General features: G+C 35.4%; 2 protein-coding genes across 3 annotated transcripts; one reads left to right on the plus strand and one right to left on the minus strand.

The window, feature by feature from the left end:
• Positions 1–2,971: 2,971 nt before the first annotated feature.
• Positions 2,972–5,103, minus strand: LOC131149667 (protein NUCLEAR FUSION DEFECTIVE 4). The gene has a single exon (XM_058100310.1). The coding sequence runs from the start codon at positions 4,880–4,882 to the stop codon at positions 3,137–3,139; it is 1,746 nt and encodes a 581-aa protein (XP_057956293.1). The 5' UTR covers positions 4,883–5,103; the 3' UTR covers positions 2,972–3,136.
• A 33,938-nt stretch (positions 5,104–39,041) lies between these two features.
• LOC131148654 (uncharacterized) lies at positions 39,042–99,339 on the plus strand. Of its 2 annotated transcripts, none has more exons than XM_058098515.1 (13): positions 39,042–39,248; positions 39,836–40,010; positions 40,098–40,160; positions 40,298–40,403; positions 40,534–40,638; positions 40,724–40,800; positions 40,918–41,035; positions 74,146–74,215; positions 90,238–90,429; positions 97,080–97,200; positions 97,358–97,582; positions 97,666–97,722; positions 98,941–99,339. In XM_058098515.1, exons 1-12 carry the CDS (start codon positions 39,175–39,177, stop codon positions 97,711–97,713), a joined length of 1,374 nt encoding a protein of 457 aa, XP_057954498.1. In that variant the 5' UTR covers positions 39,042–39,174; the 3' UTR covers positions 97,714–97,722; positions 98,941–99,339. The 2 variants fall into 2 exon arrangements, with proteins under 2 accessions (XP_057954498.1, XP_057954499.1); XM_058098516.1 differs by having other exon boundaries at positions 39,048–39,248; positions 97,089–97,200.
• The last annotated feature ends 41,675 nt before the right edge of the window (positions 99,340–141,014 follow it).

Raw genomic sequence — 141,014 nt, forward strand, 5'->3', positions numbered from 1 at the left:
TCAGGGGGAGCCTATCTTGGTTGTACCCATTTTTACATGGTGTATTTTTTATCATCAAAAAGGGGGAGAATGTTTACCTTTTAGGTCATACCCGGTTTTGATAATGACAAATACTTTTGGTATTTGATGACTTTCAAGTTTGTGTGCAGGGTCATACTAAGTTAGATCACAGTGATAACATGTAGCAATTTGAAGAAATATGAAGACCCCGACACATTTATTATTTGTTGCAATATTATTGGGTTTGTAATAATTTCATTTCAAGTGGGTCTATAATAATCTGCATATCATGCATGTAGGAACTACAAGCTCAAGACCTTAGAAAGACCTTAGGGATCACCCTTCAGTCGACCAACGCCGAGTTTTTGGGTTTAAGTCAAAAGACCTTAGAAATACCTTAGGTTCTTGCACTAACACGTAAGATAGTCCTCAATATCACATATATCATTAGGGGAACCAATTGAAGTAAAACAGGACTTAAAAGGCAAAATTAGTAAGGCTTTGGGCAACTGAACCCCTGGTGTTCAAAACACCTCGGGCAACCAAACCTTTGACCAGTTAGAAAGTTGACTTGGTTTTGGGCGACCGAACCAAAATAACCGTAGCATCCTCGGGTGACGAAACGTCCATTCTAACTTTTCTCAACAACTCGGTAGACCGAACTCTCACGTTCAAATATGCCTTGGGCGACCGAAAGTTCAAATTTGGCATACCGAACTTTAGACCAGGTGACCGAACCGCGGTATTTTGAAAATCGCCTTTGGTTCAGCAAACCAAACCCATATTCGGGCACCCAAACTTCAAAAATAACTTTTCTGATTGTATCTGTTCGGGTGACCAAATCGTGGATCAGGCACCCGAAACTCTTGGGTTGTTTTTATTTTTACCTCGGTAATTTGGGGTTAAATAGGGTTAAAATCTTTAAACTTATTCAAAACAATTTTAATAATTCCCTATGAGTTCCCAACAGTCATAAAATTGGCCAAGTCTATATATAGGGCTTCATTTGCAAAGATTAAGGTGAATTAGCAAATAGGATTAACCAAAAATTCTCTCAAATTTTTTATACTCTCATTTCCCATATTACACATTTTGAAGCCAAATTCTTATACTCTCTCATACAAATCATTCCTTTGATAAACCAATCTTTGTGAGAGTTATTTGAGTGGTTATTTATTGTTCTATATTGCTAGGATACTCTCATTATATTCATTGTATTTGTTTTTTAGATTGAGAGTTGAGCATAAGATTTATCCCTTTATTTTATTTGATAAATCAGTGTATGGGAAAATTTAGTGGCTAGTGAGTCTTTGCATTATCATTGCAAGATTAATTGAACTTGTGATTTTTCAGTGTGCAAAATCTTTTTCACAAACTCATTTTTTAAATATTTCTTGTGCTTGAATATTGAGAAAATATTTTTAGAGATATTTTGATTAACTTGGTGAAAATCTTTGAAACCCTAAATCGTTATTGAGATTTACATCTATTTATCGGTTCAAAGATTATATTGTTTATACACTCTTTGTGTTTGATTGAATATAGACATTACTTTGAGTGTTAGCACACAAATTGCACTAAGCTTATAGTTCCTATCTATTTGACGTGCATTGATTATATTGTACTATATTGTAGTACATATCTACTTGTGTAAGAAACATTTGTTTGTACGTAAATTGTTATATCTTTTGTATTCCAGGCGTGGGCCTGAAGAGGGAGACTAGCCCTGTTGAATAGTCTCATATTGGCTTAGACCCGGTTAGAAAAGTTAGGTGCATCATCTTGGTAAAGTGCGGTTGTAGGTTGAGGCCAGCCCCGTGAATTGACATGATTGTAACCGGTGTCGCTCCACTCATTACGTGAACATTAGTAAAATCCTTGTGCTGGTGAGTCAAGGCGGGGACGTAAGCAGTATTACTCGAACCCCGATAACATACCGTGTGTGTATTTTATTTTTCCGTAATTTATTTACCGCACGTGTATGTTATATTGTGAGTGTTACGCATGATTTAATTTCTGTATGTTTTATTTATCTGCGCATTTAAAACTGTATAGACAGACCCTAGGTTATGGATATACTGCTGCTATTTAGTTTAACATAGGAAGAAAGTTTTAAATTTCAATTCCCTCCCAGTCTTTGGAATACACCAAAGTCAATAGGGGATAAGTACACGATCTACTTTTTCTTTATTTTAAAAAATAAAATAAAACGGTGACTCTATTTAAATAAAATAAAATAAAAAATAGAATAAATTAATTAATGATTTGGATAGTTTAAACTTTAAACTTATTCATTTTTAAAACACCCATGAAATGTTAGCAAGCCAAAAGATTCTCAAAATCCAATGTCAACAAATAAAATATACCAAATCAACTATACAAATTTAATGCTTAGAAGGGCTTAACAAATAAGACAGATTCACTAAATTTTACACCATTAACATTAAGAACAGAGCAAAATAAAAGAAACTCGATGAGACAACTTTCCTTCCCTTTTCTTTCATTTTTCCCTTCTTTTCTTTTCTTTTCTTTTCTTCCAAATTCTCATCCAGATGGACCAGATCCATGCAGCATTCCCAAGCTTGGACTAGTCTTGAACATGGATGGATATAAAATTTGCTGATCAATCAACCACTGCATTTCTACTAAAGTTCTAAAACCATGGACATCCTAAAACCACTTAAACCCTAAGCAAGCAAAAGTAATATATTACCCCCAGGGTTTAGCTCAGTTGGCAAGGCGGGTTTGGGATTTCCTTTCACGAGGTGAGCCAAATCCTGGCATCCCAAGTTCGATTCCTGCGGCGGGCTCCTGATTTACCTCCTCGTGGTGGTATGGGGTAGCCATCACGGGACGTGAGACTAGTCACGACCGGTGCGTGCAGACCGTAAAACGGACGTGCGTTGACGGTTGTGGACACCCGGCGATATTCAAAAAAAAAAAAAAAAGCAAAAGTAATATACTTGCTGGGTTTTCTGTCAACATATTCACTTTCAGAGTGTGAATGTAGTTCCTTTCTTTAATTATTATTAATTATTATGACAGAATAGAAAAAATCAGTACAGAAATTTGAATCAAATGGCACCTATAACTGTAACCCACTCCCCATTTTTTCCCAAATTTGTCCTTCTCTGTATCACTCTGGCGGCTCCGCCCTGCTCGACGACAGAGCCACCTCTGTCTCCGCCGCCTTCTCCTCCTCTCTGAACTTCTTATAGATATCTCCTCGGTAAAATTCCAGCGTTCTCATCACCAGAACCATCGAAACAATGGCTCCGAAGAAAGTAACCGCAGCCAAAATTATAAAGGGCAGCTTGTAACACTGGCTCCCGATGCAAGTCAGCTCCTTCACCGACGACCTATCCATCCCCTTCGCCGCTAGCTCCTTCAATGCCTCACTGTCGTACAGCATTCCGGTGACCTTAACGTTCAGGATGAATGACCCAACGGGACTTGCCACTTGCCCACAATTGAACAATGTGGAGTAGTACTTCAGGCCGAACAGCTCGGAGATGATTGCGAAGAGGAGTGGCAGTTGAGCGCCGAAGGAGAATCCGATGATCACCGACGCGACGTACACGGAGCCTGGCACCGGAAATGCAATGAGGAGGTGGCCGATGCAGGAGAGAAGGAGCACTAGTGTCATCATAAGGGGTCGGGGGAATTTGTAATGCACCAGAAGGCTCTCGGAGACGAATCCGGCGAAGACCCTGCCGAAGTAGTTCCAGATGCTCACGAGCGATACGAAGGAGCTCACGGTTCGAGCCGGGTAGCCCAGCGATTCGCCGATTTGACCCAGGTTGTCGACGGCGGTCAAGCTCGATCCTAATCCGCAGAAAGTAGCGATGAACAGGATTAACATGTCAATGCTCAGAAGTGCTTGCAAGATTGTGTAATCGTCTCCCCTGTCGGGCTTCTTGCATATGTTGGCGCAACAGGATGAAATTGGGTCTGATTCCGACTCTTTTGGCGGTGGATTTGATCCCGACGCTGCCACTTTCTCAATCTGTATTCCGTTGGGAGGATCACGGGGCTGTTTCATGATATTCCAGAGGGCTACATCTTCTCTAATGCAGATAATCAGAGGGAGAAAGAGCAGGGCGCAAACCGCGGTGACACTTCCGGCATAAGCGGCTCGCGAGAACACGACCAGTTTCTGGGCTATGTTCATAGCCATTAGAAACAAGGCTAAAGCGATCGATACATAGAGGAATTGGTAAAACACCTTGAGCTCGTTGCCTCGCCGGACGGGCTTAATCGTCCGAATCGTGTACACAAACAGAACAGAGATGGCGGCGGGGAGCCACGCAATTAGGAGTATAAGAGATTTGGAATTGTTCCCGTAAATGGCCAAGTAAATTTGGGTCATGATGGCGCCGCTGAGGCCGACGAAGCCCTTCAGGAGACCCAACATCACGCCACGACTCTCCGGGAAGTTCTTGACGCAGGTGACCAGAGCCCCCGTGTTCGCGAAATTCTGAGAGTTGGCTCCCACGCAGATGTAAACGCACATTTGCCACACCTTTGGCTTGGCGATCTTGCCGGTGACGGCGAGCCAAATCATGAAGTAGCCGACGAAGTTCAGGGCGGAACCGACCAAGAGCACAAACCAAGTTGGGGTTACCTCGGCGAGGAGGCCGGACAGGACACCGACGTTGGCGCCGAAGTCTTTGAAGAAGCCTAAAAGGTTGAGGGTGGTTTGATCGTAGCCGAGAGAAGATTTTATCTGTTTGGAGTAGATTCCGAAGAGATAGGTTGCTCCGGCTCCGTACATGATCAGGAAGGACGCGAACACGGAGAACCACCGGCCTCGAACGACATATGCGATGAACCGGAGGGCCTCGCCGCCGCTTCCGCCGCCGATCGTTGGTATCTCGTTCATTACTACTGGCTGCTAATGGGAGACAGTCGCACTAGAGTTAGAGTATATCGAGTAAGACTGTTACAGTATGGTATTGAAAGTGGGGAGGCCAAAACACACACACACACACACACACACACACACACAGATATATATATATATATATATATATATATATATAAAATAAAGTAGGCTTAAAAACATAAATAAAATAAATTATTGAAATAGCGATCCGTGAAGCATAGAAAAAAAATTTCCTATTAAAAAGACAAAAAGTATGGATATTTTTTTTTGGAGGTGTCAGCAAAGCCATTTGACATTTTGAAGCTATCACGGACCAACATGTCGACTCGCAAATTTTAATCTTTATTTCAGGAGTGTGCATTTTTAAGATTTAAATAGAATATAGTATAAACTTGTATTAGATTTCTTTAAATCCAAATCTATTAAAATTTATGCTTCTAAATATTGTCTTATTATTTTTTTTTTCTCCTTCATGACGTGGCAGCTGTGATGCTTATCAATTTTTGGGTATTAAAGATATTATTTTTAATCATAATTAGAAGTGATAAAATTGTACTTTAGAAAGAGAAGCGTCAATTTTTTTAAAATAAAATTCTATTTGTTTCATTTTTATTTTTAATGCGTTAGATGGTATTACTTTTTGAAAGAAAAAAAAAATGACAAATTTCTCATCTTAGCAAGTGCGAAAAAAATGATAAAGTGTCAATTACTTTTTAAAAATGTAAGTAGTGTTGCAAATGAATCAAACTGTTCATGAGTGGCTCGAAGTTTGGTAGCGAGAGTTCGTTTAGGCTCGTTCATCATATAAATGAAAGATTCTCAAACCCAATTTTCTGATCATTTAATAACAAATCGAACTTGAACATTTATATACTCAACTTGTTTCGACTCGTGAACAATTCGATTATGGACTCAGTTTGGACTCGCTTAATAAGCTCAAATTAGAATCATTATGGTTTAGTATATTAAGGTCGAATTAGGCTTGATAGACTATAATTGGTTTAAAAGTAAGGACTTTTTGTGCATAATTTGTTAAAACGGGATCTCTGACTGAGTTTGGAAGGATTGGGTTTGGGTTGACCCATTTATTAATGGGTAAATAACCTATAAATCTAAACATGTTCGTTATTAAACATATCGTAAATAATTACCTATTAAACACCTATTTAAAAATATAATTTTTTATTTTAATTTTTTTCTATAACATTTCACCAAATTTTTCTTAATTTTTTTCTAAAAAATAACACGCATTTAGTCATTTATTTTATTTATTATTATCTCAATAAAAAACTCAAAATTTAGAAAATAGTATATCTCTTTAATTTGTTTGAAAAAATATGATTTAAAATTTACAAAATAACATCAATACAAATATAATTTATCACTTGTGTTGTATATCATTTTTTCCTCTTCAAATTTTCAACAAATCTAGTTGTATAACTTGTAACTATAAAATATTATTTATCTAAAATACCCAAAAGCAAAAAATATGAATTATAAAATGCTAATTTTTTGAATGTAAACGGATGGCCCAATGGGTACTTGACCTAAACTCGTCTAACCCATTTATTAAATTGGTTGGGTTCAGGTTGACCCCTTTATAAACGAGTCGTCTCCTCTCAAACCCAAATTCGTTCTACATGGATAGGTAACAAGTCACTGATTGAGCCTTGACCCGTTTTGTCACTCCTATGCATAAGATTATTTAGTTCAAACTGCATAATGAGAATTTAGTGATAAGGCTAATGCTCAAGCAGGACCGACTCTTCACAATATGGGGCTCTAGGCGAATGATTTAATCAATGACCTTTAATATTTTGTTTAATTTTATTTTTATTCAAAATTAATTTTTCTAACTTTTTGATATGCAAAATCACTAATTAAAGTTTTATATTCAAGATTTTCACGTATTTCTTTTTCTATTGATAACATAGTCAATCCATTTAATCCATTTTCCCAATGTTTTGGATCATAAATATTATCATCATTATTTATTTATTTTTCTTCTATATTGTTAAAATGTCTTTCAAAAGAAATATCATTAGTGAACATTTCCTGTATATCAATGTTATCTTTATCAGTATTATTATTATTATTATTATTATTATTATTATTATTATTATTAGATTATAATTCCATCTCTGGAATTGATTGCTCGTTTCTGGGAGGATTTTCATCTTGCTCATTTATATTTTGCTTAGAATTAAAAATAAATTTATTAAGGGCTCCCTTTTGAGATGACACTAATTCTTCTATTTTTTTTTCTTCATTTGTTTTTCATATCCGGATTCATATTTTCTCGTTGACATAATTAAATTTCAAAATTAATACTATAAATTGACAAATTAGGTAAACAAATAAAAATAAATTTAATAAATCTATAAAAATAGTAGATTGAAACAATATAACCTGATTATTATTATTATTGCAAATCTATCGGCGAACGAGACTTTAGAGATATCGGATTCTTGCCGAATACAACACTCTAACCTCAAAGCTTCCAAAATCTAAAAAAAAAATAGAAAAAAAAAATTTCATAGTGAAAATAATAGAAAAATAATATACAAACATTGAAATCAAAATTAGAGTTGATAAAAATTACAGAGAATCAGAGGCACGAAGATGATGAACACAATAATTGGAGCAAAAATCATAGAAAGACCAAGAGATGAGAGAGAGTGTGTGAGAGATGAAAAAAAAAATTTAGAGAGACTAAGAGGGAGAGATGGGAGTAATAGATAATTTGAAATACAATAAAGATGTTAGTTGGAAAGTATAAGACTTGAAAAAAAAGAATATAATTGTATTTATTTTATATTTTAAAATATAATTTAATTTATTTGTTAGTTGGGAAGTCAATTATGGGAATAGAGCATAATAAATAATATTAATATTATTTAATTAAAAAAAATTTGGGGCCCAAAAACTATATTATTATATTAAGAAAAAATTGATGGGCCCTAAAAATTTGGGGGCCCTAGGCGGCTGCCTCAATTGCCTAAAGGCAGAGCCGCCCCTGTGCTAAAGGTCAATAGGCTAATTTGGTAGGGTAAAAAACCTCTAAGGCAATATTAGTGAGAGTCCTTTCACCTTTTTGCCAAACAAAATCTCTTGTCTCTCAAAATGAGACGTTGCAAAAGAACCAAACCATTAGTGAACATTTTAATGGCTCGGTTCGGTAAGGACTCATGAATTTGTTCATTTATATAATAAACAAGCTTAAGCAAAATATATTAGAGCTCGATCTGAGCTCGACTCAAGCTCAAACTCGCCTAAAAATTTAAAGAACGGGTTTAAGCATGACAAAGTTTGGTTCAGCTCGACTTGACTCATTTGCAACGTTAGATGTAAGCATCTCCTTTTAAAATTTTATAATCTACTAAAATAAATGTATTAAATTATTTAAAGTATCTACATTAGTATTAAAAATAATTTTTCTAGGACATGCAGGTTCTAATAAAATGACTTAACAAAATTTCATTTTAATCAAAAAGGATTAAAATGTGTGTCGTACATTTGTTGTTCCATTACTCAATAATTAATTAATATAGAAGTAGGAATGGAAAGAAATTAGATTAGGCAAGTGAAAATTATTAGGAGTATTGGAGGAGAAATTATTCGATAGACTACCTTTTTATTTATAGACTAACCAATAAAGCGATAACAATTTACAGCCTAGACCATATAAGTAAATCATAATTAATTTTCTTTCCAAAACGAATAAAAAAAATAAAGCCCGTGGTTTATCCATGGTTAAAATTTTTTAGTAAATTTTCTTTGTAACTAGTAGAGATTTGTGCAATGGATAGGACTCAATTAATTCATTGCATATCCTTTTCCACTTATTTTAAAATTCAAAATTAACTACTCCGAAATGTAATTCTCAAAGTTTAACCAGTGAAATGTCCCTTAAAAAACTTAAAATTAGTTTTTTAAGTACTTTAGATGCATTACCATTAAGAAATTTCTTAATACTACCAAGAAAAAAAAATAAAAATTATCGAAGGAATTTGTTCAATTAATAGATGTAGGCATGCATATCATAACCTTTTTCGGGCAATACAAAAGAGGAAAGAAAGTAAAACCTTTTGAAACTAATGATGTTACCACCAAAAGTTGATGAAGACTCAAATTAAGGAGGATAACTCTTGATAGTCAAAAAAAGCTTTTTGATTTCCCTCAAACTTGTCTAAAGTTAACTCGAAGCTGACTATGTTAATCTAATGTAAGCCTAATAGCTCTTTCCCACAAAGTTTGGCTTTGGAACAATCTTTAATAGCATGGCGTTGAAGTTTACATTGTAATATATGGAAGAGTGAAATTTGAATTTGATGGAAAATTAAGTGGAATTAAATAAGGAAATGTAACATATGAATAATGATGTTTATGCATTTATGAGACCTTACCTTTTTTTTTTTCCTATGCCAATTTTGTAAATTTATTTTCAAAACACCTTCCAACACTAACACATGGCAAGTGTTTTTTATGGTCAAATAATAATAGACACGAATATCATTAATTGGGAGATAAATGATGTTTGACTCCGACTTCATTAGTAAGGATGCGTTTTTGACACGTTAGGACTGACTAGATGATTATGTGAAAATTTATATTTCTCTTGCGTAAGAATTTACAAGCACCCGATTGACTGGTCAAGACCCTTACCATATCTATAAATAGGAGTAACATGAATTTTATTTTTTTTTTCAAAATATCCCCTGCTACAAGGATTTGATGAAAAAAAATATTTTTAAAAAATTGATACGAAAAATATATTTAAAGAATAATAAGAATTAAAAAGAAGAGTAAATGCTTCACTTTCCAATTATTTGACTTGAAAATCTCTCGTCTTCCATTAAATAAGGATAATAAAATGTAGAGAAAAAATAACATTAAAAGAAAATTTTAAAAATCAGCAATGGATAAAACATGGAATGTGACAATGGCATAGCAGCATTTATGATACCTCCACTCAATAATAATAAGTAATATATATACTTTTTACCTTATTGTGAAAAGCTATGGAAAGAAAAACACATTAATTTAAAAAAAAAAATTGATTCTTAATTTAATACATTAATATTTTGTAAGTAAAAAATTACGAAAGTTTATATATTTGAACACATGGTATTGTGATTTGTCATACTATGTTGGGAAACCTAAAAACAATTTTTTACATTAATTTTATTTACAAAAAAAAATAAAAGAGAGAAATTATTTGTCATGTGTTAAATGAGAATGCTAAACTCACTTTTAATATAGTTATAGATAATGATGATAATGACAATAGTATAATCATAAACACTATCTATATATTTTTTTAAAAAATAATAATAATATTGACTCTCCATTTATTTTTTGAATATATTAAACTGTTAATTTATGTCCAATTTCTTTTTGTTTTTTCAGTTAATAATGAAACCCAAGTGGTAAAAGTAGAAAAGAAAATTTAAGAACAAAATTATTGTTTAATATATTCAAAAAATAAATGGAGAGTCAATATTATTATTATTATTTTAAAAAAAAATATATAGATAGTGTTTATATATATATATATATATATATATATAAACTAATTTATGTCCAATTTCTTTTTGTTTTTTCAGTTAATAAATGGAGTGACAATAATATTTTTCTAGAGGGTCAATAACATGCTTTATAATAATAACAATGTAAATATATGAGTATTAAAAATTGACCAACTACTCTGAAAAAACCTAACGTAATATTTCCAATCATAGGTATTTTAGAGGGAATTTGTTTTGATATATTTGTCTCCCATAAAAACTTAGTTATTAGAAAAAAAGAAAAAAGACAAAAGAAAAAAGAGAGAGGTCGGGTTTGAGTGTTTGGTAAAAATGTTGTAAGGTGTCTAAAGGTATTTAAAATGACTAAAATAGATATATATTTTTTAGAATTATAATTAATGCATTCATAATTTTATAATATTTTTTAAAAAATAAGGACAATAATGAAATTGACTAGTTTGTTCGTTTGCTTCTTATTTTTAAAAGTTCCTACTTTATACCATATAAAAGCTCACCAAAAAAAAAAAAAAAAAAAATTTGACTTTTAAAAGTTAGAAAAACTATTTACTAAACTTGTTGGGACCAACTTTACTTTTATAAATGAAAAGTTGAAGCAAAAAGGGGGACCAAACTCATCATAAAAGCTCTTTTGAAAAAAACTAAAAATTGACTTTTAAAAGTTAGAAATATATTTACCAAAAATGTTGCACACAACTTTTACTTTTTAAAAGAAAAAATTGTGCCCCCACGACATGGTACTGTGGAAAGATATCAACAAGTAAAAAGGAGCATCAGGGGTTCAATTCTAGGTAAATACACTTATGGAACTAGCGGTACCTGTGGATAGTGAGAGTTTACTCTGTGAGCCAGTGGGGACCGTGGATGGTGAGAGTTCTCCGTGAGCCAATGGAGACCGTGGATGGTAATAAAGATCTGTCCCGGAAGTCGAGTTAGCCAAACGCCCAACTGATGCACAGAAGTTGTGTCCGCATCCGAACTTTACCCTAATTAGCGAGACCTAAGGACGGAGGATGCTGATCCATAGGTTTGGTTTTGCACCAACAGGTCCGAAGGGCGCAGGCGACTGGAGTTCCTATGTAAATAAAAAAAAAAAAAATTGTGACTAAAAGGAGGCTAAACTCACCCTAAATGCAATTAGTTTAGCCTAAGAGCTCTAACCTAACCTAACCAAACCAACTCACTACACTCTTGAATAAATATTTAAATCTCATTAAGAATTAAATCTAAAATGTTTGAATTAACAACTCATATAGAGTTCTACAAATTCTTATAATTCCGCTTTAATTGGTATGTGATCCTATTCTCTTGTGGATAGTCCTATTCACATCCATATTGCACCAAATATGGATTAAATGTACTCACTTAATTAAGTTACCAAAACAAAAACACCCATATATGAATGTTTAGTTTCACCAAGTATCAAATCTAAAATGCTCCAATAAAAAATTAACATGTGTCAGAAATTGATTGGATGAAGTAAACAGATCCTACATCACTTCATCTCACCATCTCCTATCACTTCATCCAATCATCTCCTATCACGTGGAATGTAATTTGTTTTATAATGTCAATGTTGGTTAACATCTCAGCTCATAGTATCCTTATAATTGGACTACTTGTAAAAAGCTGTTGCTGTCCAAAGTGATAATTTATTATCATGCAAATGTAAAGTATGCGTTACAACTCTGAATAAAACTGGCAAAAGAAAAAGTATCAATAAATTAATGACAGCAATAAAAGTATTTCCGTGAATGGAAGAATTAATGCATGTGAAGATACTGCACTTGTTTATCAGTCAAACGTGTACGTTAGGATAGGAAATAAACGTATTGCTGTGAATCTGTGAAGTTGGTGATTAGGTGATTCCATTTTGAAAAAATGGATCAATATGAGAAAGAGAAAATAATTATTTGACTTTCTTTTTTTTTTTTTAATCTTTTTGACCTTCATCAACTTGACATTCCACTCTCACCTGAGCAGAGGTAACATGGACTCCATGAATTAAGATTGAGTTGAGAATTCCACTTGAATTCGAGACATGTAAGACGTAGCGATAAGATCAACTTGAGCATACTATTGAAGAATTAGCCCCATGAAAGAGAATATGACTTCCATTCAAGGGGTGTTGTAGCTGGAGTCAGGAGACGCTGAGCTGGAGACGCGTGAGGAGCTAGAGACGCGTTGCAAGCTGGAGCTGTTTTCCATCATTTAATTTAAATGGATGTAACCTCTCAATTTCTAATTTATTGTATTAAATCGTAATTAATTATCAGCACTATAAATAAAGAGTTGTGGAGAATTGTAATATGCACAGAGAGCAAAGAGAAGAAAGAGAGGAGGAAGAGAGTTGTATTTTTCGGCGGTTTTAGTGAATTTGTGGTGTGCTCCATGGACGTAGGTCGATCTTGATCCCACGTTAATTTCTGGTATTCATAATTTTCTATTTGCTCACAGGATTCTAACAAGTGGTATTAGAACCCGGTTTGAGCAGAAAGGCCAGATCGAAGTGTTCACCGAAATCAGAGCTCTGTCTAGTGGCTCGAAATTATTTTTTGAGGCCACCATCACCTTCACCTCGCCGAGACGAAGCCAATCGTGTAAGTTGAAGCTTGAAAAGAGCTCAAACGAAGCTACATGCGCCTCGCCGGAGCACGACGCCTTGTCACGCACCCCACGCATCTTCCTCACTTGGACCGCCTCAGCCCAACCCGGCAACTCGACTCCGACCTGGCGATCCGACCCGGTGACTCACTTAGACCGAATCAACTCGAGACCCTCTCCGTACCCAACCTAAGATCTGTATCCGAGACGGCCCGCTCCAAACCCAGCCACGTCAGCAAGTGGTCCCAGGGCCACGTCAACAGGTGGGTCCCAGTGACACGTCAGCAGGTGGGCCCCAGTGCCATGTAAGAAGGCAAGCTCTAGTGCCACGTCAGTGTTGACCAGTTTGACCAGGCTTGACTTGATCTTTGACCGAGCTTTTCGGAGTTGTTTTGGGTCCGTTTTTCGAACGACTTGAACCATTTCTAAGGTTTTCGATCGTTCCAAATCTAATTGTGCTATCCATTTAAGCTAAATCCATATCTAGATTAGTGAATCGAGATATCGAATGAAAAGTGCTTAAAAATCGAAATGTTCAACGGCAACAATTTTGGTTTCTGGAAGATGCAAATAGAAGATTATTTGTTTGGGAAGGAGTTGCATTACCATTGAAGGGTAAGCCAGCATCTATGAACGAGGACGAGTGGGAGTTGCTCGATTGAAAAGCTCTCGGAGCCATCAGAATGACATTGTCAAAGTCTGTGACATTCAATATCAAGCATATATCATCCACCAAGTCTCTAATGGATGCACTTTCGAATATGTACGAGCAGTCGTCAGCCGCTAACAAGATACATCTCATGAAAATATTATTTACTATGAGTGTGTCTGCAGGTGAAAGTTTTAGCAGACATTTGAATAATTTCAACGAGTTGTCGGATGACCTCGCCTTAGTCAGGATAACATTTGACAATGAGATTCGTGCCCTACTGATTCTCAGTCAGTTGCCCAAAAGTTGGAATGGTGTTGTTACTGCAATTAGTAACTCTGCAAGAAAATCAAAGCTTGTATACGATGAGGTCATTAGCATGATTTTGACGGAGGAATTCAGAATGCAGTCACACCATGGCTCTACTTTGAGTACAGCCTTAAGCACGGAAAGTCGAGGTAGAAGAAACAAGCATGGACGATCAAACAACCGCGGCAAATCTAGGCCCAGGCGATCTAAATCCAGAAATCTTTGTGGTTCTCAGGACACAGGTTCCCAAAGTACAAAAATTATTGAGTGCTGCAATTGTGGAAAAACTAGTCATTACAAGAACTAGCACAGAAGTCAGAAGAAAGAATACGAGATGAAGGCAAAGACAAAAACAAATATTGCTTCAGAAAATGATGATTTGTTGATCTGTTCTTTGGAGAGCAAAAAGGAGTTTTGGCTATTAGACTCTGGACCTTCATTCCATGCCATTTGCAGCAGAGATTACCTAGAGGAGTATACATCATGTAATTTTGGTAAAGTATATCTGGGCAATGATCAACCTTACGACATTGTCGGTAAGGGGACAGTGAAGATCAAAATGAATAGGTCAGTATGGAAACTGAGAGATGTTAGGTATATTCCAGACCTGAGGAAGAATTTAATCTCAATCGGTCAACTGGAAGATGAAGGATATAACATATCTTTCATTGGTGATGAATGGAAGATTTTGAAGAGTGCATTAACAATTGATCGAGGTAAGAAAAGCGTACTTTTTATGTAACTCCTGATACATGCATGTATATTACAGTTGTTATAGGAAATGATGATAACAACTTATGGCATCAACGACTCAGACATCTGAGTGAGAAGGGACTTAGGGTGATGCACTTAAAGGGTAAGTTGAGTGATTTACAGTCGGTGAAGATTGACACATGTGAGGATTACATATTTGGGAAACAGAAGAGAGTTAGTTTCCAAAAAAACATCAGTATCCCAAAGAAGGAGAGACTTGAGCTAGTCTATTCAGATGTATGGGGACCAACAACCATTTCATCCATAGGTGGAAAGCATTACTTCGTCATGTTTATCGATGATCATTCACGGAAGGTATGAGTTTACTTCCTGAAATATAAATCTGATGTTTTTTATGCTTTTAAAATTTGGAAAGCAATGGTAGAAAACGAAACTGGTTTGAAAATCAAGAAGCTGAGAACAGATAACGGTGGTGAGTATGTTGACACCGAGTTCAAGATATTCTGTTATGAGCATGGTATCAAAATGGAAAGAACTGTGCCAGGTACGCCTGAACACAATGGCATAGCCGAGCAGATGAACATAGCGTTGACAGAAAAAGCCAGAAGCATGCGTATGCAGTTAGGTTTGCCAAAGATGTTTTGGGCAGAAGCAGTCAACACAGCAGCTTATTTGATTAACAAGAGTCCATCAGTACCATTAGACTATAGTCTACCAAAAGAAGTTTGGTGTTATAAAGAGGTAAGACTTTCACATTTGAAAGTTTTTAGTTGTGTTGTATATGTACATATCAATGATCTTGTTAGGAATAAGATGGATCTGAAATCCCAAAAATCATCGGTTATGGTGGAGATGAATATGAATATCGCATTTGGGATGATGAAAACAAAAAAGTGATCAGAAGCAGAGATGTGATTTTTGATGAAAAGGTGATGTACAAAGATAGACACACAACAGAATCTACAGAGTCTGAAATAACTTTTGTAGATGTGGATGATGTTTTAGAAGGTGTTCGGACATGTCAGCAGAACACTGAGAATCCTCAGTAGAATACCGAGATTCCTTAGGCAGAGGAACATGTGGAGCATATTGTTGCACCACCACCTCTTACTGCAGCACCAAAGCTTAGGAGATTTTCTTGGCAACATGTACTAAACAGGAAGTATGTGAACAATTTACTTCTTACAAATGGAGGAGAACCTGAATGCTATGTTAAAGCATGTCAGGCAGGAGATTCAAGCAAGTGGGAGCTTGCAATGAAAGAAGAAATGAAGTCTCTTAACTCCAACAAAACATGGGAACTAGCTAAGTTACCTAATAGTAAGAAGGCTCTTCACGAAAAATGAGTTTACAGGATCAAAGAAGAGCATGATGGATCCAAGAGGTATAAAACTCGATTAGTAGTCAAAGGTTTCGAATAGAAGGAAGGAATTGACTACACTGATATTTTTGCACCAATTGTCAAGCTAACAACCATCAGATCTGTTTTAAGTATTGTTGCCTCAAAGGGTTTACATCTTGAGCAGTTAGACGTGAAAATGGCATTTCTTCACGGTGATCTTGATGAGAAATTTATATGCAACAGTTAGAAGGTTTCTCTGTAAAAGGTAAATAGAATCTTGTATGCAAATTGAAAAAGAGTTTGTATGGTCTCAAACAAGCTCTTAGACAATGGTACAAGAAATTTGACAGCTGTATGCAGAGGAACAATTTTCAGAAGTGCAATGCTGACCACTGTTGTTACTTCAAAAGATATCGTGCTAGCTATATTATTCTACTATTATATGTTAATGATATGCTAGTCACAGGATCAGATATAGAAGAGATCATAAAATTGAAGCAGCAATTGTCAAAGGAATTTGATATGAAAGACTTCGGTCTTGCAAAGCAGATTCTTGGGATGCGGATCTCTAGAGATAAGCAACAAGGAACGTTGCAGTTATCTCAGTCAGAGTACATCAACCGTGTTTTACAGAGATTCAACATGAGCAGCGCCAAGGTTGTAAATACACCATTGGCAGGTCATTTCCGTCTCTCTAAGGATTAGTCTCCCCAGACAGATGAAGATAAAGACTCTATGGCTAAGGTACCATACTCCTCGGATGTTGGAAGTCTAATGTATGCTATGGTTGGTACTAGACCGGATATTAGCCAAACAGTGGGAGCTGTCAGCAGGTATATGTCAAATCCAGGGAAGACACGCTGGGAAGCAATGAAGTGGATTTTGAGATATCTACGTGGCACTATTGATAAGTGCCTATGTTTCGGTAAAAGCGATTTGAAAATCCAAGGATTTGTAGATGCTGATTTTGCAAGTGAAATTGATCATCGCAGAAGCACCACCGGGTATATATTCACTATTGACACAATAACTATTAGTTGGATGTCACAGATATAGAAGATTGTTGTTTTATCCACTATAGAAGCTGAGTATGCAGCAATGAAAGAAGCCAGTAAAGAGATGATTTGACTTTAGGATTTGTTAACGGAGCTTGGATTAAAGCAGGAAAGGAATATTTTGTACAGTGATAGTCAGAGTGCAATACATCTGGCAAAGAACTCCGTATTTCATTCTAGAACTAAGCATATTGGATTGCATTATCACTTCGTTAGATCTCTTATAGAAGACGGCGTGTTGACACTTTAAAAAATCCAAAGTAGCAAAAATCTGGCAGATATGTTAACTAAGGTGGTGACTACAGAGAAGTTGAAGTTGTGTTCAATTTCAGTTGGTCTTCATGCCTGAAGACATATTTTGAGCACGTCATTTATTCATGATACTGGTTGAGGAGGCGTTTCCATCTCCAAGTGGGAGATTATTGTAGTTGGAGCCAGAAGACGCTAAGCTGGAGACGCGTGAGGAGCTGGAGACGCGCTGCAAGTTGGAGCTGTTATCCATCATTTAATTTAAATGGATGTAACCTCTCAATTTATGATTTATTGTATTAAATTGTAATTAATTATCAACTCTATAAATAGAGAGTTGTGGAGAGTTGTGATATGCACAGAGAGCAAAGAGAAGAAAGAGAGGAAGAAGAGAGTTGTATTTTTCAGTAGTTTTAGTGAATTTGTGGTGTACTCCATGGACGTTGATCGATCTTGACCGAACCACGTAAATTTATAGTGTTCATAATTTTCTGATTGCTCATAGGATCCTAACAAGGGGGAGCAGTTAAAACTCGTAACTTGTGAGTTTTCGTTAAATGGGGAGCAGTTATAACTCACAAGTGAGAGAGAGATTGTTGAGAATTTTACTTGTGAGTTTGTCTCGCATTTGAAAAAATGAGTAGATGATGGGTGCTTATATATATGGTTAGACCCAAAATCCAATAGACTTAAACTTTTGGGTCAAGTTGGTGCTCACCCATGTGTATCAAACACACCTATGTACTCCTCCGATGCTAACATATTGATTATCAGAATTTTTTTTAACCTGAATTATTGATCACACTGTGATGTTTAACAATTTTTGTATACTAAAGTTATTATTTTTAATCATAATTTGAAGTGATACATTGTACTTTAGAGAAAGATGGACTATTATCATTTTTTTCTTTAAAAAAAAAAAGTTGTAGGTACTTTGTTTTATTTTTAATGTATTAGATGGTAATTTGGTCCCCATTGATAGTTCAGGTGATAAATTCAATGTTCTCTTGATTAAAATGTTAAGGTTTCAATTTTGGAGGCTGCAACTTTCCATTTGAAATAATACATTAATATTTAAGTGGAAAAGAATAAAGGGATGGGTATATTATCTTGGTGGATTAGTTGAGTGTCAAAGGGTCTCAAGCACCATTATTTTAAAAAGAAAACTATTAGCTGATAATTTTGTTCTTATGATGATTAGGAACAAAAGAAGAAGTATAAATAAAAAATGAAAAATTTCTCATTTTAACAAGCCCAAAAAAATGACGTAGTGTCGATACCTTTATTTTAAGATGTAATTTAATAATATTTTCATTAAATAAAAGAACTTTTCTGATACACAACTAATGAATCTTCTAAAATCACTAATTAAATTAACACTTCAAACTCATAATTTAAAAAAAAAAAAAAAAAAACCTATACTTATTTTGGTTTTTTTTTTTTGTAATTTTTAAGGGAATAAAAAAAAATCATGAATTTTTTTTTTCTTAGAAAGAGAGTTAAGCATAGTTTACTTATATTGTCCAATGTTTGAGTTGTCACATGATTTATTGGGTCAATGCATAAACAAAACAATGTGGTAGACTCAATTTACCTAATAATTTCTCATACCAGAGGCCATGCTAGCTTGGTGTAGTAGTCTTGTGTCCAACTCCGGTGAGATATTGTCTATTTTGGCCAACTAGCTTCACAGGTTTGTCTTATAAAAAAACGTCTCACATAATTGAAGTCCAAACCATCATTATCTCTGAAATTCTTGTCAAAATGCTAGGTCCCAAATGATAGTACCCCCAACGTGACTCTAATACCAAATGTAATCGTTTTGGATCCAACTTAAGTGAGGTATTATTTACTTTAACCCATTAATCTCACGAGTTTTTCCTATAAGAGACATCTCACAAAGTTGAAACCTAAACCATTTTTATAGGTCCAAGATTTTCATAGTACACATCCGAAGTGGGATTGTGACACTTGAATTGTACAACGGAAAGTAACTTACCTTTTAGCTCATATCTCTTCTCAATTCTCTTGAAATACAAACTTAATTTCTCTGAAACACAACTCCCAAAGTTTAACTGATGAGATTCCAAATTTAAAATTAATTTTTAAAAATACATTATACATGTTAGCATTTAGAGATTTTTTAATAATACCAAAAAACAAACAAGTTAAAAATTATCAAAGTTTGTTTAGTTAATAGATGTAGGCATGCATATAATACCCCCCCCCCCCCACCTCTTTTTCAAGGGATATGAAAGAGGAAAGAAAGTAGAACCCTTTGAAAGTAATGATGCAATCAACCACTAAAAGATGATGAATGTAAAGACCCGGAAATTTAAAAGGATTAAAAAAATTTATAAAAAAAAAATACTAAATAAAATAACAAATAAATAAATAAAAGGAATGACGTGGGAAAAAAATTTTAAAAAAATTAAATTAAGATAAATTAAATAATTAAATAATTAGTTGTTAAATTAAATATTATTGCATTGGATTTAAAAATAATAATTAAAATAAGATATATATATATATATATATATATATATGTATGTATATATATATGTATGTATGTATAAAGTTACTGAAATGAAAAGAAGATAAGAAGAAGAAAGAAGAAGCAGAGAAGTACAAATACGCCCCCCCCTAAATGTTTTTTTTCCCTCTCCAGCCACTCCATCTCCGTCTGTCTCCTTCTCTTAATTTCTCGGTGAATTTGTAGCGGATCGGGAAACGGAAGGTGCTGTTGGATTTCTGATTCCGCTGCCGACATTTCTACTGGAGCAGATTGGTCGTGGAAACGACTTAAGCACTACTCCTGGGGAAAGGTAATTTTTTTCCATTTTCTCAATTTTGCTTTAAATCTACTATTAAATCGGCGAACGGGTACCACTACGTGGTCCTAGTCGTTGTTGTCATCATTTTGACGTAGGTAATTTTTCAATTGAGATTTTCAAAGCCATACTCAAAAGCAAGAGTGAGATTTAGAAAATTTGGCAAATTAGTTAAATTTGAGAGTATAACTGTAAATTGAAAATTATGACCCTATAAAATATTTAAATAGTATTTTATTTAGGAATAATTTAATTGGAATTAGAATTTTTGAATCAAGGCTCGGGTAAGCGCCGCGGGTGTAATTTTGGGCTCTACAGGCATAATTTAGAAAATTAAGTAGGAGTGTTAAATATTAGTTTAAATGTTAATTTGAGGTGTGTGGAGCCTAGGGAAGGCTAGATGGGTAGTATTTTGGGGAAATAAATTAATTAATTTAGAAAATTTGGTAATTTAGCTATATTTAAGGGTATATTTATTTATTTAGAATTTATGGGCCTAGAAAATATTAAAATAATATTTTATTCGGGATTAATTACATGGAACTAGAATTTTTTATTCAGGATCCGGGTGAGCACCGTAGGTATTTTTCCAGAGTCCTTGTCGGTGTAGTTCAAGAAACAAGGTAAGGGAGAAATTTATATATTAAATCATGTTTTTCATGAATTAAAAATGAATATGTGTTATTTATGTATTTATGTTTGTTATGTGGGCTTAAAATGTCAGCCATGAAAGTTATGTTTTCTGGGTCTGGGATTGTCGATATAGTTATGTATATGTGAAAGTGAACGAATGAAAGTGAAATGAATTTTCTGATGAATTAAATAAGAAATGAAATGTATTTTGAGCATATAAATGTTAAATATGGGTTGACTTATTTTATGAGAAATATGTATGAATTTTATTATTAAATTGTGTGGCATGAGAATCTGTACAAATTATATGTTAAATGTATGAGATGCAGATTAAGTAAAACAATGAGAATAAAATATGATATGGACAATGTTGTCTGTATATGTAAATGCAACCATGTAAAGGTACGACAGTTGAAAGCTGGGTTAGCAAATCTAACTCATTTCTATGTGGACTAACTGATAACAGCTAAAAGGAGCTGTGTTAGATTTTAACACATTTCTATGTAGACAAACAAATGACGGCTAAAAAGCGACTGTTGTACAAAGGAATGAAATGAAAATGTTATGAAATGAAATGACAATGCAATGAAATGAAATGTGAAGTGTGAATGATACAAATGGGAAAGAGTCACTTAACACAAGGAAATGTTAAGTTATGAACATGAAAGAATGAGAATGATTGAATAATAATGGAAAGAATGATGTATTATGATATTAGAAGTATTTATGTATGTAGAACATGTTACGTTTGGGCGAGGTGCACTCTTCGCCTGAGGGCTTACTGAGTAAGGCGAGTGCACTAGTAGCTTCAGATGTGTTAGTAGCTACATAACGCATTAGGGCAGAGGGAAACTACTTGTATGGGCGAGTAGGATTCCCTATCCTTAGGGTTTTTACCGGTAAACTATTGTTGAACTGTGTGAGTATGAGATTAATCTACGACTTGAAGGCTTACTGAGTAAGGTGAGTACTCTGATATGTTTTAATTGCGACCTTAGGGTTACCTAAGTATCAGAACAGAGGGGTGCTACTTGTATGGGCGGGTAATCACCCCTATCTTTGGGTAATCTCGTGGGTTAAATATTTGCATGTGATTGTTTAGGTTCAAAAAACGATTTCAATGTTATATGATGATTTGCAAATGAAATAAAAATGATATCTATTTATCTCATGTTGGTCACACGCTGTTTTAATATGTATGTTTCTTCCTTTACTGAGATGTGTCTCACCCGAATATGATTATTTCTTTTTCAAGACATCCTCGAGGTCGAGCTTAGGGAGCTCAAGGGTATTTAGCATTTTTAGGGACTTAAAGAGAAAGGGTATATTTTCATAATACTTTGGGAGAATGTAAATATTTATGTTTTAAGTTTTTATGTTTTAAGCTTGTTGAGAACAGAATGGTTGTGAAAATACTAAAATGCTTTTGGAGATGTATGTATATACGGGAATGCAGGTGTTGGATGGATACTTTGGATTATAGATAGAAATTAGTAAACTCTGGTATTGTGTTATATGAAGATTTTGTTTATGTTTTCCGCTGTGTATGTTATGTTAATTATGGATTATTAAGGATTTTAACAGGTATAACGCGCCGGACCCGGGTTTAAGGGTTTGGGGCGTTACAATGAAGAACCAAATTAAGGAGGATAACTCTAGATAGTCAAAAAGGCTTCTTGATTTTCCCTCCAGCTTGGCTAACTAATTTGCACATCTATTTTACCTTTTGGAAAAGTATATTTGATACAACAGTTCTAATCCATGTGTTGTAGATTATTAATGTCAACTTGTAGAACAGCATAAAGATGACAAATGATGTGAACTTTCATACTAGGAATTTTATTTTAAAATATTTTTAAGATAATCCAAATTCCACACTAGTTTTAATAAGTGTACATATCTTAGAGTTCAACACACATTTGTGGTGTGGCTGAAGTGGATTAAAAAAATTAGGTTAGTAGTCTAGGATCTTTTAGCAAGCCTCTGGCTTTTGTCATCCCAAATTTGGCCAAGGAATTGCAGTCTATGTTTGTATACCTTCATACTCCCAATACCTAGATGAATAAATGAGATTAATTGAGGGCATGTTATCTCACTTATGATGCTTGAAGTCCAAACTGACTCGATGAATTACCTAGATATATATATATATATATATATATATATATATAAAAGGTAGTGAATTTGTTGATATCATTTTCTTTAAATATTTTCCTATTTCTAAAGTTCAAATGGTTGTGGTTCTGCCAATAAGCACAAATTTCCTCTCCCATCTAACTTTTGCGGTTTGTGCGTAAAGTTAACTCGAAACTAGTTACGTAAATTCAATGTAAAAGTTAGGAAAATGAGAAAAATTAATAGCGCTTTCTCATAAAGTTTAACTTTGGAACAATCTCTATTAGCATGGTGTTGAAGTTTACATTGTAATATAAACATATAGGGAGAGGACTTCAAAGACCTTTTGTCATACCGATATATATACTTATAAAGTATTTTCATTTCATTAGTTAAAATTGAATTTGGAGGAAAATTAAGAGTGAGTTTAGCTTCCTTTTTTGTCTCAATTTCTCTTTTTCTGAAAGTAAAAGTCAGGTCGCACATGTTCAACAAACAACTTTTTTCAAGTTCTAAATGTCAACTTTTAGCTTTTATGGTGAACTTTTAAAAGTTATAGATTTGAAACTTTTAAAACCTGAAAGTTAGCTTCTTTTTTTTCAACAAATTATTCAATTTCACTATTGTCCTAATTTTTTTTTAAATATTATAAAACTATCAATGCATAAATTTCCTAAAAATACATATCTATTCATGTTATTTTAAATACTCTTAGGTACCTCACAACTTTTTTACCAAATAGTCAAAGTCAACTTTTTTTTTACCTAACAATTCATTTTTCATCAACTCCTTTTCAAAAGGTACTTAAAAGAAGTCACAAGAAGGCCAAACTAAACTTAAGTAAAATTAAATAATTAAATGTAAACATATGAACAATGATTTTTATATATTTAATCATCTGACACCTAGGCACATGCCCTTACACAATTAAGACATCTTATTTGAAAATATTTTTTTTCGAATTTAATCATTAATTTTAGATGACATGATTGTTAAGAAATAACTATCATAATTAATTGTTAATTCAAATTTTGAATGACATTGTCATTATTATTTGAAGATGTATAATTAATAGCTTTTTATAGTGTATATTTTAAAAGGATATTATTAGTAACTTTTTATGTCTATAAATAAGAGGTCTTAAGGGAAAAATAATCAAGTCAAAATTTGTCTTTTACCTACATCTTTTTTTTTTTCATAGTTGTAAACACCTCATTTTGTCCAGACATTATATAGTGTTGACTTTGGTGTGATTTCAAAAGGGGGGTGAATTAGGTTTTAAAACATTTCGGTTAATTTAAACATTTACACCGATTCACCACAGTTCATATCTCATTCATAATGTAAGCGTGTATGTAAAATAATTAAACTATCAGCGCAGACATACATATGTGCAATGTATCTCATTTAAATTGAATGTGTGCATGCAAATAATTATAACAGTGAACAAGCAAGCATACATATATAGAAATTAAAGTGCAGTAATTAAATGAGATAGAGAGAGAGAGAGAGAGAGAGAGAGAGAGAGAGAGAGAGAGAAAGAGCGACACATGATATTTGTTATCGAGGTTCGGTCAACCAGCCTACGTTCCTGCATTAGGCATATTCCCAAGGATTACACTAATCCTGCTCACTTAAACGGGCGAAACAAAAGTCGTTTACATCCTCTCCTTACGGGGTGAGGAAAGCCCTAATTCAATTTCCAAACTGAACTGAACTAGTCTCATTTATGGGGTAGAGACTCCCTAGTTCAATTAATGGGATGAACCCAACCGGTATAACAATTTTTTTTTTGTACATAATATAATGCTTCTAAATACAAGCATAAATGTATATATTAAAGCTCAAAACATGCACTTTCTAATGACATGAAATATGCTCAATAGAGAAATGGTGTAAAATAAATATGATAAAATGCATCAAAGATTTGAACCCTAATTAAATACTTTTCCTAAAAAAAAATATTTTTCAGTACTAAGTAGGAGAACCTAGGGTTTGATTTTCAAATAGTTTTTGCACAAATAAAATATATATGAAAAATGAATATTATGTTTTCTGACAAAGATTTTTGCAAACGAAAAATATTTGGAGAATATAGAAGTTAAGCTTAAAGATATTTGTGCAATGAATACAAAAACAAATGCCCAAACAAAATACTCTCTTTAAAAAATATTTCAAAGAATGTAACAAAAAGAGTTGGAGAGTATGAAAAATTTAACCCCAAAATGATTTTTGAAATAAAAGAGTATGTGGGGGAACTTTGATTAAGTAAAAAATTTGAGAGAAAACTTTTGCTAATCAAAGTTGCTAATTTGGAGTAATGAAGGGGTATTTATAGATTTTCTAAATATTATAACCGTTAGAGACATGCTCGGTATTTTGGAAAAGTTTAATTAAAAACTAATGACGTTTTAGCCCTTAAAAAAATTTCCAACCCGAGAGGTTTCGGTCAACCATATAGAGGGTTTGATCGACCATATTGACAAGTTCGGTCGACCAAGGAACTTTTGAACTATTGGTTCGGTCGACCGTCTTAGGGCGATTTTGAACCCTTCGAAGTTCGGTCGACCAAGGCAAAGTCAGTTGACCATTCCTCTAGGTTCGGTTGACTGTGGCAAGGTTCGATTGACCAATCCTCTATATTTGGTTGACCGTGGCCAAAATGAACTACAAGGTTCGATCGACCAAGTAGTTGGGTGTCAGACATGTGTGGATTTGGTCAACCGTGGAAAATATGTTCAAAAAGGTTCGGTCGACCGAGTGAAGTCAACAGTTTACTTCAACTCGGTTTGGTCGACCAAGGCATTTACATTGCCAAGGTTCGGTCGACCGAATTTGTTTGAAGTATCATTTTTGGCCCAAATAAAGACCCAAGTTAAATCCCTATTAATGTGAGTTATTACCCTTATTGCTTAGGGGATTCCTAAAGTCATTCTATGGTCTTTTTCTAACCCGAACAATCAAGTGTCGGTCGACTGAAGTCTTTCCTGAGGTCTATCTATGGCCTTTGGTTCCCTACTGTTAGTCTAAGGTCCATCTGACCATTCAAGTCATATCATGCATATGCATGCATTATTACAGACCAAATAGTAAAAAAAAAATGCATATACAAATAAATATGTCTTCTTTTCCTCTTTACTCTTTTGTCTTTATGGAATGCACCAGTAGTATGTGTTCTTTAAGTACTTCTAGCTTTCATTTCCCTTTGTCTTATTTGCATGCCAACATAAAAACCTATACAAGCACTAAATGCACGGATAAGACACTAGTACTTTGTTAACATCAAAATAGGGATCAGACTCAAAAAGTCAAAATATGGTAAAACTTTGGGGTTTTCAATTATTTTTAGTTCATTTTTTAGTTATTAGTCATAGGTACCTTCTAAAGGTCTTCACCTAATCAAGATCTCTCATTTTTTACTCTTTAAGTCTCTCCACCTTGAAATACAAGGTCCATTCACTAGGATTTTGTACAAATCAGTGTTTACATTCACTCATATTGCATCACAAGTATAATATCAAAAAGAAAAGGGAAAAAGCAATACAAAAAATAGGAAAATTTTTATCTTCATCCTTGGGCTACCTGTATTGGGCCTCCTTCACCTGCATTTACTTGCATACAAAGCACATTTCAGAGTTAGTTCCACAAGTTAAAGCATTTTAAGCTCAATTTGGCTATGTTATGATTTGGCCTTATTGGCATTATAAGGTTTAAAATCTTGTTTTGATGATAACAAATCAGAGGAACTTAATATATTTGGTTAACTGATAATATTTCAGGACTCAAGTATGTGAATACAAGGTCAAGTGCACACAAGGATTATTGAAAGCTTGTACTCCAAAGAAAGAAGATCTCATAAAGCTTATACTATTAAAGCATGGATTCAAAGATGATTTGATGAAACTTAAAGTGAGTTAAAGTTGGAAGTCAAGATAGACTCAAAAGATGGAAAAACATGAAAACTTAAATGCTTAGAATGTCAAAGTCTTAAAAAGTTTTTATGTAAGTTCTTTAAGTGATTTTAATATGGATGCATGAAACTCTTAGGTGAAATACTTGAACCTAGATACCTTTTAAAATACTTGAAAAATATTTTTTTAAGGTCAAAAGTTATTTCAAAAATGTTAAAATCATTTTTGGAATGAAAAGCACCAAAACAGGATTTTCCAAATTTTGTTATTTTTTCTATATCCGTATTGATGTGCATTTTTCTCTATTAAAAAAGTCCTTATCTTAAACAGTGTTCAACATGAAAGTTGTGGGATTTTCTCCTAACTTTCTATTGATACCAAGAATGTCTAATTTGAATTTGTATAAAAAAAGTTATGACCAAAATACTGAAAATTGGTCGAAGCTGTCAGGCGGCTGACCCTTGTTTGTTTAGGCGATTGGCAAGCAAATAGAACATGGTTAGGCGACTAACCTCTCAGAGTCAGGCGACTGACCCTATACTGTGTTGCAAAAATATGTTGAATTAAAGGCTTAGGTGACTGACTTTCGATTTTTCAAATTTAAAACAGCGAGGGAATGTTTCCAAAATAGATTTATTGAGCTCCAAACTCCTTCAATACTTGGGAAACACTCCAAGCAACTTAAGCAACACGAAAATATACTTTTTAACTCTATAAATACATGCTAATTCAAGAATTAAAATCACCCAACAAGAAAATCAATCTCAATTCTCATATTTTCAAAGCTCTCTTATTGAATACTCTTGCTCATACTCTTGCTGAGATTTTGCTGATTTAAAGGCCATGGTTCTTGTGTTCTTAACTGAGTTTTACAATTTAAGAAAGAACTCCGGTGATATCTTCTTGAACTTCATATTTCTATATTATGATTTTGATTGAAGTATATAGATTTCAATTGTACTAATCTACTCTTTTGAGAGTGTCATTGTACACCAAATTGTTTCTTGTTTCTCTTGTAATTTTTGACGATTCAAGGTTGGTTGAATCATTGTACCAAGCATGGTATATCGCTTGGAGAGGAGGCTCCAACCTAATTGAAGGAGGGATTGTAACGTTTTGCTTCACCTGTAAAGAGCCTTATAGGGGAATCCTTAGGTGGTCTTGCCTAAAGCGAGGACGTAGACGGGTATAGCAGAACCTCATAAAAACTCAGTCTCACTCTTAACCCTTGCTCTTTAATTTTTCAATATATATAAATTGTGTGGTTGTGCATCAGACTGCAGGAAGCTAAAACAATTGAGATTGAGAAAAACTTTTAATTTAAGGAAGTACGTTGATTGATCTTTTGCGGAAACCTTAAAGGGAGTACTTTGATTAATTGTTTGCGGAAACCTTGGTTAAAAGGAAGCGCATAATATTTATAAATACAGGGCTTTTATCAAACTCGACTTTGAATTCTTCAATCGCTGAATCTTGGAGGTGCTGCAGCTCATATACTGGTTAAGTATTGTTGGAATTGGTGTATTCCCAAAAGGGGGGGTGAATTAGGTATTTAAAACTTCATAGGTTAATTTCAATTCCACAAACAGTATTACACAAACCTAGGGTCTTTCTATATAATCATAAACTCAATCATACACAATAGTAAAACATAAACATTCAAGTGCTGGAAATTAAAATATGGAAATTAAAAGCTGACACAAGAAATGTTATCGAGGTTCGGCCAATACTGCCTACGTCCCCACCTCAAGCTCATAAGAAAGAGTATTCCACTAAGGCTCGCTTAACGGGTAGAGCGGAACTGAATACAACCAGGTCAAATTACCAAGGTTAATCTCAACCTTTACACATTCTCTTTATGAGGCAGAGAAGATGTAACGACCTAGAAAATATTGATATTCAAATATTAAAGAGAGAGAAAAATAGATACAGAAACAGAAGGAAGCCGTCGATTCCATCGACGAACGCTCCGCATTCGTTGACAACATTACATTTTGGAGAATAAAATAAATTCAAGAAATTACAAGGACTCGTCGACGAATATAGGGATTCTTCGACGAGTGGTTAAGAAATTTCATTGACGAAAAAATACCGGGAGGGGTTTTGAGGCAGCATGAATTTTGTCGATGAATACAGGGCCTCGTCGATGAAATTTGTGAAGGACTCGTCAACGAAATCCCCTATTTTATAAATAGTAGAAATCCAGGATTTTATCTCATTTTTCACCGAGCTCTCTCTCTCCTACGACTCTCTTTTTTTCTCTCTTTGTTTCCGGCCCCACCAGTCACTGGATCAATGATCCGAAACTATCACGATGCTCCTGGTGGAGTTCTCTACAAGTCTGCTGGAGCGGATCATCGAGATAACGAAGTTGGATTTCATCCCAAATTCTAGGTAAGGCCTTTTATTGGGTTTTTGACTTTCTGACAGTTATAGGAAATGATGTAGGGTAGGAAATACTGATGTTTTGTTCTGGGACATTGTGTTTTCAGGATATGGGTTAGGAATCCTATGGGTATACATCCAGATTTTTATAGGGGCTTTTCAAAGTTGAGGTAAGGGAAATATGCTATGCTAGGAGTTTTAATAGAGTTAATAGAGATTTTTTATAGGCATATTTTTATGTTAGTCTATTATACAGTTTTTATAGAAAATGAGCATAAATATTTGCGTGGCCTAAGTATACTTTCATGTGAAGAATGAATTTATACATTTGTTATGAAACATCATACTATACTAAATACAAAGATATAGATAGTATATATATACATTTGATATGGTTTTCCAACATATGAGATTATACAGATATCGATTTATATTCGCAGAGAAATGTACATGCATATACAGTTTTTATATGAATAGTTCATGAAACAGATATATATATATATATATATATATATATATATATATATATATATATATATATATATATAAAAATACATGTATATAGTATTATTCAGACCAGTATTTATACCACAGCTTTATACAGAATTTGTTATGCCAGGTTTTCCTATTATCGTAACATACAGAACATACAAACAAAGTTTATATATATATAGAGTACACAAATAGATATACAGAAGTAGCATCAAGATGCTACAGATACAGTACACAGAGATATAGTATTTACAATACAAAAAGATAAAGTTATGGTAATTGTGGAAACATGATGAAAATAGTAAAAGAATATATATGTATATATGTATATAGTATCAGATTCCTGAGGAAAGATACACATACAGATACAGATTATAGAGCACGGTACCATTGTTAGATACAGATAGAGTGCAACCACATAGCTCAGATAGTATGTGGGCACCGTTAGTCGTGCTCGAAGAGTATACAGCTCCCCAGTACACTGGGTTGAGGGGGGGCGGCTTGACGAGGTAGTAGCCAGTCCCGAGCTTAGGAGAGGATGCAGTTTGGCCGGGCTGAGGTAGTGTAGAGTATGATGACTTATCTGGAGGGCCGACCAGATAGAGTCCTGCCTACGGGCCGCACAACCCTGTCATGAGGGGTCAAATCATGACGTACAGAGTACCAGGGATAAAAACACAGTTATATATGTATGTTTACAGTTTTACAATATGATATATTATCAGTATGAAAAGTAGAAAAATACAGATGATACAGTGTACTTTAAATTAAAAAAGAAAGATATGTTTGAAAGATATGATTTACAGATTGTTTATTGCATTACAGATCAGTTATTATTTTTAAAAGTATCCTTAACTTAGTTGCCACACACTAGTATTAGCATATTTCCACTTACTGAGCATCGACTCATCCATTACATTACCGTTTGTCAGGTGAGACAGCTGGGCGAGTAGATTAGGCTCACGGATAGAGGGTATTTAGATCACCCTGGGTTTTGGGTGAGTTTTTGACGAGTTTGTATTTTTTGGGAAAGATGAGGATAGAGGGTTTATTTTGTATGGATATGATATGTACATACTGGATTCTGGTATTGCACAGTTATGTTGTAATAGTGATATGCTTTATGTTTCCGCTACGTAGGAATGCTTATCGTATGACTTTAGATACATGGTTACAAATATATATATATATATATATATAATAAGAATTTTGAGGTCGTTACAGAAGACCCTACCGATCCTTACAGGTTAGATCAATGCCCCCTCAGGCCACGCCTGGAATTACAATCAAATAAGCTTTTTGTACAATTAAATGTGCTTCTAACACAAGCAGATTTGTACCACAATATGCACAATATAATTGATGCATTCACATATGATAAGTATTTATGCTCAAAGTGATATTGGTGAAGTTATGTATCAACTCTCAACGATGTGTATATGAATATGTATATATATGTGAGAGTGGTACCTTTGATCCAAGATATTATAATCAACAAATAATCAAAGGACCTTCTAACATCCTAATCAAATATCTCAACAAAGATATTTTCAATATTAAGCACAATAGGGATTAGGATCTATGGACTTAATCTCTCAAAAGAATATATCAATCAAGTAATACGAGAGATACATTAAAGATATATCTTTGAATTAAATAAATGGAAGTTGATAAAACATATTTCAAAGATTTATACTTTAACTATCTTGAAAACTAAGGTGCAGTCCCAAGATGGGGGTGAATTGAGTTATTAAAATTTTCTTTTAAACCTTTTATGAATTCTTAACCTTTTTTAATTCTTTTAATGAATTTTTGACTTCTTGTTGATTTATCCAATACACAACAAATACTTAAGTCTTTATTCAATTCCCAAAAACAATATTCAATCCACAATCATTCACCAACAAAGTAACCAATTGATCAACCAAACTTTAAACTATTCAATCAATCAAATATTCAATCAAGACAGCTTTATAGCAATTCTCAGCTTTTGTTAACAACCCTATGAATATAAATTTGATTTAAGCCCTATAGAAATGAAATTTGTTTCTTCAATGCAAACCATAACTCAAATTCCCAACAACTCATAATTTAAATAAACTCTTAGTTAATTTGTCTTTGGGTGTTAATCAATCAACGTAGTCCCTTTGAGATTTCAGTAAAGTATTAATCAACCAATGTATTCCCTTTTGGTTTCTGCAATTCCAAAAACAAATTAAACTTTAGCTTATTTAAAATCCAAATTATGTAGTATATATGATTAAGAAATCAAATCATCCACACAGTTTATATGTTTGCTATAATTTAAAGAGAGTAAGGGAAAGAGAGTGACACTGGGTTTTTTACGAGGTTCGGCTTATCACAAGCCTACGTCCTCACCTTAGGCAAACTACCTAAGGATTTTACTATACCAGTTCCTTTTCGGGAGGAACAAAATCGTTACACACTCCTTCAGTAGGTTAGAGTAATCACCTCTCCCAGTGATACTCCATGCTTGGGCACTCATTCAATAAGCTAGAGTAATCACCTCTCCAAGCGATACCCCACGCTTGGTCAATGATCCAAACACCTTGAATCGTCCAAGAACTACAAGAAATACGAAATAAACACTGTGTACAAGAACACTCTCAAATAGAGCAAATTAGTACAAATTCAGCACTATGTACTTCAAAATTTAAATATCAAGATGAAATAGAATTAAAGCTCAATTATAGAATTCACAAATTCCTTCTCTAGACGAGGATCAGCAGTAAAGACCATAGTAGGATGGATTCAACACTTCAGATTATCTCAACAAATCAGTTTTGCAATGAGTGAGCAAGAGAACATTGAAATTAGAGAGCTTGTGTAATGACCTGATTTTACATGCCATTTTTTTTCCTTTACAAAAATATATTGTGTAGTTACTCTACTTTGATACCTTATGATAAAACCAAACCATCATCACAGTCCAGATGGGACCCATGGAATCTGAAACACAGTAAACTACCTAAACATTGAGAAGCAAAATACATGCAACCATAACCATATATATACTATACCAGAGTGTCAAAATTCTTCCTAAAATATACATACATAACCATTTTCAAATTACCCTCATCTGAACCTAGGGACTACCCAAAAATGACTACCCAAAATACTCATCCTATAGTCAAGGCAGTACTTTAGTCCCCTCTACCTGCGAGCCTAATCTGGTCACCTAACTGGGTCACCTGAAAAATATTAAATCACTATGATGAGACAACGCTTGGTAAAACGAAATATGCTATTGCTAGTGTGTGGTAAGTGAGTTTACATATTTGTAAAATCTGATTTAGAAATATTGTCATGCCCCAAACCCGCAGATGGGTCTCAGGTGTGAATTTAGTAACCTAACCTGTCTCTATATCAATTAAAATATACATGATATAACACAAAAGAGGGTCCGACCCCGTGGGGTGAACGGATTCTCTATATACATACACATAAACATTCATACTCATCAAAATACGCAGCGGAATACGGTCTCTTTATACATATATATATATATACAGTATCATACCAGAGTCTATACAAGCTAGGATATACATTCCCATAATACAAAACATTCCCAGGTGTCTACAAAACCACCCCGACAACCCGGATACCAAAACTCGTACCTAACAGGTACTAGCAGTAGTTATCGACACCCCCGCTTCCAGACGCTAGGATGCTCATTACGGCTATCTGAAGGACTTGAAAAAAAATATTGTACATACATTCAGGGTGAGACACCTCTCAGTAAGGAAGAAAGCAGGTTATATCAGTGTGTGGCATACCAGTGTTATTTTATATACTTCATAACACTATAAATACGATACAGTTCGAAAAATTTCCATATAGTTTCATACAGTTACATACAATTCCAGTATTTTCACAAAACCATTCTAGTACATACGATACCCAAAACATATGGTCAGTCACTAGTGTGCAACTACACAAGGTCACCTAAGTCTCACAGCGATTACATTGCTACATACGCAACTACGCTGCGACGACCGAGGCTCACAGTGATTACATTGCTCCATACGCAACTACACAAGGTCACCTGAGTCTCACAACGATTACATTGCTACATACCCAACTACGCTGCGACGATTGAGGCCCACAGTGATTACATTGCTCCATACGGTGTAGAACACACCCATCGGTGATCAGCTGGAACATACTGGTGATATTTCACACCCCGAATATAGAGCCGGCCACTCTCGCCCACGTTAGTTAACCGATACATGGCGCAGCGTACGGTAATTAGCCGCTATATAGCTGTTTTGGGGTACAGTAACTAGCCGCCCCTAGCCGATTTCATAAAACCTGGAATCATTTTGGAACTCACGTTCCTATACATTTCAGCATATGGTAATTAGTCACCACATAACTGTTTTATAAATAACTAGAACAAATACATACAACCATACATACCGCACTTATTTGGTTTCCGGTAAATCATATCATTTTTCATTTCAAGTATACAGTTTATGCAAATATGGATAACAATCATCTCAATAATACAGTTTAATTAAAACGAATGGTTTTCTAAACAAAGTAGAGATTATACCCGAAATCGCCAAATTTACACGAAAACTGTAACCCAAAAATCCTGTATTTTACCCGATAAATTTTCCAAAATAAATTACCAAAACATACATACGATCGTAGCCTACAAGCTTACTGATCCTGATTTCGAAAATAAACTAATATAAACTAAATCCCCTTACCTTAACCCGAATTCCAATTACGAGCTCTACGGTCCCCAAAACTACGAACCAAGACTCCAAAACCTACAAACCATAGTACAATACATACTTACAATTCGTACTGCTACACGTATACTGAATCAGAAACGAAAACCGAGTCTTACCTCGATTTTAGCCCGAAACCCGAAATCGATCGAAACGAGATTTCGATCCACTAGAAACGTAGAGAATCCTTCTCTGATCCTCGCAGTAACATTGGATTTATGAATCAGGCGACAAATGACAAAGAAATCGAGGAGAGAGAGAGAGAGAGAGAATATTTGAGATTACTTAGATTAGAAGTAATGGAACTTATATTTATAGCCCTTGACTTGGGTGGATTCATTGACAAATTGGCGTCCTCGTCAACAAGTCCGCCATTAGCTTCGTCGACGAGCCAGATATTTCCAATTCCTCCGAGCCTCTTGGCATTCCCTCGTTGATGAGTCTCTGAATTTTGTCGACGAGAAGCCTTCAACCTTCGTCGACGAATGATGGCCTTGTCGATGAAGTCTGCCCAAATACCTTTTTACCCTTCTTTTAATATTAATCCACATACTGCGGTTTGGGTTCTTACAAATACCATAAAAACTGAATTTGAGAAAACATGTATAAATAATGTATAGTAGCTCATAACTATGTTACTGAACATAAACTGTTTTTTATGAATTTTTCTAATCATAATATTTTTAATATTTATAGGTATATTTACACTTTGTATAAATCTGGATATATATATATATATATATATATATATATATATATAATAACTAAGAAAACTTCCTTGGATGGATAACTGAAAGTCATGATTTAACCCCTCATGATAGGGTTGTGCGGCTTGAAGGCGGGACCTATCCTAGCTAGCCGAATAGGATAAGTCAACTAAATTTCGAAAGTCAGATCGACCTCTTCAACCCAAACTGACGGGGAGCCTGTCCACAACATAGGCATAATCGACTGCTGATATCCACATACTATTTGAGTTATGTGGTTGCACTCTGAACTGATTATAGCTACGGTACCGTACTCTGCTGTCTGAATCTGGTCCATCAGGGTCTGATACTATATATGTAACTGATATTTTAAATTACTGTTTTACCATGATTTTGAAATAACCATAACATTACAAAACTGATATGAAAATCTGAGTATCTGACGGAATATTTAATATCTATTTATCTGTGTATCTGTTAATCTGAGTTTTATGGTTCTGAAATCATGGTGTTTTGAAATTTCTGAAGATATATATATATATATATATATATATATATATATATATTCTGTACATATACTGTAAATCATGTTTCTAAATATACTGTAAAACATGGTATTTTGTAGCTGCATAAATACTATGCTAATTTGATATAAGCTCATGCCACACGATTTAAATAAATAAATCCACGTGCTCTAAAATCTGTATTTTCTACTAAATAAATATTTTATAATCGAAATGATAATAATCCGGTAAAAATATAATTTCTGCTGATAATCATACTAAAATTTTCTAACATAACATATTTCCCTTACTTGATTATCTGATCACTAGTTGCTATTTACAATCTCACACGTGCGACATTTATAATTTCAACATCCTGAGATATATACATATAATTTCCCAATCAAACAACTGAATTCACCTAAAAATTATCACATACATTTTTCCCCAAATCCACATATGCACTATTTCTAAACTATAATCCATATATCATTTTACCTGGGTTCCTGTAATACCACCCACTGGGGTCCTCAACCCTTGCCTATAGGGTCCCAAAATACCTATTCCTGAAAATATAATACCCTAATTTTACTTCACAAAACTCCTGTATATTCGCTTATAATACATATCTAACCTCAAATGAACTGGGTAATACTAAAAATCCTCAAGTAATCCACTCACGTTGGTTTTGGAATGGTTCTCAAACTTCTCAAATCAACATTTTGCTCCGGCTATGTTGTAAAGAATCTTCCCAAAATCATCGTGGTAACTTCTAATCATCGAACCGGGGAGAGACGAAGTCGGATTTCTAGAGAGAAGTAAGAGGAATCGTGCAGAGAGAGAGAGAGAGAAATTGTAAAAATGATTTTCTTTAGTTAAAAATTTGTTTTATGGCTATATATATATATATATATATATATATATAATTATGTCCACGTGGCCTCGTCGAAGAGCCACGCCACCTTGTCGACGAGTTTAGTCTAAGTAGTAATCTCATCGATGACCGCCTACTCCTCGTCGACAAGATTCATGCCCTGAAAACGGCCCTCTCGTGTATTTCTGTGGAGACTTTAGAACTCTGGTATTGTACATAAGGATTAGAAGTATTATGTTTTTCCACTGCATTGACTTTATTGATGATATTATGGTATTAGAGATGTATGATTATATATATATATATATATATATATATATATATATAGTTGAAAAATCAAGGCGTCACAGTTCACTAAGAAGTTTATTATGTCTTTATTTGCAACCGAATCTCTCCAACCATCAGACATAATTGAGTATCCATATTTTGCCCTTTCCTCCTTATGGACACTCATCAACTCTTTTATTCAACTAACTTCATGCTTTAGGAAATGAACTTTCACTTCATAATAGCTAAGCAACTTTATTCCAGGACCATATTGCCCAATTGATTTAAGTGCCACTGCAAAGTTGTCTAAACCAACAACATTAAATGGTATTCTAGCATCATACATCTACCTAGCAAAATCTGCCATTGCCTTTTGTTTTAATTCTTTCTTGCACGCCTCATTTTTTATGTTTGCTTCATCTTCGCCTCTTTCTTAGCTTGGACCGATTTCTTTGGACCAGGAGTGAAAAACAAGTCCATAGGTCCCTTCTATTTTGGCTTCTTCAAGGTAGAATTGTATGAACTTTGACTTCGACTTTGACTTCCATTACTAAGCACTCTCTTGCCACGAGTGTCGATTTCTTGAACTTCATCCTCTTCATCTTCACTATAACAATCTATGTCTTCAAAGTTAGACAATAATTCATTTTTCTCTTTTTCTATATCTTTCTTCAATATATAATCTCTAATCTCCTCACGCACATGAGCAGGGCACTTAGAGTATTCTTTTACATTTCAAAATCCTCCGACAATATGTTGTTTTGCCTGAAATATTCCTTCCCTTGTGACTTTGCCACAAAAATTGCAAGTCAAATTATTTTTATTTTTTTATCATCCAAATGTGCATGCTTCCATTTTGCAGAGGCAGAGTTCCCACTTCCAGAATCCATTTAATTAAGATTTAAGACCTGGTATCCTAAATGCAAAAGCAATGTATAATATATTTAATAAAAATGTATAGTTGTATATTGCATTTTCAAACAAAATTCAAAATAGTAGCTAAATTTAGTAAAAAATGTTATACATTAGTTATAAACTTGCATTAAACTACATAATTAATTACATTTAATATTATAAGAAAAAGTAGTAGGCAATGGGAAGTAGAAGAATTGATGAAGAATTGAAAAAGAAGAAGAACTAAAGAAGAAGAAGAAAAATTGAAGAAGAAGAAGAAGAAAAAGAGGAAGAACTGAAGAAGAAAATGATGATGAAGAAGAAGAAGAAGACTTACTAGTTTGAACTATGAAGCAGATGAATTGATGACTCACGAAGGCTCGAAGGCAAACTGACGAAGCTTCTGTTGGTTCGAAGGCTCGAAGACGAGCTCACAAAGGGCTCCTGCTGGTTTGAAGGCTCGAAGATGAGCTCGCGAAGGGTTCCTGCTGATTCAGCCGGAAGACGAGCTCGCAAAGGGCTTCTGCTAGTTCGAAGGCTTGAAGATGAACTCATAAAGCTCTTGCTGGTTCGAATGCTCAAAGACGAACTCGCAAAGGGCTCTTGTTGGTGTCACGCTACTTCAAAGGGTCGAAGAAGAAGGGTTCTGACTAGTTTTGTGCTGGCTCGAAGAGTTGCAAAAGAAGGAGTTGGTTCGAGTCGAATAGTGGCTAGGGCTTTGGCTATTTCTTTTATTAATATGCTAATAGATTCAAAACTTCCAAGTTGTGACTCATGGTTCCTGGCGCATCAATGCGCCTTAGTGTGTCCCCTTGTGCTTCTTAAAGGTTGCCTCGCCTCACTAGTGATGAGACACTGGCCTTGTTGCCCCGCTGCGCCTCGCACTGAGGCGCGCCTCAAGCGCATTTTTGACTAGTATGATAGTGCGTGTCTAGGACTAGCCTCTAATATCTAATGTGTAATCTCTAATAATATAGAGGAGATTCTTCCTTTAAAGTATCTTTAAAAAATATAGAATATTCAATGATTATTTTAAAATACTCGTTTAATTATTTACAACTATTCTAAAATACTTTTATAATAATGCTAAATTTATCCTATAGCTATTTAATTTTTTATTATTTTTTAAAATATATTTTTTAAAATTTTAAAAATAGAGAGGCTGAGCATGCACACGTGTCCACGGACGTTGGAACACGAGCACTGGTCCTCTGTAAGATCCCCGGTGGACCGGCTCCACAGAGTTGGTCCGGTCTTCCAAACACGGGTCCGTACATAAAATGGGACCGGCCCATATTTTCCAAAATACCTGCGGACTTCTCATTTTGAAAGCGCTTTTGCCTTTGGCGGTTCTTCAAACTTGGCGCTGCCGCTGTTGTTCCTTCGCAACTCAGCCTTCGCCGGCACCTCACCACTGAGAGACACAGAGGGATAGAGAGAGGAAGAGAGATGATGGATATGGACGCTCCTCTTGATTTTGAGTCAGAAGACCGTCTTCTCAATTCTGTTTCTACGAAGAAAAGGTTTTTTCTCGGACATGTCAACCATATATCTTACTCGTAGCATGAAAAAGAGGATTGCCCTTGCTCTCCTTTCTTTTGTGATTTCGCAGTTTAATTCGAAATGCTTATCTGGGTACTTAGGGTTTCTCTTGTTTTTTGTCACTTCAAACATTATCGCTATATTGGGGTGTCTAATATTAGGGTTCTTAATTCCAAATTTAATTTTATGTGTAGCTATTGCATGTTTCTGAGTGAAGCAGGGAAACAATATCCGATTTTGGTTAAAATTGGAAGATATCGCAGTTAAGTTTTAGAGCATTTCTACCACCTCTCTTCGTTGTTTTAATGCATAGTTCGATAGGCTTTTAAATAGTTTTCTTGCTTTTAAGAGCTCAATTTAGAGAAAAAAAAAAAGATTTTGCTTTGTAAAGCAAGGATAGTTCTGTCTAAACACGCATGAAATTATGCGTAAGTTTTTAACTTTGCTGGAGAATCCATTACAAGAGAAAGCTCCTTAGAACGGGCTTGCATGCTAATCGAGTGCGTCATGGTGTTTGCTGCTGAAACTAATTTAATTTGATTTATTTTAATCTTTTTAAAAAAACTAGAAAAAAGGTCATAGGTTTGGATGATCTTCTGACTGATTACTACAAGGAGAAAGGCAAGCTTGTTGAACGTGAGTCTAAACAGGCAAAGGCCCGAAAAAGCTACAATTCTGATGAAGACGATGATACAACCAATGAAGCTAAGTTTTCTCAATGTGTTGATGAATGCCAACAAATGGTAAACATTCCGCTCTAGTCTATCTGGATATATATATATATATTGTGTTTGTCTGTCCATAACCTTGAATTTGAATGTACTGCATAGATGGGACAAATAAGTGATGAGATTGAGATCTCTGCATGGGGTATACAGATGTTTGGGCTTCAGGTCTTAATTTTGATCCTTTACAAGCTTAATTGGACTGAACTGATTGACCATATTGATTAGGAAACTTTTGGCAGGATATTTGATGACTTCATTTTCATTTTATTTTTTTGGAAATTTTTTTGGTTTATGAATTGCAGAAACCTCTTCCACTTTTAATTTTTCCTGAGCTCGGAGGTTGCAGGATTTTGCAGTCTTTTATGAATAATGAGTTCAATTCACTGGTGGAACTTAGTACTGAGAATGGTATTAATTGTACCTTTGAACTTGCTGTCCTTTTTGGATAGCTGCTTCTAATGTCAAATAAATTGATTTAAAATTTATTTTAAGTTAAAAGCAATGCACATTGAGGTCATGTTTTGCTGTATTCTTGCAGGAGAAAGTTTCATTAAGGGATTACTGGTTAATGGCTGGCTTTCGAAATTGGTTTTTACTTGTGGGCATGTAGAAAAATCTGTAGCAATATGGACATTAAATTTGAGTAAGCATTAGAATTTCTCTTAAGTCATCAATTTATTTGACATTTACATGAATTTTTAGTATATTCATTTCTTGAGGTTTATCAGTGTTGTACTCCCCGCAAGAGGATCTAAGGACATCTGCATGGGACTTCTGGCATGCTATTCTTTCATCAATAAATGAGGTAGCCTACAAAGTGTAACTTAAAGAAGAATCTATTTACAGTTTGTAACAGAAATATTGAGTGAATTATCGTAGTATGTTTTCTGTTGAATTGCCTAGACTATTTTGTGTCTGTCAGGTCGATATAAGAGGGGTTAAAATTGACTGGCTTCCTGAGTATTCTGACTTAAAAAGAGCCCTTGACATCTATGGATTTCTTTTCAATTTTTCATCAAACAGTGAATCAGTTCATGATGGTAATCTCTTTTACTTCTTAGATTCACTCATTTTTTGTGCATTTTTACTTGGTAGATAAGTTGCATTTGCTGGACTTTTAAAGTATCCATTTCATTCTTTCATTCTTTCTTCTATAGTATGTGCGTGTGCACGCATGCACATGCACAAATTTTTTTTTCATAATTTATTTATGAAATTGTGTAGGAATCATATGCAAGTGTGTAGCATGAAGGATACTATTAAGAGAAGTGTTATCCTTTGACCTGAGAAAAAAATTCTGAGAAGCATTGAATTTAGCAGATGATTATGATCCACATTCTGCAAATTTTGTGATTTTGTCCTGAAAATCCCGTGTCATCGATACTTTTCATCATACCTTGTTCCATACTGCAACATAGTGAAAGCATTGACGCACAGGCACATGAATTTTGGTGTTTGACATAGTGACATGGCATGTTCTCCTGCCCATAATGGTATTTAACATGCAAACACTTCGGTTAGTTGGCATAATTAAAAAAATGCTAAAAACGTCCCCTTCTCTTTCTCTCTGCCGGGTCATTCTGTTTATTGCATGTAGTAGCTAACATATTATTAGCTGTTAGTTTGATTATTGCCTTAGACATACAGTTTTTTTGTGGCACTGAATTTGTCAAAGATTGCTGTGAATGTTTAGTAAATTGAAAAACCTGATCACAACAATAGGTTTCCCTCTCTATCTATAATTTGTGTCATGTATATTACAATGACCATCACACCCCATTATTAACTCTTGTTTACTAACACCACGATAATACTAAGGTATTGAGACTAAATAACTTGCAACTAGTAACAAGGATAATAAGCCAAAATTAAATTTTGAACTACATGATACCCATACTCCCCCTTAGTATAGATTTCATATGCTCATATCATGTTACAAATGGATTTAACATAAGCATCCCTAGAGCTACAGTGAGTTAATCAGCAAGTTGCAATTTAGGCTTCACATGACTGGTTGGAATGAGCTTCTGCACAAGTTTCTCTTGAACAAAATAACAATCAACTTAGTGTATGTTGTTCGCTAATGGAAGGATGGATTGGAGGCAATATGAATAGTAGCTCGATTATCACGCATCAGCTCCTTAAATTGAGAATGTGGAAAAATGAGTTCTTCCAGCATGTTCTTTAGCTAAATCGGCCCATATATAGTGTGTTCCATGGCCTTGTATTCAAACTCTGTCCTTAATCGGGCCACAAAAGTGTGTTTCTTACTCTTCTAGGATACTAGGTTACCACCAACAAACATAAAGTACTTGATAATGAATTTTCTATCAAAGGGTGATTCAACCTAATTTGCATATGTATAACTCTGAATACGAGTGTGACCCTATTCTTGATACAAGAAGCTTCTTCGAGGTGCACTTTTGACGTATCACAAGATTGAATGACAACACTTGTTGAAAAGGATATGTCTGGTCATGTGATCGTGATAGAATTTAACTTCCTAATAAGTCTCTGATATCATCGAGGTTTAGCCAATAATCACCTAAATTTGGTAGTAGTCTGTTGTTGCTTGTTAGGATTTATAGGTGTGTACTTGTTTCCCAATAGCTCAGTCTCATTTAAAAGATCTAGAACACACTTATTTTGTGACACGATGTCCACTTAAGAGATTTGGATACTTCTTTGCCCGATAAGCATTTTAATGGACCCAAATCTTTAGTATGAAATTTTATTGGGCGAAACAACCTTAGATTTAGATACCCTAGTCATTATTATGAGTAATCGCAATGTCATCTACGTACATAATTAGCAAAATCCTACCATGGTAGTATGGTGACAAAATACATGGTGATGTACTGCACATTGCTACTGGTGGCAATATGGCAATAGAACACAAAGTGATCTACCACAAATTGTTGAATGGCAAACTCAAGCACAATTGTGGTGAACCTAGCAAACCATGCTTTGGGAGATTGCTTTAGGCCAAATACAGAATTGTTTTAAACATTACGCCAATTTTGACTCCCCCTAAGCAACATACTTGAGTGGTTGGTCCATATAGACATCCAGAAGATCACCATGAATGCCTTCTTCACATCTGCAAAAGCCAATGAAAGGTGGCGGTTAATGAGATGACAAATGAACCAAGGCAAGTTTGGCGATCGGGTGGATTGTGTGAGAACAATCAAGCCGTATACTTTGACTTTATCTTTTGGCAACAAGGTTGGTGATGTAGGGGCAGCATCAAGGATCTGCAGCCATGGGGAGAAATTAGAAGAAATTGAAAAGAGGAAGGAAGGGGAAGAGAGGAGAGAGGGTATAGATACAAGGGGGAAATCTCACATTCACTTCAAATTCAAAATTCAACAACCACCTTCTATATGGCTTTCACACACTATTTATAAGAAAATCTAAAACATGAAATTACACTTATACCTCTAAAACTAGATTCAATTATGAATACACCCTTAAAATACACAAATATTACAAACAAGGCCCCAAATACACATAATCCTAAACTAATTAAACTCAACACACAATTAACTACTAACTACACCCAACAATCCCTTGCTCAATTCTTCTTAATTATTCTCCAACAAGGATCTTCCCAAGGTCTCGCTTCTTATCCTATATGAAATGCCCGCCTGTTAGGAAAAAATCGACCTTAAATTTTGAAATGTTGGAGGATCGGAAGTAAGAAGAAAACTTAGACTCTTTGAAGGCTAGTGCTTGAGTGATGCAAGAAACCATGTTTCGTTGGCAGCACTATAGACTTGAATTAAGAATTGCCATTAATGAACATATTGGGAATGCCACTCTGGGTCTTCAAACAGATGCATTTCCTTATTTGTAGTGTCTTCAAGTTGAGTAGCTATGACAGATTCTTTGTCTTGGTTAATGGGCGGAGCGGTCTTCAAAATTATCTTCTTATCTTTGTGGGAAAGACATGTTTTCTCATAAAGTTTATCCATTAAGACCCCTTGAGTTTTTCGAATATGATACTACACCCCCCAAGTTTCCAAAAACTACTAAAAAACCCCTTGAGATTTAATTTAATTGACCAACTGAACTTTTTGATAATTGACCATTAGTTAACTATTATGTATATATGAAAAAAATTAATTTTACCCTTAATAAAACGATATTTCAAAATGAAATTAATTTAATAACTTAAATTGAGAAAATTGGTCAATATAATGTCTTAAAAACTAAATAAGCAAATCAGAGACCTAATCAATTCTCGAATTGATTGGTCTAGCTAGTCGAATCGCTTTGGGTCAACCAATTGATATTAGCATGCGGGTCAATCAATTGATATCAACACCATAAAATAATTCTATTATTATTTCAAAATTTTAAAAAATATATATATATGAAAAATAAAAATTACTAATAAATCATAAACAATATCTAGTAATTATAATAATACAAAATATTTGTTATATGTAATTTTCATAAAAATTTAATGGCTAATCACATCATAAAACAAATAAAACATAATTCAATTTTAATCAAACATAGTGTATAAAAAAAATGTATACTAAAATTTCAAAATTTGCACTTCATAAATTCAAAATTATAAAGTTAAATTGTTGGTCATTTCGTGTGTAAAATATGAATGCTAAATGGATAAAGAAAATTCAAATTTATATTAATCAGTTGATTTTTGTTTGAGGCTTCGAGTTAATTTACTATTTCTTTTTCACTTTAATCCAAGTTGCTACAACGACAACAACAAAACCAAGCCTTAAGTCCCATTAGGTGGGGTCGGCAACATGAATCCTTTTTTGCCAATTTATGCGATCATGGACAAATTCTTTCGACAAATTCATGGCTATTAAATTTAAATCTTTACTCATTATCTCATTCCAAGTTATTTTAGGTCTACCCTTATCCCTACCTCTTCGGTTACCCCTCACAGTAACTAACTCACTCGTCCTCGCTGGAGCGCTATGTGACCTACATTGCAAGTGCCCAAACCATCTGAGTTGTCCCTCCCTTATCTTATATTCGACAGGAGTTACACCTAACTTACCGTAAATATGTTCATTTTTTAATTTATCTTTCAATGTTATACCACTCGTTCATCTAGGCATTTTCATCTCGACAACTTTTACTTTTTGGATATGTTGCCTCTTAGTTGCCCAACATTCTTATCCATATAGCATAGCTGGTTTTATAGTCGTCTTATAAAGCCTCCCTTTTAGTTTTAAGGGTATTCTACGACCACAGTTACAGAGCACGCTTGAAACACTTCTCCATTTTGCCTAACCCACTTTAACTCTATGCATTACATCCTCTTCAATTTCTCCTTCAGCTTGCATAATAGATTCATGGTATCGAAATCTACTTGTGCTATTTATTTCTTCATTATCAAGTGTTGGAAAGTTTCAAATCTGTTTAGTCAACTTTCCTATTTTTTCTAAGAGAATCTCGGCTGTAAATGTGTGAATATCCTAGAATATTTAGTTTCCTTAGAAGTTAGCATCTTTGGTTCTTTCCTTCTTGGTTTTTTCCTTCTATTCTTTTGTTGTACATCTATTTATACAAACCTGTACCTATGTTATGAATTATGAGAATTATTTCCACAAGAAGCTATCTCATTCTAGATGGTATCAAAGCTAGGTTCGGCTCTTGGCCTTGTGTAAACCCTAGTTTCCCTTGGCGACTCCAATCTAACCCTAATCTCTATAGGGTTTTCTTCCTTGTTCAACTCTACCCTAATCTCTTCTGTTGCTGTAGCCATGGCTGAAACTTCAAACAAAACTAAACTCGAAACCAAACTTGAAACCAGACCTACCCATTCTGAACCTTACTCTGTACTTGCTGCCAATAATCCTGCCCCTCATGCTGCTGGTAAAACAGATTTGGCTACTGCCAATATTTCTGCACAGCGGTCTTACTCTAATCAAAGGAGGTTGGAAGATAAGCCTCGAATATGGTGTGACTATTGCAATAAGCCACGCCACACTCGAGAAAATTGCTGGAAGCTCCATGGAAAGCCAGCAAACTGGAAGAGCAACAAATCTGGACCCTCTGACAGCAATCATGCAGTCCCTAAAGCCAATGAAGCTAATTTCCTAAGTGCTGAGCAAGTGGATCATCTTCTTCAACTGCTGAAATCTACTTTTGCCTCTGGTCTTCCTACTAGTTCATTGGCCCAAACAGGTGATAACTCTAGTGCCTACCCTTGTTGCTTAAATCTTGCACCATGGATTATTGATTCTGGTGCATCTGATCACATAACTAGTACCTCACAATTGCTTCAATCTTATTTTCCTTATTCTGGTAATAAAAAGATTAGAATTGCAGATGGAAGTTTTTCATCCATTGCTGGAACAGGTTCTGTCCAAATTTATGAAAAAATAGAACTCAAATCTATCCTCCACATCCCTAAACTTGCTTGTAACCCGTTGTCTGTTAGTAAACTCTCACTGGATTTTAATTGTTGTGTCATTTTCTTTGATTCCCATTGTGAATTTCAGGACCAACTCTCGGGGAGAATGATTGGCAGTGCTAGGAGGATTGATGGGCTCTACTACTTCGATGAGACTTTATTCAACAATAAACAAGCTCAGGGTTTGAGTAGTAGTACTAGTTCTGTTTTTGTACATGAACAAATAATGCTTTGGCATCTTAGACTAGGACATCCTTGTTTTCTCTATTTAAGACATTTGTTTCCTTGCTTATTTAAAAAACTGGATTGCAATTCTCTTCATTGTGATGTTTGCCACATATCCAAAAGTCACCGAAGCACCTATCAATCAAAAGCTTATCATTCTTCCAAACCTTTTTATTTAATTCATAGTGATGTTTGAGGTCCCTTAAAAATCACTACTACTTTTGGTAAGAAATGGTTTGTTACGTTTATTGATGATCATACATGTTTGCATTGGGTGTACTGATTGAGTGACAAATCCGAGGTTAAAATTTTTTTTCAGGATTTTTATAACATGGTTGAAACTTGGTTCCAAACAAAAATCAGTATCCTTAGAACTAATAATGATACTGAATATTTTAACAAATGTTTAGGAACGTTTCTTTCAACAAAGGGTATTCAACATCAATCTACTTGTTGTGACACCCCATAACAAAATGGCATTGCTGAGAGAAAAAATCGCCATTTGTTAAAGGTTGCAGAGGCCCTAATGTTTTCAATGGAAGTTCCTAAATATCTACGGGGTGATGCTATTTTAGCTGCATGTTATCTCATTAATAGGATGCCTACTCGAGTGCTAAAATACATCACTCCCTTAGATTGCCTAAAAAAACTGTTTCCTACATGTCGAATAACATCATACCTGCTACTAAAAGTGTTTGGATGCATTGTTTTTGTTCATATACCTACCAATCTTCGATCCAAGCTTGATCCTAGGGCAGAAAAATGTGTTTTCCTTGGATATGCTCTTAATAAAAAAGGGTACAAATGTTTTAACCCTTTGACCAGAAAAATTCATATCAGAATGGATGTTGTTTTTATTGAAAACCAGCCCTTTTTTGGCTATAACTATCTTCAGGGGGCGAAAAAGGAAACTGAAGATGAGTTCTGGAAAACCTCTAAGTCTCTCTTCCAAATGTTTTCCTTGACATTAACATCCACTCTTTAAAGGGTCAGGAAACTGATACTTTAACTGGCGAAAATAATGGAAATCCTAGTCTACCTATACAAGGCATACCTGATTCACAAACAGGGGGAGAAGTACAATCAAATATTCCCTCATCTAAGCTTCGTGTTTATACCAGAAGAAGAAATCATTAGAATAATAGAGCTCTTTCTTCAAATCTAGAGCAAGGCCAATCATCATCACCTACACAAGTTCGTCCTCCTTCACATACTCTAGGTACTTTTTCTTCTCCAGATCCTTGTTTTGATAACTGATCTTGACCTGCTCATTGCCCTTAGGAAAGGAGTTAGAACCTGTACCACACATCCTATTTCCAACCATCTATCCTATCATAGACTCTTCGATTCTCATAAGGCCTTTCAAATTTTTCTCATCTGTTTATTCCAAGAACCATTCAGGTAGCACTAGATCACCCAGAGTGGAGATTGGCTGTTCAAGAAGAGATGGATGCACTAATTGCTAACTTCACTTGGGAAATTGGTGACCTATCAGAGGGGAAGAAGACTGTTGGCTGTAAATGGGTATTTACAATAAAATTCAAGGTTGATGGGAGTATAGAAAGGTACAAAGCAAGACTTGTGGCGAAGGGGTTCACTCAAACATATGGAATTGACTACCAAGAAACATTTGCTCCTGTAGTCAAGGTGAACTCAATCCGTGTATTGCTCTCTCTAGCAGCTCACTCTAACTGGCCCTTATATCAACTAGATGTGAAGAATGCCTTCTTAAATGGGGACTTAGAGGAGGAAGTCTTTTGTTTCCCAAAGCAAGTATGTGCTTGATTTACTTGGAGAAATAAGTCTGCTAGGGTACAAAGCAGCAGAAACACCTATAGAGCCAAACATAAAACTCCAACCAGCTAAGGCTAAAGAAGTGATCAACAGAGAGCTATACAAAAGATTGGTAGGGAAACTCCTTTATCTCTCTCATGCATGTCCTGACATAGCCTTTGCAACAAGCGTGGTAAGTCAATTTATGCACTCACCAGGGCCTGAGCATTTTGATGCTGTGTACAGGATTCTAAGGTATCTAAAAGGGACTCTAGGTAAAGGTTTATTATTTGGAGGACATGGGAATTTACAGGTTGAAGTAATACACTGATGGAGATTGGGCTGGAAGTATCACTGATAGAAGATCAACTTCTAGCTATTGCACCTTTGTTGGAGGAAACCTAGTAACATGGCGCAACAAGAAACAAAATGTGGCGGCAAGGAGTAGTGCAGAGGTAGAATTTAGGGCAGTTGCTCGTGGAATTTGTGAAGCACTATGGATCAAAAGGTTGCTGGAAGAATTAAAGGTTACTAATTCATTACTAATGAAATTGTATTGTGACAATAAAGCTGCAATAGCTATCGCTCACAATCCAGTTCTTTATGATAGAACTGAACATGTGGAGGTAGACAAGCATTTTATCAAGGAGAAAATAGATGAGGAAGTAATCTGTCTTCCATATATCTCGACAACTGTGCAAGTAGCAGACATACTGACAAAGGGACTCCCGAAGAAACAGTTTGAAAACTTCATTAGCAAGTTGGCCGTGGAAGATATCTTTAAGCCAACTTGAGGGGGAGTGTTGGAAAGTTTCAAATCTGTTTAGTCAACTTTCCTATTTTTCCTAAGAGAATCTCGACTGTAACTGTGTGAATATCCAAGAATATTTAGTTTCCTTAGAAGTTAGCATCTTTGGTTCTTTCCTTCTATTGTTCTGCTATACATCTATTTATACAGACCTGTACCTATGTTACGAATTAATGAGAATTATTTCCACAAGAAGCTATCTCATTCTAGATCAAGTTTAACTTTGTCTCCAATATTCCTCCTACTATTACTGAAATTACATTTCATATATTCTGTCTTATTTTTACTTATCCCAAGGCCTTTGGATTCTAAAGCTTCTCTCTATAAATCTAACTTAGATTCTTTATAAATCTAACTTAGACTCTACTTTACCCCTAGTTTCATCAATTAGTACAATATCATCTGCAAATAACATACACCATGGAACCTCATTTTGGATACTCGTAATTAGTTGAACCATCACTAAAGCAAAAAGATAAGGGCTTAAAGCAGATCCTTGATGTAAACCTATTGTGATTGAAAATTCTCTAGTCTCTCCACCTATAGTCCTTATTCTAGTCATTACTCTATCGTATATATCCTTAATGACATCAATATATCTGCTACATACACCTTTTTTTTTTCTAAAACCCACCATAGAGCTTTCTTAGGTACCCTATCATATGCTTTCTCTAAGTCAATAAATAATAATATGCAAGTCCCTTTTCTTTTCCCTAAATTTTTCCATTAATCTTCTTAAAAAATATATAGCTTCTATAGTAGATCTCCTAGGCATAAAATCAAATTAACTTTCTGAGACCTTTGTTTCTAGCCTTTAGCTTTGTTCAATTACCCTTTCCTACAATTTCATTGTATGACTCATAACTTTAATTCCACGATAGGCATTACAATTTTGAATTTCTTTTTTATTTTTCTATATAGGTATTAAAGTACTTTTCCTCCATTCATCTGACAATTTCTTAGTTTTTATAATTGTGTTAAATAAATTAGTTAACCATATAACTCCGTTATCACCTAAGCATTTCCAAACTTCAATTGGGATGTTATCCGGTCCTGCATAATTTTCATTTTTCATCTTTTTTAGTGCAAACTTAACTTCATTAATTCTAATCTTGCGAATAGATTTCATATTTTTAGTCTTTTCCTCATTTTTCAATTCTGAGTTTAAGCTATCTATTTGGTTTTCATTAAATAGCTTACTAAAGTAACTTCGCCATCTTTCTTTTATGTCTTCTTCCTTAACCAAGACAATATCATCCTCACTTTGTATACATTTTACATTACTTAAGTCCTTACTCTTTCTTTCTTCAGCTCTAGCAAGTTTAAATATATCCCTTTTCCATTTTTTTGTATCTAGTCTATCATTCATAAAAATTATTAAATGATCTATGTTTAGCTTCACTAACGGCATTTTTTTTTTTGCATCTTTTCTCGCCTCTTTATACTTTTCCAAGTTATCCATATTTTTACATTTTTGCCATGTTTTATACCAAATTCTTTGTCTTTACGGCTTTTTGAACATCTTGATCCCACCACCAACAACTTTCTTTTCTATTCGAGAATCTTCCTCTTGATTCACCTAAAATCTATTTTGCTATCTTTTAATATAGCTAGCTATCCTACTCCAAAGAGTATTTGTGTCTATACCATCCTCTACAGTCCAATCACCATCTTTGATCATTTTTTCTTTAAATTTTATTATATTTTCTCCATTTAAGTTCCACCGCCTAGTTCTCTTACATTGGTTTATTTTATCCTTTCTCTTCCATTTTTTAGTACATAACCTAGGATGACTTTATAATCCTTACATGATAAACGATCTACCCTCCTAGTTAAGAAAAAGATTTATTTGGATTTTATTTTGTCCACTTTTGAAGTTTATTAAGTGCTCTTCTCTCTTCTTAAAGCAAGTCTAGTGAAGTCTAAGATCGTCTCTCCAAGCTTACTTTTGTCTCTATATCCATATCCTCCATGTATCCTATCATAACCTTTATTATCTCTTCCAACGTGTCCATTTAGGTCATTCCTATGAATATTTTCTCAGTCTCTAATATGCTTTGTATGATACTATCCATATCTTCCCAAAATTGTCTCTTAAGGTTTTATGCTAAACCTACTTGAGGAGCATAAACACTAATAATATTTATTATCTCTTGGCCTAAGACCATCTTGATTTTTATAAAGCTATTCGCTACTCTATTTACATCTACAATGCTATTTTTTAAGTTTTTGTCTATAATAATTCCTATCCTATTCTTGTGTTTCTCTTTTCTAGTGTACCAAAGTTTTAATCCTGATTTATCAATTTCTCTAGCTTTCTTCACAACCACTTAGTTTTCTTGAAGGCAGATTATGTTAAGAGGCCGTTTGGTATCATTGTCAAAAATTAGAGAAACGAGAACCCGAAATGAAAACCAAAAACCCGTACCAAAAACTAAAAACTAGAAACTAGCAACTTGTTTGGTTAACATTTATAAAACTAATACCAATTAAAAACTTAATTAAAAAATGCTTAAATAAAATAATATTATAATAATATGATTAAAATCATAAAATTACAAATAATACACAATAAAAAATTTCTATAATAAAAATAAAATTTATTATAATTATTTTGCTTAATTGTTCTACTTTTAAAATTTACTTTACAATAAAAATTTTATTACACATGACAATTGAAAAATAGTAAAAGTATTTTGTAATTGGCTTTATTATAAATTTTTTAAATTTATGTATATTTTTCTTTTAATTATATTTAAATTCATATGATCATTTAATTTTGATTTTAATATAAAAGTATATGAAATGTATAATTTAATAAAAAAAAAACCTATTTTTTGGATATTAAAATTTTTGGCAATAGATTAGCAAAATAATTGAAAATCATAAAATTTGGTTTTCAGTTTTTTGGCAAACAACTAAAAACTGACAACAAAAAATTGACAATATGAGCAAACACGTTTTTATAATCTGTTTCTTCACTATTGAGAAACAGAAAACAGAAATAGCAATGATACCAAACAGGCCCTTAATTTTTCTTCTACTTATTGTGTTCACAATTTCCATGTTTTTAGTTTTAAGTGTCCCTATATTCCAAGTTGCTAATCTAATCCTAGTATCTCGAACTAACTTCTTTACCCACCTATGTCTAGAATGATGTGGGAACCCTTGCATATTTGATACCGTACCCGGGTGTCACGGGCCGAATATTTCACACTATAGAAAACGAGAATGAATCAATTGTATATTCAATTGTGTATTCTTTATATACTTGGGTCCCTATTTAACATGTACACAGAAAATAAAATATGGAAAAACAGAAGAGGACACAACTTGCAGTTGAGATGTGTAGTTTAGCTTCGGTAGGGGGGGGGGGTCTCAATTTATAGCCTTTGGCTTGTGGCAAGATCTCATGGCAGGTGGTGGTGGCTCACCCACCATGGCAGGTGGCGGTGGCTCACCTACCATGGTAGGTGGCCATCATTCACCAATCGTGGCCGTCGTTCACACTGCTGGTTGTCATTCACCAATCGTGGCCGTCGTTCATACTGTAGTGATTTCTACACTCCCCCTCAAGTTGGATCATAGATGTTGATCATATCCAACTTGCCAATGAAATCCTCAAAGAGTTGCCGAGGTAGTCCCTTGGTGAATGTGTCTGCAATTTGCTCCTTAGTAGGGACATATGTCATGCAAATAGTTCCTTCTTCCACCTTTTCTTTAATGAAGTGTCTGTCAACTTCCACATGTTTGGTTCTGTCATGTTGGACAGGGTTGAGAGAGATACTGATAGTTGCCTTATTATCATAGTACAACTTGATAAGTAACTCTAACTCAGCATGTAGTTCTTCCAATAGCCTCCGCAACCATAATCCTTCACATATTCCCTGAGCAACAGGTGTGAATTCTGCCTCTACACTGCTCCTTGCTACAATATTTTGTTTCTTGCTTCTCCAAGTGATTAGATTTCCCCATACAAAGGTGCAGTATCCAGTCGTGGATCTTCTATCCTCTGTAGAGCCAACCCAATCAGCATCAGTGAATATTGCCACTTCCTTTTGTTCACTTCGCTTGAACAATAAGCCTTTACCTGGAGATCCCTTTAGATATCTTAGGATCCTAAAGGCTGCTTCCTGGTGTGCTTCTTTTAGAGATTGCATATGCTGACTTGCTACACTTACTGCAAAAGCTATGTTTGGTCTGGTATGTGACAGGTAGATTAGTTTGCCGACTAATCTTTGATATTTCTCCCTATCTACTGTCTTCCCAACATCTTCTGTTCTTTTTCTAGCTTCAATAGGTGTGTCGCTTGGTTTGCAACCTAGCATGCTTGTTTCGGTTAGGAGATCAAGGGTGTATTTTTATTGTGAAACACTAATTCCCTTCTTTGATCTAGCTACCTCCATCCCTAGAAAGTATTGCATTTGCCCCAAATCCTTCACTTCGAATTCTATGGCTAGAACTTTATTTAATCTTCCCATTTCCTCAATGTCATCTTCGGTGAGGATAATGTCGTCTACATACACAATCAGAATAGTCTTCTTCCCATTTTTTTGTTTGAAAAGCGTAGTATGGTCAGACTATCCTTGGCAGTATTACTCTCCTTTTATCACCTTTGTAAATCTATCAAACCAGCCCTGGGAGATTGTTTGAGTCCATATAAGGATTTTCTCAGTTTACAGACTTTGTTTTCCTCGCCCTTTTTTACTAAATCCAGGGGGTAATGTCATGTACATTTCTTCTTCCAGCTCAGCATTTTGGAATGCATTTTTGATGTCAAGTTGTTGAAGTGGCCAGTCTAGATTGGCTGCCAAGGATAGGAGCACTCGGATAGTGTTCAACTTTGCCTTAGGTGCAAAGGTTTCTAGGTAATCGATGTCATAGGTCTGAATAAATCCTTTTGCAACCAACCGGGCTTTGTATCTTTCAACTCTCCCATCTGTTCGGTATTTTATAGTGAATACCCATTTGCAGCCTACTGGTCTCTTTACTCATAGCAAATTCATAACCTCCCATGTTCCATTTTTTTCCAATGCCCTTATCTCCTCCATTACAGCTTCTCTCCATTCCGGAATTTCAAGTGCCTGCTCAATGTTCTTTGGAATTTTGACCCCGTCAAGGTTAGAAGTAAAGGCACGGTATAACGTGGACGAGGTATTATAGGACACAAAATTTTCAATTGGATGAAGGGTACATGAGTGAGGATGTTTTCTAAGAGCAATGGGCAGATCAATATCATCATATTTATTAGGAGTAGGTTCTATTACCTGTTCTGAGTTTTTGGAGGTTCTTGGTTGCTCAGAGCTGCCACTAGTTCTGGCTCTCTTGGTGCTTCGGGTATGAGTTTTTCATTACCACTTGGCTTCGGCCTTTGTGAGTAGACTAGTATCTCGTTATTTTGTTGTTCTATCTCTTCCCCTGAGTTTAAGTTTCCTTTTGTGACTGGTCAAGGAAGTGGAGGAGGATGGTAGATTGGTGAGAGGAAAGTCTAGGAAAAACATGTCACCATTGGAATTATTTAGAGTCTGAGATTCGCTCACATTCTCCCCTTGAATAGAAGACTTGGGATAGAATGGAGTGGTCTTGAAAAAGGTGACATCAAAGCTGGTAAAGAGATGACGAGAAATAGGGTCATAGCACTTGTAACCTTTTTGGGATGGAGAATATCCAAGGAAGACACACTTGGTGGCCCGAGGATCCAGCTTGGTGCTGGTGAGGATGGACATGCACAAAGGCAGTGCAGCCAAATAAACGAAGAGGGAGATTGGAGTCTAGTTGAGAGGTAGGGAAAAATTCGAGAAGAGTGTCAAAGGGTGTAGCATAGGACAGAACACAACTGGGCATTCTATTGATAAGGTAAGTGGCTGTTAGAATAGCATCACCCCAAAACATTATAGGCATGTGGGTAGTGAGCATTAAGGCTCATTCTACCTCAAGAATGTGTCTATTTTTGCATTTGACAACCCCATCTTGTTGAGGGGTGTCAACGCATGAGCTTGGATAAATTATCCCTTTTTCTTGAAGGAAGAGACCTAAGGTGTGGTTGAAATATTCCGTGCCATTGTCAGTATGCAAGATTTGAATCTTGGTGTGAAATTGTGTTTGGACCATGGCATAAAAGTTAATAAACACCGAACGTACTTTAGACTTATCTTTTAACAAGTAGACCCAACAAGTACGAGTGTGATCATCAATGAATGTCACAAACCATTTTGTGTGAGTGCAATTAGAAATCCGGGAAGGTCCCCATACATCACTATAAATGATTGTGAAAGGTTTTGTGGGTTTGTATTTGGATTTTGGGAATGAAGTTCTTCGGTGTTTTGCGAGTTCACACACTTCACATTGAACATCAAGAGACATTTTATTCGAACATAGCGAAGGAAATAAATGACACATGTATTGAAAATTGGGGTGACCCAATCGAGAATGCCATAACATTAGGTCACTATTCTTAGGGATAAAGACATAATTACTTTGACCCTGATCACTCATTTTGGCTTCCTCGAAGTAGTAATACTCCTTAGCACTGCCAATCGTCGTCCTCGATGACTGGTTTTGAAAAACACAATGGGATGAAATAAATTTAGCAGAGCAATTGGAGTGTTTAGTGAGTTGACTGACAGACAAAAGATTACAAGATAATTTTGGAGCATGAAGAACAAACTCTAAAGTAATTGAGTCAGAAATTTGAATACTCCCTTTGTCGGCAATTGGAGCAAGAGATCCGTCAGCAATTTTGACTCTTAGGTTACCAGCACATGGGGTATATGATAAGAAAAGGTGATAAGAGTCTGTCATATGGTCAAAGGCTCCACAATCTATAATCCAGGGTGTATGGTTACAAAAGGTGTATAGGGCTTGTGAGAAATTACCTCTGTGTGCCAAATTAATAGATGGAGTATTTTTTGGTGACTGACTTGAGGCTTGGAGAGCAGATAGCATCTCCATGATTTTCTGTAGTTGGTCATGGCTGGAGGTGCTGTTGTTGCCACTGTTAGAATGGTTGCTTGCCACTTGTTGCCTCTCGGGTTGAGTCTTAGAACAAGCATGATAGCCTTTGGTTTTGGTGCTTTGCCGTGGTTTCCAATTAGTTGACTTGCCATGAATCTCCCAACAATTATCCTTAGTATGGCTAGACTTTCGGCAATGTTCACACCAGAGGCGGCCCTTTGGTTGCTTGGTATTTGGCCCATTGTAGGTCCCACAAGATACAAATGCTGAGCCCTCTGCTACCATGGCTGTAGCTTCCTTCAACATGACTTTGTGCGTTGCCCCTTCAAGCCTCACTTCAGCAAACACTTCTCGAGTGGATGGTAGAGGTCTGCGGCTGAGAATCCTTCCTCGTAGATCATCTAAATCTCGATTAAGGCTTGCAAGGGAACTCAAAAACTCTCTCCTTTTCCAATCTCTTCTTGAACAACGCACTATCCTCAGCACAACGCCATTCTTCTTCGCTGCTTAAATCCAATTCTTGCCATAGTGCCAACATCTCCATGTAATAGTTTGTCACCTCCCTCTCGCCTTGTTTCATCTGCCATAGGCGTGTCTTAAGTTCAAAGACTTGGGAAGCATTCTCCTCGTTAGAGTAGGTTTCTTGGATTGCATCCCACACCTCTTTAGCTATGGGCAAGAACATATATGTTTTCCCAATAGTTGGCTTCATGGAGTTGATAAGCCATGAGGTAATCAAGGAATTCTCCGATCTCCATTGCTAGAGCGCCACAATATTCGTTGAATCAGGTTTCTTTGAGTCGCTGGTAAGATACTCGAGCTTTCCTCTGCCGTCGACTACGAGTTTCATGGACTGGGCCCATTCCTTGGAAATTTTTCCCGTTGAGTTTTTTTGCCGATAGTTGGACAGAAGAGCCATCTAGTCCATTCGTACTGATGATGGCATTGGTTTGGCTCGTTTAAGTCTTTGAGGTTGTCAACTCTCGACTGTTGATGGAGTTGCCCCCTTTAGTTAGCTTGGTTTAGGAAAAAACCAGCTCTGATACCATGTAGAGAATGAGAATGAATCAATTGTATATTCAATTGTGTATTCTTTACATACTTGGGTTCCTATTAAAATGTACACAGAGAATAAAATATGGAAAAATAGAAAAGGACACAACTTGCAGTTGAGATGTGCAGTTTAGCTTCGGTGGGGGGTCTCAATTTATAGCCTTTGGCTTGTGGCAAGATCTCATGGTAGGTGGTGGTGGTGGCTCACCCACCATGGTAGGTGGCGGTGGCTCACCTACCATGGCAGGTGGTCATCATTCACCAACTGTGGCTGTCATTCACATTGCTGGCCGTCATTCACCAACTATGGCCTTTGTTCACACTGTAGGGATTTCTACACACACCTTTGTGAATGGATTGTGTGGCGCTAGCTAAAGCCCATTTGTTTAAGTAGGCAGCCAAATGTTTACCACAATTCACCTACAAAACACTTTTTTTGTTATTCAAGCAGATATAAATGGAAGCAATAAGCAACTTATGAAAGTAATGACACTTAAGCAGTAAACATTGAAGCAACATAATTCATTATTAACACCTCCATTAACAATGTGTGTCTAGCGAGGGAGGCAAGTAGGCTAAACATGTTGACAATAGCTAGTGAGCTTTACAAGTTAATGAACACTCATCCTCCTCTAAAGAGCTTTCTATGTTATTCTCACTCTAGCACTAGGAAACATCAATATGATCGAAGAGTCATACTTCCCTTTTTAGCCTAGGGAAAAACTATATATGAAAAATAACTCTACACTAGTATTTACATGATGGAAACCCATCCCAAACGCACAAGACAAACGATCACAGGCAAGCATAATGTCCTGAACAAGCTTGGCTTGTGACGTTCCCCTGCGTATGCGGTCGATGTCCTCATAGACTTTAACGCTAGGTACACTTCAACTTTTTCCACGAACGGTTTCATATCTTCTGTAGAAATCCAGCTGATTTCTTCATCGCCAAGGCCTTTCCACTTGACTAAGAACTCTTGTTGCTTCTTCCTTGAGGATGTGAACTCTCTATCTGCAAGGATGTCTTCAATTTCTCGTCTATCAGGTTGCATAATCTTCAAATCTGCTCTGGTTGATTTACTTCTGCTTGGATGTTTGGTATCAACATTAAACGACTTGAGGCAGCTGACGTGAAACATAGGATGCACTTTCATCCAAGCTGGAGGGTCAATTTTGTAAGAGGCCTTTCCAACTTTGGCCAAGGTGGGGATTGGTCCTTCATATTTACAAAGTAGTTTCTGATCTCGTCCTTGTAGTGACTTGATTTGTTCAGGATTGAGCTTAACAAGCACCAAGTCACCTACGTTGAAGTGTTGCGGTCTTCTCCCTTGATCTGCCCACTTCTTCATCCGCTTAGAAGCTTTATCCAGGTAAGCTCAGGCAATCTCTGCATTTTGTCTCCATTCTTTGGTGAAGATGTACGTTATGGGACTCTTTCCTTTGTACGACTCATCCACTGTGTGAGGTAATAGTGGCTGCTAGCCTGTAACAAGCTCAAAAGGGTTCTTGTTAGTCGTTGAGCTCTTTTGGGCGTTGAAACAAAACTGAGCCAAATCAAGCAGTTGCACCCAATTCTTCTGGTTGGCATTGACGAAATGGCGCAAGTACTCGTCTAGTAGCATGTTGAAACTCTTCGTCTATCCATCCGTTTGTGGATGGTAGCTCGAAGAGATGTCAAGTTGTGAACAGAGGATTTGGAAAAGTTCTATCCAGAAGTTGGCGGTGAATCTTGAGTCTCGATCACTAACCTTATCTTGGGGAACACCTCAATACTTCACTATATTCTTGAAGAATAGTTGTGTAGTCTCCTCTGCTGAACAATACTTTGGTGTGGGTATAAACGTATGGTACTTCAAAAACCTATCTATAACCACAAATATAGACCTTGCATCTCTCACTTTGGGTAGGTTGGTGATGAAGTTCAGTAAGAAACTTTACCACGGTCTGGATGGTATTGGTAGGGGCTCTAGCAGCCCTGCAATCTTCTTCTGCTCCACCTTTTCTTGTTGGAGGGTGAGACAAGTCTGAGTATAATCAACCTCATCATCACACATGTGCAGCCAATAATACCTATGCTTCAGTTTGCCAAAGTGTGTTGCCATCCTGGATTTTTCGGCCCACATGGTATCATGACACTCCCTCAACAGTGTCTTCCTCAGATCTTTAGCTCGTGGCACAAAGAGCCAGCTACCATGGGTCATTAGCAATCCATCTTCCATCCAAAACTGACGCGCTTTCCCCTCTTCTGTCAACTTCATGAGGTTCTGCGCAACTAGATCTTTGGCTAAATTCTTTTTGATGAACTCCTACATCGTCGTGGTAATGGTACTCACAATCAAGTGTGTTACCATCTGCAAGGCTGCTAGCTCGGCCTTCCTACTCAGTGCTTCAACAACTTGGTTCAGGCACCCCGCCTTGTGCTCAAATGAGAAATCAAATTCTGTCAAGAATTCTTGCCATCGGCTTTGCTTGGGTGTCAACTTCGGCTGTGTGAAGAAGTGGCTAACACCCGAGTTACTGTTTTTACCACAAACACACGTGGAGATAATGTATCACTGCCAACATCTCCTTCTCCTAAGCTGTGTACTTCCGTTCCGCTTCACTAAGCTTATGACTTTCGTACGCAATAGGATGTCCCTCTTGTAGCAAGACTCCTCCAAGGGCGTAGTCCGATGCATTTGTTTGTCCTTGAAGGGTTTCATGATATCTGGATGAGCAAGTATTGGATATCTCATCATGGCAACCTTCAATTCATCAAAGGCTCCCTGACACTTCTCTGTCCAGTTCCACCCTTGACTCTTCTGAAGTAGTTCTATCAAAGGAGCAGTTCTCCTTCTGTAGCCCTTTACGAATTTCCTGTAATAGTTGGCAAGACCAAGAAAGGAACGCAACTCCTTCGCTGTTGTTGGGACCTTCTATTCTTGAATTGCTCTCGCCTTCTCCATATCCATCTTGATATGACCTTGCTCAATCACATGACCAAGGAATTGGATGCTCCACTGAGCGAAAGAGCACTTCTCTTTCTTCACATACAGACTGTTCTCCTTCAGCTTATTGAACACCTTTCGTAGATGCTCTTTATGTTCCTCCAGAGTGGAACTGTAGACAACAATATCATTTAGGTACACCACAACAAACTTGTCAAGGTACTCATGAAATACTTGGATCATCAAGGTACATAATGTCGCAGGTGCATTCGTCTACCCAAATGGCATCACAAAAAATTCATATGCCCCGTACCGCATCACATGGGTTGTCTTCGGCTCATCCCCATAAGAAAGTCTCACCTGATAGAAGTCTTACCTCAAGTCGAGTTTAGTGAAGTACTTGACATGACTCAGCTGATCAAACAAATTGGCAATCAATGGAATAATATACTTGTTGTGCATTGTCACCTTGTTGAGCGCGTGGTAGTCTACACACATTTGCATGCTCCCATTATGTTTCCTCCGAAAAAACATGCTTTGGAAGGGCGAATATATTCCACTTCCAACAAATCATCAAGTTGTTTTCTCAACTGTGCTAGCTCTGGAGGCGTCATTCGATATGACCCCTTAGCAGGTGGTTTCACTCCCGGCAACAACTCGATCTCATGCTCCACACCCCGTCGTGGAGGCAAGTTGTGAGGTAGCTTGTTCGGCATCACCTCCTTGCACTCATCCAACACAGCTTGGATGGTCGTAGGCACCAACGCTTGGCCTACTTCTTCCTCTACCACCACCGTGGTGAGATACGTGTGTTCACCCTTTCTCAATCCCTTTTTGAGTTGCATGGCTGAAAGGAACTTCTGATCAGTTCCTTTCTTTGCAACGACTTGTACCATGCAAGGGTGATCTCCCATTAGACACAGGGAACCAACAAAAGGCATTGGCACTACCTTAGTCTTACTCAAGAATTCCATTCCCAAAATGACTTGGAAGACTTGCCCACTGCCCAAGCTTCATAGTCACTTGCTTGGCTACTCCTAGAGTAGGCTGGGCTACAAAAATTACCACTTTCATACGTCTTGAATTCTTCTCCAAGGATAAGTTGAGCTTCCCTGTTTCTATCTATGAAGCAAAATTATGGGTAGCCTTGGTATCCATCATAGCATGGGTACTCTTCCCATTGATCTTCCAGTCCACAAACATCAATCCTTTCGCTTGTGTAACTTTCGGTGCTTTTGCTTGCTTTTCCAATGCATTCACCAGCCACATTGCACCCATCTTCGGGGTATCCTCCTCTTCCTTATCACTTTCCAATGCCTGCTTCGCGGTGGAAGCTTGTAAGGCATTAAGTGATGCCTTGTGAGGGCACTTAACAACTCTATGAGGGCCTCGACACAAGTAGCATGAAATTCTACCCTTTCCAGTGGGTGTGTTAAACCCTCGAGACGATGAAGCTTCTTTTGAAGTTGATGCCTTTTAGTCGGCTCCCTTACTTTTGGGCTTGCCCTTCTTGAAAGACTTTTCACTGTTTCCACCTATGCCACTCTCTTTGGACGAAGTGGTATTATCATCGGTGTAGTCAGTCAAGCGTTTCGCAGCAGCATGTGCAGTAGACAAGTCTTGAACTCTTTGCTAATGAAGTTCTATCCTTGCCCACGATTTCAACCCCTAAAAAAAATAGAATAGCTTGTCCTTTTCTGACATGTCCACAATATCCAACATGAAAGGAGAAAATTGTTTCACGTATTCCCTGATTGACCCAGTATGCTTGAGGTCTCTCTTGTTTTTCCTAGCATTGTGCTCAACATTCTCAGGAAAGAATTGGGCTTTGAGCTCTCCCTTCAAGTCTACCCAACAATCCACTATACAACGTCCATTTTTAATTTCATTGTACTTAGTACGCCACCACAGTTTGGCGTCACCAACTAAGTATATAGTCATAGTATCCACTTTCATCTATTCTTAGTCCATCCTCAAAGCGCGACAGTATTGCTCCATATTAAATAAGAAGTTCTCCAACTCCTTGGCATCATGGGCACCTCTATACGTTCTGGGTTTTGGTACCTTGGTCTTGCTTAACCCCGGAGTGTTAGAGTTTTCCATAGCAAGAACCATCACAGTCATCTTTGTATGTCAAATCAACTATCTGAACTTGCAAGGTCTCCACGGTGTAGTGAAAGTCCTTTGGCATTTCCTCCATCGAACTTTGCTGATGCTTTTGTGATCCCTTAAATTCATCAACACGTTCCATCAGTCGGGCCATCTCTACGACCACATTGTTGGCTGCCGTCTCAGCTTGTGCTTCTAGTGCCTCAATTCTCTGGACATTAGTTAGCATGGTCATTTACCAAAGCTGTACCAATCCCACAATGAAGGCAATTTAATTCACGTAACAACTAACCAAGCTCTGATATCAGGTGTCTTGGGTCGAATATTTCACGCCTTTATTAATGGACCGTGCGGCGCTAGCTAAAGCCCTTTGTTTAACATGCGTTTACCACAATTCACCAACAAAACACTTCCATTGTCATTCAAGCAGATATAATCAAAAGCAATAAGCAACTTATGAAAGCAATGGTACTTGAGCAGTAAACATTGAAGCAATGTAATTCATTATCAACACGTCCGTTAACAATGTGTGTCTAGCGAAGGAGGCAAGTAGGCTAAACACGTTGACAATAGCTAGTGAGCTTTACAAGTTAATGAACACTCACCCTCCCCTAAAGAGCTTTCTATGCTATTCTCACTTTAGTACTAGAAAACATCAATATGACCAAGGAGTCATACTCCCCTTTTTAGCCGAGGGAAAAACTATCTTTGAAAAATAACTCTACACTAGTATTTACATGATGGAAACCCATCCCAAACGCATGAGACAAGCGGTCATAGGCAAGCATAATGCCCTGAACAAGCTTAGCTCCTGACGGAAAAGATTATTATGTCCATAATCGATCTCAATTGATCCATCCTTATTGCTCCGCTCAGAAGAGAAGTGTTGACATGGCGCGTTGCTTCGAGGCAACAACTAACGACTTAGCCCACCCTCGCCCACTTTTTGTTGCACCCAGGTGGTATAAGTGCAATGTGTCACGGGCCGACTATTTTCACACCTTTGTGAAAGGACTGTGTGATGCTAGATAAAACACTCTTGCTTAACTAGCTAGCCTATCATTTACCAACATTCGTCCACGAAACACTTTCATAGCATTTAATCAAATAACAGTGGAAGCAGTAAACAATTATGAAAGCAGTGGCAAGCAAGCAGTAAATATTGAAGCAACGCAATTCATTAACAACACCTTCGTTGACATTGTGTGTTTAGCGAGGGAGGCAAGTAGGCTAAACACATTGACAATAGCTAGTGAGTTTTACAGGAATGATGAACACTCACCCTCCCTTATAGAGCTTTACATGCAAAATCCATCCTGGTACTAGGAAACATCAAAGTGATCGAGGAGTCATACTGCCTTATTTGACATACAATGAAACAAATACTAGAAAATAACCCTACACTAGCATTTACATGATGGAAATCCATCCCAAACGCATGAGACAAGCAGTCACAGGCAAGCATAATGCATATTGCCCTGAACAAGCTTTGCTCGTGACGCTCCCCCACTTATGCAGTCGACGTCCTTGTAGACTTTGGCGCTAGGTACACTTCAACTTTGCCCACGAACAGTTGCATATCTTCCGCAAAAATCTAGCTGATTTCTTTATCACCAAGGTCTTTCCACTTCACTAAGAACTCCTGTTGCTTCTTCCTTGAGGATATGAACTTTATGTCTGCAAGGATACCTTCAATTTCACGTTTTTTTAGGTTGCACCGTCTTCAACTTTGCTATGTTTGACTGACTTCTGCTTGGATCGTCGGTGTCAAGGGCTTGAGGCAACTGACGTGAAACACATGATGCACTTTCATACAGTTAAAGTGCTACGGTCTTCTCCCTTGATCTACCCACTTCTTCATATGCTTAGAAGCTTTCTCTAGATAGGCTCGGGCAATCTTTGCATTTTTGTCTCCATTCTTTAGTGAAGATGTACGCCCTAGGACTCTTTCCTCTGTACGACTCGCCCACTGTGTGAGGTAACAGCGGTTGCTGGCCTGTAACAAGCTCAAAAGGGCTCTTGTTGGATGTTGAGCTCCTTTGGGCATTGAAACAAAACTGAGCCACATCAAGTAGTTGCACCCAATTCTTCTGGTTGTCGTTGTTGAAATGGCGCAAGTACTCTTCCAGTAGCTCTCTGAATCTCTTCGTTTGGCCTTCTGTCTGTCGATGAGAACTCGAAGAGATGTCAAGATGTGAACCGAGGAACTTGAAAAATTTTGCCAAGAAGTTGTTTCCCCTCAGCCTGAGTGAAAGAGCACTTCTCTTTCTTCACATACAAACTGTTTCCCCTCAGCCCGTCGAACACTTTCTGTATATGCTCTTCATGTTTCTTTTGAAACAACCCCGATGCTCCCAATGGTGCTTTGGAAGGGCAAACACATCCCGCTTCCAACTCATTAAGCTGTTTCCTTTGCTCTGCTAACTCTAGAGGCACCATCTAATACGACCCTATAGAAGGTGGCTTCACTTCTAGCAATAACTCGATCCCATGCTCCACAGTCCATTGTGGAGGCAAATTATGAGGTAGCTTATTTGGCATTACCTCCTTGTACTCATCCAACATTGCTTGGATGGTTGTAGGCACCCGCTCTTGGCCTACTTTTTCATTTACCACCACCGTGGCTAGATGTGTCTGCTCACCCTTTCTCAATCCCCTCTTGAGATGCATGGCTGAAAGGGACTTCCCATTGTCTACTTTCGTTGCAACAACTTGCACCATGCATAGGTGATCTCCCATCTGACATAGGGAACTAATAGAAGGCATCAGCACTGCCTTCGTCCTCTCCAGAACTCCATTCCCAAAATGACATGAAAGTCATCCAATGGTACTGCTGTGAAATTCGCATGACCTTCCCATTGTCCAAGCTTCATAGTCACTTGCTTGGCTACTCCCATAGTAGGCTAGGCTACGGAATTTACGGTTTTCATGCGTCCTGTATCCTTCTTAAAGGATAAGTCATGCTTCCAACTGCGAAACAAAATTATGAGTAGCCTCGGTATCCACCATAGCACGGGTACTCTTCCCATTGATCCTCAAGTCTACAAATATCAGTCCTTTGGCTTGTGTAACTTTCGATGCTTTCGCCTGCTTTTTCAATGCGCTCACTTGACGTATTGCATCCACCCTCGGGGTATCCTCTTCCCCATCGCTTTCCAGGACTTGTCCCGAAGTGGAAGCTTGTAAGACATTGAGTAACCCCTTGTGTGGGCACTCACTAACTCTGTGAGGGCCTCCACACATGTAGCATGAAATTTTACCCTTTCCATTGAATGTGTTGAACCCTCGAGACGATGAAGCTTCCTTCGAAGTTGAGGCCTTATAGTCGGCTTCCCCACTCTTGGGTTTGCCTTTCTTGAAAGACTTTCCACGATTTCCCTCTCCGCCAAACTCTTTGGACGAAGCGGTATTATCACCAACGTAGTTAGTCAAGCGTTCTGTGGCAGCTTGCACAGTTCTTGCCCATGGTTTCAATCCCTCAAGAAAATAGAAAGCTTATCCTTTTCTGACATGTCCCAGATATCCAACATTAAGGTAGAAAATTATTTCACGTATTCCCTGATTGACCCACTATGCTTGAGGTCTCTTAGCTTTTTTTTTTAGCATTATACTCAACGTTCTCAGGAAAGAATTGGGCCTTGAGCTCTCTCTTCAAGTCTGCCCAACTATCCACTACACAGCGTCCATTTTCAATCTCATTGTACTCGGTACACCACCACAGTTTGGCGTCACCAACCAAGTACATGGTCGCAACATCCACTTTCACCTGTTCTGAGGCCGTCCTCACAACGCGAAAGTACTACTCCACATCAAACAAGAAGTTCTCCAATTCCTTGGCATCACAGGCACCCCCATACGTCTTGGGTTTTGGTACCTTGGTCTTGCTAAACCCTAGAGTGTTAAAGTTTCCCATAGCAAGAACTATTAGATTAATCTTTGCTTCCAGATCACCTATCTGAGATTGCAAAGTTTCCACAGTTTGGTGAACGTGCTTTGACATCTCACTTATCAAACTTGCTTGATGCTTTTGTGATCCCATCACGTCATCAACAAGTTCCCTCAGTTGGGCCACCGCTGCGGCCATATTTTTGGCTGTTGTCTCAGCCTGTGCTTCTAGCACGCTGATTCTCTCAATATTGGTTGGTGCCATGGTCACTTACCAAAGCTATCCCAATCGCACAACGAAGGTAACTAAATTCATGTAGCAAATAACCTTTGCTCTGATACTAGGTGTCATGGGCCAACTATTTTCACACCTTTGTGAAAGGACCGTGCGGCGCTAGATAAAACACTCGTGCTTGTGTGTTTAGCGAGGGAGGTAAGTAGGCTAAACACATTGACAATAGCTAGTGAGTTCTACAAGACCGATGAACACTCACCCTCCCCTAAAGAGCTTTACATGCAAAATTCATCCTGGCACTAGGAAACATCAAAGTGATCGAGGAGTCATATTGCCTTACTTGGCATACAATGAAACAAATTCTAGAAAATAACCCTACACTAGCATTTACATGATGGAAACCCATCCCAAACACATGAGACAAGCGGTCACAGGCAAGCATAATGCCCTGAACAAGCTTAGCTCGTGACGCGCATTGCTCATAGGGGATGACCCAGTGAATATTCGGTATGGATTTAAAAGTAAGCCGCAATTCGACCAACCGGTCGATCCAAACTGATTTTTAAACTATATTTTACTTTTTAATGACATATTGAGTCATTTAATTTGTGTGAAAATTGTATATAACAAGTATTTAGGAACAATACGATTATCTTAAGTATTTTGTCTTTTGAATTATTAATATTATTTATTATTTATTTTTTCATATACTTTCAAATTTTTAACATAATAATTTGATTATGTTGTCATGTTTATGTCATTTGGTTGGGTCAACTAGCTAGACTGGCCGACTAAGAACTAGGTGCCCGATTCACTAATAAGTTCAATTTTCAAAAACATATTGTACTTAATTGACCAATTTTACCAACTTAATTTATTAAATTAATGCCATTTTTGAAAAAAAAAAAATCTAATCACAATTGAACCAAAAAGGTAGAAATGTCACTCTATTCAGGGTAAAAGTTAATTTTTTTTGCATCTACTTCACGATTGACTAACAGTCAACTAATGGTAGGTTCATTTTGTCAATAAAATTAAACTTCTACGGGGTTTTTTGGTAGTTTTAAAAAACACAGGGGGTAAAGTGTCATATTTGGAAAACTCAAGGGGTGGTGTTGGATTTTACTCGTTCTCATATCCTTGAGTCATACCCAAATCATCCAACCAAGGAGAACTACGGAGTACATGGCCAATGTTCATGGGTATGATTTTGCACTAAACGTTAGCAAGATATTCCACCCATTTGGATAGGAACCAAATATCTTTTGCGAACATGTAAAATGGTGTCTGTTGAATTATTGAGTAAAATGGAAGACCTAATCACAATAATAGGTCTCTCCCTCAATTTATAATATGTGTCAAGTACATTCGAGTGACCAAAATACCCTTACTAACTCACACTTTCTAATAAGCACTAACACATACTAATATTGCTAAAATTATTGAGTAAAATGGAAGACCTAATCACAATAATACGTCTCTCCCTCAATTTATAATATGTGTCAAGTACATTCTAGTGACCAAAATACCCTTACTAACTCACACTTTCTAATGAACACTAACACATACTAATATTGCTAAAATGAGCAAAATGACCATTAACACTCCCTCTCAAGGTGGAGCATAGATATCATATGTCACTAGCTTGTTACAAATGAATTTAACATGAGCACCCCCTAAGGCTTTAATGAAAAATTAGCAAGTTGCCAATCAAACTTCACATGAGTGGTTGTAATGAGCTTCTACACAAGTTTCTTTTGAACAAAGTGGTAATCAACTTCAATGTATTTTGTTTGCTCATGGAGACTAGGTTGGAGGCAACATGAATAGAAGTTTGGTTGTTACACATCAACTCCATAGGTCGAGAATGTGGAAAGCGATTCTTCCAACATGTTCTTCAACCAAACAAGTTCATATTTAGTGTGAGCAATGACCCTATACTCTAATTTAGAACTTGACCTAGCCACCACAATTTTTTTCTTACTCTTCCAAGAACCCAAATTACCCCCAACAAAGATGCAATGTCTGATTAGAGATCTTCTATCAGAAGGTGACCTGGCCCAATCTGCATCCGTATATCCTTCAATATAAGTGTGATCTTGATACTAATATAAGAAACCTTTTCCAGTTGCACATATGAGATATTTCAAGATGCAAATTACTGTATCCTAGCGACTTGTTCTTGGGTAATCAATAAATTGACTCACAACACTTGTTGTGAAAGATACATCAGATCGAGTGACTGTGAGATAATTCAACTTTCCAACAAGTCTTCGGTATTGTCCTAGGTCAGGCAATAAATCTCCCATATCTAGTACTAACATACTATTGGAATCCATGGTTGTATCATCAAGCTTGGATCCTAATAGTCCAATCTCATCTAGAAGATTAGGAACATAGTTCCTTTATGACAAGATGGTTCCTATATGGGATCTCGATACTATTATACCCAAGAAGTACTTCAATGTTCCCAAATCTTTGGTTTGAATCTTAGTTTGTAGGAAATGCTTTAGGCCCTAGATACGTTGATCATCATTGCCAGTAATAACAATGTCATCCACATAATAAGGAGAATCCTGCTAGATGGAGTATGATGATAAAATACAAAGTGATCTACTGTATATTGTTGGAGTCCAAACTCAAGTACTGTAGCATTGAAACAACCAAACTATGGCTTTGGGAGACTATTTTAAATCATGTAATAATTTCTCGAGCCGACACTCTAAGCCTAACCCACCTTGAGAAACAAACTCAGACGGTTGCTCCATATAAACCTCCTTCTGAAGATCACCATTTAGGAAAGCATACTTCACATCTACTGATGTAGAGGTTAGTAACAAGTGGTGGCTAAGGAGATGAACAAACATACTTAGGCAAGTTTCTCAACTGGAGAGAATGTGTCTGAATAATCTAAATCATACATTTGAGTATATCCCTTAGAAAAAAGGCGAGCCTTCAAATGAGCCACAAAACCTTTTGGGTTGACTTTAACATTGTACACCCAACGACAACCAACCGCAGATTTATTAGGAGGAAGAGGTATCAAATCCCAAGCGCACGCATCTCTTCAACCATTGCAGTCTTGCAACCAGAATGGGATAAGGCTTCAGAAATAAATTTTGGAAGAGCAATAGAAGACAGAGTACTAAGAAAACAACAATATAAGGGTGGCAAGAAATCATAAAAACCGAAATTGGAGATTGGATGTTGGATACAAGTGCATTTAACTTTTCGAACAACTATAGGAGGATCAAAATTTTTGGCAATAGGATCATCTGACAAGGGAACTTGAGCCACAAAAGCAGAAGCTAGAGGAGGCTCTCCTTTGTGTTGCCATGTGTATACTTGCAAATTGGGATGATCCAAGTGATGAGGACTGAAACTGGATGAAGATGTAGAAGGACTAGGCATGGTTAACGTTGGGTCGCTATGTGTATTGCTGCTCAAGGCCAACTGGACTTAAGGACTCGGAACAATAAGATATTTACTCAAAAAAGGTGACATAAGTAGAAACAAAGAATCAATGTAAGGTAGGGCTTTACACTTTTAAAATACACAAATATTATAAACAAGCCCCCAAATACACATAATCCTATAATAATTAAACTAAATGAACAATTAACTACTAACTAAACCCAACGATGACCCAATTCTTCTTAATTGTTCTTTAAGATGGATCTTCCCAAGGACTTCTTATCCTATATCAATGGGCCTTTAGATGAGCCGAACCATCAGGAATGGTCTTCACAATGTACATTAGAGATAAATAACCACAAACTTATTAGCACGGAGAGGTATCGGATTTTGAGTCATTATCTTGTATGCGCATCTCTTCCACCATTCTGTACTCCACCTTGAATGGGATAAGGCTTTAGAGATGGATTTGGGAAGAGCTACATTTGATAGTGTACTAACAAAAAAGTAATATGAGGCGGATAGGAAATCATAGCAAATGAAATTTGATTTTGGATGTTGAGTATATCAATTATGTGCATTACCTTTTTGGATGGTAATAGGATGATTGACAACTTGAATCCTTTTCGGATAGTAGTAGGGTGATCAACAACTTGAGTCATTGACTAGAGGTGTAGCAGTAGAAGCTGGAGGAGGCTCTCCTCCCTTGAGTTGTTGTTGTGTGTAAACTTGCAAATTTGGATGGTCAGGCAACTAGAAGGACTCAAAATTAGCTGAATATGTTAGAGGATGACTGGCAGAGATAATAGGCTAGAATTTGGAAAGCTAGGTTGAGCCAACTTATTAAGGTTACTCGAGCTCAAGGAATAAGAATAGGATGGTGTAGACTTAAAGAAGGCAACATCAACAAAAGCAAAAAGATGATGTAAATCATGCAAGGTATGACTATAACAACGATATCTCTTTTGAGTTCATGAGTTGCCAAGAAAAATGCATTTGATAGCACAAGGATTCAACTTATCCACTCCTCGACTGATAAACAATGGTCACACACTCGACTATATGAGGAGCTAGTGGGGATAAAGGAGTGGTGGAGAATAGAGTAGGGTATTTTACCACGGAGAATAGAGGATAGCATTTTGTTAATAAGAGAGGAAGCTATTAGCACGCCCACCATGACTTTGGAATTCTTTAAGGACATCCATCTCATCTAGTGGGGCTTGAGTGATTTAAAAGATGTCTATTTTTCCTTTTTGCTACCCCATTTTGTTGTAAAGTATGGGCCAAGATGACTGATAGTCATCTAAGTAGTGAATTAGGTACTTAAGTAGTCCTCAGCTTTATCACTATTGCTGAACAAAAGGATAACTCAGAACTACCCCTTGAGTAGGCATTGTGAGAAAATAATGACAACCCAACTTTGAAACAACTTGACTAGGACCTCAAAAAGCATAATGGACTAACATGAAAGGGCTTTGCTTGTTTACTCTTTTGGGAAGTGAATGGAACACGATGGTGCTTTCCCTAAGACTTATGCTCAAGAGTAGACTTAAAACTCTTTGGTCGGAAAAAGCTACTTTAACTTGTCCAACAAAGGATGACCAAGGCTACAATAGGATATGAAGTGGTGTAGCAACAATAGAGTTGGCTGGTAGAAGAATTAGATAGAAACTCATAATAAAATCTACTAGCCTCACATCCTCCACTAATTATCTTATTGGTCTTCAACTCCTCAATGACAACAAAAATGAGGAAAGAATATTATGGAACAATTCATGGATTTTGTAGTCTTGTTAACCTACGTAAGATTAAAGGGAAACTTGGGAAAATACGAAAGGAAAGAAACAGAGAGATGGAGAGTAGGATTTATAGTCCTTTTACGGAGACGCGGAGAGTAGGATTTATAGTCCTTTTTCCCTTGATGGTAGTAATGGACACATAGCAGGGGTAACAAAAGGCAAGTTTTGAGAATCCGGAGGTTGGAAAAGAAATTGGTTGTACTATCATATAGTTAGTAGTAACTAAATTTATAATCCAATCACTAGTGGGAGAAACACTGGACGACAAGCAAGTTGTAGGTAACTGAGCAAGAAATGCAATGGGAAGAGAAGTTTGTTGGGATGCCTAATATTGTAGGGACTTTGAATATTGTTCTTCTGAAACAGATACAATATACTTTGCTCCCATTTGCTGAATTGTGAAAAACGGAATCCATGGTGGCTGCATTGGCAATCTGTGAGGATTTACCATGAAGATCCCAACATTGCTTAATCATATAACCTCCTTGTTTATATGAGTAGTGAGTACACTTGCATGGGGACCTTTTCAATCCCTTTTTCCATGACTACTTGAACCATGGCATAGGCTTTTGCTACTACTTGGTTGAAAGCCAAAACCATCTTGTGTAACAAATAGTCTTCTCATCGTTAGAGGTTGAAACATGGGAACCAAGGGTTGAGGAATGGGTGTTGGAACTTGGAAGAAGCATAAAGGACATAAGAATAAACATTAATTAATGATTGCAACTTTGTACTATCAAGGGGCTGGATTGCATTGAACTTGGGTTTCAAACTCGCTAGGGTGATAAGATCCAAAGGATTATCATCTGATCCCTTTACTTTTGCATCTCATGGACATTGAATGTTATGTGCTGCACGATGTTGTGTTCCTCACGAATGCGCTTCATCTTTGCAAAATATTTTGTGACACTCCTATTTCCCTTGTTGTAACCTAAAGTACTCTAGGGAGAGATCGTATATACGGGTAATGTTGCTGAGTATAAGAGTTCGACACAATATCCAAACAACTGGTATGCATCCACATTCGTGCACATCCACACAATTTGGGATTTTATTGAGTTTCACAATAGGGCAACAATCAATGCATCTTCATGAACCCATACTTCTTTCCATTTGTCCTTACAAGCCTAGATTTGCCTAAGCCTGTCAAATAGAAGACCTTGAGTCTTGATGGCCTTATATTGTGCATAATTCTTTCCATCTTACTTGGTTTTTGCGGTAGTGATGAAGGGAACATATTTTTGGGATTCATTGACTCCATCCTAATGTTCACAAACATTACCAACAACAGACAAGGTAGACAATTGGTACAACCATGAAGAAGGTGAGCAACGAGAAATGAATTGTAAACAAACGAACAATTACATTGCCACAACCTCAAGGAACTTAATTTCCATTGACATACATATTCTAATGGTACCAAACAATCATTAATGAAGTGCTACAAGTGAACAACTAACAAAGCCTCACATGGTCGCATGTGGAGTCAGAGCAACTAGCCTTTGGCGGGCGCATGAAGGTTTGTGGGTGGACCTTCGGCGATGAGATTTGAGGGGGGCTGCAGACCGGTGTTGTCTACTGATCCTTGTATTTTTAAAAATCTTAAGTGTTCTTTTGGTTTTGAACTTGCAGTGCTGATTAGGATTTTCTCAACGACTGTTATGTTTTCTGGTGATTGCTGGAGCTGCCTTCAGTCTATGCTGGTGTGGAAGACTCTCTTACAGTGGTAGACATGCATAGGGTTATGAGCTTTAAGGCTTGGTTTGGTGGTGGCTGTAACACTTAGTGCTTATGTCTTGGGATCATGCTTTGATATCATGTTGAGAATGTTTAATGAATAGAAAAATTTAATTACAACAAAGGGTTTCTCTCTCTTCCATATCCACATAAATCCAAATCCACATAAATCCAAATCCAAGGCTTGAAACACGCCCTCCTGAACACAGCTTTAGTGTTTTCCCAACACTAAGAAATGATTTGGGGTGCCAACATATGTCATTATTCATTTGTGTTGACTTTTTTGCATTAGATATGGATAACCTTGTTATTGCCCTTGCTATATGGCTATGAGACAATGACCAATATATGGGATTCAATGGTTTTATGCATTTTCTTTCCGATTTATTCACATAGGCATATTTGTTCTATCATTAATATTCATCTCATTTGTTTGTGTTGTTCTCAAACACAAATGGTTCTTGACTCGATATGCAGTAGATCATTGAAGGATGAAGTGCAGTGATAATCCTGGAAAAGAAATATAAATTAAAAAAAATTCTTTGCTTTTAAAAATCCAATGAACTAGCTGAATACAGCTTCCATAGGTTGGTGCTTTTGGCCAATTTAGGCTGCAAAATGCAAGAACATCTGTATTGATGCGTTCTTAGTTGTTGATGAATGTAGTGATAATGCAATATCCAGATGTGCCATTGGGCATAATTCATAATTTAATATGTATTTATTTGTCGTCAAAATTTACTTTGAAAATAGTAATCTGGTCCGTTTCAAATTTCTTGGCACTTTGCAATGGTGGTCTTCTCACAAACTGTTCAAACTTGTCTTTTAGATTCTAATTGTGGGCCACCTCAAAACATTAGAGCTTGGATCAAATATATTGCTGCTTGTTGTCTACTAAGGTATGTAGTAAATGGTACTTATTGACAGTATACTTTTGGTAGTAACATGGGCTTGATTAGTATAAGTTGAAACCTGATGCCCAACTAATATTATATGGCAATGGTTAGATGGTTTGGATAGCTCAAGGGGGGTGGGGGGCATTTGGCTTGAATTATTCTAAATTCTTTCCTTGAATCACTTTCTTGGGTATCTTATGCTTGAGAATAAAATTACTATCTTAAGGAAATATTTTTGTTTGGTTCATTAATTAGGAATAACATTACAATGTATGGAATAACATGGGTGTTCTAATGTTACTTCTATAAGATTATTCGAATATGTGTAATGATAATAATACTAACGTTTTTATACTGTTCGTATTTATTTAAAATATTAAATATGTAATAGGTACTAATAATAATTATAATAATCTTTAGTAATATCTTATAATAATAATGACAACTTTGCTAAAATTCTAGATAATACATTGAGTGCAGCATTATATGACACTATTTCTCTAGATCAAAGTGCTTTTGTGGTGGGTAAGCATATTATGTATGCTATTTTGGTAGCTAATGAGGTAGTGGAGGATGTTGGGAGGAATGAGGAGAGGATTAGTTTCAAATTGGTTTTTTGAAAAAGCTTATGATAGGGTAAGCTTGTCCATGAGGCCTCTTGTATAGGGCATTATGGTTGTCTGTGACCGTTTATCTTGTGCATTTTAGGTGTGTAACCATCATGTAAATACTAGTATAGCTTCTATTGGGTAGAGTAATGCCCTATGGAAAAAGGGGGTATGATCTTTTGGATGGTCCTTGTGTTAAGAGTTAGATTTGCATAGATAGCTTTTAAGGGAGGGTAAATGTTCATCAATCTTGTAAAGTATCTAGGCTATTGTAAACGTGTTTAGCCTACTTGCCTCGCTCACTAAACACATGTTGACTATGGAGGTGTGATAATATGAATTATGTTGCTTCGTGGTTTACCACTTGACTTGTGTTTGCTTTCATGATTGCTTACTGTTCCACTGAATTTTTATTCATTGCTTGTGGATTTTGCTCGTACGGTGAATTCATTGTTTACTTTTGGCTGACTATTGGGGGAGTTAACACCAAGGCATCAACTTAAAGGAAGCATCTAGCTTTCAAGTTTCAACATATCCAGTGATAAAGGTAAGATTGCATGCTTCTTAGGTTGAGGCCCTTATGGAGTTGCTAATTGCCCTAAAAAATCATTGCTCAATGTCTTGCAAGCTTGCATTGCAGAGGGGACACAAGGGCAAGATGAGGATGAGGAGGGAATCTGGAGGATGGGTGAAATGCCTTGCTGAATGCATTGGAGAGAGACAAAAAAATCAAGTTTGCTCAAGGTAGAGGATTAATGTTTGTGGATCTACAGATTAATGGGAAGAGCACCTGTGTTGTGGTGGATATCGGAGCTACTCTACTACTCACAACTTTGTCTCACAAGGTGAAGCAGAAAGACCCAAATTGAAATTGGACAAAGACCCAAACACATAAAAGTGATTAACATTACAGCCCAACCTACATTGTGTGGGAGTAGTTAAGCAGGTGACTATGAAGCTTGGTTAGTGTGCGGGCATGCGAACTTCACTGCCTTTTTGATGGATGATTTCCAAGTGATACTTGAATGGAATTCTTAAGGAAGACTAGGGCAGTCCCAATACCGTTCATTAGTTTCTGTGCCTTTTAGGTGATCATCCTTGCATTGTGCAAGTTGTGACAAAGAAAGGGGATGATGAGAAGTTACTTGCTACTGTGTAACTCAATAAGGGTTTGAGAAGGGTACTCGAGGAGAACTGCCTTGTTAATTGAATTGCTAAAGAAGGGCCATAGATGGAACTAGATGCTAGATATAGGGAGCTTTGACAACTTGGAAGAATCCATGATGAGGGATGAAGTACTTGCTCCACTGGACATCATGAAGCCTTTGAGGTATAGATAGACACGTCAGACAATGCTCTTTGTGGAATTTTGTTATAGGATGGATATTTTGTTGCATTCGAGAGCCATAAGCTTGGTGAAGCTATAGAAGGGAAGGAGATGATAGCAGTGATTCATTGTGACGACATTACTACATCTAAATTCACGGTGAAGACAGATAATTAGTTATCAGTCATTTCTTTACACAGTCTAAATCATTTCTTAAGCGGGATTGTTGGAAAGAATTCCTCGCTGAGTTTGATTTCTTCTTCGAGCGCAAGGCAAGGTGAATGAATCAAGTTGCAGATGCTTTGAGCAGGAAGATCGAGCTTGTGGCCTTCCAACTGGTAACACACTTGACATTAAGTAAGAGTACCACGAAAATACGGGAGGCCGGGAGTGCATTGTGGAGAACCTTGTCAAATATTCCCAAGATTTTGTGAAGTTGGTGGAATAGGGGCAAAGCGTGCCAATTTTGGTTAGAGAATGGCTTACTTTAGACATATGCCAATTGACTCTTTGTTCCTTGAGTTGGTGACCTCAGGAAGACACTTTTGTTGGAGTATCATGACATGATATAGGCAAGCTACCTAGGATGGCACATGACTATGGCATTATGAAGTAGAGGTACTGCTGGCCACACATGCAAGATAAGGTGGTTGAGTAGACTTGTCTCACTTGCCAGCTAGACAAGGTTGAGCAAAAGAAGATTGCAGGGTTGTTGGAGCCTCATCAAGTACCAACAAGACCATGGAGAGTGTCTCACTTGACTTCATTACTAACGTGCTTGGAGTTAAGAGCATAGGGTCTATACTTTTGGTTATGGACAAGTTTTCAAGATTCAATACTTCCACACCAACAGTGAAGCACTACTCAACAGAAGAGACATCATGATTATTTTTCATACATATTGTGAAGTATTGGGGTGAATCCTTTGCTATTGCAACTGATTTGCATTACATCAAATTAAGGTGCATAATAGAATCTTCTTCTTCCCCCTCTTCTTCTCTTCTCCCTCCCCCCACTGTTCTGCAACTTCTGTCTCCCTCTGTTGCTGCTTTTTCTTCTCCTTCTCTTCTTCTTCTTTCATTCTCTCTTTTTCTCCTCTCTTCTCTGTTCCGATCTCCTGTTCTGCCCCTAATCCTTTGCTGCCCAGCGGCCTTCTACTCTCTTGCTTCATCTTTGTTTCTCTTCTCCTTCTCTTCTTCTTCTTCTCTTTAATTCTCTTCCATAACTCTCTCAACACTTTTTCTCATTTCTGAATTTTGTTGTGTCTCGTGGCAGTTTTTGTCCAGCAACTCTTCCAACCTCCCATCTTGTTTTCTTTCATTTTCTTTATTCTGTACTTTCCTTTTTGGTTTTGTTTTCTCACCAACCAAACAGATCCCCTCTCTGAACTTCCTTTTCTTTCCTTTCTTTTCCTTTTCTTTTTTCCCAAAGACCCAAACAAATTCAAGGATTCTTGTTTCTTCAGCCCTAAAATCATGAAGAAGCAATAAAGATTTTATGGGTTGAGAAATCTTGTTTCTTCAATATTCTTGGATAATCTTGAATTTAGATTGAAGAATTCTTGCAATCCCTCATTGCTTAAATATTCTTTGATTGATTTTCGTTAGCAGCATCAAAATTTCTTGCGGCAAAGGGTACATATTGTAGTATTTTTCAAGCGGTTGTCATTTCCTTTTTAGTTTTAGTCACTGGTGAGATCTTCTCCTCTTTTGTTATTTATTTTCTTATTACTGTTATTAAAAAAATTTCTAATAGTTGGTTAGTAGTGGAGATTTTGTGTTTATGATTTGTAGGCTTAATATATATGCATTTTTGTGTTTTTGTGATTTTCATTTGCAAGTTTTGGAATATACAACATTTTTCAAAAAGTACTATTTTATGATTTTTTTAATTGTAGTCTAGCTTGATTCACACTCAAAATTGTATGCTTTAAAATTTTTAATGTATTTGTATTAAAAATGATGTGTGGTTTCTACTAGATGTAGGGTGTGACTTAGAAATTTGTCTATGTGAAAAAAAAAAAAAAAACGAAAAAGCGCAAACGTGTACTTCGCCTGTGTAACAAAAATTCTTTGTGCACACAGCCAAACCCAAGCCGAAATAAAGGAGCATGTTTGTGTTAGGTAGCTAATAGCCAAGGTAAAACTTTGTCAGATCTTATTATCATAAGTTCTTACCAAATTAACCTAGGTCAAGGGAATAAACTGGGTTGATATAAAAGGGTGAGGATAAATGAGTTAGCACAAGAAACTAAGATTAGATTAGCACCTTGGAATATAGGGATTCTTACGGGAAAAAAAGTATGGAAATAGTGGAAATAATGTTTTGGAGGAAAATTAACTTATTCTACCTTTAAGAGATGAAATGGGTAGGAGAGAAAGTTAGAGAAATTAAAAAATCAGGATTTAAAATTTGGTACATTGGAAAAGAGAAACATAAAAACGGGGTGGGTGTTATTGTAGACAAAGACTTAAAAGATAATGTAATAGATGTTAAAAGAATAGGGGATAGGATCATTAAAATCGGGATAACTTAAGGCTTAGAGATAGTGAATGTCATTAGTGCGTATGCTCCCCAAATAGGACTCGTAGAAAATCTTAAAAGACAATTTTGGGAAGATATGGATAATATTTTACAAGGGATACCAATGTCTGAAAAGACATTCATAGGAGCTGATTTGAAAGGTCACATTGGAAAGGATAATATAGGATATGAGAAAAATATATGGAGGCCGTGGATATTGAGATAAAAATGAGGCTGTTGTCATGTCTTATGATTTTGTTATATTGAATACTTGCTTTATAAAAAGAGAAAAACACTTAATAATCTTCAAGAGTGGGTATAATAAAAGCCAAATAGATTTCATCTTAATTAAGAATGGGGATCATCTATCTTGTAAGGATTGTAAAGTTATTCCAGGTAAAATTTTGGGTACACTACGTAGTCTTAGTATTAGATATACATATAAAAAAATGGAAGAGAAGGAATAGCTTAAATCAACGCAAGAGGAATGGTGGAACTTGAAGGGAGCTAATATATTAAAATTTGAAGATAAAATGATCAAAGAATGTGATTGGACAATACTGGGATAAAAATTAATGCAAATACTGTTTGGAATAAATTCTATCGTAAGGATAGCAAAAGAGGTTTTAGGTGAGTCCAAAGGAAGATACTCGGGTAGTAAAGAAAGTTGGTGGTGGGATCAAGAAGTCCAAAAATCTGTTAAGACAAAAAGAAATTGGTATAAAATATGGCAAAATTGTAGAAATATAGAAAGATCTTGGAAAATATAAAGAAGCAAGTAGTGTTTTAAAAGGCTCAATCAAGGCTCGCCTCAAGGCAAGGCATGCCTAAAACGCCTTGAGGCTCAATCTAAAATACCAAATTCCAAAAAAGCTAACACATTACATGCTGAGGCTTACGCATTGTTTTTACAAAAAGCATGCCTTTTGCGCTTTTTTAGTTGAGACTTACGCATTTTGGGTGTGTGATTCTCAAGTTAGAATTGGTTAGAAAATTTTAACTACATGTTTGTATAAAAGGAATGTCATAATATGAGTTTATTTTCTATTTTCTGGAACTATTGAACCTCAGCCTTTCCAAAGTAATTGAGAGTTGTATCTCACATCATGAAAATAGTTTGAACTTTGTAATGATATAGCTATCTCTTGTCATGATTTATGTCATGTATTCAAGTTAGCAATTTTTGAATGACCAACTAGTATTGCAGAATACATCTAGTTTTTATTTTTTACATTATATTTGTGATTTTCTTAATTTTTACTTTTTTTAAAAATATATATAATATATTTTTATCTTAAAAAAAAATTCTCAAAAGGCTTACGCCTCACCTCTTAAGGGTTAAAATGGCTCACCTTATGCCTTCGCATTTTAAAACATTGGAAGCAAGAAAAAAAAATGCAGAAAAGACTATTAGTGAAGCTAAACATTGAGCTTATGATACTTTATATACTAAACTAGATACAATAGAAGGAGAAAAAGACATTTATAAACTTGCTAGAGTTAGAGAAAGCAAATGCAAAGATTTAGGTGATGTAAAATGTATAAAGGACGAGAATGATAATGTCTTAATTAGAGAAGAAGACATAAAAGAGAGGTGGTAGAGATATTTTGATAAGTTGTTTAATGAAAACCAAAATGAAAGATTGAACTTGGATGTGACAAATAAGGAGAAGACTAAAAATAGGAGATTTATTCACAAAATTAGAGTCCTTGAAGTTAAGATGCATTAAAAAAAATGAAAACTGGGAAATTTATAGGACCCAATAAAATACTAATTGAAGTTTGGAAATGTTTAGGGGATAAAGGAATTAATTGGTTAACTAATCTATTCAACACTATTATAAAAACCAAGAAGTGCCAGAAGAATGGAGGAAAAGTACATCAGTACCTTTGTACAAAAACAAAGCGATATTCAAAACTGTAATAACTATCGTTGAATTAAGGTTATGAGACATGATGAAATTATGGGAAAGGGTAATTGTACATAGAATAAGATTAAAAATGAAGATTTCAAAAAATCAATTTGGTTTTATGCGTGGGAGATCAACAACAGAAGCTATTTATCTTTTAAGAAGTTTAATGGAAAAGTTTAGGGAAAATAAGAGGGATTTGCATATGATTTTTATTAACCTAGAGAAAGCTTATGATAGAGTACTTAGGAAAGTTCTTTGGTGGGTCTTAGAAAAGGAGGGAGTTTGTAGCAGATATACGAAGGTCATTAAGGATATGTATGATAGAGTAGTGGCTAGCATTAGGATTGTAGGAGGTGAATCTAGAGATTTTCAAATCACAGTAGGTGTACATTAAGGTTCTACTTTGATTCCTTATCTTTTTACTTTACTAATTGATGAACTAATTAAAAATATCCAAAATGAGATCTCTTGGTGTATGTTGTGTATAGATGATATCGTGTTGATTGATGATTGTAGGAGCGGAGTGGAATCTAAGTTAGAACTTTGGAGAGTCACATTAGAGTCTAAAGGGTTCAGGATAAGTAGAAATAAGACACAATATATGAAATGCAATTTCAATAATGTAAGGAGTAGCAATAGAGAGAAGATTAAACTTGATAATTAAGATATTAATAGCACTGACAGATTTAGATATCTTGGATCTATTATGCAAGCTGAAGAGGAAATTGAAGAAGATGTAGTACATAGAATTAAAACAAGCTGGGTTAAATGGAGGAGTGCATCAGGTGTGTTGTGTGATCATAAAATACCCTTAAAATTGAAAGGAAAATTTTATAAAATGACTATAAGGCCAGCTATGCTTTATGGTTCAAAATGTTGGGCAACTAAGAAACAGCATGTACAAAAAATAAAAGTTGCTGAGATGAGAATGTTAAGGTGGATAAGTGGTTTAACATTAAAAATAACGTAAGAAATGAACATATGTGTAATAATTTAGGCATAGCATTGGTTGAAAACAAGATAAGGGAGGGGCGGCTTAGATGGTTTGAGCATTTGAAACGCAGACCTAGTAGAGCACCTGTAAGGCGAAGTGAGTCTGACATGAAAATGTCAAAGTATTGTGTGAATGGGCAAATGGTTTGACCTTGAGTTCTGTATATTATATATAGACTTTACAAAAATGTTATACATGGAAAGTAAATAAGTTCTAGCATGATTCTAGCCCTATACATGTAAACTATAATCTTTCAAGCCCTATACATGTAAACTAAATATATGCTAACTGTACAAAATAATAAATGGATAAATAAGGAAATAATTGTGGGCTGAAATAAGGACAGAAATCTTTTGTTGTTTGCTGTTCCGTTGACAGCCACCCTCAAATTGATGCGGGTTGATCAACAAGCATCAATTTGCTACTTAGGAAGCAATGTCGATGACGGGTGAGAGCCTTGGTGAAGATATCAGCAATTTGTAATTCAGTGGAAATATGTGGAAGAGTGATAACACGAGCTTCAAATGCTTCACGGATAGAGTGACAATCGACTTCAATATGCTTCGTGCGCTCATGATAGACAGGATTGATCGTGATCTGGATAGCACTTGTATTATTGGCATGTAGAGGTGTAGGGTCGGTCTCAGAAAAATCTAGCTCAGCAAGCAAACCTCGAATCCAAATAATTTCAGAACAAGCAAGAGACATCGCCCGATATTCAGATTCCGTCGATGACTTAGAAACTCTGTCTTGCTTCTTACTCTTCCAAGAGATCGATGCATCACCTAAGAACACACACCAACCAGTGATGGAGCGATGTGTATCTGCATAACTAGCCTAATTAGCATCGCTATAAGTAGCAAGATGAGTAGAATTGCCTGCAGGGAAGAATAAAATATGGGCAGAAGTGTCTTGAACATAGAGTATGATCCTACAGACAATAGCCAAATGAAGATGACGAGGGGTCTGAAGAAACTGGCTGACTTGCTGTACAACAAAAGAAATACCGGTCTAGTAATGGTGAGATAGACAAGACTACCCAACAACTTTCGGTATAAATTGGGATCATCAAGTAAGTCACCCTCCTCTTTGCGAAGCTTGACATTTAATTCCATGGGAGTATCAACAGAAGTACCCTTTTGAAGGCCAGCTATAGCCACCAAGTCACTAGCATACTTATGTTGATTAAGTGAAATACTAGAGGGAATACAATTCACCTCAAGACCAATAAAATATGTGAGAGACCCAAGATCTTTCGTATGAAAGGACTCTGAGAGATGAGTCTTGAGTTTAGCAAGTAAAGCAGAGTTGGAACCAGTAATCACAATATCATTAACGTAAACCAAAAGAACAATAATACCCATGTTTGATTTCCGAAGAAACAATGAAGTGTCATGCTTGCTTTGCTTGAATGAAAATTGTAATAAAGTGGTGCGGAATTTATCAAACTAGGCCCTCGGAGCTTGTTTGAGACCATAAAGAGAGCGACAAAGCTTACACACATGTGAAGTAGGAGAGGGAAACAAGCCTAGGGGTGGCTTCAAATAAATACACTCTTTAAGATCCTCGTGAAGAAAAGCATTCTTGACATCCATTTCATGTAGTGACCAATCCCTATAAGCAGCAATAGCTAGAATTGCACGAACAGTAGTCATCTTAGCCACAGGAGCAAAGGTCTCTTCATAGTTGACACCATATTCCTGATTATTCCCAAGTGCAACAAAAATTGGACCTTGACTGAGTAAACCCATTTACAACCCAGAGGAATAATGGTGGGAGGACAAGGCTCAATGTCCCAACTGTGATTGGCCTCTAGAGCGGCAATTTCTTCCTGCATAGCTTGTCGCCAACAATCATGCTTGGCAGCGTGTGAAGTAGGATGTGGGAATATCTAAATTGGACAATGCAGCAGTAAGAGCTGAAACAGAATTACTAGAACTAGAAGAGGGAAACCCATACCTATTCGGGTGTATAGACACTTGAGAAGAGTGACGTACCAAATGCTCTGGAGGTGCTGCAACTAACTGAATCTGAAGCGTGGTAGGATCAGATATCATATGAGCCACTAGAAGAGACTGTGGGCGGGAGCGTCGTGTATGTACAATACCTGGTTTAAAATGAGAACTGACTTGATGAGGATCCGAGAACTGCTCCTCAAAGGAGGGGGGAATCACAGTAGAAGAGGAGGGTACAAAAGACAGGAAAGAAATGTTGATTTTCAAAGAAAATAACATTCCTAGAAATGCGTGTATGATATAATGTAGGATCATAGCAAACAAATCCCTTTTGACACACATTATATCCCAAGAATGCACATCAAACAAATTGAGCAGAGTAGATAATTTATGTCTCTCATGAGGAGGTAAATGAACAAAACATACACAACCAAAGGTACGAAGGTTATCGTAACTAGGTTGCTTGGCAAATAAGCGGAAATAGGGAGACTCCATGAGTAGGACTTGAGAGAAGGTAAACGATTAATCAAGTGAGTAGCAGTTTTCAGAGTCTCAACCCAGAACAAGGATGGAACAGAAGATTCCGGCAAGAGACTACGTACCACATCTAGGAGATGATGATTTTTGCGTTCGGTTACTCCATTTTGTTGGGGAGTAGCGGGACATGAACGTTGATGAATAATGCTTTTAAAAGCCAAAAATTCCTGAAACTCAGTAGACAAATATTCACCACTGGAATCTGTGTGTAATGTCTTAATAAAAACAGAAAATTGATTTTCAACATACTCTAAAAACTTAGTGAAAGTACGAAAAACCTTAGATTTATAACGAAAAAAGTAGACCCAAGTAAATCTGCTATGATCACCAACGAAGGTCACATAGTATTTAAATTTTTTATGTGAATTAATTGGGGAAGGTCCCCAAACATCACTATGGATAAGATCAAAGCACTGAGAAGCTCTACTAGCATGCAAAGGGAAGGGAAGAGTTTTACTTTTACCAAGTTTGCAAGAAGCACACTCAAAAGATAAAGAAGAACGTTCTTTATTACCAAGTAAACTAGAGTTCAATACATGAGATAATATCTGAGTATTAGGATGACCTAAACGACGATACCACACCATACTAAGATCGGAAACATTATTACAAGCAAAATACTTAATAGAAGAAACTGGAGAAAGTGCTGGAATAGGCAAAAGTAGTGGAAACAAGCGCCCCACTTTAGGTCCCTTCGCGATCGGCTCCCCCGTTACCTTGTCCTGCACAATACAACCATCACCAGAAAATTAACAGCACAATTGTTATCAACTAATTGACTAATAGAAATAAGATTCATGGAAAGCTGAGGAGCAAGAAACACATTAGTGAACTTAGAAGAGGCATCTTCGACAGCAGCTATTGGCAAAGAACTGCCTTTGGTAGTCTGAATAGCAGATTGACTAGCGTAGGGCCAAACATGACATAGAGTAGTGGGATTATTCGTTATATGATTAGAGGCACCTGAGTCCACATACCAGAGTTTAGTAAAATTGTTACCTTGAAGCCCCATTGTTGATAATGCCGAAATTAGCATAAGTTGCACCATTTTGGGTGTGCAGTAATTCGTTGTAGGAGGTGCAAGAGCAGAGGAGTCACTTGAAGAAGAGCCAGGGGCTGCAAAACTCACTGCGGGGGGTACAATAACAAAAGTCTGTAATGCCTGGGTTTGACAATTCTGTAGGCGGATATGACAGTCTTTGATAATGTGACCCTTCTTGCAATAAGAGCAGTATTTCTTGGGACAATTAGTAGCGATATGCCCAAATTCTTTGCAAAAAAAACACTGCAAGGTGCTAGAATGCGCCGGCGGTCCTTGTCGTTGAGCAACATAAGCCACAGGGATGGACCCTGAACTACCATGAGATTGTGACAGAGTAACTTGAGTATTAAGCCTTTGTTCTTCATGAAGTAACTCACCAAAACAAACATCAAGAGAGGGAACCGGAGAGCGATTCAGCAGAGAAGAGCAAATAAATTCATATTCGGGGCGGAGTTTCATAAGAAACTGATCACAACGACTAGTCTTGTGAAGACGTTGAATAATGGGAAAAGAGGCAATAGGAACATCTGCAATAACCAAATCAGAATATTCGTTCCAAAGAGTCAGAAATGCCGAATAATAGTCTTGGATGGAATGATTGTCATGTTGAAACATGGCAATCGCTTGCTCTAACTGAAAACGATGGGCACCGTTATCTTGATGATATACTATTTTTAAATAAGTCCACATGGATTGAGTGGTGCGATAAGGTCGCAAGTTGGGGACAATATGTGGCTCAACTGAGCCAAGAAGCCAAGACATAATCCGAGCATCAAGCACAGCCCATGAAGGACAAGCCATTGAATTCTTGGATTTATCAAGATTGGGTGCACAATCTGTGCCATCAATATGACCCCAAAGATCTTTTCCCTTCAGGAAAAGTTCAAATTGAAAAGCCCACGTAGAATAATTGTTGCCCATAAACTTGGCACACATAGGTGCGGAGTCCATGCTAAATAAAGGAGAATATTGAGAAGCCCAAAAAAACAGATTGTGCTGAAAGAAACTACCAGAAAATTGAGAAGCCCAAAAATAAATCAACGCAGGTACAAAGAAAACCAAGATCAACCTGCCTGCACTGAAAAATAAATCTTGAACCAAGAAACCTGCTGTGCCAAGAATCACAAGGACTGAGAAGCACCAGAAACAGAAACAGAAAGAACCAAGATCAACCTTCCTGCACTAAAAAATAAATCTTGAACCAAGAAACCTGCTGTGCCAAGAATCACAAGGCAGAGAAGCACTAGAAACAGCAACAGAAAGCTGTTCCGATCGATCTGCCTGCACTAAAAATAAATTGCAACCCAAAAAAAAACTGCCGTGCCGAGAATCACAAGGACAGAAGAGCACCAGAAACAGAAACAGAAAGCTGTTCCCATTGACCTGCCTGCTCTAAAAATAAATAGCAACCCAAGAAACCTGCTGTGCCGAGAATCACAAAGACAGAGAAGCACCAGAACAGCAACAGAAAGCTGTTCCGACAGCCACTAAGCCACAAAAATACCGAAAGACAGAACCATAAAATTCTAGAAGAGAATAGACCCACAACAGCCACAGAAATGAGAGACACCTCCAAAACCGAGAAGACAAAAAAATAAAAACAAAATTCAAAGGGAAAGAAAAATTAGCAGTCGGCAGGCTCTGATACCATCTCAAAGTATTGTGTGAATGGCCGAATGGTTTGACCTTGAACTCTGTATATTATACATATAGACTTTACAAGAATGCTATACATGGAAAGTAAATAAGTTCTAGCATGATTCTAGCCCTATTCATGTAAACTAATCTGTCAAGCCCTATACATGTAAACTAAATATATGCTAACTATACAAAAATAATGAATGGAGAAATAAGGAAAGAATTGTGGGCTGAAATAAGGAAAGAAATCTTTTGCTGTTTATTGTTCCATTGACAAAAAGGGGGCAGGGGTAAACCTAAAATAACTTGGAATGAGGTAGTGAGGAAGGATTTAATATCCCTTAATTTAATAGAGGAAAATGCTCTTGATCGGGTGAATTAGCGGAAAAGGATTCATGTAGCCGATCCCTTCTAGTGGGACTTAAGGCTTGTTGTTGTTGTTGAATTGTGAGGTATTGGGGTGTTTATGAAGACATCATTGGTGATCTGTGAGGTATTGGGGTGTTTATGAAGACATCATTGGTGATCGAGACACAAGATTCTTAGGGAACTAATTTTCTCGGTTCATAGCTTGACATCTCTTCAAGCAATAACTGGTAGACTGATGGCCAAGTGAAGAGATTTAATGGGCTACTAGAGGAGTACTTACACCATTTTGCCACTGCCAACTAGAAGATTTGGCTGCAAATACTTGATGTGTCTTCATTCAATTTTAGTACCCAAAAGAACTTAACACCAAACATAAGTCCTTTTGAGCTTGTTTCAAGCCAAAAGTCGTTATCTCACACTAGAAGAGTTGTATAGAGGAAAGAATTCCAGAGTATAGCAAAGAATGTAGATCAAACATGGAGATTGCCTAACCCTACCTGGAGAAAGCTTCCAAGCAAATGAATAAGTGGACATATCAAGGGAGAACATTATTGCGCCTCAATGTGGGTGACTTGGTGCTTGTTAAGCTCCATTGAGAATAGATCAAGTCACTATAGGGTCGAGATAGGAGATTATTTCATAAATATGAATTACTAGTCTCATCTTGGCCAAAGTTAGGAAAGTCTCTTACAAGATTGATCCTCTGACTTGGATCGGATGAAGGTGCACCTTGTGTTTTGCGTTAGCTCCCACAAGCCATTAGGTCAACACTTAAGATCCAACTCGAAGTAAGTCAACTAGAGCACTACTGAAGACCTCATAACCTGATGGATGAGAAGTGGAAGATATCCTTGCAGACAAAGGGTTCACATCATCGAGGCGACAAGAGCATAAGTTTTTAGTGAAGTGGAAGGGCCTTGAAGATGAAGAAATTAGCTTGATGTCAACAAAGACATGCAATCATTCATGAAGTTGCAGAGTTCTTAGCGTCAAAAGTCTATGAGAATGTTGAGCACATAAGTAGGGGAGAATGTCACGAGCCGTGCTTGTCTGAGGCATTATGCTTGCCTATAACCACTTGTGGTTTGTACATTGAGTGGTTAATCATTATGTAAATTCCAATGTAGGTTTTATTCATTGGGTAGAGTAATGCCTTAGGGAAAATAGAGAGTATAATTCCTTGATCATATTATGTTTTCTTGTGCTTGAGTTACATTTTCATAGAAAACTTTTTAGGGTAAGGTGAATGTGCAACAATTTTATAAAACTCACTAGCTATTGTAAACATGTTTAGCCTTCTTGCCTTTTTAAACACACTGTCTACGGAAGTGTAATAATATAAATTACGTGATTTGCGGTTTATTGCTTGACTTGTGTTACTTTCTTCATTGCTTATTGGTTCTACATAAGTGATGTACAACCACGTATTCATAAGAAAATCATGAGTGATGTCCTTTGATTTGGGTTAGGAGAGGAGGGATTACTTGGTTAGTTGGGAGATTGTGTGTAGGTCTAAGTTGGATGGGGGTTTGGATCTTGGTAAGTTGGTGTCTAGAAACGATGATCTTTAGCCAAAACTAAATGATTACGGTGGTTTCCCTTAGAGGAGAGTTCTATTTGACTTAAAGTCATTAATATTAAATTTGGTTTGCATGTGGATGAGTGGGATGCTAACTTGGAAATTAGATGTTCTTCAGGGAGCCCTTGGAGTTGTATTTCTTAGATTTACCCACTCTTCATTCCTTATTGGGTAATGGTTCTCGAATTTGTTTTTAAGAAGATATTTGATTCATAATACTCCTTTTTTCATCTTCTTCCCTCATCTTCATCGCTTGTATTTGGCGCATAATGGTGTTGTTTCTACCCTTTCGACATCTGATGGTCATGCCTTCTTGGGATTTCAATTTTCATAGAACTCTTGATGATAAGGGGTTGGAGGAGCCCTTTTCTTTGTTATTGTTGCTGGAGAATTGCCTTCCTTCTTGTAAGAGGGATGGTCATTCTTGGTCTTTAGATTCTTTGGGGCTTTATTCTTGCAAATCTGTTTTTGGTCATTTGACTAGTGCTAATATTACCTTTCCGCTTCCATGAAAATATTTGGAAGGCCAAAGTTCTCTCTTAAATCAGGGCTTTTATTTGGCTGGTTATTCTTAATAGAGTTAACAGCAACAACATGTTGCAAAGTAGGGGCCTTCAAAGGCACTTTCTCCTCATGTGTGTTCTTTATGTTTTGATAGTTCAAACAGTACCTCATCTATTTTTGCATTGTGCTTTTGCATGGAAAATTTGGAATCAGTTTCTTGGTATATTGGGGGAGTATTGGGTTTGTACAAAGTTGGTGGGGGATTTTTTGGTCACATCAATTGGGTTTGGGAGGAATAAACATGCTTTGCATTGCAAAGATGTGCAGCTTTTGCAATGTTGTAGGAAATATGGTTGGAACAAATGCATGGGTATTCACGGGAAAAAAGTTGACTTCCTCTTTGTTATGGGTTAAGATTCATTATTTTGCCTTGATTTGGTGTTTTGCTGCTGCTTGTTTTAAAAGGAATAAAATTTTCAGATATTCAGCAGGATTGGTTAGCGTTGTTATTTTGATTGTTGTTTTTTATTTTATTTTCTTTCTTTTTCTGAATAAGACATCTTATTCTCATTGTATGTTCTTTCTCTTTCTAATGAAATCATCTTTTTTTTTTTTTTGTAACAAAAAAATAATAGTGATAACTACCACAACAACAATAATGACATAATTATTTAATCGTAATAATATTAATTGTTATTATTTGTCAACAAGAAGGGCTGATTTTGTCAAAGAGCAGTGAGTGGTAGGGATATTTTTGTCACTTTCAGTTGGATCACATGAATATAGGACCTAAAGGAGATATGAGTATTGAATATCTATGTTTTGGGGCCACCTTGCATACCCAGGAATCTGAGATGCCTGCCGTGTAGGATTCCCATAAGTTCCTAAAAGTAGGCATCCAGTATTGCTGAGACCACATTCTTGGGATCCATGTAGGATAGCTCATGCCAAATGTCTCCTAAAAGGATTGGAACTGTGATTTTCGGTATTATTAAGGTCATGTGCCAACGTAATGTAGTGTTCTCTCTCTTTTCAGGGGTAAACATTCAATTTTCTCAACTTCAGATGCTGAAGAGTTGGTCGTAGTCATTATTTGCCTCTTCTTAGATCGTCAACTCCAAGGCCTGTCAATGCTTTTGTTTGAATGTTTGCTATCCATTATTGGATACTTTACAGACAATGAATGGAATACCAGCTGCAAGAAAATAGCAAAATCTCTTGCTTCCAGGTTATTGCCTCTTACCAATTAACTTGCTTGGATTTTCTTTTGTATCACATTCAAGAGTGCACCTTTGTCTGGGTTAATGATCATCATATTTATTTCCTGGAGGACTTGATTAGTTTTTAAGGTGTTTTAATTTTTTATTCAAAATTGTTTATGGTTATTGACACTTAGAAGTGTTTTTTAGAATACCAGGTGGATGCATGTGTCATGCAAGGTAATTACATTAAATATAAAGGAGATTTTGTAGAAGTTGAAGAAGTGATTTCTTTGTGTTCTGAATACAATCTGCTGTTCCATTCCCTCTGGGAAGTGAAATATGAGTTGAAAGTTTTAAGTTCTGAAATATTGTTAGGTGGGTAATCAATGCAAACTCTTCAGGTTTATGTATGAAACTATCTTATCATTCTTTTAGACCAAACAAGGTTGAAATTGATACACTTGTTCACATTATGATTCCCGGTAATTTGAAAGGTGAAGATGTAATCATGGTCTTAAATTTCCACAAAATTGTCAAAATTTCCATTGAAATTTCCACTTTCCACCCATCGTGGTCCACCTCTTCCCTTGACCCCGCATATGCAGGAGCTTCGTGCACCGCACTGCCTTTTTTTTTTTTATTCACCCTTGAAACCAAAACTATAGTCAATTTGCATTGTACGAAATCTTTGTCAAAATTTCAGCAAATCATCGGAAATTTATTGAAATCTCGAAATTTTAGTGAAATTTGTTGAGATGAAATTTCCTTGGTGTTCAAATGTGAGATTTAGATGCAAAGTGATCGTTTTTTCTTAATTTATCTTTTTTTTTTAAACAAAAGATTATTACAAGGTCTTTTGAAATTGTATGAAAAATTAAACTTACAACAACATTTTATTTGACCATTTATGTCTAAATTATCTTTAGTTGTACAAAAAATAATATTTAATTGATTTATGAATTTCATATATATATTAACCCAGTATGTTTAATACACATTATATTATAACAACTGCACCTCATACACAACATAGGTATATTTAATTTATTTTGACGAAACTAGGGACGAAGTAGAGGTTGAGTTAGAATTATGGAGAGAAGCTTTGGAATCTAGAGGCTTTAGGATAAGTAGAAATGAGATAGAATATATGAAATGTAATTTCAGTAATGATAGGAGGAATATTGGAGACAAAGTTAAATTTGATGATGAAGAAATAAATAGCACTTATAGATTTCGATACCTTGGATCTATTATGCAAGCTGAAGGAGAAATTGAAGATGATGTAATGCATAGAGTTAAAGCAAGTTGGGTAAAATGGAGAAGTGCTTCAAGTGTGCTCTGTGATCGTAGAATACCCTTAAAATTTGAAAGGGAAGTTTTATAGGACAACTATAAGACCAACTATGCTATATGGATCGGAATGTTGGGCGACAAAGAAACATAATATCCAAAAAGTAAAAGTTGCTGAAATGAGAATGCTTATATGGATGAGTGGTATAACATTGAAAGATAAATTAAGGAATGAAAATATTTGTGGTAAGTTAGATGTAGTTCCTGTAGAAGATAAGGGAGGGACGACTTAAATGGTATGGACACTTGCAACGTAAGCCACATAGTGCACCTGTGAGGAAGAGTGACTTAGTTACTGTGGGGGGTAGTAGAAGGGGTAGGGGTGGACCTAAAATAACTTGGGAGGAGATAGTGAGTAAGAATTTAGTATCCTTGAATCTATCAAAAGAAATGATCTATGATCACATTTATTGGCGGAAAGTGATTCATATAGCCGACCCCACCTAGTGGGACTAAGGCTTGGTTTTGTTGTTGTTGTTATAGTCCTAAAACTTAAATTCTTAATGTCTATTAACCATTTCTAACGTTTTGTAGAAGAATTCCATGCTTTACTACGATTTTCATTGTTTTTTTTTTTAAACCAAAGTCGAAATTAACATTAAAATCAAAATTTTCGTCAAAGTTTCCGTATTTTTAGAGCTTCAAATTCAGTTGAAATAAAATATTAATACCTTGGATGTAATGGAGGCATTTTAATCCTTATGAGATGAAGCACATGCCTTTTGACTATTTTATTTTATTCTTTTAATAAAAATATGTTAGTACATTACATATATTTTTAAATGTGAAGAAAAAAAATAAAAACATTACAAAATAAAATTTGATAAACCAAACATAGTTTATAAGTTACTTATTGGAAATATAAGAATCCTAACTTGCATTTGTTAAAGTAGATCATGCTGAGAGACGCAAATATCAAATTATTTTTATGATCCAAGATGCAACTCTTAAATATTATGGAAAGGTTAAGGTTCAATAGTTAGAGATCAACTCATGTGAGGATATTCCTTTATATAAACATGTGATTATAATTTTCTAGCCAAAACTAACTCCAGATTCACACCCACAAAATGAGCAGCCTCAACTAATAAGGCTCAAAAGGTGTGCCTTTTTTAACTAATATATAAGCCTGTGTATAATGTGTTGGCCTTTTTGGGATTTGGCATTTTAGATTGCTGTTGAGGTGCTTTGGGCATGCCGTATAGGTGAACCTCAATTGAACCTTTTAAAACTTTGCCTCAGTCTCTATAAGCAAACTACCCAGTGACATCTTATCCAAATTTTGATGTTGTTGCCAGCAATTCATATTATCGCATATACTTGCTCATTATGATTCTCTTCACCTTCTTCAAAGCTAGTTTCATCTCCTAGTGTATAGAAGGATTTCACCCACGACCCATTGCCACCAAGTCTAAAAGGATAAGATGATTAGATGGAAAACACATATGGTTCTGCTGTGTTCACATTGGTAACAAGCTAAAGTTGAGCAAACTTTTCTTTGTTGCCAGAAATTGGAACTGGAATTGAACCAACACATTGGGAATTAAGCTTAAACTAATATGGAACAACATATTAGGAACTGGGCTTAACTAACCTGGATGGAGGTTTGGTTAGTTCTATTTGGTTTTCATTGTCAATCCCTCCCATCCAAAAAAAAAAGGGAAAAAAAAGGAGAAGAAGAAGAGAGGGAAATGAGACTCTGAAAGAACATAATATCTGTATCAGTTAGAGTAAGGATGACAACCAATAGCAATTCATCATCCTAACGCCAAGATTGCAATGATGGTAAGGATAATGATTCGTCATAATTTACACTTGCTAATGGTTTAGGGTGCCATGTGGTTTTTTTTTTTAATTATTTTTGTTTCACTAAACAGGAAGCATGTTCTTTTCAATCCTAAAGAATTAAGAGATAGCACTGCATGACTGTTGTTGAAACAGTTCTTCCATCTTTTTCTATTTTCTGCTCATTTCAACAAGATGTTTTCAGACAAATAAACGTGAAAGCAGTTTACCAAAAGTTCTTTTTGGCTTTTCCTGACTTACAAAACTGGAAAGCGGTAACAAAAAAGGGAAATAGAAGTGTTTCAAGAAGTAGGGATGCATTCAGGCATATGCTTTATATAAGAAAATATGTTAACATATATGATTTGCATTGTTGTCACTGACCAGCATGTTGCTTCTACTATTGCGACTCAGAACTGTGTCAACAACACATTAGTGAGCTTTATTTGACTAGTTGATTGATCTTGAATTATTCGATATATACTTGTGAAGATTGAAGAATTCCCTTAGTGATGATTTCTTATTGTATGAAATAAGTGGAAGATACAAGCCTGATATTTCATTTAATCATTCAGTAGATGCATTTTCTATTTTTTCTTCGAAGTTTTACCTATGTCCTTGTTGGTTCCACTTTCATGCTTACTGTTAACAGCAATGGGATCTATAAAGAAATGCCATTGATGTTTGTATTTAGTTATGCTTCCATTATTAATTATATAGAATGCTGATGTTAGACTATAAAGAATGTTATAGGTAATGGTCTGCTATTTATCGAATCCATGTATGTGTACTCCCTGGTGACAAACTCAATAACTTAGTTACCTGGAGTGTGGGGTGTTTTGGGTTGCTGTACAAGTACAGGAGCGGGGTACACTACTCAATAGGTATGTGTTTCTTGGGGGTTAGGCTTAGTTGGTACCCCCTTTCAGATTGTGGTATGCATGGACCACCTATTTGGGTCGATTAGTCGATACACTATGTTGGATCGCAATATGTTCTGAATTATTTACTTAGGATGAAATATTATTGGCTGTACTCCAATAAAATTCTGAGTCACTCAAAACATTTTCTCTCGGTCACTCAAACATCTCTCTCTCTCTCTCTCTCTGTCTCTCTCTCTCTCCCTTTGAATCCATCCACCATCACAGCTGCAAAAAGTCCTCTTTTCTGTCTCCATGGCATGCTTCCCTGCAGCAGTTGCAGGAAGTCCTCCTCTCTCTTATGCAGGCTTTGCAGCTGCACTTTCTCTGATTGCAGGCTATGCAGCAGCTGAAGCCTCTTTATTTCATCGCATGCTTTGCAGCCACAAGAAGCCCTCCTCTCTCTCCATCTCTCACCCCCTGGCAGGCTGTATTTGCATGATTTTTGAAATTTGTGAACGTTTTTCGGATGATTTTTTCATTTGGCAATGGTTAGCAAATCTGAGTCGTCACTTTTAAGGATTTGGATCCCAACCCCCAATAATCCCGGATGCTATTCACTGACGAATTGGTATGTGCAATCTGGATCGTGGTTCGGGAGGGGGGTGGGCAGCAACCTGGGTAGCTATGGTAAAATTTATGAAAACCAAAACCAGGAAACAAAAACTAAGAACCAAAATAGAAATTATACTGAATGTAATTTATTAAGCTCATGTTCATTTTTGTCCTTGAAGAAAGAAAATAAAAAATATATGATTAAAATAATGAAAATAGAAAAGAATACAATTTAGAAAATATTATGATAAAAATAGAAATTACAACAAACCAATCCTTAAGTGCAAAACAATTTTAATTATATTTTAAATTCTCAGGGTCATTCTATTTTAATTTTTATTAAACATGGTGTATAAAACAATTTTTAATTTATAAGAGTGATTTTGATACTGTGGCTACAAGTTTCTACAGCTAAAAAAGTCACCACTCTACAACAAAAATAGAAAAGAGAGAACAGAAATGTCAGCAAACACTTCCATAAGTTATTTTGGTTTGCGGAATGAAATAGGGTGAGAATGGAATAGTTATTGTACGGTGATGTAATAGTTGACAAGAAAAAATGTCATTCTAAGCAAAAGACCTTGCAGAAGTTGGTGTTATTTCAACATGAAATAGCATAGGAAGAGACATGCCCATGGTGAGATTTGGGAATAATCATTCTTTGTCTTTTCTGTTTTGGTTGGAATCACATCAATGTGTCTTTGGTCTTAAATTGACACCATCTTTTCTTATATTTTTATTATTTTTTTCTTTTTTGTAAATTGTTATATCCCTATACACTGTTATTAAATTCCTACCCTATTCCATTCTGCAAGCTAAATGTAACGTTAGTTTATGAAATAAATGGAGGAATAGAAGCCTGATTTCTAATCATTGTGTAATCAATCAGTAAATGAATTTTTTTTTTTCTTTTTTTTCTTTTTTTTTGGGTTTTTTTACCAATCTCCTCATTGGTTCCACATTCATGCTTGTCAAAAACTATGGGGTTTGTAAACAAATGAATTGATGCATGTAGTTTAGTTATGCTTCAACCATTAATTATTATAGAATGTCAGTGTTAGACTAAAGAATTTATAGTTAACAGTTCACTGTGTATGATGTAACATGAAAGTAAATGGTTGGGTTCATGTAATGGCATTGTCACAGTAATGGTTTGCTATGAATAACATAGCAAAAGGATATAGCAAACATTAAGTGCATTTACTTCTAAGTGGTGACAGCAATGTTGTTGGTAGTGGGCATGCATGGGGATTTCTCTCTTTGGTGATGACGATATTGGTGGTCATGAAAGTGGATATGGCAGAGGGAAGAGCCAGTAATGGTTTGGTTCAGGTAGTGGTATTGTTAGAGATTTTGCACAGTGGAAAAGGTGGTGTAGCTGGTGGTGGAAGGGATGCTGTCTGTAAGTGAGAAGCTTCTATCTTTGTGTGGTGGCAATTGGTATTGGCAATTATATTTGTGGTATGACCCATGTTGTGATGGTATGGCGGTGGACAATGAAAAAGGCAGAAAATTTTGCTTCCAAAAGTAATATTATTTAGGCGCAACAGTAAGGTTGTTGCCGTGTGACCTGGAGGTCACGGGTTCATGGCGTGGAAACAGCCTCTTGCAAAAATGCAAGGTAAGGCTGCGTACTATAGACCCATTGTGGTCCGCCCCTTTCCCAAACACCGCATACGCGGGAGCTTTGTGCACCGGGCTGCCCTTATTTATTTTTGTCGGTTTGTTTCAGAACATACCCTAACTTCTGCTTTTCACTTCCTAAAAAATTACTTTTCACCTATGACAAGTGACCTTTTTCTTTTTTCTTATTTGATTCTATAGGGCACTACAGGTGCATCCAAGATGCTATACAAGTGCCTCTGCTTTACATGTTAATAATTAGATTCAATGTGGCTTGCAAATTTTTCATATCACCTTAATTTAATCTTTATTGAACATTAATTAGTAACATACAGGCTACAGCTATTTATGTGTGTGTGTGTGTGTGTGTGTTTAGCTTGTCTTTTGCTCTTTACCTTTTTCCCCTACCTTTCCCAGTTTCTTGCTGATTGTTGTCAATTCAGAGTCCCCAGGGACTTGAACTGCTTGCGAACAGTGGAATGCATTTCAGGGGGGAACAATCGAAGTAAGTGCCTCAGAAGTGAAGTTGCCTATGAAATACTTGTCACTTGCTTTGATAGCAAGGTAATCCATCCTTGACAACAAAATTTGGCCTACATTGTTCTTTAACTTAAGCCAACCTTCCTTAAGCCTCCTTACATTTTGTACTTCAACTTTTGTGATTTCAAGCCAAGGTAAATTTTCTTTCTTATGGGCAAAGATTTCCAAATCTTCTCTGCAGGTTACTGAGGCAGAAGAGATATTGAGATTGCTCATGGAGATTAATGTGAAAGAAAAAAGCTGTGATCTTTTCAAGATGTACATTTACTTAGTTCTGACAGAACATTGGCTCCTATCTAATCCACTGTTTGAAGCCAAACCACTGATTTATGAAATGTGGGGGGTGTATCTTCGAAACTGTTCTTTCCAAATTACCGGAACAGACTTGAGGTCTTATGCTTCTAAGGTGTGCAATCATACACTTCTGTTGGCTCTGTACATGGATTTGTCAACTAAGTTCCTTTGTGAAGTATTTTTCTACCATGCCAGGTCCGTACAAAAGCTGCATATCTTCTTCAAGGCACTGTCAACAGATGATTGGTATAAGTAAGCACCCTTGTTGCGCCTTTTAGATTTGATGGATATTCTTCATATATGACCAATTTATTTTTTCTTTTGTGATTTCCATGGATAAAGTATTTACATAATGTACCAAGAGTTGGGTATTTGGGATTTGTAAATTAGGAGGGTTGAGTTGGGTTGAAGGTCAAATCTCGCCTAACCTTGCCTTGTTTTCAATGCAAACCAACGTTAGCCTTGTTAGTGGGATTATCAGCTTGTTCAGTTTGACTAAATGGTTTCTTCTTGCACATATTACATAAATTAACTTGTGATATCTCTATTAAGGGATATGATTTGTAGGGTTAAGGAAAAGATAGATATACATAAATGGCTTATGCATGTAAAAACAATTATAGTTAAACAAATACTTCAACACATTTAAATTGAATATAGTTAAAATTTTCTTGTTATTTCTCTTAATTTTTTGAAAGGTAAATGATATAATAATTATTTTCATTTCTTATTACCAAAACCCATTAATTTGTATATATATGCTACTATATTACATTTTGTTTGTGTAAAATGATGACAAGTGCTTTTGATCAGGTCCAATATCAACCTTGGTTATCTGTCTTTTCTCAACCCAACCCAAACTTCATGAAATAGGTCTCAAGTTTGTCATTTGGTCAATTTTGGGCTTATATTCAACCTGCCTCAGTTGCAGGCTTTATAGGTCTCAGAGTATCAGAAAGAGACCAGGATCCTGATACTTGTCGTAATTTGCATATGGTGGGTAGCTGCGTTCAATCATTAAATCCTCATTTTCTCACTGTCTGATAAGTTGGTGATACTGTCAAAAATTGATACGGTATTCATTGTACATTTCTAAGTTGACTATGCATTGTTATCAGTTGTTAGTTTAGACTTTTGATAATCACTTATAAAGAATTCAATGTGATTTGTTATGGAAGCTCATGAAGCTTGATTGATTGTTGGGATTACTATAGTATCTTTTTTTAGACGAAAACAGCAATATTCCTTCCCTTGTTTTTGGTCGTCAGTGAATGAAGGGCTGACTAGTTTGACTTCTTTTTCTAAATTCATGCCCATTGTTGGATAGTGGAACTGTGTGAAAGCTATAATTACCAGAAATTTTTTCCTGGCGTTGGGTCTCTTTCATCCTGTATTTGAATTTTGTGCTTAAAATTCTTGTGCATGTGATTTTTCAAGCATTTCATGCATCCAGCTATGTGGTTACTGCAGGAAAGTCATAATGAGGAAACAAGTCAAGATCCATAATCTGAAAGTTAGAGCTAGTGAAATCTCATGACTGATTTTGGAGAACTGCCCATGGTTGACACTGGTGAGCTGCTCATCTGGTATGTGATGGTGCTGAAAATGAATCCTACTTGCTTGATGTATGAGCGTTGTGTCTATGTACAAGCTCCTATTTTGTCATGCAGGTCTATTGCAGGCCTGTGGATTTCTGAGTCATGGCCATATTTAATCTTCTAGTTTTCTGTGTTATTAATTAAACACACTTCTACACTCTTCATATTCTCACACCAAATCTGTTGCAATGTTAGTTGTTTCTATGTGACGATGCAATGCTGTGTCCTTGTATATAAAAGCGGGAAAGTAATTTTCTGTTGGAATTGTGCATTTGTGTGTATTTGGATTGCAATTATAGTAACATGATTGAAAATTAGCAAAATGTTTAGTCAATGTGCAATGAGAGCGACTGCCATAGGTCTATGATTATTTTGTTTTAGGTTTGAGAGCTCCTGAGCTGGTAATGACATGGGTGAAGAGTCTCCAGGCCATGATGCCATCTAACAAAGATGGAGATACGACTACAGAGAATAGATGTAGAGGAGTTCTGTTGTTTCTGTTGTGTGGCTTGGATGGCCCTTGATTATGTTTTTGCAGGACTGCTTTTGCAAACTCCTTTTTTTTTAGCTGTAGAGGAGTTTGGTTTAAAACTTTAGTTTACAAGAATGTGTGGGGTCCACAACCAGTGTGGGACTTACAAAGATGTGTGGGGTCCACAACCGTGTGGGAAGGTTTTGATATGAGGTCTCCTCGGAAAGACCTGGTTAAACTTGGGGTGTCTACAAAAGTCAAGTTTTAAACCAAACTGCACACTTTCCCCTTTACCTCTACAAACACTTCTCTATCACTTAAAAATGAACTAATTAATAACTAAAAATAACAAGAAGTCGAATAAAAATAATTAATCAAAGAGGGTCATTTAAACATAAATAACATAAACTTGTATTCTTAAAAATGTAATATAATATGTTTTCGGTTATTTCTATTTGGTTTTGTTTTCTTCTAAACCAAAACTAAAGGGGAAATTTAAAACATAAACACAAACTGAGAATCTTGTTAGAAAATTTCAAGCCATCGTAAAGATAGCCAATGTATCCACCAAATGTGATTATACCTTTCAAAGAAAAAGAAATTTTATTCGACTGCAAATTTGTTTCTTAATGTGTTCACTATATGTTTCAAATCATTTATATTTAACTTGTAAATTGAAAATTAAATTACAAACAATTTAAAATGTATGGTAACCACAATAAAAACAAATTTCAGTGACAAAGATAGATGACTTTAAAAAATTAAGTGACTAAATTGCATTAACTAAATTAATGAGTATTATGTCCAAACATAATTAGTTATGAATGACAAATAAAAGAGAAAAAAAAAATTCTAAAGACTATTTGATCAAACAAAAGAAGTTTAATTTTTATGATTATTTCCCAAAAGCATTTGTATTTGTATTTGTATTTTTCTTTTGTAACAACACGTATAAAATTCAACATGGAATGAGCCTTTTAAAATTTTGTTTTTTAAGCAATAGTTTTAAAGAAATTTTAAGCAGTGCAACTCTACATTGTTTTTTTTCTTTTTATGGCAACTCCTTAAAATAGAAATCTCAACATCTGATTTTTATCAAAAAAAAAAAAAAAAAACTAGGTATGACACGGGATGAACACGACCATACTCTTTAGAACAAATCAAGCTATGCATATGTGAAAATTGAAAAAAGTAGACGTCATGTCTATTTTTTTTTTTTAACATAAAAAAAATGATTTACCATGAAAATAAGTTGGGGTCACTCTAAAAAGTGCACCATAACCAAACTTTGAAAATTCAATTTCATGCTTCTCAAACCTACTCCTTATCTAGAAATAATTCAAAAGAAGATCACTATTTAATCTTGTCGAGGAATGTCACACTTCACAACAAAAACCAAGGAACCAAAGCACGATTGAAGTCACGTAAATTTTCCTAAAGAGAAAAGTCAGCAGATCATTTATATTTTGACGTATTGATTGATTTTCTTTTAATTACATGTTCTCCAATTCTTTGTATAAATAGGGGGTTGTACAGAGATTGAAAATATATCAATAGCAACTCATTCTTTGTTATTTTTTGTTTTTTATTTTCCTTTCATTTCCTTTTACTCTAGTTTTATCATGGTATCAGAGCAAATCAATCCTTGAGAGGTACAATTCTTGTTTGAGGACAATTCTACTCAAGTTCTACCCCTCTGTCTTTGAATACCATAAAGCAAAACTTGTTTTTCTCATTTTTCTCACATTAACGTTATTGTCAATCGTTGAGTGTGAGTTTTATTTTTCAAAAGTCTGCTGCTCTTTACTATGAAATTATTTTGATGCTATTTCTTTTTTACTTGGTTTGATCAACCTGTTCAATTTGATTTCTATTTTCATTGGGCATTTTATCGAACAATTGAGGCGCACAATTTGCACAAAGGTTGAAGAAGATCACATTTGGGCTATTTTCCTAAGCTTCACACTATTATGTTTTCAAGGCAAATCGCACAAGCCCAATCCAAAGCAATTATTTTTCTTTTTGGGTTGCTCTCTTTCTCTTCACAAATTCTAACTTGAAGCCCAGACCTGCGCCCCAAATTAGATCCGTGTCACAGGTCCAAGCCATGCCCCAGGTTCGACCCAAGTCACGCCCCAGATCTGACCTGCGTCCAAGCTAATCCGTGCCTCGATTCAGGCCACACCCCGGTCTAGTTCGATCCAAACCCAGTCCGTATTTGGAAAAAAAAAAACAGGTTCACTTCTCATGGTTGAAAGGCAACCAAGGTAAAAAAATATAATGATCTCAATCATCACTTATGCCTCCAACAATCAGATCACCCTAGACTGATTTTAGTTTCCTCACCGCTCACGGAGGACAATTATTCCACATGGAGCCATGCGATGATTCTCGCACTTCAAGCGAAGAACAAAATATGCTTCATTGATGGCACACTACCTCCACTATCTTCCGAATCCTTGGAATACTCACAATAGATATGATGCAACGTTATGGTTATTTCTTGGTTTCTCAATTCCATCTCGAAAGAGATTTCTAATAGTGTGATCTATTATGAAACTGTCCATGCCATATGGGACAATCTGAAAGATCGTTACTCCCAAGTCATTGGCCTCCGCCTATACAAGCTTAAACAAGATATTACTAATATTCTTCAAGGATCTTTATTAGTTAGTGCATACTTTGCCAAATTGAAGAGTTTGTGGGATGAGTTATGCACAGTTCAAGGAACGTCAACCTGCACCTGTACCGCACGCAAGGAGACTCTCACACAATAAGAACTAGATCATGTCTTGAAGTTTTTGATGGGGCTCAACGATTCCTACACTCTAATCCATGGGCAGATACTTCTGATTGATTCACTTTCCACCCTCAATCGCATCTATGCCCTTATGTTTCAAGAAGAACGCCATCGTAGCGTTCTATCTCTACCATCCATTGAAGGCATTGCTCTCGCCACCACAAAGTATTAACAATGAAAGGAAGGATGTCCCGATCCACCTAAGATGTAATGACCCCAAAAATGTATATACGATTAAAGCATAATAATAATAATAATAATAATAATAATAATAATAATAATAATAATAATAATTGTCATTAAGTTAATATTAATACGAAGGTATTTCTCGGTTAAGATCCTTGATTCCATGATTGACATCTAAGAAAGACCTTATCTAAGCGAGTGCTCAGAGACCATTGCGACTTAGTCGCTCCCTGGAGGTCAGTCTAGTCAAAATAGAATTTCATAAGATAAACAGAGTAGACGCATAAGATGTAATGATTTCAAAAAAAAAAAAATGTTAAATAAATAATTAATTAATTAAGTAAATTAATTTAAAACTAATTAAATGGGAGTATCGGCAAGCACTCCCATTTTTTTTGTTTACCCCACATGTATCCCCATTCCCATCCCATATCTCTCATCCCAAACCCATCTCATGCTCATTCCTTCATTTTAAATATAATTTTACCTTTCTCCACACACTTTTATAAATTCCATTTTCTTTCTCAAAATTTTCCTATAAATAGGTAGCTCTCAACTTTACTTTTTCACAAAAAAATTTCAAAGGAAGAGAAAAATTAGTGAAAGAAAGAATTAGTGGTGGAGGGAAAATTTTTTTTATACTTAAAATTTTCTCTCACTCACTCTTTTCGATCTCATTTTCAGAGATATTCGTTTTGACAGTCTCACAATGTTAAGTAAGAGTAAGTAAATTTTGATTATGTTAGTTATTTTTCATAAATTTTTGCTAAATTTATTTTTACGCATATTTAATTATGCCAATTTTTTCTTTAAAATATACTTGCGTTTATTTTTAAGTTAAGAAATGTTCTAAAACATTCGGGTATTTTATAGCATTAATTTCTATTCAAGAAAAATATTTTTAACACCAAAACCATATGACATGAGTTTATTTCTATGTTGTATATTTCACGAAAATATGAGTAAAGATGACATAAGTTTATTTTTACATTGCGTATTTCATGAAAATATGAGTAAAAATGAAAATTTTTCATTATATTATTTTAATTGCATAAATTATATAATAAAATATTTTTAAAATCTCTTATGGCTCAGAGGATACAAAAAATTATAAATATTCGATACCGTAACCTAAAATTTAAACGGATCAAAGTGCACCCATACTGTTTACAGAATGATTATATATGATAGTGGATTTCTTTTGAACGCACCCTTGATTCCGGATTAGGACTTAATAGGAAAATCTCACTTAATGATGATATAAGTTGATTTAGTTTGGCCGGCCAGCTAGTTAAGTCCAGTATTCGGATCGCACAACTCAATTATGGGGGTAAATATGACTTACGATTAACAGGCCTAAGGGAGGATTTTTTACAGCATATGTATATACATATATAATTATGTGTACAATATTATTGATGATTTGAAGGAAAAATATATGTTTATGTGAATAGGGTCATTTTTGTGCCTAAATGATGATTTGAATGAAACGTATAAGGAAAAATATACATATATATAATTAAGTATTATAATTACATTTTTAAAGTTAATAAGTTTAATTTAACAGTTGCAGTGTATAATTACAAAATTTTACTGCTATAATTAATGTTAAAAGTTTTATACAAAAAATTTTAAATTTACATTTATTTTAAATGCAGTCTTGAAGTTTCAATATTAAATGTTATTTTACGAAATTATAATATTATAAAAGCTCATCTTGGCCACACATTAATATTAATTTTATTTACTTATTGAGCATCGTTTCACCCCAATCATTATTTTACATTTTAGATAACTTTGAAGAGCATACAAGAAATGAGGAGTAGCAAATGCATGAGCAGGGATTAGAAAGTGTTGTTGAAATAAATATTGATGTAATATTAAATAGTTAAGTTTTAAATGTTTTCTTTATATTGATATTGAAGATATTGATGCAATGACATCAAGTAGTACTCTGGTAATAATAAAATAATAATTGAGTTTTATTTGCTTCCGCCGAAAATTTATATTTAGGAATTCATTTGAGTTTGAGTCCTTACAATTGGTATCAGAACTTAGGATATAGGTTCTACAGACTCTAACAAATAACTATTACTAGTGCTTAGGCATAAAACATGATTTGGGTAGTGAAGGATATTTTTTTTAGTCTGTTATATTATTATGCGTTAACAATAGATTTATGACTTTAAAATAACATTTGATCATTATTTAAAAATGGATTCTAAAGATAATAACATTGAAGGAAATGAGATTAACGTGAAAGCTCCCAAAGACAGGTAATAATCCTATATTCTCTAAGAAAAATGGTAATATTATTGAAGACACATCAATTAGTTAAAATATATTAATGTTTGTAGAAACACGTACACATATTGATGATCCATAATTAATTTTTAAATTAGGAACATCAACAAACAAAAATTTCATATTCGTAATATATAAATATAATAATATAATAATATTCTATGTTTATTTATTTTCACTTAAAATACTTATAGAAAATGACACTTTAAACCTTATTTGGTTTGGAGGTGTTACACATACAAATAAATATGAACAAACGGTTTGCTTGGATTTTTGACTCTACCTAAAAATTCCTTAGCATGTGCAATATATATATTTTTTCATTACATATTCAATCCCTATCAAGTATCCAAATTTGATTTAGGAGCACATATTTTGATGAAATCTTTAATTGTAATTTTATATAAATTTATAAAAATTAATTTTACTATATTATATTTAAATTCCAAAAAAAAGAAAGAGAATAATATAGGGTATATATTTTTAGCTTATTTATTATTTTCAAGCCGATTATTTACTTTCACACACTATCCTACTATAATAATAATAATACTTTAATATTTGAAAATAAAAATGGCCAGCTGAAATTTGAGAATCTTTCTTAATAAATGATTGCCTAATAGCTTGGAATGTCTTCCTTGTGAATGTAGTCAAGTCCAAGAAAAGGACAAGCCTGGTGTGGAATTTTAAAGGATGATAGTGGCTTGGATTAAGGCTATATAAAATTGATTGAACATGAATGCAAACTAATGCATATTTAAACAATTATTTACTTAAATCCTATTATGTGTGTAACCAGCTAATTGCTAATTCTATTTTCAGATTTTAATTAATTCCAAACCAAGCACAATAACAATCTGATTTTTGTCCACACATCAACCACAATCATACCTAAACTTAAACCTGACGCGTGTGTGTGCTAAACCTGATCAAGAAAAATATATGCTTACCAAATAATATTCAGAAAAACATAAACATGCCACAATCACAATTCACAAGAACACATTTACGTGGTTCGGCCTAAAAATTGGCCTATATCCACGGCAGAAACTCACCTTCAGAGATATTATATTAAGTCGGTGAAAATAAATATAAGTACACACAGATTTATCCTTTCTTGTCTTACCGATCTCTTCTAAAAATCAGCTCAAAAATAATCTAAGAAACCTCCTCTTCGCAACTACGAAGAACCCTATATTTCTCCCTGATTTTCTTACAAGAAATTCTCTCCAAGAAACTAAATCTGAGCTTACCTTGCCTTACCCTTGCACGTGCCTCCGCTGGAGGTTGGATATCCCCCCAATGCCGAACCTCCGCTGCCGTCTCCTTCTCTCATGCGGCTTCACTCTCCCACGCGGCTGAAGAACCCTCGGCTGCAAGTGCCCTCGCAGCTGGTGAAGACTTGCGGCTGTGGAACAGAAAGACCTCCTCTGCGCTGCCCTTTCTTTTCTTCAAGAAGCTGCCCAGACAGAAAGTAAGAAGAAGCCCCCCTGCGCTGCTCAAAAAACTGAAGTCCCGCCCCCTGCTGTTTTCTATTTACACACAAGGAAAATTATAATCATGCCCCCAGAAAAAGGAGGAGAATTAACCATGAATCTTTCTCTAGTTTTATAGCTTCTCATTTAATCAACAATCAAATATGATCCAGATCCAACAAATACTATTTGTTCAACACAACTATTTAAAAAAAAAGAAGTATTATTGTGGGCACAAGCCAATTAATTTAAATATATGATTGTAAAAACATGTACACATATTGATGATCCATAATTAATTTTTAAATTAGATACATCAATAAATTAAAATTTCATATTCGTAATCTAACCAAATGTATAAATATAATAATATAATGATATTTGAGGTTTATTTATTTTCGTTGTTATTGTTTTATTTTTGCTTAAAATATTTATAGGAAGTAGCACCTTAGACTCTATTGGATTTAGAGGCGCAACACATACAAATAGATATAAGCAAACGGTCTATTTTGAAATCTGACTTTACTCAAAATTCCTTTACATGTGCTAGTTGGATATGAATATGTATTTTTACATTACATATTCAGTTCTCATCAAAATATTTAAACTTGATTTAAGAATATAAATTTTGACGAAATCTTTAATTTTAATTTTGTATTAGTTTATAAGTAATTAAATATAATTTAAATGTTACTATATTATATTTAAATTCAAATAAATATTCAAGTTCATCATTCAATTATTGTAGGCTTCTTCTTCCAAGATAGTTAAGGAAATAAACTAGCCCTGAGTAGGGTTGTCCACAGTAATATATATTAGAGTAGAACTTCTTATACAAAAATATACATAGGTGGCTCGAAGTAACTTATTAATAATAAATAAATAACTAAATAAATCAAAATAAATAGATTTATAATTTTAAAATAACATTTGATGATTTTTAAAAAATGGATCCTAAAGATGGTAACATTTGAGGAAATGAGATTAACGTGAATGCTCCCAAGGACAAGTAACAATCCTATATTCTCTAAGAAAAATGGTAGTATTATTGAAGACACGCCAATTAGTTAAAATATATTATATTTGTAGAAACACGTACACATATTGATGATCTATAATTAATTTTTAAATTAGGTACATCAAGAAACAAAAATTTCATATTCATAATATAAACTATAATAATATAATAATATTCTAGGTTTATTTATTTTTATTGTTATTATTTTATTTTCGCTTAAAATATTTATAGGAAGTAACACCTTAAACCCTACTAAGTTTGGAGGTGCTATACATACAAATAAATATGAACAAATGGTTTGTTCTGATTTCTGACTCTACCCAAAAATTCCTTAGCATGTGCAATATATATATATTTCATTACATATTCAATTCCTATCAAATATCCGGGTTTGATTTAGGAGTATAGATTTTGACAAAATCTTTAATTGTAATTTTGTATAAATTTATAAAAATTAATTTTACTGTATTATATTTAAATTTAAAAAATGAGAATAATATAGGGTATATATTTTTAGCTTATTTATTATTTTCAAGCCGATTATTTACTTTCACGCACTATCGTACTATAATAATAATACTTTAATATTTGGAAGTAAAAATGCCCAAATGTGGTTAAACTTGAGAATCTTTCTTGATAATTGATTGCCAAATAGCTTGGAATGTCTTCCACATGAATGTGGTCAAGCAGAAGAAAAGGATAAGCCTGGTGTGGAATTTTAAATGATGACAGTGGGCTTGGATTAAGGATATATAAAATTGATTGAAATTAAAGCATATTTAAAAATTTATTACTTAAATCCAATATTTTTATAATCATCCGATTTGATTCAATTCCCTAGCCTATTGTTATGAATATGAGAATTGACCGTGAATCTTTCTCTAGTTTTACAGCTTCTCATTTAATCAACAATAAAGTCCGATCCAGATCCAACAAATACAATTTGTTCAACACAACTATTTAAAAAAAAAAAGTATTATTGTGGGCACACGTCAATTAATTTAAATATATTATTGTAGAAACACGTACACATATTGATGATCCATAATTAATTTTTAAATTAGGTACATCAATAAATTAAAATTTCATATTCATAATCTAATCCAATGTATAAATATAATGATATTCGAGATTTATTTATTTTCGTTGTTATTATTTTATTTTCGCTTAAAATATTTACAGGAAGTAGCACCTTAGACTCTACTGGGTTTAGAGGCGCTACACATATAAATAGATATGAATAATCGGTATGTTCTGAAATCTGACTTTATGCAAAATTTCTTTACATATGCAAGTTGGATATGAATATGTATTTTTACATTACATATTCAGTTCTCATCAAAATATTCAAGTTTGATTTAGGAATATAAATTTTGAAGAAATTTTTAATTTTAATTTTGTATTAGTTTATAAGTAATTAAATACAATTTAAATGTTACTATATTATATTTAAATTCAAATATATTTCAAGTTCATCATTCAATTATTGTAGGCTTCTTCTTCTAAGATAGTTAAGGAAATTAACCAGTCCGGACCAGAGTTGTCCATTATAGTATATATTAGAATAGAACTCCTTATAAAAAAAAAGTACATAGGTGGCTCGAAATAACTTAATAATAATAAATAAATAAATAAATACATAAATAAAAATAAATAGATTTATGATTTTAAAATAACATTTGATCATTATTTAAGAATGGATCCTAAATATAATAACATTGGAGGAAATAAGATTAACGTGAAGGCTCCCAAGAATGGATTCTAAAATTCAATTTTTTATTTTGTAAAACAAGAGATAAAAAAAAGAAAAAAAAAAAAGAAAATATACTTAATCTCCTTAAACTATATCATCTACAACAAATGTTCCCTTAAACTTCTAAAAGTGACACTTACACCCCGTAACCATCTTTATGGTTGTAAAAAATTCTTTCTATTGACATAAAATAGTTAAATTTAATGAATTATTATAATGTATATGACATATGAATAATTAATTATTTTTTAAAGATAAAACTGTCCTTATAAGCCTAAGGAATATTGTTATTAAAAATTTTTTTTGATTGAGCATAATGAAAATGTCGTAAGGAAAAAAAATAAGAAAGAATTTTGAGATGTTGACAACAAAAAAAAAACATTTTTTTACAATTATTTGATTCTTGCTGTCAAGAAGTTGCTACCAACAATGTTAGATGTAGTAAATTAAAATAAAATGATATAAAATTATTTTTTCTGGTTTTAGTGAAGAGGGCATTTGTAATGGATGATATAGTTTAGGAGGTGTAAGTTTATTTTATCAAAAAATATATTCAATTTTTGATTTTCTTGTAACCACTTTTTATTGTTCTTTTTCTTCCTATGAACTTAATGTAGGGGCCAACAGCCTATCTTTTTGCTTTTATCCAACTAAGTGTGTGATGAGGTATAAAATGACTAGAAAAAATTTAGTGAGTATTATTATACTCGGGATACTATCAAAGACATTGTTGACCTTATAAGTCACACTCGGTTTTGATAATAACAAATACTCTTGGTATTGATGTTTGTACTGAGACTTGCATGCAGGTTCACCCTACGCGTGTATTCGAACAGAAAGTTACATCATGATGGCGTGTGGTGATCGCGCAAAAGAATGAAGAAAATTGTATTGTATTTGTTATTATTTATATATTCTTCATTTTGGGTTGTAATTTAATTATGGACTGTACCACAATATGACTTATAATAATATGCATCCTGCATGGTAGGTAGATATGCTCAAAATGACCTTAAATGGACCTTAGGTTCCCACACTTAAGTGCACAAAGCCCTAACATAGTTCTCAAATTATCAGGAAAAATTTTAAAGCAAAGAAAAGGACCTTAGGTAAAATATAAAGGCATTCGGGCGACCGAACCTGGCAGTTCAAATTGCCTCGGTCGACCGAGCCGTGGACAGGTAAAAAAGTTGACCTGAGTTTGGCAAATCAGACCAAAATAAATATATCTTCCACAGGCGACCAAACCTATGTCAGGACCTTTCCCACCAACTCGGGCGCCTAAACCATCACGTTCAAAATAGCCTTGAGTGACCGAATGTATGAGTTCGGCAAACTGAACTTCAGACCAAGCGACCGAAACGCAATCTTTTTGAGGAATCGCCTCATTTAGCAAACTGAACTAAAATTCAGGCACCCGAACTACGAAAATAACTTTTCTTGTTGTGTCTATTCGATCGGCTGAACTTGGGCTTGGGCATCCGAAACTCTTGGGTTGGTTTTATTTTTAACCGAGATAAAATGGGTTAAACCGGGTTAAAATATTAAACTTGTTTAAAATCTTTTTAATAATGTCCATTAAGTTCCCAACGGTCATAAAATTGCCCTTGCCTATATATGCTAGTTTATTTGCAAAAATCAGTAAGGATTAGCAAAATCATTAAGGCCAAATTCTCTCAAATTTTTCCAAATCCTATTTTTGTTTATATTACTCCCATACACTCAAAAGCTTCAACTTCTTTGATTATCCAAGTGTTGTGAGTGTGCTAAGAGTGTTTGTGCTTTATTCCATATCGCTTAATACTCTCATTTCTGTGGTTTATTGTTTGATTTTGAAATTGAGAGTTAAGCTTAGTTCTTCCACTGATTTTATCTAATATATCTTGTGTGGAAAATTTAGTGGCTTATAGGTGCTTGCATTGATATTGCAAGATACCTTAACTCTTATTTTTTGTATGCAAAATATTTTCTTAAGCTTGCATACAAACATATATTGTGTTTAGTATATTGAGAACATATTGTTAAGGTTGTTTGAATCATCTTGCTAGTATCTTTTGAAACCCTAAATTGATATTGTGATATTTCATACCGTGGTTCAAAGTTTGCTTAGAAATACACTTGAGATCTTGGTTGCTTATCTACACTAGATTGAGTGTTTAGCGCACATCATTAAGCACTGAGCATATTTACTATCATTTATGCTTGCATTATTATTTGAGTTATATGGTGGTGTAAAGACCCGAAAATTTAAAAAGGATTAAAATAATTTAGAAAAAATAATAATAAATAAAATAACAGATAAATAAATAAAAGGAATGGCATGGGAAAAAGAGAAAAAAAAAATTAAAATTAAGAAATTAAATTAAATTAAGATAAATTAAATAATTAAATAATTAGTTATTAAATTAAATATTTTTACATTGGATTAAAAAAAAACTAATTGAAATAAGAGAAATATATATATATGGTTAATATCATATATATATATATATATATATAATAAGTATATGATAAGATATATATATATGAAGTACTAACAAAAGGATAAGTAAAGAAGAAGAAAGAAGAAGGAAGAAGAAAGAAGAAAGAAGAAAGAAGAAAGAGAATAGTCAGACGCCCCCCCCCCCCTTCTCTGCAATCTCCTGCGTACTCCTGTGCGCCTCTCCGTCTCCGTCTCTCTTCTTCTCTCAATTACTCGGCGAGTTTGCGACGGATCGGGAAACGGAAGGTGCCATTGGAATCTTGGTTCCGCTGCCGACATTTCTACTGGAGCAGATTTTCATGGGAACGGCTTAGGTACTGCTCCTAGGGAAAGGTAATTTTTCTCCATTTTCTCAATTTCGCCGTTAATATGTGATTAAATCGACGAATGGACACCACCATGGGATCCTAGTCGTCGTCACCGTCATTTTGACGTAGGTAATTTGTCAATTGAGATTTTCTAGGCCTTACTCCAAAGTGAGAGTGAGATTTGAAAATTTTGGCAATTTGGCTAAATTTAAGGATATTATTATTTATTTAGGAATTATGGCCCTAGGAAGTATTAAATTAATATTTTATTCATGAATAATTTATTGGAACTAGGAATTTAATTTCAGGGTCCGGGTGAGCGCCGCAGGTATTTTTCGAAGTCCCTATTGGCGTAGTTCAAGAAATCAGGTAAGGAGAAAAATATATATTAAATCAGAATTTTTATGAATTTAATGAAAAAATAAATTATGTTATATGTACGTGTATATGTTTCGATATGAGTAAAATGTCAACCGTTTAAATTATATTTTTTTCCAAATTTAGGGTTGTTTATTAAATATGTATATGCGAAAATGAACTGATGAAAGTGGGAAATATTTTTAGGATAATTAAGTAAGAAATGAAAGGTATTTTTAATATATAAACATTAAATATTGGTTGGCTTATTTTACAGGCGGTGTATGAATTTTACTGTTAAATTGTGTGGCATGAGAATCTGTGCAAATATATGTTAAATATATGAGATATAGGCTAAGTAAGTAAAACCATGAAAATAAAATATGATATGGACAATGTTGCCTGTGTGTGTTAATACAATCATGTAAACAGCTGAAAAATGCTGGGTAAACAGCTAAAAGATGCTGGGTAAAATAGTTGAAAGTGGCTGGGTAAATGTGTCACAGCTGAAAGTGGCTGGGTAAATGTAAAACAACTTAAAGATGTTGGGTAAAACAGCTGAAAAATGTTGGGTAAAATAGCTGAAAGATGCTGGGTAAAACAGCTGAAAGATGCTGGGTATGAAATGAAAAGGGAAATGAATGGAATGGAAATGAAATGTGAAATGTGAACAATGTAAAATGGGAAAAAGTTACTTAAAGTGAAATGCAATGCAATGTTAAGTCATGAATATGAACAGATGTGTATGATTGAATGATGATAAAAAGAATGATGTATTATGATATTAGAAGTATGTATGTACGTAGAATTTATTACGATTGGGCGAGGCGTACCTTTCGCCTGAGAGCTTGTTGAGTAAGGCGAGTACACTAGTAGCTACAGATGTGGCAGTAGCCGCATAACGTACTAGGGCAGAGGGAACCTACTTATATGGGCGGGTAGATTTCCCTATCCTTAGGGCCTTTGCCGATAAACTTTTGTATGAGCTGTGTGAGTACGAGATCAATTTAACACTTGAGAGCTTACTGAGTAAGGTGAGTGCCTTGGTATGCTTAAATTGTGACCTTTGGGTTGCCTAAGTATCAAAGCAGAGGGGTGCTACTTGTATGGGCGGGTAATCACCCCTATCCTCGGGAAATCTCGTGGGTTAAACATTTGCATATGTTTGATTAGGATTAGGGAATGATTTCGAAAATTATGTTAAGGATTTTCAAATGTTAAATATTATGTTGATTATAAACTTATATTGGCCACACACTGCTTTAATATATGGTTTCTTCCCTTACTGAGATGTGTCTCACCCGAATATGAATGTATCTTTTTTTTTTTCAGGATTTCATCGAGATCGAGCTTAGAGAGCTCAAGGTTCTATAAAATTATTGGGAAATAGTAAAAGAAAATGGTATATTTCTATATTAATTATGAGATGCAAATATTTATGTTTTACGTCCTTATATTTTAAGTATGTGGAGAAAAGAAAGTTGTGAAACATACTGGTATTAGTGGATAATGTTTTGGAGACATGTATATAATTGAATACTGGTGGATGATTAATTTATTATGGTTGGTAGTTAGAATTAGTAAACTCTGGTATTATGTTATATGGAGATTATGATCATGTTTTCCGCTGCGTAACAGTATAACACTCCGAACCCGGGTTTAAGGGTTCGGGGCGTTTCATGTGGTACATATCTACTTGTTTGAGAAGCATATTTCCATGTACACAAATTTAAATACATTTGTTGTATTCCAGGCGTGGGTCTGAAGAGGGAGACTAGCCCTGTGGAATAGTCTCGGATTGACTTAAACTCGGTTAGGAAAGTTAGGTACACCATCTTGGTAAGGTGTAGGTTGAGGTTAGCCCCGCCAATTAACCTGGTTGTAAACAGTGTCGCTCCATCCGTTAAGTGAGCTGTAGTGAAATCCTTGTGCTGGTGAGCTAAGGCGGGGACGTAGGCACTTTGGTCGAACCCTGATAATATATTTAATGTTAGTTTATTTTCAACACTTTATATTCCGCACCTATATGTTTATTGGTTAAATATCTACTTGGGTTTGAAACTGCTTAGACTACCCCTAAGTTGCGTAATACTGATTGTTGGATTAGATAAACCTAGGCATAAATTTTAAATCTCCAATTCACCCCCATTTTGAGATTGCACCAAAGCTAACAATTGGCATCAGAGCCTCATCACTTAGACTTAAATGTTACCTAGTAAAAGATCATGATGACTCTGTTAGTGCATCCCCTTCATGCGAGGGAAGGTTAGTTACGCACCCTCCAGTATTTTGTTATGAAAATTATGCTGTATGGCAATTTAGAATGACTGTATTTGTGAAAGCTTTAAACTGGAGGTTCTGGAAAGTTATTGATCAGGGTGATATTGTGCCTGTAAAAACTGTTGATTGTGCTGATGTTCCCAAATCTGAATATGATTTGGATGATAATGATAGGAACTTAGTACAAGTAAATTTTGATGCTATGAATACCTTGATGCATACTTTAGATTCTAATATTTTATGTGAGGTTATGACATGTAGCAGTGCTAAGAGATCTGGGATGAACTTGAGAGGAGATATGGAGCATCCATGCAAAATAAAGTGATCACTCCTTATGACTCAAGCTCTATGGATCTTGAAGGAGGTAACTCGTGCTTTGTTGCTTTGACTAATGATGAGGTAATCTCAACTCCTTCCATTTTATTAGACAAATCTGGAAATGATTCATGTAATGATTTGAATGATGTATCTAATTCTGAATCATGTGATAGTAGTGATAGTGAAAGCATGCCTACTTATAAAGAACTACAAATTGAATATGTTAGAATTCATAAGTTATTTGTTAAATCTAATAAGACATATACTATTTTGAAGAACAAGTATGAGGCATGTATGAAAGAATGTGAATCAAAAATTATTGTTGAGAGGGAAAGTGATTTAAAGATTAAACAATTAGTAAACAAAAATGAAAAGTTAGAGAAGGAATTGAATGCAGTAAGATCTCAAGCATCAAATGATAATAATAAAGATCTTTTTATTGTAGAACTTGAACAAAAAGCAAACAACATGACTGAAGAGTTTATTAAATTACAAGATGTTTACAAGAGTCTTAAAAACTTAAAAATGCAAGAACTAGAGAAGAAAATAGAAGACCAGTCTAAGATCATCCACACATTCACTAGAGGGAAGGACAACTTTGATAAGTTGCTAGGATCACAGAAGATGACCTTTGATAGGGAAGGTATAGGATACAACGAAAGTAGAAATAGAGAGAAGAAAATTATGTATATGGGGTACTTTGTGAGAGAATATAATTTTTATGCTAGTACCTCATCCGGTCCTTGTACCCATATCTACTGTGCGTCGTGTAAAAAAAAGGGGACATACCAAGTTTGATTGTGTGTTCAAAAGGAAAGGGGTCAAAATGAAACAAGTGTGGAGAGTGAAAGAAAAATATGAACCCATCTCTTCTTGACCCAAAAATGTTCCCTAGCGTCAATAGGATAGGTTAGGAAGACTCCATAAGCCTTAGGTCTAATATTTAAATCATAGGGAGCCCTACCATATAAGAAAAGGTCAAAATAAAAAGTGTTGACCAAGTTCGGGTTGCTGAACCATTTCAGCTTATTCTCTTCAGGCCACTGAACTTGGAATGTTGACTAGTGTGTTGACCTTACTCGGGTTGCTGAACTTTTCAGTTCAAAATTGTTTGGGCAACTGAACATGGTTTGGGTAACCGAACTTATATTCGGGTAACCGAATCAGTATTTCAACCAACCAAACTCTAATTAACAAATTGAGTTTGGGCTACCAAGCGTTGGAAAATTGAAAAGACGGTTGATATTCAGCCAGCCGACCCTATTTTCGGTCAACTGAATAGATTCAGAGCCCGTAATTATTGCAGCTCGGGCAACCAAATCCATGTTCAGGAGCCCGAACTGCGCTGTATATATATACATATATATATATATATATATATTTATATATTTACCCGCGTGAATAGCTTCATTTTCACTCTATTCTTGAGAGCACCTATGGTTTTCCTCACTTCTAGCCACTCCATTTTCATTCCTAGCCTAGTACCTTTTAGAAAAACTTCTTCCCACTATGTCTAGAGATCAAAGACACGAGAAGGCAGGCATTGCTCTTGAGCAATGGTTCCATACGCCTGAAAGACGGATCAAGTATGATAAGGTCTTCCGATTCAAGGATCCCATTCTCGGTAAGGTTTTGGACATTCAATTTATGCAGATGTATTTTAATAATGTGTTAGACATGTTCAGATACTAGGGATGGTATGAGTTTGTGAGCTTCCACCCTAGGGGGATCTACCCCATACATGTCAGGCTATTCTATGCCAACATTGGGCAGGACGACCAGGGTTGCTACTCCAGGGTGTTTGAGACGGACATTCGGTTTGATGATGCATACTTGGCTGAGGTGTTTGATATCCAGAGGGGTGACCTCGACTGTCCTAACTCCACCTCAACCTAGATCAATGAGCAAGACTTCATTTGTGAGCACTTTCGTGAATCTTGTGATGTCTTATCTTGTTGTAGATCTCGCACACACACCTAGTTACAGATCATCGACTCTGCAGGCAAAGGTGGTACACCACTTGATTTCATATAATATCTTGCCGAAGTCGAGGTCTGAGGATCATGTCTCGTACCTGGACTGCTTCATCATGTGGTGTTTATTCATGTGGAAGAAGTTGGATCTTCCTAGACTGATCCTTAGGTGGATGTTCGGGAAGACTGTAGGGAAGCGGATCATACTGCCATATGGAGGCATCCTATCTAGGATGTTTGTCAGAGAGAGAGTCATGAGGACTGCATATGCAGTACCAAAGAAGATTAAGAGCACTTACGTCTTCTCCTCCACCACTCTGAAGTTGATGGGGTACGAGCTCACTGGCAACATGTGGTTGCCTACTATTCCTAAGAGAGGTCCAAGGGCTCAGGAGGTTCCACAAGAGCAGCCCTATATGTTGTTGAAAATCGAGATCATGGTGGCCATCATCGGTGTCACTGCATCATTTGAGGAGTTTAAAACCTCCATGACAGAGTAGGCGTCCTCATCCCAAGCCAAGCTTGATGCTCTCTATGGCAAGTTCACAGAGTTCCAGTCCGATGTATAGGCGAACTTCCATATCCTCGGTGAGCACCTGAGAAAGATGAATGATAAGGACATCGGAGAGGATTATATGGAGGTGAGTGGTGATGAGGACGACGAGCATGATGATGGTGAGACTTAGAGGAGTCCTTGGAGTTCAACTGCTTTATATTTGATCTATTTTATGCTTTATTTACATACATTTACATTTGGGTTTGTAATACCTAAAATAGCTTTTTACTTTGTTTTTCGGCTGTACACACTCACCACACACATACACAGATGCCCACAGATCCTATATTGTGGTGATTGTCATTTTGCTTATATATGATGTTAATTGGCTTGCATGCTTATATACGTATATAATTGCCTGATTGAAAGCCTCTTGCATGGCGGATGCAGTTGATGTGAAATTACCTATTGGTAGATATATTAGGTTTCATGCTCAAAACTATATGATATACTATCTGCTTGAGAACTTTTTGTGCAGGTTGATATGGGAAATGTTATGTTTACAAATGGCATGCTGCTAGATTTTTGGTAGATATTTTCTCGAAATATTCAAACGTTTTGTAAAATGATAATGGAAAGTGCATGTAAATTTTGGTTTAGATTTCAAAATGTTTGAACTTAGCTAAATTTAAATTTGAATAATCTAAAGCTTGTGCATACACATTTAAAGGTTTTGAAATTGGCAGGTGTTTATGGGATAAGTCACATTTTTAGACAAAATATGCTGTCGAAAAATTTCAAAATCACTGCACATATCCTATACTTTTATAAATACGGAATATAATCTGATTCTAGTTCACTTCACTCTGTTTGCTGAACTAAAATTTACTATGTTTTTTGGTAAACTGTATCTCCAAAATAACAATTGGTATGCTATCGGTTATTTTTTGGGGGGAATTTCTTTTAAAATCACATGTGCTGAACTGATCCTAAAAGTTAATCATGTGTGATGCAGTATATTTAAAAGCTTTAAAGTACGTGTGTATCTTGTTCAAGGTATAAGTTTAAAGAGAATGCATAATCTTAGGGGGAGCAACTTCACCTTGATATATACGGCTTTGAAACATTAAATTCATCTTATATCTCTTTTTACCTTATATCTTGTGGCGATACATATTTTTCTAACAAGTGGTATCATTTTGTGCTGAATGATCATTTTATTTCTTCGACATAATCAATACTGAACAGTTTGACTTGTTGGATGTAAATTGTTATATATTGACTATTGAACTCAAAACAGGTCATTTAGGTATAAATGTATTTTAAGAAATGCTCTATTTTCAAATGGCATAATGCCATTTTTTTTTTTTAAATCTTCCCAACTTATCTTTTGTATCTAAGTCATTCTTGCCGTCATGCTATATTTCTTAGCCCTTTTTGTTGTTGCCAAAAGGGGGCTATTGCCAAAAGGGGGGGAAGAGGCAAAATTGGGTACATTGATAAATTTACAAATGATAAATTTAAAAATTGAGCTTTCATTCTCTTTATGCATATAGTCAAGGAGAACCTTTCTTGGCTGTACCTACTTTTGCATAAAGTATTTGTCATCATAAAAAAGGAAGAGAATGTTGACTTTATAGGTCACACCCGGTTTTGATAATGACAAATACTCTTGGTATTGATGTTTGTACTAAGGCTTGCATGCAGGTTCACCCTACGCGTGTATTTGAACAAAAAGCTATATCATGATGGCGTATGGTGATCACGCAGAAGAATGAAGAAAATTGTATTGTATTTGTAATTATTTCTATATTCTTCATTCTAAGCTGTAATTTAATTATGGACTGTACCTCAATATGACTTGTAATAATCTACATCATGCATGGTAGGTAGATATGCTCAAAATGACCTTAGATGGACCTTAGGTTCCCACATTTAAGTGTACAAAGCCCTAATATAGTTCTCATATTATCAGGTAAAATTTTAAAGCAAAGAAAAGGACCTTAGGTAAAATATAAAAGCATTCGGGCGACCGAACCTGGTAGTTCAAATTGCCTCGGTCGACCGAACCGTGGACGGGTCAACAAGTTGATTTGAGTTCAACAAACCGAACCAAAATGAATATATCTTCCACGGGCAACCGAACTTATTCCAGGACCTTTCCCACCAACTTGGGCGCCCAAACCATCACGTTCAAAATAGCCTCGGGCAACCATATGTAGAGACTTGAGTAATTATCATAATTTAATAATAGGAGGAGGAGAGGAAAGAAGGAATTAAAGAATAAAATTAAACAGGGTCTCGTTGACGAACACAAGGGATTTTTCGACGAACACAGGGGATTCGTCGATGAGCACACATGAGAGGCTCGTCAACAGGGACATGTCTTGTCGACGAGAAGATACCAAGAGGATATATCGATGTTCTGAATTTCGTCGATGAGGAGTAAGCATTCATCGACGAATTTCTTTCTTGACCTCGTCGATGAAGGCCAGTGTATAAATAAACCTAAACTTCATTTTTGCCCAAAATTCACACACAAATTCCTCTCTCTCTCTCTCTCTCTCTCTCTCTCTCTCTCTCTCTCTCTCTCTCTCTCTCTCTTATTCGACCCATTCTCCTTCTCTATAAGTTTTCAGGTCAGATTCTCGCCGATTCAACGATCCAAAGCCACTACGACACTCTTGGGAAAGTTCTCTTCAAATCTACTGGAGTGGATCTTTGGTGGGGTGGCCTTAGATTTCATCCTAAGTTTAGGGTAAGTCTTTCTATTCAGTATTTGACTTTCCTATAGTTGTAGGAATTGTAGTAGTCAAGAAAGTACTGAAGTTTTGTTCTGGAAGATGTTGATTTCAGGGTGTTGAACGGGGAACCCTTGGGGTGTAAGACTGGTTTATTTTAGGGGCTTTTCAGGAGTCAGATAAGAGAATAAAGTAAAGCAGTTATTTTCCATGAAAATTATTATTACTTATTAGCAAATTAATTTTCAGAAAAGCATGTATTATATGTATGAGTATATTGGTAGAAAATGCATATTTGGGAAAATACTGCTGTTATACAAGAAATATGATTTTAGAATGGAAGTTATGGTTTTATTCAGCATTGTGTGGTATGAATATTATTTTACTCGAATTGTATTATGTTAATCAAGTTTACAAGAAAAGCATATTTGCAGTTGTTTCAGTATATTACAGTACATTATGATTTCAGAATACATGATAAATAATACTTTTATTCAGATCAGTATGTATGATATGTTCAGTGCAAGACCATGACTGATAATCGGTGCAAGGCCGCATATATGAATGTAATCGGCGCAAGGCCGCATTTACTTATGCTATTACAGAAATCAGAACATGCTATCAATCAATTTATGTTAAACAGTATATTATCATGTATTATATGTTATCAGAATTCAAATGATAGTTTAGATCAGTTATAGGAGCACGGTACCGTAGCTATATATGAAAGTTTAGTTCAGTTCAGACTTGTGCTAACTACCCCTGCAGGTAGAGGGGGTGGGAGATGGATAGTCGATGTGACTTTTAGTGTAGAGTTGTAGACGTCCACCTGACAGTCCGAACCAGGTTGTGGTTTGACTCGACAGTGGTCAGCCAGCCATTGTTGAGTCCCGCCTTCGAGCTGCACAAACCATCCTGGGAGGTAATACATGACATTAGCTAGCTATTCATCTTGAGTAAATTTCAGAATTACTAGTTCTATCAAATTTATGAACTGTATGATTTAGTGGAGTTATGAACTTATATGTTTATTCAGCTATGCTATAAATAGTGTTTTCAAGTATGGGACATGTACTATATATCTATTATAACATTAAATATTCATGTTACCACACAGCTATATTTAGTTTATTTCCCTTACTGAGAGGTGTCTCATCCCCAGCTTAAATCATTTCAGGGAACCCAGATAGACCGGCGGACCAAGGACGCCGTTGAGGCAGAGTTATCACCACACTAGGAGGGTGAGTCTTTTGAGTTAGGATTGATAGATTTTTGCTGAAAGATCCTAGATGTATCTTTTGATGTTTTTGAATATTGTATATGTGTATACATACGGTATTATGGTGGATTGTAGTTAACTCTGGTATTATGCACTTTATGGTTTGGAGATTGTAATTTTATTTTTACTGTTGCTTAGGTTTCTACTGTGTATGACATGTGTATCCCTGCTACCCACGGGTTCGGGTTGATTTTATGGCTATTTAATGGTATCAGGGTGTTAATGCAATTAATTATATAGTAAATGAAGCAGGTCGTTACACCGCACGTATGAGTTTGGCAAACAGAACTTCAGACCGCGCGAGATTTAGCAAACAGAACTAAAATTCAGGCACCTGAATCATGAAAATAACTTTTCTTATTGTGTCTATTCGGTCGGCTGAACTTGGGCTCGAGCACTCAAAACTCTTGGGTTGGTTTTATTTTTAACCGAGATAAAAAGGGTTAAACCGGGTTAAAATATTAAACTTATTTAAAATCTTTTTAATAATGCCCATTAAGCCCCCAACGAACATAAAATTGCCCTTGCCTATATATATTAGTTCATTTGCAAAAATTAGCAAGGATTAGCAAAATCATTAAGGCCAAATTTTCTCAAATTTCCAAATCCTATTTTTGCTCATACTACTCCTATACACTCAAAAGCTTCAACTTCTTTGATTATCCAAGTGTTGTGAGTGTCCTAAGAGTGCTTGTGCTTTATTCCATATTGCTTAATACTCTCATTTGTGTGGTTTATTGTTTGATTTTGATATTGAGAGTTAAGCTTAAGTTCTCCCACTGATTTTATCTAATAAATCTGGTGTAGGAAAACTTAGTGGCTTGTAGGTGCTTGCATTGATATTGCAAGATACCTTAGCCCTTATTTTTCGTGTGCAAAATATTTTCATAAGTTTGCATTCAAACATTTCTTGTGTTTAGTATATTGAGAACATATTGTTAAGGTTGTTTGAATCATCTTTCTAGCATCTTTTGAAACCCTAAATTGATATTGTGATATTTCATACTATGGTTCAAAGTTTGCGTAGAAATACACTTTTGATCTTAGTTGCTTATCTACACTAGATTGAGTGTTTAGCACACATCATTAAGCACTGAGCATATTTGCTATCATTCGTGCTTGCATTATTATTTGAGCTATACTATGGTACATGTCTACTTGTTTGAGAAACATATTTTTGTGTACACAAATCTATATACATTTGTTGTATTCCAGGCATGAGCTTGAAAAGGGAGACTAGCCCTGTGGAATAGTTCCGGATTGACTTAGACTCAATTAGGAAAGTTAGGTGCACCATCTTGGGAAGGTGTAAGTTGAGGTCAGCCCTACTAATTGACTTGGTTATAAACGGTGCCACTTTACCCGTTAAGTGAACCATAGTGGAATCCTTGTACTAGTGTGCCAAGGCGGGGACGTAGGCACTTTGGCCGACCCTCGATAACATATCTGGTGTCAGTTTTTTTTTCTGCACTTTATTTTCTGCACCTGTATGTTTATTGGTTAAATATCTGCTTGGGTTTGAAACTGCTTATACCGCCCCTAAGTTGCGTAATACTGATTGTTGGGTTAGATAAACCTAGGCATAAATTTTAAATCTCCAATTCACCCCCCTCTTGGGATTGCACCAAAGCTAACAGACATAAAATTAAAAGCACTTAAAGGGGATAGTAAAACATTTATAACCCCCTAATGAAGGTTGGATTAAAAGGTTCAAAAATTTCATCAACTCCTACCATAAAAGCCCATAATTCCCTTATAATTCCTCCATAATTAGGCATCAATGGGAGGGAGCCCTAAACAACTATAAAAAGGAAGACCCTAGGAAGAGATAGGACATCTAACAAACACCTAATTCATATGCCTTTCATTTTCCCAACTTAAGTATCAAAGAAATCCCCTGGAGTACAACTCAGATCCTTTAAGCCTTTTTTGTTCTTTTTTCTAGGTGGTCAAGGTCGTGATCCAACCAACAAATCCCAATTCATATTTTAGTGGCATCATTTTGGCATCATATGTAGGAAGTGGAAGGAGTAAATTGATAATGATCATGGCCACATCAATCATCCTATTGGAGATCATGCACCCTTATTCATTCGATCACCACAACCCGTTGTATCTTCAAATGATACCAATGGAGCAATTATTGAACTTATAGAAAAAGATGGAAGAAATGTTTGGAGAGCTTTTACAGTTAAAAAAAAAAAGGATCATTTAGGACAGAATCTAGGAACATCTCCATTGAATGCATCGTCGAATGGAAAAGCACCAATGAATCAATAACTAACCTTGAAGACTTCAAAGCAAATAAATAAAAAACACGACTTTGAGGATGCTAAAAGCACAAGCATTGATGAGCAATGCTCATTGGTATTCAAGGAGAAATTCAGAATCATCAATCATCTTGAAAAAAAAAAAGAGATGAAAGAGGTTTGCTATCAATCCACATCAGATAAATAGACAATTAAACTCCCTAACCCCCTTTAAATAAATAATGGAGGTACCTTTACCTTTGAAATTTAAAATGCCTAGTCTTGACAAATATGATGCCACTATGGATCCAATGGATCATTTGGATAACTTCAAAACATTAATGTAGTTACAATGAGCAGCAATTGCTATCATGTGTCGAGCATTTTCAACAACCTTTAAAGGACATGACATGTTCTAGTACCAAAAGTTGAAGCCATGATCATTTCGAACCACTGCAAACATGGAGCAATAATTCATGAGATATTTCATTAGCAGTTGAAAGAGAGGCAAGATCTCAACTCATCTTATGAGCTTAGTTCAAGGTGAGAAGGAATCATTTAAGAAAATTATGCACCAGTTCAACAATTCTACTTTGGAGATCAAGAATTTGGATCATAGAGTAGCAATGGTAGTGGAAATAATGCCACTTAATCTTGGGGAATTCCTAATGTCACTAAGGAAGAAGCTCCTAATTGTGATATATGTGAGTAGATGGCTCGAGTGTAGAAATATGTCTACCTGGATTAGATGTTGACAGCTAGAAGGAGTAGAGGAGAAAAGAGAAACTAGATAAGATAAAAGCATCTTGAGAGGAAATAGAGGACAACTTGATCAACCCTAAACTAGAGTATCTTGACTCCGAAGCCAGGTAATCAAAGAGCTCAACATTGGATGATTCTTTCTAGCATTTTAGATGTAGAATTAATATTTTATATTTAAACATGATGAACAAACCGAATAGTTATGGTAACATGGTCGGGCTTAGAGGATACAAAAAACCATAGATAAGCATATTCCATCTAACTTGATTATGATGTGATGAGATATTCTCTTTTTAGTAATATTTGAATGTAGAAAAAAGTATTTTTTTTAAAAACCAATCAAGGTTGTAAGACTAATTCAAAATGCCAAATAGTCCTACTTACTATAATGGCCAAAGACAAATGGGCAATTCCAATATAATCACAGCATATGAGCTTTGCTCATTAAAGTCCATAGATAAGCATTGCTAACGAGACATTATGGACAAGCACTGTTCGTAAAATCCACAAGTGAGCTCTGGTCATGAGACATGACAAACGATATTTGCTTATAGAAGTCCACAGATAATTTCTTCTCATGCAACATAACAAACAAGCTTTGCTTATAAAAGTCTATAAATGAGCTCTACTACAAGACATGACAAATGAACTCGACTTATAAAAGTCCATAGATGAGTTATACTCATGAGATATAACAAACAAGCTCTATTTATAAAAGTCAATAGATGAGCTATGCTCTTGAGACGTAATAGATGAGTTATGCCAATAAAAGTCTATAGATGAGCTCTACTATGAGACATGATAAATGAACTCGACTTATAAAAGTCCATGGATGAGTTTTACTCATGAGACAACAAATGAACTTTGTTCTTAAAATTCAACAATTATGCTCCACTTATAAGACAATAGATGAGCTCTACTAATGAAAATTTAAGAAAGTACCCAAGTCTGCTTGGAACAAAAGAGCAATGCCTACTTGGCTATACAAATATGTAGCTTGCTTAGAAAAAGATAATAATATCCTGCACAAACTAGTCCACACCTGATTGGCTCTCGAAAGATGTAGAAAGCAGGAAAGTTAATGAAAAGTGTAAGAGTTCAGCTTGGATTAAGCACACATGGATAAAAAAGGAGTTGAATGGTTGAATGAAGAAAAACGACTTGAGAAGGAGGCAATTTTGCTTAGGTGAAGTCGTAATCTCCTAGAAAAGCCAAGATCAGCTCGTAAAAGGAGTCGAATAACTCAAAATGAAGCCAAAGCATCTTAGGAATGGAGAAAAACAACTCAGATGAAGCCATTATTTCATATCACAAGCCAAGATCGGCTCGAAAAGGAGGCAAACAGATCAAATGGAGCTCATATAGCTTAGGTAGCATTGAAAGTGACTCGAAAAGGAACCAAACAACTGGGATGTAGTCATTATCCCTTCACAAAAGTCAAATCGGCTTGATGAGGAGCCAAATGCCTCATATTTTGCTTATTACTACCCATACAATAAACTGAAACTACTTAGTAGCTCAACTACAGTCATTACAAAATTACAAGACTACTCCTAAGCCAAGAAAAAAAAATTCTCGACTTAGGACTGGTGGGCAACTAATAAGGTATAAAATAACCATCCCAAATTCAATAGGTATAATTAACACTTAATAATATCAATGGCATGAAATTAAAGGCACTTAAAGAGGGTAGTAAAACACTTATAACCCCCAATAAAGGTCAGAATAAAAGGCTCATAAATTCTATATAACTCCTTATGTAAAGCCCATAACTCTCTCATAATGCTACATATTGGACATTAATGGGAGGGAGATCTAAATTGCTACAAAAGGAGTACCCTAGGAAGAGGTAAGATATCTGACAAACACTTAATTCATATACTATTGGTATTCTACACTTGTTATTCAATTTTGTTGATTTAAGCATCCAGGTAATTCCTTGGAGTACACTCTCAGTCCTCCGAGCCTTTTTTGTTCTCTTTTCCAGATGGTCAAGGTCGTGATCGAGCTAACAAATCTCAATCGAAACTCTATTAGTAGTGATAATGTGAAAGGAAAAAAGCTTTACAAAAATATTAATTTGACGGAATAATTTTCAAATCCTATTTTTAATAAAGAGATCGAAAATAAGGACTATGACCGTGTCACCCCCATAAGGAACCCAAAACAAGAATAGAACATTTAAAAAGGAGCAGAGAATAATGAGAAAAAAATGAGCAATGATATGCCCATAATAATCTAGCTAATGAAGGCAGGTCAACACCAATCTCGCACTTTCTCCGGGTTTGACATTCTGACGAGTGATTAGCTCCGACCCAATAAAGAGGAGGAGAGATCCACGCCAACGCCCTTAATAACTGAGTAATAAGTGCACACATTTATCACTGGAGAGCGATTCACGCCTCCGTACAATAAATGCGAGCCAACCGGCGGTCAACTCGAGCCCCTATAAGAAGGGATTTGGAGAAAAGGCAAAGGTAAGTCATAGAACACAATTATACTGTTGCATTCAGCCTCTCTAAAAATATTTCTCTTACTTAGGCATCGGAGTGACCCCCCGGAGTACACCCTGGGTCCTCCAAGCCTTTATTTTCTTCCTTGTTCAGGTTAATGGGAGTCGAAGGAGCATCCCAACTATTTTACCCCGCAACAAGCAAAAATATTTAGGACAAAGGATGAGGAAAAGACTACTTGGAATGACAAGGAAGAAGAAAATATAAAGTGATAAAGAAGAAGAAAGAAACCTTAAACTACAAAAGCTTTGCCAAAAAAAAAACTTTAAACTGCCAAAGTATTTTTTGGCTTATGTAGAAATAAGTACATATTTGAAAAATTAATTCTTTTAGAACCATTTTTTAAGGGTAAAAATAAGTATTTTTCAAGAAGTATTAGGAGATTGATTTTAGTCGCTTATAAGTTGTTAGAGTTGGTGGCAAATTTGCAATTTTTTACTCGTATGGTAGCAAAATTGAAATATCTTGGAAAGGAGGTGGAAAAGTTTTAATTAATTAAATTGTTAATTTAGAAAATAATGACAATTTTAATTAAAATTGTGACTTTAGTTAATAATATTATGAACATAATTTAATAATCCTCAAATGAACTAAACGAAAGCATAATATAACAATCATATATATATTTTTCATTATGTATTATATATTAGTTATATTTTAAAGTATTAAAATATTATTGTTGGTCCCATTAGGCACCTAGAGGGGGAATTGGGTGATTTTAGAACTTAGTTGTTCCGATAATTTTGATATAAATTAGCATTCACACAAATATTATCCAAATAACAAATTTCACAATTAAGTACAACAATTAAATCATATAAAATCATTCACACACATCCACACTCTCACTTCATATAATATATCACAAAATCAAAGGGAATGTGACACTAGATGTATAATGTTTGGGTCACTAGAACTAAATCTATTCCCCAAGTCAACTTACTTAAGCTTTCCACTATTTCTTTGATGTTTTCAGACAAGAGAATCACTCTTATTGGAAATCTGTCTCTGGAGCCAATTGGCTCACCCTCTTAACACCTTGTCAAACAAATTATACAAATGCACCTTGGATCTCAATTCAGTTTAAATGTACTCTCCCATATTGCAAAAGAAAGGGAAACTCACTTTTAGCTTTTTTAAAAAATTGTAACCGTGAAGTTGGAGTGCTTCTCAAGATATAACAATAAGCACACAATGGATTGAAAATATAATATGAGTTACGATTTTCCACAATACATGTATTTTGATTGAATCTTTAGCTAAGATGAATTGTTCTATGTATAGAATCCTTTGTTAGTATAATTTGTTCAACCACAACAAATGGACCTCCAATAGCTATTGATTTGGCATTAATGAACAACGATCACTTTGCTTGTTTCCAACTATATGACCTTGATAATATCAACTTATTAATCTAGAAATAGGGTTGGTAGGTAACTAGGTATCCAAAAAGATTTGAATAAACTCAATTTCTGATTTAGCATTGATCCTGGGTATTTGTATTTCCCATATCTTTGATATCATCCTAACAAACAAGCTAGAGGTACATCTAAATTTAAAATGTCACACAAACTATTGAACCTTGCATCTACAAATGCATCTTATTATACATGCATCTAGGTCTAAGTTTGTATTTGCTATTGTGACTGCATCTGTATTTGTATCTACATATTCATCAGTTTCTACATTTATGCATTTGTCACTATATCTATTAGTGCATCAGTTAATGCATCTATCAAAACATATGTAAATGCAACCAATCATTACATTCATTATTGTATCTGTTAATGCTTGTATTCATTCTTAACACAACAAATAATGTCTTGTCATTCATCAAAACATTGTTTCCAACAATTATTATACTCAATTCATATAACAATTGTATGTCAAATTCAATACTATTATTAGCACTTCTTTAATTTGGTATTTTTTTTTTCCAGAACAATACTTTTCTATAACAGGTTCCAAACAAATCCTATGAGATTGAATAATGCTATAATATATTCATAGGGTGGAATTCACAAAAGGCATCTACAACATTTAAATTAGCTATTCATAGAGAAGTAACCATCCTAGTCCATTTTAGAATGTCTTATAAAATAAATATATATTATGGAAGTGCTTTAATGAAGTACTTATGCCAATAAATAGTTTGGTTCACACTTAAATAAATACTAATTTAAAAAATACTTTTCTAAACTACCTTTTTTTTTCTTCTAAAAAATAAGTATTTTCTAAAAAAAATAATTGTATAAAAAAATACTTATCTAAAAAGTACTTATAATAAGTAATCCACAAATACTTTTAGATAAGTTCTTTTATTTTTTTAGATAAGTATTTAATTTTAGAAAAATATATTTCTATAAGTGATTCCAAATGATCCTTAATTAGTACTATATTTTAAATAACATTGAAGTTTATTTTGATTTAGATGGATGCACAACATTCTTATCTTTGAATGACAAACATGATCAAGATAATAATCATTTGATGATCACTTGCGAGTTAATTGAGATGGTCAAATTAATAGTCTATACATTTTTTAGATCTCTTTACTTGATCGATGTGTGTGATCAATTTTGTCTAGGGTCAACTTTGAAACTTCAAGAACCCCACTTGGGTCCTCCTTTCCTTTTAAACAATTGTGGACCCAATTTGTCTTATCTAAAGCCCTTAGCCATTGTTAAGATTAAAATCTTTTGTACTAATACAACTATACACGGGCATCCTTTTTATAGGGTATGAGGAGGCATACAAGGGTACAAGAGTACAAGGGTATTTTAGGGGTATTTTAGGGAGATATACTAACATCCCCCCCTCAAACTCAAGGTGGTATCGAAGATGACATCTGGAGTTTGCAGACGAAAGCACGATGACGACCAGGTGGATGAGCTCTCATGAGCGTATCAGCCAACTGATCAGTCGAAGGAACTGACAAGAGGTGAAGTGTCCCATCCTGAAGATGATGACGCACAAAATGACAGTCGATTTCGATATGTTTGGTGTGTTCATGAAAGACATCGTTGTGAGCAATCTAGACAGCACTATGATTGTCACAATAAAATGGAGTGCTCGAGGGCTGAGGAACTCCCATATCGTGGAGAAACCAACGAAGCTCAGAAGTAGCATCAGCGAGAGCCCGATACTCAGCTTAAGTGCTAGTGCAAGCAACAACAGTCTGATTTTTGCTCTGCCAAGAGATAAAAGAGTCACCAAGTAAAAAAAGAAAACCAGTGGTAAACCGACGATCAGTAGGGTCCCCTACCCAATCAATATCTGAATAAACTTGTAACGTTAAGGATGAGTGAGAGGAAAAGAAAAGGCCATGAAATAAGGTGCCCTTCACATATCGCAAGATGCAAAGAACAGCTGCATAGTGAATGGAACGAGGAGCCGACATAAACTGGCTAACAAGGTGTACTGCATAGGCAATGTTTGGACTAGTGACAGTGAGATAAATCAAGCTCCGAACAAGCTATCGGTAATGAGTGGCATCAGGAAAAAGCTCCCCATCAGTAGAACGGAGCGGATTATCAATTATCTTACAATCGGTGAGGCCAGCACGTGTGAGAAGATCAGAGGCATATTTAGCTTGGTTCAAGGAGTAGCCATTAGAGGTTGGAGACACTTCTAATCCAAGGAAGTAGCGAAGAGAACCGAGGTCTTTCATCTCAAACTATTGACACCGAAATTGCTTGAGCTCATGAATACCAGAAGTATCAGCACCAGTAATGATCATATCGTCAACATAAAGTAGGAGAATAGTGATGCCAATAGCAATGTGACGGGTAAAAAAAGCGGAATCATAGGGGCTAGAGGCAAACCCAAGCTGGGCAATAGTGGAGTTGAACTTGGCAAACCAAGCATGGGGAGCTTGCTTAAGCCCATATAAAGCACGGCGGAGACGACAAACCTGACTAGGAGAATGAGGATACCCAGGAGGGGGCTGCATATATACCTCCTCAGTCAAATCACCTTGTAAGAAGGCATTCTTGACATCCATCTGAAATAAAGGCCACCGCTGAGCAAAGGCAATAGCCAAAAGAGAGCGAACGGAGGTAATATGAGCAACAGGGGCAAATGTTTCCTCATAATCAATGCCATATTCCTGAGTAAAGCCCTTTGCCACTAAACGAGCTTTATGTCGTACTTCAAAACCATCGGAGTTTGTTTTTCGTTTATACACCCATTTGTTTCCAACTATAGTTTTACCAAGAGGCAGGTCAACTAGGTCCCAAGTATGAGTTTTGTGAAGTGCGGCAAGTTCTTCAGACATAGCTTGCTGCCATACAGGAACACAATAAGCTTCACGATAACTACGAGGCTCAAGAAGGGAGTCAAGAGTAGAAAAGTAGTGAAAGTCACTAAGATAGGTAGGAGGTGCCCTTACCCGACCAGAACGACGGACATCCAAATTAGTGGACTCAAGCGGAGTGGAAGCGACGACAGGATCATCAGACGGTCCAAGTTCGGGAGCAGCAGACGTAGAGGGATCACCCGATGAGCTAGCATGACCTGCATTAGAAGAGAAAGCTGGAGAGGGATTGATGGTAGGATTAGTGAAAATGGGGGAGTATGAGAGACAATCAGAGTAAAATGGAAAGAGACTAGCGAACATTTTGTATTCCCAAAACTGAACATGCCAAGAGACTCGAAAACGCTTGGCTATGGGGTCATAGCACCGATAACCCTTGTGTTCAATGCCATAACCAAGAAAGCAACAGAGACGAGAGCGAGGTTCAAGTTTAGTATGTTCATGAGGTGGAAGCAAAACAAAGCAAACACAACCAAAGACTTTAAGAAGAGAGTAATCAGGTACCTTGCCATAGAGAACCTCATATGAAGATTTATTGGAAAGAGTAGGGGTGGGAACCTGATTAATAGTGTAAACAGCGGTAAGAACAGCTTCTCCCCAAAAGGATTCTGGGAGCGATACAGAGAAGAGTTGAGAGCGAACAGTGTCAAGAATGTGACGGTACTTAAGCTGTTAGGTAAAGTGGTAATCTAACAGCCATTTTTAGCTTGTTTCCTTTTCCTTAAAAGTTCAACTTTGATTTGTTCTTTCATTTTATTTTTTTCAATTTCATTCATTTTAATTAAAAATTTTAAAATAAAAAAACCCTTTAAATCCTATGAACTAATTTTTCTAGCCTAAATCTCCCAAAAGTCCAAATATGGCAAATTGAGTTGAGCTTTTTGATTTTAAAGAGGAAAAGTTTTGAACTCATTTTCATTGACCCATTTAACTCTTTTAAGTGTCAAAGTTTCAAAAAAAAAAAAAATGAAATTTCATATTACATCAATTTTTGCAAAGATTCAAGGGAATGGAAAATAGTAAAAACACATAATATTTGTTTTGATGATATTAACCAATTGGTGGTATTTGCATATCATGTTTAGTACAAGTATAAGTGACAAATACATGAAGTACTGGATCAAAGGTAAAAATTGGACCAAGTAGGCGTTCAAATAGGAAAGATCAAAATGACACTCACTCGGAAGAACTCAAGCACATCCAACAAAGCTAATGTAGAATCATACGTATCATATGTAATGGGGAGTGTTTGAGGTAGTATTCATTGTAACTCTTGCAGTTCTGTGTTGCGCATGATTTCTGAGCAAGAGTTAAGCAATTTGCACATGCATATTAGGACACATGAGTATATAGGATTTCACTAAGTCACAAACTCAACATTCATAGTTTTCAAAGGTAATTCAAGAGTTTGACAAAAGCATTCTATATTCAAAATATGTTTTCATAAGGGACAAGTTTTCAACATCTTAGTATTGCAAACTTTAACATACTTAGTCCCGATATTGTCAAAATAAGTTTTATGTTCTAAAGCCTCAAGAAAGTCAAGTATATTTTTATAAAGGACATACTAAGTATATAAGATATCAAAATAAGCTTCAATGAGTTTTCATAAATAAAATATCTTATATTAAAAGGGGAAACTCATTTGGACAAGTATAAAACTTCATTAGACTTAATATCTTTCATATACTTTTGTCCAAGAATGTTTTAAGTCATTAAAAGGCTTTTTAAATTGGAAAAATAGGGTATTAGTCGACTAATGGGGTGCATTCATCAACTAATTAATCCAGTAGCCTGAATTATGTTTCTTCCCTGTTGAATCGTCGACGAATGGGTTTGACTTGTGGACGAATGGGGGAGACTCATCGACGAATGGGTTTGACTCGTCAACGAATTTTTCCAGTAGCTAAATCGAGTTTTCAGCCCAAGTGACTCGTCGACGAAAAGGCATGATTCATCGATGGCTTGAGATGACTCGTTGACGATTAGGGAGACTTGTCGACGATTAACATCAAGACCTAAACACCAAAGCCTAAAAAACGGCTACTTCTCAAGCAAATTAATTGGATCACTCCCAACGGTTAGATAACGGCTAGCTTGGCTTTTTGGCTATAAATATAAGTTTTTAGACTTGTTTAGTAATGGTTTTGATGATCTTAGTGAAAAATATCTTTTGAATACCAACCCTAAGCACTTTGCATATAGCTTATCATCTTAAGTGCTCATTTTATCTCTTGCTCTCTAATCTTGTTTGATTCATTACTTGAGAGATTAGTGTGAGGATTGTATTGTATTTGATATCAACTCAATAAGGAGCATTTTATTGTAATCATCTTCCTATTGTAAAAGGTTCTTTGTGAACCATATGGTGAAAGTTCTTGGTGAATCGAATTGCAAGACTTTTTGGTGAACCTTGCTGCTCTTGGTGAGCGGTAGGGATTTGTTCCCGAGTGAAGGCTCTTGGTGAGCATTGAGGGATTTGTTCCCATGTTATATGGATTCTTTGCCGGTGAAAGGAGTTTGATAGTGGATTTTGGAATCTTTGAATTGGTCTCAAGGTATGGACATATGCTTGGTGCCGAACCACATTATAATACTGCGTTGAGCTTTCTCTTCTCTATACTCTTCAATTTGTGTCTTGTGCATGATTTACATTTTATATATTGTGATATAATTGCTTGTATCTTGTCAAGAATTTTATTTTGTAGAGAAAAGCGAAAATGGGCGAAAAATTCCATTTACCCCCCTCTAGACTCTACACCCGAGCCGACAATATTAAATGTTATTCTCTGGGTCTTCTCTTTTAACTTGCTAAGGTGGCAGGTCTTTATCAAAGCATGGGAATGTATGGTCTAGTGGTAGCCATAGGGGTTGCTATGTGGTAGTTAGGGCAACTGTTGTAATAACTCAGATAATTATTGGAATTAAATAATAAAGAAAAGAGAAGGAAAAAGAATTTTAAAGGGGGACACAGTAGGGCCTCGTCGACGTGGATGCGTTTCTCGTCGACAAGAGTTATTGAGAGCCTATTTTTCAGGGCCTAAAATTCGTCGATGAGGGCACCGTCTTCGTCGACAAATCGCCTTCATGGACTCGTCGACGAGGCGATGTGGCTTGTCAACGAGGCCACGTGGACAGCCACCTATAAATATGCAAAAACGGGTTTTTTAGCGAAATATTTTTCTCTCCCTCATTTTCTCTCTCTAGAAAATGCACCCTTTTACTTCTCTCTAAATTTCTAGCTCCGATTCTCCCCGGTTCGATGATCAGAAGCTACCACGGTGATCCTAGGGAGATTTTCTACAACCTAGTTAGAACGGAAATTTGATTTGAGTAGTTTGGAAACCATCCTAAAATTAGGGTCAGTAGATTTTTAAGTATTTTCAGTATTACCAGTATTATTTGGGGTCAGATTTTGTATACCATGAGAACATATTGGTGCTTTGTGGAATAAATTTGGGTGTAATATTTTTAGGAATAGGGTGTTTTTGGCCCCTAAAGCATGGGTTGAGGATCTCAGCAAGTATCTGTTCGGAAACCCACGTAAATTATAGTCTAAGAAATTTATGAATAAGCAATTTTAGGAATTATGGGTGTATTACTGGAGAATTTGAATATATAAATACAGGTTTTGAGGTTGGTACACCAAGGGTGCGAGAGTGGAGTGAAGTGGAGGCCAGCCTCCGAGTCAGATAGGTAAGGGAAATATGCTATGCTAGGGATTTTAGAAAGTATATCAGAAGATTATGTATATATATATATATATGTCAGCTTATTATTCAGTTTTTCCAGAATATTATTATTATTATTATTACAGTAGGAGTTACAGATTTAGAGCATGAGAATCTAATTGCTTAATCGTGTGGCATGAGTTCATAACAATTTAGTAAAGTATTAATACAATTTTACAAATATCATGTTTTACAGTATACTAGCAGAAGATATCAATATGCAGTTTCCAAAAAATATGATTTATAGTATTTTCATAATGCCATGACTACAAAACCATAACACTTAGTAATTCAATTATTCAGTCATTCAGATATTCAGATGATACAAATTAGTTTTGAAATGTTATGGTTATTTCAATATCATGGTAAAAAAAAGTAAGATAATTATATATATTAGTACTAAATAGTATTAGACCTTAGGGAAATATTCAGACAACAGAGTACGGTACCTTTGCTATTTCAGATCAGAGTGCAACCACATATCTCAGATAGTGTGTGGATTCCGTCTATCGTGCTAGGAGAGATTGCAGTCTCCCCAAAAACCTGGGTTGAGGTGGTCGGTTTGACGAGGTAGAGTAGTATCGTGCCCGGAGATACTGCAGTAGGCTAGATTGTTGATTGGTAGAGATTCAGATTGACTTACCTGGTAGGCCAACCAGAGTTAAGTCCTGCCTACGGGCTGCACAACCCTGTCATTAGGGGTTAAATCATGACATTTAGTTCCTAGAGTATTATCATAGTTGTTTTTATGTATATATACAGATTTACAGTGCAGTGCAGTTATATTATAATATTAGAATTATGTGTAACTAGAAAACTCAGATATATAATTGTATTTTAAACTATAATAAATGTAATCTGTACGGTATACTAGACTATCAATTTTACAGTTTCAGTATTATATTAGTATATTAAATGTGTAACTCAGTTACCACACACTAGTGATAACATATCTTCTCTTACTGAGCGTCGTCTCATCCCAGTGACTTAATATTTTTCATGTGATCCAATTAGGCGAACAGATCGAGCTCGTAGGTAGGGAGGTTCTTGCATTGCCCTTTTTGAAAGGATGAGTGTTTCTTGGGTGTTGGTTGTTTGGATAGATCCCAGGATTTTTTATGATGTCACTGGGTATTTTGTGATGTACATTTTGAGACTTTTAGATTTCTAGCATTGTAAATATTTTTTACAGTTTTATGTTTACCGCTGTTTAGGAATGTAATGTGAACATAGTTTCCTCAATGTTCCCTTGGAGCCTAAGATGTTTTTAGCAGGTAATACAGAGAGATTTGCTATATATTTTATATATATTAAGGGGGGGAAATGACATGAAAAAGTAGGTCGTTACAACTATTCTCTCTCTCTCTCTCTCTCTGAAGCAAGCAGTCCTTGCCACTAGACAAGACTACCCTTACACATGCATGAAAATGGAAAAAATTAGAAATTCAAAGCAATCTTACATTACACAACAAATGAATTATTTCCTAATGGTAGGTGTTGTGATGTCTTGGAAGGAGTCCCGGGAGGTGAAGGAATAAAATATATGATTTTGAAGAATTTTGAATTTGGATTCGCTACTAACTTATTTTCCTTAGTGCAGTTAGAACACCTAATTACTACTCATTTAATTGGTCACTAGACTAAACCTAGGCCAAGAAACCAATAGTCTCAGTTTACGTATACCAGGATTGTAATTCAGAAATCGGTTATGCAAGAGAAAAGTATTCACACCCCCTACACACCCCTTCTATAAACGGTACCTAATTAATTAGGAATTATCCCCAAATTGAATTTAATAAAATTTTAATTTACTAATTTTAAAATAAACGAACAAATAAATGAATAAATGTATAAAATTAATAGTATAAAAAAAACTATGTGTGACTTAAGAATGTCTAAAAAGGCCTCAAAAAGAGGGGATCATGTTAGAAAACCCTCCCTCAAAGCCGATACAGGGGAGGTCTAAAAATATCCCATTGTCCTTTTTTAAAATCATAGGGACACCCCCCCTCCTCTTAAAAAATCGAGAAAATATCTTTTAAAAATATCCCTCGATTTTTCAAAATTTTGTAGAAATTTTTCTAAGTACTTTTGACATTTTAAAAAAAATAATTTCTAGGATGTTCAAAGAATTTTCTTCATTTTTCCGAGTCAAAATGACTCAAAATATTTTTATTGATTTCAAAACTATTTTTCCAAAATTTTGCCTATTTTTCTAATTTTTTTTGCTATTTTTCTCAATTTAAAAATTAAATAAATAATATAAGTAAATAAAATAAATAAGAAAATAGTGAATCGGTCTGAACCGGATCAACCGGTTCAGGAGGAAGGAAGGGTGTGAAAACCAGGCCACATGGTAGCTCTAGATGAGGATGCATGGTCATATATATGTATGTATGTATGTATTATATATATTTTTTATTATTTTCTGGAAAGTTGGGTGACGTCATGTTGACGTCACCCCTAGACAGGTGTCAGCCACCAGGTGGCCCTGACTTTTGGACGAGGGTCGTCAACGTGGCGTGTGAAAATTAATAAGCCTTCGAAAATTATTCCCTTTTGTGAATTTATGAAATGCGCGTGAATGAACAAAAATGCGAATAAATGGACAACACATAATATACAATATATATGTATTTCCTTAGCATTGGGGTACACGAAATTCGAAAAGCTCATATCCTTTTTGTTGTAATCATTGGGAAATGAAAATCAAGAAAATATTTTACAAAATACACTCCCAAATTTTGAAATCTTATAAGATTTTTCTAGGTATGAAAATACTATTTTATGAGGTTTTGAGAATTTATTCGGGATAGAAAAGAGTACCAAAAATGATTTTCAAATCTCAAAATATTTTTTCTGATTCTTTTCTATTTTTCTAAAAAAAATTATAAATTTTCATGCTTTTCCTGAATTTTGAAATAAAAAAAGGACAATTAAAGCAAAATAATGAAAATCAAGTCCCCAAAAATATTTTTTAGAATTTTTTTTGTGTTTTGTGAATTTTGGTGATTTTGTGAATTTTTAGAATTTTTGTGAATTTTATGATAAAATTTATGAATTTTTAAACTGTTAAAAATAATAATAAAATACCAAAGAAACAAAACATGAACCGGTCCAGGACCGGTTCCATGGACCCAAACCTGTTCAGAAAAGAACCATTAATGGGCGGTCAACCGTTATTAGGCCGGGTCAAGGCCAAGGGTTTAAAGTGTGTATATGTGTGTGTAAATGAGTGCGCAAAAGTGTGTGCTGTGTGCTTTAAGGTATGAGTGTGCGTGAGTTAGTGTGTGTAAAAGGGTGTGGCCAAGGGTTTAAAGTGTGTATATGTGTGTGTAAATGAGTGCGCAAAAGTGTGTGCTGTGTGCTTTAAGGTATGAGTGTGCGTGAGTTAGTGTGTGTAAAAGGGTGTGTGCGAGTGTGCGCGAGTTAGTGTGTGTAGTAAAGGAGGACGAGGAAGACGAGAGCAACAGAGTTGGCGAGTGAAGTTCCTCCACTGGGTCTCGGCGTTGGCAAGGACATCCTCCATTGCAGGAGTTGCAGTCGTAGCAGAGTTGCTGCTGGTTAGTCGCTCACAGTCCACGTTTCTCACCGCCAGCCCCTCCTTTGGCACTCACCAGTATATTGCGTTCTAGATCCATTCTGAATCCTACGATCCACAACCAATTACCCCCATTAGCCCTAACCAACATATCCTAAAAACACCATTCAAACATCTAAGACCAAAACTAGGGCCTATGATCGGCAGATCCTTTCAACTCAAATATACATAAAGCTAAACACGCATAGTGGAAGACAGCACAGTTTGAGATGCAAATGTAGAGGGTATAAAGAATTCAAGGACAAACATAGATATGCATATGGATACACAAACATAGAGGAATAAATGTAGAGAGAGAGAGAGAGAGAGAGAGAGAGAGAGAGAGTATAGAAGTAGAAAAGAGTTTGAATCTGAATTATGCCACATTGCTTATTCTATTGGATCTTACAAAACCTGTTCATGCACAAGTCTAATCATAGAAAAAATTCTCTTCAAGCGAACCAAACTAGTTGCACAAAAGGAAATACCTCAATATGAAACATTTTAGTATTGTACACATATTTTTTTAATGATTTTTTAAAATTTTATATTACATAAATATCCTTTATTTTAATGTTTTAGTGAGTATTTATATGGAATGAAAGAAGGGTGTCTTGGGGCATGTGAAAGACAAGGTGGACAAGTTGAGAAGTGCAGTAGGTTTCTTTAATTAATAGTATAGATTTGCTGTTGGAACCACCAACTGACATGATTAAAATAAAACAATGATGTGATTAATTGATGAGTTAGGATACTTGAAGTAAAATTTGATTGTACGAGGCCCACAGGATAGAAAATTTGATTATATGAGGCCCACCATTAGATTATTAGGTGTTTAAAAATAATTTATTATATTTATTTTTGTTCAAATTTTCAAAGAAAAATTAAACAATAAAATTTATAAAATGAGAACTTTAAAAGATATTAAAAAAAGTTTTCTCGTTGTCCAACAACAAACTTAACTATCCTTATAAAGTGATAAATATTCTGAACTATTAATTTTTCTTGTCAACATGTAGCAGAGCAAATTTGTGAAACTTGAGGGCGTTTTGCATTAGTGTAAAAAATGTGTAAACAAAAATTAGAAATCAAAAATATAAATTAAAAATAAAAAATCAACAATTTATTTTGTTAATATTTTAAAAACTAAAAAAAATTAAAGTTGATTGACAAATGCTCATTTTTGTTCCCAAGTCGAGTAACAATTTTAAAAATACGATTAAAAAAATATAAATATAAATATAAATAATACAAATTAAGGAATTATAAAAAAATAAAATTTACTATTATTATTTTACTTTATAGTTAAATTTCCGAATTCACTTCACAAGGAACAATCTTACTATATATGATAATTGAAAAATAATTAAAATATTTTAAATGGATAAAATTTTTTACAAATATTTTTCAATTAATTATATTTCAACTTCATATGATCATTTTATTTTAATTTTAATTAAAAATTATGTATAAAGTGAATGATTTAATCCATAAAAATTAAATTTAAATATTAAACTATTCTACCAATATGTTGGTAAAATAATTAAAAATCATAAAATCAAGTTCTTAGTTTTTATGAAAAGACTTAAAAATTGACCACAAAATTATAAAGTTGTCAATTAAACAAATGTATTTTATAATCTGTTTCTTCATTAATTAGAAACAAAAATAAAAAAGTAAAAAAATATTACCAACTATATTCTTAATTTATTTGCAATTGACCTTATAAATGCTATTGAATGTTCCACTTTTTAAATTTACAACACCCAAAAGTTAAAGGTATTGAACCTTAGTGAAAGTTAAGGTGTTATCCTAAAAGGAGGACGGGTGTGAATTGGGTTTATAAAAATTCTTTTAAGTGTTATTACAAATGTACAGCTTTTTGTAAACTTACAATGATTGTTTTGAATTTAAATACTTAATCAAACCAATCACAATCAACACTTTAATATCAATCACAAACCAATCAACAAACAATCAACCAATTAAGACTTAACCAAATTGTGAAAGCTTGCAGCACTTTCTTATTTCAGCGTTTGCCAAATTTCAGTTTATAGCTCTGGATGAATGATTTTTTAAGCGCTTCTTTTAATCAATATTTGCTGAAGTGGTTAATCAACGTACTCCCTTTAAGGTTTCTGCAAAATATTAACCAATGTACTTTTTTAGATTAAAAGGTCTTCTCAATCTCAGTTTTCAGTAATCTTGCACTTTGAAACATAATTTGTATATGCTGAAATTTAAATATAAAAGAGTAGAGAGAGTGAGATCAAGATTTTTTACGAGGTTAGGCTTATCCTCAGCCTATGTCCTCGTCTTAGGCAAGACCACCTAAGGATTCCACTAACACGTTCCTTTCCGAGTGGAACAAACCGTTTACAACCCTTATTTTGGGTGGAGCCCCCTCTCCAAGTGATACCCCACGCTCAGTTACAACGATGCAATCACTTGAACCGTCAAGAAACAAGAAATAAGAAACAAATTTTTTTGGTACAAATAATGCTCTCAGATAGAGTTGGTTAGCATAATTGAAAGCATTATATACTTCAATAAC

This window comes from Malania oleifera, chromosome 2, assembly GCF_029873635.1.
Source record: "Malania oleifera isolate guangnan ecotype guangnan chromosome 2, ASM2987363v1, whole genome shotgun sequence".
Classification (NCBI taxonomy): Eukaryota; Viridiplantae; Streptophyta; class Magnoliopsida; order Santalales; family Ximeniaceae; genus Malania; species Malania oleifera.

Coding starts and splice junctions, on each gene's coding strand:
- LOC131149667 (XM_058100310.1), bottom strand. CDS start 4,882: ATGAACGAGATACCAACGATCGGCGGCGGAAGCGGCGGCGAGGCCCTC.
- LOC131148654 (XM_058098515.1), top strand. CDS start 39,175: ATGATGGATATGGACGCTCCTCTTGATTTTGAGTCAGAAGACCGTCTT. Junction 40,404..40,533: donor GGAACTTAGTACTGAGAATG/GTATTAATTGTA, acceptor GTATTCTTGCAG/GAGAAAGTTTCATTAAGGGA. Junction 41,036..74,145: donor CAGTGAATCAGTTCATGATG/GTAATCTCTTTT, acceptor CTTGTCTTTTAG/ATTCTAATTGTGGGCCACCT.